The sequence below is a fragment of the Somniosus microcephalus genome, chromosome 2 (genome assembly GCF_052327205.1).
Source record: "Somniosus microcephalus isolate GS21.2 chromosome 2, FLI_Smic_1.0, whole genome shotgun sequence".
Classification (NCBI taxonomy): Eukaryota; Metazoa; Chordata; class Chondrichthyes; order Squaliformes; family Somniosidae; genus Somniosus; species Somniosus microcephalus.
Genome location: NC_140988.1, coordinates 387,441,925 through 387,586,103, shown reverse-complemented (window position 1 = coordinate 387,586,103; position 144,179 = coordinate 387,441,925). Strand labels below are relative to the sequence as shown.

Here is a 144,179-nt window from a genome sequence, read left to right as displayed (position 1 = left end):
CAGCCGGGGTCGGGCCCGAGTCCCAGGGTCGCGCAGCACAGTACCTGGAGTACGCCTCGAGGTCCCGATGGGCCGCTTCCAAGGAGCGAGCGAGGGTAGCAGCTGTTTTCAGGTCGAGGTCCTTTGATTCCAGCAGTCTTTGCCGTGAGTAGTCTGACCGAAGGCCTTTCACGAAGGCATCTCGGATGTTTCCATCTGTATGTTCTGCAGCTGTTACGGCTTTAAAGTCACAGTCCCTGCCGAGTATTTGCAGCGCCCGTAAGAAATCATCAACCGACTCTCCTGGCTGTTGCGAGCGGGATCTTAGGAGATGCCTGGCGTACATTAAGTTTACAGGGCTCCGATACTGTTCTTTTAGCAGGTTGAGGGCGTCCTCGTATGTGGCAATGTCCCGGATGAGTGCAAATACTTTAGGGCTCACCTGAGCGGTCAGAACTCTTAGTTTGGATGCCGGAGGCACGCCGGATTCTCCCAGGTAGGCTTCGAAGCAGCTCAGCCAGTGTTCGAAGTCGAGGGCTGAATTTGCAGCCTGTGGGTTTAGAGGGCTGAATTTGCAGCCTGTGGGTTTAGATCCAGGTACGGCGGCCGGAGGGCTTGTAGCCAGGCCGGCTGCTGGGGCTGTTGTAGATGGCCGTTTGGCTGGGGCTGTATGTCTGACTGGTCGTTTGGCTGCTCCGTTGTAGACATTTCAAAATTTAGCCAATAAAATTGATATACCTATCAATTCAGTCCATGAAAAGCGACGAGTTAAGTTAGTAACTATAGGTTTTTATTGGCTAAATAACAGAGCCCACCCTCGTGGGTGAGCGGATCCAACAAGGAGGAATACCAGCCAGTCGAGCACCTTTATACCTGGGCAAGCAGGCGGAGCCATGGGCGGAGTCAGCTGTGGTCAGCCCAGGTATAACAGCGTGGCAAGAGGTGACCTTGTGTAGTGATACAACAGTGTAAACAGTGATAACCATAGTGTAACGATATAAACAGTGATAACCATAGTGTAACTATAGTGAACGATAAAAGTGGTTTACCACACTGCGTAAAAAAGATTTTCCTCACATTCCCCCTATATCTCTTGCCCAAAACCTTAAACCTGTGTCCCCTAGTCCTTGTACCATCAACTAGTGGGAACAGCCTTTCCCCGTCTAGCCTATCCAAACCCGTCATAATCTTGTACACCTCTATCAAATCACCCCTCAACCTCCTTTGCTCTAATGAAAACAAATCCAGCTTCTCCAACCTGTCCTTGTAGCTAAGATCCCCCATCCCCGGAACCATTCTGGTAAATCTCCTTTGCACCCTCTCAAGGGCCTTCACATCCTTCCTAAAGTGTGGTGACCAGAACTGGACGCAATACTCCAGTCGGGGCCTAACCAGCGCTTTATAAAGGTTCAGCATAATGTCTCTACTTTTGTACTCAATATCTCTATTTATGAAGCCCAAGATCCCATATGCTTTGTTAACCACTCTCTCAATATGTCCTGCCACCTTCAGGGACCTATGCACATTAACTCCCAGGACGTTCTGTCCCTGCACACTCTTTAAAATTGTGTCATTAAGTGTATATTGCCTCTCCCTGTTCCTTCTGCCAAGATGCATCACCTCACACTTCTTTGTATTAAATTCCATCTGCCACTTGTCTGCCCATTCTGCTAGTCTTTCTATGTCCTGTTGCAGTCGATTGGTATCATCATCACTGTTTGCCGCCACCCCCCCCCCCCAAGTTTGGTGTCATTGGCAAATTTAGAAATTCTACTCTGTATTCCAATATCCAGGTCATTTATCAAAGAAACCAGTGGTCCCAGTACTGACCCTTGGGGAACACCACTGTCTACCAACCTCCAGTCTGAAAAACAGCCATTTACCGCAATTCGCTGTTTTCTGTCCTTAAGCCAATTCCTTTTCCAAGCTGCCACTGACCCACCTATTCCATGAGCCTCAATTTTGTTAACCAGCCTTCTATGGTACTTTGTCAAACGCCTTCCGAAAATCCATGTAGAAAACATCCATTGCATTCCCTTCATCGATCCTGCCTGTTATTTCATCAAAAAATTCAAATAGATTCGTCAAACATGATCTGCCTTTCACAAATCCGTGTTGGCTCTCCTTAATTAGCTTAAACCTCTACAAGTGTCTGTTAATTTTTTCCTTGATTATTGTTTCTAAAACTTTACCCACCACTGATGTTAAACTGACTGGTTACTAGGATTGTCCTTACACCCTTTCTTGAACAATGGTGTCACATTTGCCACTTTCCAATCCTCAGGCACCTCCCCCGCATCTAGGGAAGATTGGAAAATTATGACAAGCCCTTCCGCTATCTCCTCCCGCAATTTCCTTAGCAACCTGGGATGCAAGCCATGTGGACCAGGCGACTTGTCCACTCTAAGCATACCCAGCCTTTCTAGTACATCCTATCAGCTTTCACCCCTAGTTTTCCACTGCTACCGATATTTTGTCAGCATCCATAAGAACATAAGAAATAGGAGCAGGAGTAGGCCAATCGGCCCCTCGAGCCTGCTCCGCCATTCAATAAGATCATGGCTGATCTGATCCTAACCGCCAATCCACTATCACAGAACCATCTCCTGAATCTAACAGAATTAGACACACGAAATAGGAGCAGGATCAGGCTACACGGTCCCTGGGCCCGCTCCGCTACCCACAGGGCCATGACCGACTTAGTAAACACCGATACAAAATACTCATCGAGTATTCTAGCCTTGCCCTGCGCCTCTAAGCATATAACACCTTCTTTGTTACTAATAGACCCTACCCCGTCTCTTACTACCCGCTTACTGTTTACATGCCGGTAGAAGATTTTTGGGTTCCCTTTTATGTTAACTGCCATTCTACTCTCATATTCTCTCTTTGCCAATCTTATTTTCATCTTCAGTTCCCCTCTCAACTTATTGTATTTGGTCTGGTTCTCCCTTGAAGAATTCACCTGACATAATGGCCCAGAAATTCGGGTCGGGGGCTTCCCGCAGGTGCAAGCCCCCGACCTGCACTTACCTAGCGCGCCGGCCATTGTGATGTGGGCCCGCGTGGGATTCCGATCCTGGGCCTCCTCCAACTGCCGGCGCGCAGTGCTTGCGTATCCCAGGGGCGCAGTTAGTTCGATGCGTCCCCTGGGATCACGTGGGCCATGGAGAGCCAATGGTAGCAGGGAATGCTTCATTCATAAGTTTGACAGGAAGAGCTGTCAAACCTATAAATACTATAAGCCCCAAAACATCACTAAAACTTCAAATAATTTTTTTTTTTTAAATCACATTTTTAAAATAAGTATAAAGTACATGAAATAACTATTTTAAACAATAATTTAAATTTTTGAAAAAATTAATTACATTTTCTAACAGGGCTAAAAATAAACTTACCTTTAAAGTATTTAAAAATAATAAACCTGTGGAAAAAATGTTTTAATTTTAATTAATTCACCACTTACCTTGTTAAAAGCAGGCCTTGCGCCTGCTTTTTAAAAGTGTAACTGCTGGAGACTTACCCTCCCGAAGAAACCTGGAAAAAAAACGTAAGTTTAATGTGCAGGCGCTGCCTCTCCGGCGCATGCGTTCCACCTCTCAACCCCTTCTTTCAGGGGAACAGAAGTGCCGGTTTCTCACGCATGCGCGGTGCATGCATGAAACTGGCATTTTCGTTGGGCCTACACGTGAGTACCCAGTGCGTACTCACGCGTTGGGACTCGAATTTCTGGGCCAAATACATAAGAAATAGAAGCAGGAATAGGCCAGTTGGCCCCTCGAGCCTGCTCTGCCATTCAATAAGATCATGGCTGAACTTGGGCTCAAAGCCACTTCCCCGCCCGCTCCCCATAACCCTTCACTCCCTTATCTTGCAAAAATCTGTCTATCTCCACCTTAAATGTATTTAATGACCCAGCCTCCACGGCTCTCTTGGGCAGAGAATTCCACAGATTTACGACCCTTTGAGAGAAGAAATTCCTCCTCATCTCATCTCACCTCATCCCGACTCTCTGCTTTCTGTTAGTTAGCCAATTCTCTATCCATGCTAATATATTACCCCAACTCCCTGAGCTCTTATCTTATGCAGTAACCTTGTTTGTGGCACCTTTTCGAATGTCTTCTGGAGATCCAAATACGCCACATCTACTGGCTGAACTTTATCCACCCTGCTTGTTACCTCCTCAAAGAAATTTGTTAAACATGATTTCCCTTTCGTAAAAACATGCTGACTCTGCTTGACTGCATTATGCTTTTCCAAATGCCCTGCTACTGCTTCCTTAATGAAGGACTCCAGCATTTTCCCAACGACAGATGTTAGGCTAACTGGTCTATAGTTTCCTGCTTTCTGGCTCCCTCCTTTCTTAAATAGGGGTGTTACATTTGCAGTTTTCCAATCCGCTGGGACCTCTCCAGAGTCCAGCGAATTTTGGTATATTGCAACCAATGCATCCACTATCTCTGCAGCCACTTCTTTTAAGACCCTGGGATGCAGGCCATCTGGTCCAGGGGACTTGTCGTCTTTCAGTCCCATTATTTTACCAATACTTTTTCCTTTGTGGTAGTGATTGTCTTTAGTTCCCCCCCTCCCTGTGGCCCCTTGATTATCCATTATTGGGATGTTGTTAGTGTCTTCTACCGTGAAGACAGATACAAAATATTTGTACAGAGCCTCTGCCAGTTCCCCGTTCCCCATTATTAATTCCCCAGTCTCATCCTCTAAGGGACTAACATTTACTTTAGCTACTCTCTTCCTTTTTATATACCTGTCGAAGCTCTTGCTATCTGTTTTAATATTTCTTGCCCGTTTACTCTCATAATTAATCTTCTCTCATTATTTTTTTAGTTATCCTTTGCTGGTTTAAAAAAAATTCCCAATCCTCTGGCCTCCCACCAATCTTGGCAACATTGTATGCCTTCGTTTTCAATTTGATTCCATCCTTTACTTTCTTAGTTAGCCACGGATGGTGCTCCCTTCTCTTAAAATCTTTCTTTCTCACTGGACTGTATTTTTGTTGGGAGCTATGAAATATCTCCTTAAATGTCCGCCACTGCATTTCAACTGTCTTACCCTTTAATTTATTTTTCCAGTCCACTTTAGCCAGTTCTGCCCTCATGCCATTGTAATTGCTTTTTTTTTAAGATCAGGAAACTGGTTTGAGATACAACTTTCTCACCCTCCAACTGAATTTGAAATTCAACCATGCTATGATCACTCTTTCCTAGAGGATCCTTTACTATGAGATCATTTATTAGTTCTGACTCATTACACAGTACCAGATCCAAGATAACCTGCTCCCAGGTTGGTTCCCTGACATGAATCATACACCCTCTTTTTTTGTTTCATCGTCTTCTCTATCTCCCCCATCATCCAGGGAGTCCTTGCTTTGGTTCCCTTACCTTTCCCTCTTGTTGGAATGTACCTAACCTGTACTTGGAACATCGCCTCCTTAAACATCTCCCATTGTTCCGTTACAGTTTTTCCTGTCAGTCTTTGGTTCCATTTTACCCTGGCTAGATCCTTTCGCATCCCATTGAAGTTAGCCCTATTCCAGTTTAGAAGTTCCACTCTAGATTGTTCCTTGCTCCTCCCCATTGCTAATCTAAATCTTATGATACGATGATCACTTGTACCCAAGCATTCTTCCACAGACACTTGGTCGACCTGGCCCACCTCATTCCCCAGCACCAGATCCACCAATGCCTCCTTCCTAGTTGGGCCAAGAACATACTGGTCAAGGAAATTCTCCTGAACACATTTCAGAAATTCCTCCCCCTCCTTTCCCTTTACCCTAGCATTATCCCAATCAATATTTGGGTAATTAAAGTCCCCCAATATCACCACTCTAGCTCTTGTATATCTCTGCGATTTCCCTGCATATTTGCTCCTCTACCTCCCTCTCACTATTTGGAGGCCTATAGAATACCCCCAATAGCGTGATCCTCAACTCTAACCAAATGGATTCTGTCCTTGTTCCCTCAAGAACATCCTCCCTTTCCAACACTACAATGTCTTCCTTAATCAGCACTGCCACCCCACCTCCCTTTTTTCCTTCCCTATCTTTTCTGAACACCTTGTAACCTTGAATAATAAGTGCCCAGACCTTACCGTTTTTAAGCCACGTTTCCATTATTGCCACAACATCATATTGCCACACGGCTAATTGTACTTGTAGCTCACCAACCTTATTCACCACACTTTGTGCGTTTACGTACATGCATTCTAAACCCATTTTTGAATTTTTTGTAGTCTTAGTCTGCTCCTATCTAATGTGGTATTACTTCCACCTCTAGTACTACTTTCTTCTCTAGTACTATCCAACACACTTACTCTTTTATGCACCTTCTTCCTCTTTTCTACTCCTATATGTTGCCAAACTAGTTTAAACCCTCCCCAACAACACTAGCAAACCTCCCCGCGAGAATATTGGTCCCGGATCTGTTGAGGTGTAACCTGTCCGACTTGTACAGATCCCGCCTTCCCCAGAAACGGTCCCAATGCCTCAGGAATCTAAAGCCCTTCCTCCTGCACCATCTCTCCAGCCACGCATTCATCTGTTCTATCCTCCTATTCCTGTACTCACTAGCACGTGACACCGGGAGTAATCCTGAAATTACTACCTTTTGAGTTCCTGCTTTTTAATCTCTTTCCTAGCCCCCGAAACTCTGCCTGCAGGACCTCGTCCCTCTTTCTGCCTAAGTCATTGGTAGCGATGTGGACAGCGACCTCTGGCTGTTCACCCTCCCCCCTCAGAGTGTCCTGCAGCTGCTCAGTGAGCTTGGTGATGTGTAAAAGACCCAAATTGCGAACAAGACAGTATGGGCTTTGGGTAAAATGTTAACTTTGTGTTGCCTACTCCAGTGCAACCATGGGCTCTGTGTATCACTGAAAAGCAGGATCTTAATGAGCACAATATTGTGAATGATTTGTGCTATTCATAGCACTGACATCCGCAGTTCAACTTCCTGTGCACATGCAGACAATACAATCCCTAAATGCTTATCTTTTACTAGAGGACAATGTGTCGATGCATGGGGTGAAGATAGTTTACTAAACTTGTGAAAAAAGTAAAATAATTCCAAGGGTGTGAATACCAGAGCACATTACAAATAGAAGTGCATTTAGCTTGAGAAATGATGGTGTCTTTGGTTAATCGGAATAACTCAGAGAAGTGTCTGTCACATAGTCCCCAAAAAGATTGTTTAGACAAAGAAAATATTTCTACTGACATCAATAGAAAAAAACAAACATGGATGTCCCAATGTGCTTCACGACTAATGAATTAGTTTCAAATAGTTGCTATACAGCTAAATGCAGCAGCAAAGTCCCACAAATAGCAGTGAGATAAATGACCAGAGAATCTGTTAAATCTTAGCCAGGATACCTTGAAAACTCCCCCGCTTCTCTTCAAATAATGGCATGGGATATTTTGTGTCTACCTGAACAGGCAGACAGGACCTTGGTTTATCCAAAAGACTAATTCAGCGTACGTTATTAAAAATCATTTAGATTCTGTATAGAACTTTTAACCATTTTATTTAAGATTAAGGTCAACGGCAGATTTTTCAGATGCTCAGCCACATTTTCCCACCCCCTGATGTACCTGGTGTGACATCACAGCTACAATTACCCCCAAACCTTCCCGCTCCTGTAGGTTACTTTCTAACTTGCTGTGTACCTAAATGCAGCAGCCAATTTGAAAGTAATTCATGTGTATCGGAAGATATTACAGCCTTCCAGTTTCCCCTCCCCCCAAATCTTTGATCGCACCCCTGCCCTGGTATTATATCTGGTTGCAGGTTCTGGTGTGCTAATGCAATCTGCACCTCCATCTCCTTTTCTGGCCACATCCTGGTCTACTGTCACACCCTGCAACTTCATGAGGCCATCACATTCTCCACACATCCTACAGCTTTCCTTGGGCCTCGTCATAATAGCTGCAGCTCTCCCGGACCCTGGCGTGATATCACACCCTGCAGCTCTCCCAGACCCTGGCGTGGTATCACACCCTGCAGCTCTCCCGGACCCTGGCGTGGTATCACACCCTGCAGCTCTCCCGGACCCTGGCGTGGTATCACACCCTGCAGCTCTCCCGGACCCTGGCGTGGTATCACACCCTGCAGCTCTCCCGGACCCTGGCGTGGTATCACACCCTGCAGCTCTCCCGGACCCTGGCGTGGTATCACACCCTGCAGCTCTCCTGGACCCTGGCGTGGTATCACACCCTGCAGCTCTCCCGGACCCTGGCGTGGTATCACACCCTGCAGCTCTCCCGGACCCTGGCGTGATATCACACCCTGCAGCTCTCCCGGACCCTGGCGTGGTATCACACCCTGCAGCTCTCCCGGACCCTGGCGTGATATCACACCCTGCAGCTCTCCCGGACCCTGGCGTGGTATCACACCCTGCAGCTCTCCCGGGCCCTGGTGTGATATCACACCCTGCAGCTCTCCCGGACCCTGGCGTGATATCACACACTGCAGCTCTCCCGGGCCCTGGTGTGATATCACACCCTGCAGCTCTCCCGGACCCTGGCGTGGTATCACACACTGCAGCTCTCCCGGACCCTGGCGTGGTATCACACCCTGCAGCTCTCCCAGACCCTGGCGTGGTATCACACCCTGCAGCTCTCCCGGACCCTGGCGTGGTATCACACCCTGCAGCTCTCCCGGACCCTGGCGTGGTATCACACCCTGCAGCTCTCCCGGACCCTGGCGTGATATCACACCCTGCAGCTCTCCCAGACCCTGGCGTGGTATCACACCCTGCAGCTCTCCCAGACCCTGGCGTGGTATCACACCCTGCAGCTCTCCCGGACCCTGGCGTGATATCACACCCTGCAGCTCTCCCGGACCCTGGCGTGGTATCACACCCTGCAGCTCTCCCGGACCCTGGCATGATATCACACCCTGCAGCTCTCCCGGACCCTGGCATGATATCACACCCTGCAGCTCTCCCGGACCCTGGCATGATATCACACCCTGCAGCTCTCCCGGACCCTGGCATGATATCACACCCTGCAGCTCTCCCGGACCCTGGCGTGGTATCACACCCTGCAGCTCTCCCAGACCCTGGCATGATATCACACCCTGCAGCTCTCCCGGACCCTGGCGTGATATCACACCCTGCAGCTCTCCCGGACCCTGGCGTGGTATCACACCCTGCAGCTCTCCCAGACCCTGGCGTGATATCACACCCTGCAGCTCTCCCGGACCCTGGCGTGGTATCACACCCTGCAGCTCTCCCGGACCCTGGCGTGGTATCACACCCTGCAGCTCTCCCGGACCCTGGCGTGATATCACACCCTGCAGCTCTCCCGGACCCTGGCGTGATATCACACCCTGCAGCTCTCCCGGACCCTGGCGTGGTATCACACCCTGCAGCTCTCCCAGACCCTGGCGTGATATCACACCCTGCAGCTCTCCCGGACCCTGGCGTGGTATCACACCCTGCAGCTCTCCCGGACCCTGGCGTGATATCACACCCTGCAGCTCTCCCGGACCCTGGCGTGGTATCACACCCTGCAGCTCTCCCGGACCCTGGCGTGATATCACACCCTGCAGCTCTCCCGGACCCTGGCGTGGTATCACACCCTGCAGCTCTCCCGGACCCTGGCGTGGTATCACACCCTGCAGCTCTCCCGGACCCTGGCGTGATATCACACCCTGCAGCTCTCCCGGACCCTGGCGTGATATCACACCCTGCAGCTCTCCCGGACCCTGGCGTGATATCACACCCTGCAGCTCTCCCGGACCCTGGCGTGATATCACACCCTGCAGCTCTCCCGGACCCTGGCGTGGTATCACACCCTGCAGCTCTCCCGGACCCTGGCGTGATATCACACCCTGCAGCTCTCCCGGACCCTGGCGTGATATCACACCCTGCAGCTCTCCCGGACCCTGGCGTGGTATCACACCCTGCAGCTCTCCCGGACCCTGGCGTGGTATCACACCCTGCAGCTCTCTTGGATGCTCCAACATAATATGGATCCAGTTTAACAATTGTACCCTCTGTGATATTACAGCTTCCTCAGACCCCTTTTGAATACTAGTTACTCCATCACCATTGAACATACTAGGGAATTTGGATTGAGTGAATATAAGTTAATCATTTACATATGAAGGGCTAGATTTTCAGTCGCTTGCGCCAGCAGTTAGCGCCTTAAGAGAAGTGATTTCCAGGCGCTATGCGTGTAGCGCCCGGGCGCAGCGCAGTTTGCGCCCCGCCCCAAATTAAGTTGCCCGTTAGCGCCGGCGCAAAGTTTAGCGCCTGCCCAGATGCGCGCGCAGAAAATGACGTCACATCCTCGTGCAACGCCCTTTGGCCGCCCCGATTGCAAACTTCAGTCGGACCGCCCCATTGTGCGGCGGGCGGCCGGAGCATTTGGAAAAAGGAACGCAACACAACCAGCGCGGGCCCCGGGGGGCGCTAATTAAAGGGAACGTCCTCTCCAGTATAAAGGCCATCCTTTTTTCAGAAAACAGTCTTGTGCAACGCATTTCTGGAGACACAACAAGGAGGATAGCTAACTGGTTTCAAGCAGCAAGAGCCAGGTATTTTTGGACTCAGGCCATAGCGCTGCAAGTGGCCATTTGGAAATTAGACTGTTTGCCAGGATTTGATGGGGGCTGCATGGGGTGCCAGCGCGCAGCTGCAGCGCCATGTCCGTAGGGCTCGCAGACGCATTGTGAGAGGGGCAGCCCTGGCTAGAGGCAGAGGGGGCTACAGGCGTCGGCCACGTAGGCCTTACCCAGTCAGGCTATACCGCCAGCAGCGCTCCTACCTAAACATGAGTGCCGCGCGATGTGTTAGAAGGCTCCGATTCCGAAAGGAGGTGATTGCAGAGATCTGCCACCTGCTTCGCCGAGATCTGCGGCCAAAGCTCAGGTGCAGGACGTCTCTGTCGGTGGAAGTGAAGGTGACGGTGGCATTGAACTTCTATGCCACCGGCTCCTTCCAATACGCTGCTGGGGACATAGCAAACATCTCCCAGTATGGCGCGCATCGCTGCATCCGCCACGTGACCGAAGCACTGTTCAGAAGGAGAAGCCAATTCATCTCCTTCCCCATGGCCCTCGAGAGCCAGCATCAGCGCGCATTGGGATTTGCCAGACTCGGGGAATTCCCCTTGGTGCAGGGCGCCATTGACTGTACGCATGTGGCTTTGCAGGCCCCTCTGGAGCATGGCGAGCAGTATCGCAACAGGAAGGGCTACCATTCTCTGAATGTGCAGCTGGTCTGTGACCACAAGCAGCGCATCATGGCAGTCAATGCCAGCTTCCCAGGCAGCAGCCACGATGCCTTTATCCTGCGGCAGAGTACTGTGCATGACATGTTCCAGGCACAGCCTCCCCCAAGAGGATGGCTCATCGGGGACAAAGGCTATCCTTTGTGCACCTGGCTCATGACCCCGCTCCGCGCGCCCAGGACCGCTGCTGAAGAGGCCTACAACGAGAGCCATCAAACCACCCGCAACATCATCGAGCTAACTATTGGGGTCCTCAAGCAGCGGTTCCGCTGCCTTGATCGCTCCGGAGGAGCTCTCCAGTATTCGCCGGACCGGGTCTCCCAATTTGTGGTGGTTTGCTGCATGCTACACAACCTGGCTATCCGCAGGACTCAGGCACTGCCACCTGACGTTGGACCAGCACCTCAGGAGGAGGAGCAGGAGGAGCATGAGAAGGAGGAGGAGGAGGAGGAGCAGGAGTACGTTCCCAGGAGGGAGCGACCAGGGCCAAGGGCCGCACGACGCCACCTTATTACACGGTACTTCTAAGCCCCCTGTCAGGGAATGGCCAGGTGCCATGAGGGAAGATGAATGCAGCCGCTCCGCAAGCCCTCAGCCGGCGAAGCCAACAAACACTAAGAAGAACAACCATGGAGACTGCATGAATAAAGATAATTTTTTATTGCACAAAAATGAAAAGCCCTTCCCACATGAATCCCCAAAAACAATAAACGGGCCCCACAAAAAGCCCAACAAACGACTCACTCCCACAAACTGGGGAGGAGCCACTCCACCTTTCTTCAAACCGGGCCTCAACGTCGGCCTAACGCAAAAAATAAGCCCTCCAAAAGCACAACCATGGGCAAAATAAAGATGGCCACCGCCATATTAAAGGAAAGCTGCCCACACCCTCTACTGAGTGGCCCGCGAGGGCGAGACCTTGGCCAGCCTTTTGCCTCCCCTGCCCGGCCTGCTGCTCCTTCGCAAGCTCTGCCCAGTGGCTGCTGCGAGGCTGGGGGAAGGCGCCTGAGGCTCAGATGCCCTTCCGCCAGATGCCGCAGGGGGGCGGCCTACACGGCGTTTGGGCCTCGAGGGGCCGTCTGCTGAGTGGCGCACCTGAGCCTGGCCACCATCAGCTGCAGCCGCTTGCCCTTGACGCCCCAGAGGGGGAATGGCGGCGACGGATGGCGCAATGTGGGCCAGCTGGCGTCTGGGATGCGCTGGCTGGTGCTGTGGCGCGGTGGCACTCGGCCGGGCCCGCACTGCAGGATCCGCAGCAATCAGCCGACGGGCGGCTTGCTGGGATGGTCCAGCGCGGCGGCTGCTCTGGCGATGCCTGCCTGAGACAGCGCGTGTGGCAGCAGTGAGTGGCCCTGTGGTCCTGGTGTGCGCGCGCATCACATCCGCCAGGGTCTTGACGGCATCAGTCAGCATGCGGCCACTCGCGGCAGTTGCTGCCCCGAACTCGCGCACACTGGTCGCCAGCGACTCGATGGCCTCAGGCATGCGCCCCACCACGCTCATGAGCTCCGTGTGGCGCCGGTCCGAGTCGTCGGCCATCTTATCCAGCTTCCGCACCTCCTCCGAAGTGAAGGTGTCCGGACTGGAGTCGCGACTCTCCCGCTGGGGAGGAGGGGGCCGAACTAGGGGACCCTTGCCGCGTTGGTGACGGCGAGTGTGCCGAGCAGCAGCACTCCCCTCTGATCCTTCCCCCCTTTGGGGGGAAGGCCGCGGGCCACGCGCACGGCTGCTGGGTGGCTGGACGCCACTGGTCCCAGAAGCTGCATTGCCCTGCGACAGTTCCTCCAGGCACTCGTCCAGTGAGGAGGTGTCAAGCATTTCCTCCTCTCCTGCGGGACGTGACTGTTCCCCCGAAGGTCCGGCTTGCTCCTCCTCCTCCTCCTGGTCGGAGGTGCTGTCACTGGCAGCTTCAGGGTCCTGGTCGTCACCAGCTGAAAGCAGGAATGCACAAGAGTAGCTTCAGAGTGAGGAGACGGCGTCAGCGAGGGAGTTAGGACTGGTGGGATTCAGCGCATTGATGGGACAGTGGCAAAGGAGGTAGCTCGGATGGGCCAGTGCGACGTGAGAGGGCCAAAAGGCGAGGTCCTTACCATTGCCGGGCAGTGGAGGGTCGGATACACCGCACGCTGTGGGGACAATCACACGGGCTCCCATGAGCACACACACGCGCTCCTCCAGCCGAGTGAGCTTCTGCAGCTTGGCGCGGCCACCCCTGGCACGGGCCTGGCGATTAAACGCTACTTTAGCCTGCAAGAGAAAGGACGGGCTGTAAGTGCGCAGTGAAGCCCTGATGTAGTGTGCACTGCCTCCCATGGTGGAATAGCTTGGACAGAGTGAAGCCCTGATGTAGTGTGCACTGCCTCCCATGGTGGAATAGCTTGGACAGAGTGAAGCCCTGATGTAGTGTGCACTGCCTCCCATGGTGGAATAGCTTGGACAGAGTGAAGCCCTGATGTAGTGTGCACTGCCTCCCATGGTGGAATAGCTTGGACAGAGTGAAGCCCTGATGTAGTGTGCACTGCCTCCCATGGTGGAATAGCTTGGACAGAGTGAAGCCCTGATGTAGTGTGCACTGCCTCCCATGGTGGAATAGCTTGGACAGAGTGAAGCCCTGATGTAGTGTGCACTGCCTCCCATGGTGGAATAGCTTGGACAGAGTGAAGCCCTGATGTAGTGTGCACTGCCTCCCATGGTGGAATAGCTTGGACAGAGTGAAGCCCTGATGTAGTGTGCACTGCCTCCCATGGTGGAATAGCTTGGACAGAGTGAAGCCCTGATGTACTGTGCACTGCCTCCCATGGTGGAATAGCTTGGCCAAAGTGTAGAGTGCCGAATGGCCATTTGATGCTCATGACTGTCCCAATGCTGCTGGCTGAGGGCTGGCCAATAGGACTTTCAGGTCCCTTTGCCCATCATGTCAGGTGTACATGCAAGAATGAGCAGGAGACTGGAAAGGCTACTCACCTTCACAATCCTGGTCAGATCGTTGTATTTTTTACGGCATTGTTTGTGGGTCCTGGGGGCCTCGCCGGTGAACGTCATCCTCTGGGCGATCTGCTTCCAGGCTTTGGTGTAGTCATGGTGGGTTGGATTCCTCCCACTCTCTGGAAACAAGATCTTGCGCCTCACCTCCAGAGCTGTGACCATTATGTCCAGATCACCCTCTGAGAAGCGCAGGGCACGCTGACGGGCCTTCTCTGGCGTTGCCATGACTCCCTGGGTCTGAGCAGTAGTGTTGAGGCCTCTTTGCAAGGCTGCAGTGTGCAGGGCGTGGCAGCAGACCAATTCGTCCCTTCCCCCTTTAACAGCTGGTCGGCACCACGGGGTCTGCTGTCAGTGCAAAAATGACCGCACCCGCGCTGCGCCCCGCCTGGGCGCTATCCCTCTGGACCGCCGGCTTAGCGCCTAAAGGTAGGAGTGGAACGCCTCTTTTAGCGCTCCACCACTCTCTTAGGGCGAAGCCACTGAATTTCCGGCAACGGGGCGCTACTTTGGGGCGGGCGCTAACTTCGGGCGGGCGCTAAGGTTAGCGCCCCAAAACTGTCTATACTGAAAATCTAGCCCGAAGTATTTTAACCTGTTGTAAAAGACTTGCAAATATAAAGCGCCTTTCACGACCTTGGGATGTACCAAAGCGCTTTACAGTCAACAAAGTACTTTTAAACACAAGCAAAATACTGAGTATGCTGGAAATCTGAAATAAAAACAGAAAATGCTGGAAATACTCAGCAGGTCAGGCAGCATCTGTAGAGAGAGAAACAGGGTTAACTTTTCAGGTCGATGACCCTTCGTCAGAACTCTGTTTCTCTCTCTACAGATGCTGCCTGACCTGAGTATTTCCAGCATTTTCTGTTTATATTTCAAAGTACTTTTGAAGTGTAGTTACAGTTGTAATGCAGGAAACGCAATGAGATAATGAACAGATAATCTGTTCTAGTGGTGTTGGTTGAGGGATAAATATTGGCCCAGGACACCGGAGAGAATGCCCCTGCTCAAAAATAGTGCCATGGGATCTTTATTGTCTCATCTGAAAGACAGCACCTCCGACAGTGCGGCACTGGAGTATCCGCCTGAATTCTGTGCTCAAGTCTTTGGAGTTGGACTTCAACCCACAACCCACTGAACCACAGCTGACGTCTGTTTTAATTTGTGCCTGTTACCTTGATACTGGAGACCTATTCTCATTTGTTAGCGAGTTTGGGGTTTACATGGTCAGATTGAAGTCCATTCAGATAGAAATAGATGGAATGCCCAGTGCATTCTAATTGTGTAATATGTGAACAGGATGTAAGTTACTGTAATTATGGTTAGCCATTAGCCCTACATTAGACAGAATAAGTATTCTGTTAGAAAACATCAAAAAATTCCACTTTAAAGAGCCATTAGGCTGTATTTTATATATTTGATTGCATGGTGAATGATAATCTGAGTTTTTGCACTAATAATTATACCAGTAGAGCCCTCTCACAGTTCATTGAATAGATATTGCGGGATGATAATGAGTCACACAGACCAGGAAAGTCCCAGGTTCCATTCCTGCACCGTGCTGAGATATCTGATCTCCCCAGGGCGGCAGGAGGGACCCTACATTTAACGTCCGTGTCTCTGAGCTAAGGGAGGAATGAACACCAGCCAGGGTACTACATTTCGTACTATCCAGTGCTGGAAAGTCATGGACATCAGCTAAGGACTGGACTTAGCTGTGAAACCATGCTAGAACAATCTCCAACACTCGCATGCCAAGCACACATGAAGAATGGCTACTTGGCTGAAATGTCAAAAAGTAGTTTGTGCCTGTTGAACTGTACCCACCACCTTCAGGAGAAAAAGGGTTAGAAAAACTGAAAATTGTAGTAACAGCACCTTATTTATATTTCAGGGCCAGCACCAAAACTGTTCTATGGCACAATTATGGAACCTGTCACTTTAAAGTGAATATTTAATGTTTTTAATGTCACTGCAAAAGGATTTGACACCAAATTTTAAATGACTAATGTTTAATTTCTGCAAGAAAACTAGATAAAACTGTTTGAAGAACAAAAACCCTTGGCTTCATTAAAAAGCTTTTACATTATTAGGTATACTTTGAACTTAAGAATCAAATATGCAGCTTCAAGAAGGCGGCTCACCACCTCAAGGGCAATTAGGGATGGGCAGTAAATGCCAGCCTTGCCAGCAACGCCCACAACCCGTGAACAAATAAATCAAAGGAACTATTGGAATTTCTCAGTCACAACACGATGCAGCAGGTGAACCCCTGTTTTCACCAGCAAGTATGTACATCGCTTGATCAGGTGGAATTGTTCACTGTGCTCTGCAACAGCACAGAAAAAAATGCTTTACATTCAATATAGTCTTAAAGATAAATTCAGCGATGTTGTACTTGGAGAGCAGGGGTTGGAGAATCTGTTACAGCCCCTATATCTGACCAATGTTCACTTCCAACTTGACATCCCACTGGGAATGCATGATCGCTGAACTTGCCAGGGTCGTCAGAGCGCCACCGCCAATGTTTGCATCAAAAAGTGAACATTTGGGTTTGCTGAACGATACAGAGCACTTTTCTCGACAAAGCACATAGCTCCCTGTTCGCTTTCAGCATTTTGCCTTGTTTGACTAATTCACTAAGTTTGGAAGGGTATGCTGATGGAGTTATTATTACAGCATTACCTCATTTCTTTGAATAGACAAGTCTGATTTGACAGATGAGCTTGGAAGATTTGGTTCCCTGGGTTACTGTTCCTGTGAGATACTTGAATATGGATCATTCCTCATTCCCGCTGCTTAATAAGAAAGCTTTAGATGCACTTTAGATGTTGCTGCTTTCATTATCAATCATCTTTGGGATTGTAAGCAATGGCAATGAAATGTATATTTAATATTTTATGATTAAATGTTAAAATGAATTAAACACTACTTCCTGAGCGCTTCATGTCTTATTTTATCACTACAGAAGGTTAGGTGCAACAATTAGTTTTTCTTCAAGGGGTTAAATTATATAAGAACATAAGAAATAGGAACAGGAGTAGGCCATTTGGCCTTTCAAGCCTGCTCCACCATTAATTAAGATCATGGCTGATCTTCTACTTCATCTCCACTTTCCTGCACTATCCCCATATCTCTTGATTCCTTTAATATTCAAAAATCTATTGATCTCTGTCTTGAATATACTCAACGACTGAGCCTCCACAGCCCTCTGGGGTAGAGAATTCCAAAGATTCACCACCCTCTGAGTGAAGAAATTTCTCCTCATCTCAGTCCTAAATGGCCGACCCTTTATTCTAAGACTGTGACCCCTGGTTCTAGCCAGGGGAACATCCTCCCTGCATCTACCCTGTCAAGCCCTGTAAGAATTTTGTATGTTTCAATGAGATCGCCCCTCATTCTTCTAAACTCTAGGGAATATAGGCCTAGTCTACTCAATCTCTCCTCATAGGACAATCCCCCCAACCCAGGAACCAGTCTGGTGAACCTTCGTTGCACTCCCTCTATGGCAAGTATATCCTTCCTTAGGTAAGGAGACCAAAACTACACAATACTCCAGGTGTGGTCTCACCAGGGCCCTATATAATTGCAGTAAGAGAGGGTGCAGAGGAGATTTACCAGAATGGTTCCGGGGATGGGGGATCTTAGCTACAAGGACAGGTTGGAGAAGCTGGATTTGTTTTCATTAGAGCAAAGGAGGTTGAGGGGTGATTTGATAGAGGTGTACAAGATTATGAGGGGTTTGGATAGGCTAGACGGGGAAAGGCTGTTCCCACTAGTTGATGGTACAAGGACTAGGGGACACAGATTTAAGGTTTTGGGCAAGAAATGTAGGTGGGACATGAGGAAAAACTTTTTTACGCAGCGAGTGGTGAGGACCTGGCACTCGCTGCCGACGGAAGTGGTGGAAGCGGAGACACTCAGTGTTTTCAAGGGGAGACTGGATAGGCACTTGAGGGAAATAAACTTGCAGGGCTACGGGGATACAGCGGGGGAATGGGACTGACTGGATTGTTCTACAGAGAGCCGGCACAGACTTGATGGGCCAAATGGCCACCTTCTGTGCCGTTATGACTGTATTCCCATGTGTCTATTTGCTCTGCTTTTCTATTTTTTCTACCAAAGTGGATAACTTCACATTTCTACACATTATATTCCATTTGCCATGTTCTTGCCCACTCACTTAGCCTGTCTACATCCCCTTGAAGCCTCCTTGCATCCTCCTCACAACTTACATTCCCACCCAGCTTTGTATCATCAGCAAACTGGGATATATTACATTTGGTCCCCTCATCCAAATCATTGATGTAGATTGTGAATAGTTGAGGCCCAAGCACTGATCCTTTCGGTACCCCGCTAGTTACAGGCTGCCCACCCGAAAATGACCCGTTTATTCCTACTCTCTGTTTTCTGTCCGTTAACCAATCCTCAATCCAGGCTAGTATATTACCCCCACTCCCATGAGCCCTAATTTTGTTTAGTAACCTCTTGTGTGGCACCTTATCGAATGCCTTCTGAAAATCCAAATACACCACATCCACTGGTGTTCCCCCTTATCTATTCTGCTAGTTACGACCTCAAAAAACTCTCGATAAATTTGTCAAACACGATTTCTCTTTCATAAATCCGTGTTGACTCTGCCCACTCCTATTATTATTTTCTAAGTGCCCTGTTACCACATCCTTAATAATAGATACTCGCATTTTCCCTACTACTGATGTTAGGCTAACTGGTCTGGTTCCCCGTTTTCTCTCTCCCTCCTTTCTTAAATAGTGGGGTTACATTTGCTACCTTACAATCCACAGGAATTCCAGAATCTATGGAATTTTGGAAAATGACAATGCAACCACTATCTCTATAGCCATCTCTTTCAAAACCCTAGGATGTAGGCCATCAGGTCCAGGGGATTTATCGGCTTTCAGTCTCATTAATTGCTCCAGTGCTATATTTTTGCTCATACTAATTTCTTTCAGTTCCTCACTCTCGCTAGAGCCTTGGTTCTCCACTATTTCCACAAAGTTTTTTGCGTCTTCTGTGAAGACAGACACAAAGGGCTGGATTTTCATTGAGGAGGCGGGACTACAACTTTTGGGGTTGTAGTCCCGCCTCCATTGAGTTCTAGCCAACCCATGCGATTTAGACTTGATTGACCTTGTTGAGCCCGCCCAGCAGGTGACGTCACAGATTGAAATTTCATCTGTCAAGACCTTTTGAGAGATGAAATATCAGCGTTTCACAGCTGTTTGAAGCTGTCAAACACTGGCAATCTGTACTCCAGGTTAATTCCTTCCTCTCAGGATGATTTAGAGAACTTCCTGGAACAGAAAGCAGAGGCTGCAGATTTTGACAGCTGGCGGCCATTCTGCTTTCTGTGCCGGTGAGATGAGGGACTCCCAAGACCTGAAGGAAGGAAGGCTGTAAAGGTTAGTAGAACTTCTTTAAACACTTTACACAGACCAAACACACTTACCTCTGCACTCATGCACCTATCACTCACCTGAACACCGGACAGCTCGACCCCTCCAGGACCTGCGAGGGGAGAGGCTGATTTAAACCAAGCTCCGAGAGCGGAAGAGGTGGACCTGCGAGAGGAGAGGCTGATTTAAACCGAGAGCGGGAGAGGTGGACCTGCGAGAGGAGAGGCTGATTTAAACCGAGCTCCGAGAGCGGGAGAGCTGGACCTGCGAGGGGAGAGGCTGATTTAAACCGAGCTCCGAGAGCAGGAGAGGCAGACCTGCGAGAGGCACAGAGTCAGCGAGAGGAGAGAGAGAAGTAAAAAGTAATCAAAGTCACCAGAAAGCAGGTAAGTGATTGGTTGGTAAGTATTTCTCTCGCTTTTTTCCAAACTTAAATTTTGTGGTTTATAGTTTCTAAGGTCACTGTTGTGTAGCGGGGACTGCTGGTAAACAAAGGCCCTTGAGTATATCATTTAATTATAGTGTAATTGGTGGGATTGATTTGATTTAATTTAATTTGAATTAATTAAAGGGTAAGTCATGGCAGTACAGCTCATTGCTGTGGTATGCTCCTGCACTATGTGGGAAATCAGGGACACTTCCTGTGTCCCTGACGACCATGTGTGCGGGAAGTGTATCCAGCTGCAGCTACTGGCAGACCGCATTGCGGCGCTGGAGCTGTGAATAGATATATACTGGAGCATTCGCGATGCTGAGGACATCGTGGATAGCACATTTAATGAGTTGGTCTCTGAACTCGGAGGGAAGGAGAGAGGTAAATAGTAATCCAAGTGTGACGTCACCAGAAAGCGGGTAAGTGATTGGTTGGTGAGTATTTCTCCCTTTTAAGCTTAAATCTCTTTGGTTTATAGTTTCTAAGGTGTGATATACACCATCTAGAATCGGGGCAGAGGATATTTAAGAATAATATTAATACATTTAATTAATTACATAGAATGGGAGATCAGGCGATGTGTTGCTGCTGCAATATGTGGGAGCTGGTGAACACCATTGATGCTCACGGTGATCACATTTGCAGTAAGTGTTGGCTGCTCGAGGAACTCCGGCTCCGTGTTGAAGAGCTGGAGACCGAGCTTCAAACACTGAGACACATCAGGGAGGGGGAGAGTTACCTGGACTCTGTGTATCACGAGGTAGTCACACCAATTAGATTAATTAATTCAGATGTAGTCCGTGGCCAGGGTCAGGATGGTGTGACTAGAAGTGAGGCAGGTACGGGGATCCAGGAGGTAGTGTTGGAGGAGCCGCAGCCCTTGCACTTGTCCAACAGGTTCGAGGCTCTTACTCCCTGTGGGGACAGGAGCAGGGACTGCAGGGAGGATGAGCAACCTGGCCACAGCACCGTGGAGCAGGGGGCCATTCAAGTGGGGGGAGTTAAAAGAAATGTTGTAGTGGTAGGGGATAGTATCGTTAGGGGGATACATAGAGTTCTTTGCAGCTGAGAGCGAGAGTCCCGAAGGCTGTGTTGCCTGCCCGGTGCCAGGGTTAAGGACATCTCCTCTGGACTGGAGAGAAACTTGGAGTGGGAGGGGGAGGATCCAGTTCTCGTGGTCCATGTTGGTACCAACGACATAGATAGGACAAGGAAGGAGGTTCTGCTGAGGGAGTTTGAGCAGCTAGGGGCCAAATTAAAAAGCAGAACCACAAGGGTAATAATCTCTGGATTATTACCTGAGCCACGAGCGAATTTGGCTAGGACAAATAAAATTAGAGAGTTAAATGCGTGGCTCAAAGACTGGTGTGGGAGAAATGGGTTTTGCTTCCTGGGACACTGGCACCAGTACTGGGGCAGGAGGGAGCTGTTCCGTTGGGACGGGCTTCACTTGGCCAGTGCTGGGACTAGAGTCCTGGCAGATCATATAACTAGGGCTGTAGAGAGGGCTTTAAACTAACTAGTGTGGGGGAGGTTCCTAGAGAGCAAATAATAAAAATGACAACAGAGAAGGTAATAGACTTAGGTAGCAGCGGGGAAATTAAAAACCAGAGCGTGTCAGGAAGGGGCAGAAGGTATGGAGTAAAAGGTAAAGTAATAAAAAGGGCAAAAGCAGGAACTAAGTGTCACAAAACATCTTTGAAAGTTCTCTATCTGAATGCACGTAGCATTCGTAACAAAATAGATGAGTTAATGGCACAAATAACTACATATGGGTATGATCTTGTGGCCATTACAGAAACATGGCTGCAGGGTGACGATGCCTGGGAATTAAACATACCAGGTTATTTAACGATCAGGAAGGACAGGCAGGAAGGAAGGGGAGGTGGGGTGGCTATGTTAATAAAGGAAGGAATCACTGTAATACAGAGAAATGATATTGGGTCAAAAGATCAGGATAATGAAACAGTTTGGGTGGAGGTAAGGAATAATAAGGGGAAAAAAACACTAGTGGGCGTAGTCTATAGGCCTCCGAACAGTGGCAACTCTGTTGGACGGAGTATCAATCAGGAAATAGTTGAGGCTTGTAATAAAGGAACATCTATAATTATGGGGGATTTCAACTATCATATTAATTGGACAAATCAAATTGGGCAGGGCTGCCTTGAGGATGAGTTCATTGAGTGTATTAGGGATGGGTTTCTTGAGCAGTATGTAACTGAACCGACCAGGGGGCAAGCAACCTTAGATCTGGTCCTGTGTAATGAAACGGGACTAATTAAAACTGTCCTAGTAAAGGATCCCCTTGGAATGAGTGACCATAACATGGTTGAATTCCATATTCAATTAGAGGGTGAGAAGGTTGGATCTCAAACAAGCGTGCTAAGCTTGAATAAAGGAGACTATGAAGGTATGAGAGCGGAATTGAGTAGAGTGGATTGGGAAAATAGATTAAAGGGTAAGACGATACATGATCAGTGGTGTACATTCAAGGAGTTATTTTACAACTTCCAAAAAATATATATTCCACTGAGAAGAAAAGGGTGTAAAAGAAAAGACAGCCATCCGTGGCTAAGTAAAGAAATTAAGGGTAGTATTCGACTAAAAACAAGGGCATATAAGGTAGCCAAATCTAGTGGGAGGATAGAGGATTGGGAAAACTTTAAAAGACAGCAAAAAATAACAAAAAGATTGATTAAGAAAGGGAAGATAGATTATGAAAGTAAATCAGCAAAAAATATAAAAACAGATAGTAAGAGTTTTTATAGTTATATAAAAAGAAAAAGGGTGGCTAAAGTAAATGTTGGTCCCTTAGAGGATGAGACCGGGAAATTAATGGTGGGAAATATGGAGATGGCAAAAACACTGAATGAATATTTTACATCAGTCTTTACAGTAGAAGACACTAAGAATATCCCAACACTGGACAAACAGGGGGCTAAAGGGGGGGAGGAGCTAAACACAATCAAAATCACTAAGGAAGTGGTACTCGGTAAAATAATGGGACTCAAGGCAGATAAATCACCTGGACCTGATGGCTTACATCCTAGGGTCTTGAGGGAAGTGGCGGTAGGGATTGTGGATGCATTGGTAATAATTTTCCAAAACTCCCATGACTCGGCAAAGGTCCCGGCAGACTGGAAAACTGCTAATGTAACACCCTTATTTAAAAAGGGCAGAAGGCTGGAAACTATAGACCGGTTAGCCTAACATCTGTGGTAGGTAAAATTTTGGAGTCCATTATTAAGGAGACAGTAACAGGACATTTGGATAATCATAATTTAATAGGACAAAGTCAGCATGGTTTTATGAAGGGGAAGTCATGTTTGACAAATTTGCTGGAGTTCTTTGAGGAAGTAACGTATAGGGTGGATAAAGGGGAACCAGTGGACGTAGTGTATTTAGACTTCCAAAAGGCATTTGACAAGGTGCCACACAAAAGATTATTGCTTAAGATAAAAAATCACAGGATTGAGGGTAATATTCTGGCATGGATAGAGGATTGGCTATCTAACAGAAGGCAGAGAGTTGGGATAAATGGTTCATTCTCAGACTGGCAATCAGTAACTAGTGGTGTTCCGCAGGGGTCAGTGCTGGGTCCCCAACTCTTTACAATCTATAATAACAATTTGGAGGAGGGGACCGAGTGTAACATATCAAAGTTTGCAGATGATACTAAGATGGGAGGGAAAGTAGTGAGTGAGGAGGACATAAAAAACCTGCAAGGGGACATCGACAGGCTTAGTAAGTGGGCAGAGATTTGGCAGATGGAATACAATACTGGAAAGTGTGAGGTTATGCACTTTGGCAGGAAAAATCGTAGAGCAAGTTATTGGCCTAGTAATTCCTCTCTGAGCGCGTGAGTACGGTCGGGGTACTCACGCGTCTGGCCGGAGGAAATGCCCGTGTTCAGCATGCACAGCGCATGCGGGGAAAACCGGCATTTCCAGTCCTCTGAACGAAGGGGTTCAGAGGCACAGCGCGTGCGACTGCACAGGCAGCGCTTGCGCAGTGAACTTCGTCGATTTCATTCATGGATTCAGTGAGGGTAAGTCCTTACAAGTTACACTTGAAAAAAGCATGTGTAAAGTTGCTCCAAGGCTGCGGAGGAAGATATATTTTATCGTGGAGCTTCTGAAAGGCAATATTTTTGTTTGGGAAAGGGAGGAAAGTTATTTTAAGAAATGCTGAGGTAAGTTTTAAAGTTTAAATTTTTTTTTTAAACGGGTTTTCAGTACGGTAGGTAGTAGGAGCAATTGTGGCTGTGTGAATTGAATGTGAGAATGAGTGTTCTAAAATGAGTAATGTAACATTTCCAACACTTTTAAGAAAGAAACTTTTCATCAGTAATAAGTAATTATGTATGTATGTCCGCATATATTCCTTTACGTATATGTATGTATGTTTTATATTCCTTTACTTATGTGTATGAATGTATGGCCTAGAAATTCAGTTGCGTTCGCCAGCCGTTAACGCCATAAGAGGGGTAGATTTCCAGCGCTAGGCACTTAGCGCCCGGGCGCAGAACGATCTGCGCCTACACCCAACTTCAGTTGACATTTAGCGCCGGCGCAAAGTGTTTGCGCCCGCTCAGCTGCGCGCGCAGCTTATGACGTCATTTCGTCGTGCAACGCTGTTTGTGCGTCCCAAACCGGAAATTCAGTGGCGCCCGCCCAATGTGGGTGTGGCGCTGTTAAGAACTGTGAAGTGGAACGCAGCAGAGGCCCTGCGGGCCTCGGGGAGCGCTAATTAAAGGGCACTTACACTGAACTATAAAGGCCAGCCATTTTGCTGCAATGACTTTAGTGCTTTGGATTTCTGGACAGAGACCAAGGAACAGACCTTACTGATTTGGGACAACATAGGAGAGGTATTTTTGGCTTCTGGCCAGAGCTTTGAAATTTGACTCATTGTGATTTCACTGTTTGCAAGTTTATTATGGGGGCTGCATGGGGTTCCAACCCTCAGTTCCAGCATTATGTGCAAAGGGCTCGCAGACACTGTGTGAGAGGGCCAGCCATGCCTAGACGCAGAGGGGCCATCAGGCGTCGGCAACGTAGGCCTTACCCACTCAGGGAATACCGGCAGCAGGTGTCCTATCTCACCATGACTGCCGCGCATTGTGTTAAGAGGCTGCGCTTCAGAAGGGAGGTGGTTGCAGAGATCTGCCAGCTGCTTCACAGAGATCTGCGTCCACAGCTGATGTGCAGGACGTCTCTGTCGGTCGAAGTGAAGGTCACGGTGGCTCTGAACTTTTATGCAAGCGGCTCCTTCCAAGCCGCTGCTGGGGACATAGCGAACATCTCCCAGTTCGCCGTGCATCGCTGCATCCGGCAGGTCACCGATGCCCTTTTCGCAAGGAGACACCAATTCATCTCCTTCCCCATGACCCTAGAGAGGCAGGAGCAGCGTGCAGTCGGATTTGCCAGGATCGCCGACTTCCCCATGGTGCAGGGCGCCATTGACTGCACGCATGTGGCTATGCGGGCACCTATCGACAATGCCGAGGATTACCGCAACCGGAAGGGCTACCATTCCCTCAATGTACAGCTGGTGTGTGACCACAGGCAGCGCATCCTAGCTGTCAATGCCCGCTTTCCAGGAAGCAGCATTTATCCTGCGCCAGACTACTGTGGCTGACATGTTTGAGGCACAGCCTCCACCAAGGGGATGGCTTATTGGGGACAAGGGCTACCCTTTGTGTACATGGCTCATGACCCCGCTCCGCGCGCCCAGGACCCCTGCGGAGGAGGTATACAACGAAAGCCATCAAGCCACAAGGAACATCATAGAGCAAACGATTGGCGTCCTCAAGCAACGGTTCCGCTGCCTGGATCATTCCGGCGGATCTCGACAGTATTCGCCGGATAGAGTCTCCCAGTTCGTCGTCGTTTGCTGCATGCTGCACAACCTGGCTATCCGCAGGACTCGGGCACTGCCACCTCGCGTTGGACCACCACCTCAGGAGGACGAGCAGGAGGACCATGAGGAGGAGGAGGAGGAGGAGTACCAGCCCAGGAGGGAGCCACAAGGTCCAAGGGCCGTCCGCCGGCGGCTTACTGAATGACACTTCTAGGCCCCCTGTCAGGGAATGGCTTGTGGCAATGAACGCACCTGAATGCAGCCGCTCCGCAAGCCCTCAGCCGGTTAACGCAACAACCACTTGAAACATGACACCTGGACAAGCTGAATAAATAAAAAGCTTTATTTAACAAACTCAGGGCCCTTCCCACATGAAACAGAAAAACAGACAAGACCCCCAAAAGACAGTCAAAAACATATCTCACTCCCACAACCTGGGGAGGAATAACAAAAATCGTCCATCCAATTGGCCTTCATCCTCAGCCTTACCAAAATAAGCCCCCCCCCCCTCCAGAACACAAACACCCCCATATAAAAAAACATTTGCCTTCATCTTCGGCCTTACCAAAATAAGCCCCCCCCCCCAGAACACAAACACCCCCATATAAAAAAAACAGTTGGCAACACACTCTACTTGGTGTGCCGAGGGGGCGAGACCTTGTGCAGGCTTCTCCGGCCCCTGCCCGACCTGTTGCTCCACCTCAACCTGGGCCCTGTGGGTGTTGCAAGGCTGGGGGAAGGCTCCTGAGGGGCACAATGCGTGACGGCAGATGCCCTTGGGGGTCGGCCTAGACGAGGTCCGGCCCTGGAGGGGCCGGCTGCTGACTGCTGCAGCTGTGGCTGGCCAGCATCAGTCTCTCCAGCAGCTCATCGCACCTTGGCTGGGGGAGTGGCAGTGGCGGCTGCAGCAATGGGGGCAAGCTGGCTGATGCCAGGCGCTCGCTGGTCGCCAGAGACATTGGCACTCGGCCGGGCTGGCACTGCAGCAAGCGCAGCAATCTGGTGAAGGCCAGACCGCTGTGCTGCAGCAGGGTGGCGGGTGCCCTGGCGATGCTTCCGTGACACAGCGAGTGTGGCAGAAGTGAGTGCGCGAACTGCCCTGGTCTGTGCCCGCATCAGATCAGCCAGTGTCTGGACGGCACCACTCATGAACTCGCGACTCGCGTCCTGTGCTGCCGCGAGTTGGTCGACACCCCTGGCCTGTGCTGCCGCGAGTTGCTCGACACCCCTGGCCTGTGAGTCCTCGAAATTGGCCACACTATGAGCCAGGGACTCAATGGCCTGAGGCAACTGTCCTACAACCCCCATGAACTCGTTGTGGCGCCGCTCCGAGGCCGCGGACATTTCATCAAGGAGGCGCACCTCCTGGGCGAGGACCGTCTCCGGACTGGAGGGCGGACTCTCCCTCTGGGGAGAAGGCCGCCGAGCTGCCCGACCCTTCCCGCGTGCCTGGACGCCACTGGGCCCAGGAACTGCCCTCCCCTGCAACACTTCCCCCCTCTGGGGAGAAGGCAGCCGTGCTGCCCGACCCTTCCCGCGTGCCTGGACGCCACTGGGCCCAGGAACTGCCCTCCCCTGCAACACTTCCCCCCTCTGGGGAGAAGGCAGCCGTGCTGCCCGACCCTTCCCGCGTGCCTGGACGCCACTGAGCCCAGGAGCTACACCCCCCAGCAACACTTCCCCCTGGCTCTCCTCCAGGCAAGACGTGTCCCCTCCATTGCCATCCCCTGGCGCGGATGAGGGTTCCCCCGATGTGCCGCCTTCCTCTTGGTCCTCGTCGTCCTCCTCTTCCGAGGGACTGGCACTCTCAGCTTCAGGGACCTCCTCCTCACCAGCTGAAAGCAGGAAGGCACAAGAGTAGCTTTAGAGTGAGGACAGGGCGTCAGCGAGGGAGGCATGAGTGGTGCCATTATGCGCATTGGTGGAACAGTGGCAAAGGATGTAGATCTGAAGCGCAAGGGGAACCAGAGAGGTCCAAACGGTCATGTCCTTACCATTGGGTCCCAGCACAGGGTCGGCATCTCCAATAGCAACGGGGCCAGTCACCCGGCCACGCATGAGTCGAGCCACGCTCTCCTCCAGCTGACTGAGCTCCTGGAACTGGGCACGGCCTCCCCCGGTGACAGTCTGGCTCTTCAAATTCCACGCCAGCTTGGCCTGCAAGAGAAAGGACGGCCTCTAAGTACAGTGTGGTGCCCTGTTGTTGTGTGCACTGCCTCCCATGGTCGAATAGCTTGGCCAGTGTGTTAAGTGCAGAGAGTGCTATTGATGATCATGCCAGTGCCATAGCTGCGGGAGGAGGGCTGACCATTAGGCCTTTGAGGTCCCTTTGCCCATAATGTGAGGTGCACATGCAAGGATGAGGAGGACACTGGAAAGGGTACTCACCCTGACCAACCGACTGAGGTCATTGTACTTCTTGCGGCATTGGTCACCAGTCCTGGGGACATCGCTGTTGGCTGACACCCTCTGGGCGATTTCCCTCCAGGCTCTCCTGTATTGCCTCCTGGGAGCCTTCTTGCCACTGTCCGGGCACAAGATCTCTCTGTTCTTTTCCAACTCCCTAAGCAGCACCCTGAAAGCATGCTCTGAGAAGCGCTGCGCTCGTTCACGGGCCTTCTGCATGGCTTCAGGCGCTATTTGGGTCCACCAGCAGTGTTCAGGCCTAGCTGCAGGGCTCCACTATCCAGGGCGTGGCTGCAGACAAAGTCGACCCTTCCCCCTTTAAGAGCTGGCCGGCGTCAGGGTGTCTGCTGTCAATCAAAACATGACCGCACCTGCGCTGCGCCCGGCCTCGGCGTTATCAGTCCGCACCGCCAGCTTAGCGCCTAAAGATAGGAGTGCAACGCCAGTTTCAGCGCTCGCCCAAACTCCTTGGCCAAAGCTACTGAATTTCGGCGAAGTGGCCTCCACTTTCCGGCGGGCGCTAACTTTAGCGCCCGCCCGACTTTACTGCCCCAAAAGTGGCTATACTGAATTTCTAGGCCCATGTTTTTAATTATGATTTTCCAATAAGTTACTTTCTCTGAAAGTCATAATTAAATACATACATTCATACACATAAGTAAAGGAATATATACATACACGCAAAGGAATATATACAGACATACATACATAATTATTTAAAAGAATATATTACTGATGAAAAGTTTCTTTCTTAAAAATGTTGGAGTCATTTTCACATTTAATAAACACAGCAAATTCAATTCACATAGCCACAATTGATCCTTCTACCTACAGTACTGAAAACCCGTTTTAAAAAACAAAAATAAACTTTAAAACTTACCTCAGCATTTCTTAAAATAACTTTCCTCCCTTTCCCAAACAAAAATATTGCCTTTCAGAAGCTCCACGATAAGAAATATCTTCCTCCGCAGCCTCTGGAGCAACTGTACTCGTGCTTTTTTCATGTGTAAGTTGTAAGGACTTGACCTCACTGAAAGCATGAATGAAAGCGGCGAATTTTACTGCGCACGCGCTGCCTGTACAGTCGCACGCGTTCTGCCTCTGAACCCCTTCGTTCAGAGGACAGGAAATGCCAGTTTTCCCCGCATGCGCTGTGCATGCTGAAAACCGGCATTTCCTCCGGCCAGACGCGTAAGTACCCCGACCGTACTCGCGCGTTTGGAAGGGAATTACTGGGCCAACATTTTACATGTCAATAAAATGAAAAATTTAACAATTGCACGATTTGCCCCCTCGCATCTGTGACTGAGGGTCCAAGGAGGTGCATTGCGCAAGAGGTCATCGTCGTACGTATCCTCACACTGTTCCCTTTCGGGAACTGTATGAAGTGGTGGAAGGATTTCTGGCCACGTTAACAATCTTTCCGTGACCATAACCATCTTCATACCAGCCATTAGGGTGGTTAGTCCTATGGCGTGAGGGTTTTACGGGCTCCCACAACCCATCTAAGGGGGGGGGGGGGCCACCCACACCCACGGACGCAAGTATCCCGCTGGATGTCCACCCAGAATTTATAGTTGGAGCTCCGACTCCACTTGCCGGGACTGTCTGGAGCGGGGTTCGAAACCCGACTCCTTCTGGCCCAGCGGCGGGGATGCTTACCGCTATGCAAAAGGCCCACTCCGCGCAAAAGGTGACACCCATACGTTTCCTGCGCCTTTTCCCTCCCCGTGACTGGAGCCCTATGCTGCCACTTGAAAGACCAAGCTATCATCTGTCCTTTTTGCGGCGCCTTTGACTTCTCATTACCAATGATGAGCAGGTGCTGCGCCTCCACCTCGTTGAGGAGATTGCTGAGGTCATCATCAGTTCAATTGTGAGTTCTTTTAATGCCGTGAATTGTGCTCATTCCAGCCATTTCACGTTGCTAATCGGATTCGGCCTTTGGCGTAGCGGTAGGATCCCCGCCGCTGGGCCAGACGGGGTAGGGTTTCGAACCCCGCTCCAGACAGTCCCGGCAAGTGGAGTCGGAACTCCGGCTCTAAATTCTGGGTTGACATCCAGTGGGATATTTGCGTCCGTGGGTGTGGGTGGCCCCCTTCCTTGTATAGCTTGTGGGAGCCCGTAAAACCCTCCTGCCATAGGACTAGCCACCCTAATGGCTGGTTCAAAGATGGTTACGGTCACAGAATGAGCGTTAATCACGGCCATAAATCCTTCCACCACTTCATACAGTTCCCCAAAGGGCACAGTGTGAAGACACGTATGATGACGACATTGCTAAATAAATAAATGGAATAAAAAAAAATCTTTTAGGGCTTTTAAAAGTCTTTAAATTGCTTTAATTCTGTTTAAAACTACTTCAGATTCTTCAAAATAATGTAACCGTTTTTAAAAGTTTATAAAAGTTACCAAAAGCTTCATAAAAATACCAAAAACCTATTTAAAATGCTGCTTTGCATGTAAAAATGCTTAGCAGCTTGTGAGAAACATTGGGGGCGTGTCCTATTAAACTGAGACCTCAAGGGACGTGTCTCAGTTGCACAGCGCGCTCCAGGCTTCGCGCTGGCTGCACTCCTGGGCGGCGTGATGTCAGACGCTGCCTGGGAGTCAACATTTTAAAACAGCAATTCCAGGCGTCCCTGAAGCTCAACGGCCGGCGCGTCGGGTAAGTGCATATCGGGGGCTTACACGCGCGGCAAGCCCCCGACCCAAATTTCTGGGCCAATATCTTAATGGCAAGAAACTGGAAAGTACTGAAGTACAAAGGGATCTGGGGGTCCTGGTGCACGAAACTCAAAAGGTTAGTATGCAGGTGCAGCAAGTGATTAAGAAGGCCAATGGAATGTTGGCTTTCATTGCTAGGGGGATAGAATATAAAAATAGGGAGGTATTGCTTCAGTTGTACAAGGTATTGGTGAGGCCGCACCTGGAATACTGCGTACAGTTTTGGTGTCCATACTTAAGAAAGGACATACTTGCTCTCGAGTCAGTACAAAGAAGGTTCACTCGGTTAATCCCGGGGATGAGGGGATGGACATATGAGGAGAGGTTGAGTAGATTGGGACTCTACTCATTGGAGTTCAGAAGAATGAGAGGCAATCTTATTGAAACATATAAGATTGTGAAGGGGTTGGATCGGGTGGATGCGGGGAAGATGTTCCCGATGATGGGTGAAACTAGAACTAGGGGGCATAGTCTTAGAATAAGGGGCTGCTCTTTCAAAACTGAGATGAGGAGGAACTACTTCACTCAGAGGGTGGTAGGTCCATGGAATATGCTGTCCCAAAAAGCTGTAGAAGCTACATCATTACATAAATTTAAAACAGAAATAGACAGTTTCCTAGAAGTAAAGGGAATTAAGGGTTACGGGGAGCGGGCAGGAATTTGGACATGAGTCTAGGTTCGGATCGGTCATGGCCCTGTGGGTAGCGGAGCGGGCCCAGGGGCCGTGTAGCCTGATCCTGCTCCTATTTCGTGTGTCTAATTCTGTTAGATTCAGGAGATGGTTCTGTGATAGTGGATTGGCAGTTAGGATCAGATCAGCCATGATCTTATTGAATGGCGGAGCAGGCTCGAGGGGCCGATTGACCTACTCCTGCTCCTATTTCTTATGTTCTTATGGTCACACCGCAGGTAAAGGCTGCACAGGCAGGAAAGGAATGGGTGACCGCCAGGCAGAGTAGTAGGCACAGGCAGGTAGTGCAGGGGTCCCCTGTGACCATCCCCCTCTCAAACAGATTTGGATATTGTTGGGGAGGATGGCTTATCGGGGGAAGGCAGCAGCAGCCAACTTACTGGCACCATGTGTGGTTCTGCTGCACAGGACGGGAGGAAAAAGAAGGGTAGAGTTATAGTAATAGGAGATTCTATTGTAAGGGGAATAGATAGGCATTTCTGCAGCTGCAAACGAAACTCCAGGATGGTGTGTTGCCTCCCTGGTGCAAGGATCAAAGATGTCTCATAGCAGCTGCAGAGCATTTTGGAAGGAAAGGGTGAACAGCCAGTTGTCGTGCATATAGGTAGCAACGATATAGGTAAAAAAACGGGATGAGGTCCTAAAAGCTGAATATAGGGAGTTAGGAGGTAAATTTAAAAATAGGGCCTCAAAGGTAGTAATCTCAGGATTGCTACCAGTGCCACGTGCTAGGCAGAGTAGAAATAGAAGGATATTTCAGATGAATACGTGGCTAGAGGAATGGTGCAAGGGGGAGGGATTCAAATTCCTAGGGCATTGGAACCGGTTCTGGTGGAGGTGGGACCAGTACAAACTGGACGGTTTGCACCTGGGCAGGACCGGGAATGATGTCCGAGGGGGAGTATTTGCTACTGCTCTGGGGGAGGGTTTAAACTAAAATGGCAGGGTGTTGGGAATCCGAGCAGGGAGACAGAGGAAAGGGAAACAAGGATGGAAGCAAAAGACAGGAAGGAGAAAAGCAAAGGTGGCAGTCAGAGAAATCCAGGGTTTAAATCAAACATTGCCACAGTAAATAATAATTCTAAAAGGTCTAAGAGTGTTAAAAAAAACAAGCCTGAAGGCTTTGTGTCTTAATACGAGGAGCATTCGTAATAAGGTGGATGAATTAGCTGCGCAAATAGAGGTAAACTGATATGATATGATTGGGATTACGGAAACATTGCCAGGGTGACCAAGGCTGGGAACTCAACATCCAGGGGTATTCAATATTCAGGAAAGACAGGCAAAAAGGAAAAGGAGGTGGGGTAGCATTGCTGGTTAAAGAGGCGATTAACACAATTGTAAGGAAGGATATTAGCTCTGATGATGTGGAATCTGTATGGGTAGAACTGAGAAATACCAAGGGGCAGAAAACGTTAGTGAGAGTGGTATACAGACCCCCAAACAGTAATGCGGAGGTTGGGGATGGCATTAAACGGGAAATTAGAGACGCGTGCAATAAGGGCACAGCAGTTATCATGGGTGACTTTAATCTACATATAGATTGGGCTAACCAAATTAGTAACAATACTGTGGAGGAGGAATTCCTGGAGTGTATACGGGATGGTTTCCTGGACAAATATGTCGAGGAACCAACTAGAGACCAGGCCATCTTAGACTGGGTGTTATGTAATGAGAAAGGATTAATTAGCAATCTTGTTGTGCGAGGCCCCTTGGGGCGGAGCGATCATAATATGATAGAATTCTTCATTAAGATGGAGAGTGAAGTAGTTGACTCAGAGACTAGGGTCCTGAATTTAAATAAAGGAAACTATAATAGTATGAGGCGCGAGTTGGGTAGGATTGATTGGGGAATGTTACTCAAAGGGTTGACGGTGGATAGGTAATGGCAAACATTCAAAGTTCGCATGCTCCTCGGTGGGAAGCTCGCAGTCTGACTCGGAGGAGGGGAGCCGGGCATGGCGGCCAGAGGTCGGATCATGAGCGGGAGAAGCAGGCCACCACACGTGGAGCCGGCAACAGTGAGGAGGAGGCCGCGGTAACGAGGAAGACGGAGCGGCTGAGGAACATCGTGCTCCCACTGGATGCCATTGAATTGACTTTTTGAACACGGCGCTGTAAGAATAGCTGACGTGTCCCTACGGGGAGTAAACATTCCATTGTACTTGTACTAGTACTGGTTACATATGGCAAATAAAATTGAATTATGAATTATGAACTGCAGAATTTGTTCATTCCTGTTTGGCATAAAAATAAAACAAAAAAGGTGTCTGAGCTCTCTCTTCCCCCCTCTCCCTCTCGCTCTCTCTCTCCCCCCCTCTCCCTCTCTCTCTCCCCCCCTCTCCCTCTCTCTCTCTCACTCTCTCGGGCCGCTGATTAGCGGGGGGCGGGGCTCCGGCTCGGGATCTTCCGGCTTCCCGATCAGTGCGGGCGGCGGGAGCGGAGACTGGATCCGTGTCCCGGGTAACGTGAAGGCCTCTCGGTACAACCGGTGAGGAGAGGCGGGGAGTTAAAGACCTGGGCCCGGGGTCAGTGTTGGGCCGGGGGTCAGGAGTTAGGGGGTGGGGCCAGGGGTTCGGGGGGTGGGGCCAGGGGTTAGTGTTGGGCCGGGGGTCAGGAGATAGGGGGGTTGGGCCAGGGGTCAGTGTTGGGTCGGGGGTCAGGAGTTAGGGGGTGGGGCCAGGGGTCAGTGTTGGGCCGGGGGTCAGGAGTTAGGGGGTGGGGCCAGGGGTCAGTGTTGGGTCGGGGGTCAGGAGATAGGGGGGTTGGGTCAGGGGTTCGGGGGGTGGGGCCAGGGGTTAGTGTTGGGCCGGGGGTCAGGAGTTCGGGGGGTGGGGCCAGGGGTCAGTGTTGGGTCGGGGGTCAGGAGTTAGGGGGTGGGGCCAGGGGTCAGTGTTGGGCCGGGGGTCAGGAGTTAGGGGGTGGGGCCAGGGGTCAGTGTTGGGCCGGGGGTCAGGAGTTCGGGGGTGGGGCCAGGGGTCAGTGTTGGGCCGGGGGTCAGGAGTTAGGGGGGTGGGGCCAGGGGTCAGTGTTGGGTCGGGGGTCAGGAGTTAGGGGGGTGGGGCCAGGGGTCAGTGTTGGGCCGGGGGTCAGGAGTTCAGGGGGTGGGGCCAGGGGTTAGTGTTGGGCCGGGGGTCAGGAGTTAGGGGGGTGGGGCCAGGGGTCAGTATTGGGTCGGGGGTCAGGAGTTAGGGGGGTGGGGCCAGGGGTCAGTGTTGGGCCGGGGGTCAGGAGTTCGGGGGGTGGGGCCAGGGGTCAGTGTTGGGCCGGGGGTCAGGAGTTCAGGGGGTGGGGCCAGGGGTTAGTGTTGGGCCGGGGGTCAGGAGTTAGGGGGGTGGGGCCAGGGGTCAGTGTTGGGCCGGGGGTCAGGAGTTCGGGGGGTGGGGCCAGGGGTCAGTGTTGGGCCGGGGGTCAGGAGTTCGGGGGGTGGGGCCAGGGGTTAGTGTTGGGCCGGGGGTCAGGAGTTAGGGGGGTGGGGCCAGGGGTCAGTGTTGGGTCGGGGGTCAGGAGTTAGGGGGGTGGGGCCAGGGGTCAGTGTTGGGTCGGGGGTCAGGAGTTCGGGGGTGGGGCCAGGGGTTAGTGTTGGGCTGGGGGTCAGGAGTTAGGGGGGTGGGGCCAGGGGTCAGTGTTGGGTCAGGGGTCAGCATGGGGGCGATGGAATAGAGTCATAGAGTTATACAGCACGGATAGAGGCCATTCGGCCCATCGTGTCCGTGCCGGCCATCAAGCCCTGTCTAATCTAATCCCATATTCCAGCATTTGGTCCGTAGCCTTGTATGTTATGGCATTTCAAGTGCTCATCCAAATGCTTCTTAAATGTTGTGAGGGTTCCTGCCTCCACAACCCTTTCAGGCAGTGAGTTCCAGACTCCAACCACCCTCTGGGTGAAAAAGTTCTTTCTCAAGTCCCCTCTAAACCTCCCGCCCTTTACCTTGAATCTATGCCCCCTTGTTATTGACCCTTCTACTAAGGGAAAAAGCTCCTCAGTATCCATCCTATCTATGCCCCTCATAATTTTGTACACCTCAATCATGTCCCCCCTCAGCCTCCTCTGCTCCAAGGAAAACAAACCCAATCTGCCCAGTCTCTCTTCATAGCTGAAGCGCTCCAGCCCTGGTAACATCCTGGTGAACCTCCTCTGCACCCTCTCCAAAGGGACACTATTGGAGCTAATTGTAAATAAGCTCCACCTTCTCGACAAATGAACTTTGTCCCAGCACAGACTTGCAGTCTGGACTCTCTCCTGTCTGCTCCCTATTCTCTGTTTACCACCAGGGTGTATCTATCCCAATCTCTGCCCTGCCCCTGTAACTTGACATTACTCTTCAGTTCATTTGCTGCCGCTCCACACCAGGGACATTGCTTCTATCTCCCTCTTTCGTTCTCTTCGCCTTCCTGATACGCAGTCATACTTCCTTTCATTGTTCCCCTCTCGGGTAGTTTGATCCCGCTCCAGATGCAAGGCCAAGTTGAGAAGGCTGTTAAAAAGGTATACGGGATCCTGGGCTTTATAAAGAGAGGTATCGAGAACAAAAGCAAGGAAGTGATGCTAAACCGTTACAAATCACTGGTTCGGCCTCAGCTGGAGTATTGTAACCAATTCTGGGCACCGCACTTTAGGAAGGATGACAAGGCCTTAGAAAGTGTGCAGAGGAGATTTACTAGAATGGTACCACAGATGAGGGATTTGAGTTACATGGAGAGACTGGAGAAGTGGGATTGTTCTCCTTGGAGACGAGAATTGTTAAGGGCAGATTTAATAGAGGTATTCAAAATCATTAAGGGTTTTGATAGTTTAAATAAGGAGAAATTCCCCTCACTCACTCCAACCTACCTCCTTCTGAACTCGCTCCGGTCCAATTCTGACATTGTCATTAAACATGCTGACAAGGACAGCTGCAGTGAAGCGCGAGGGTTTGAGTACAGGAACAAGGGTGTTTTGCTGCAGTTGTACAGGGTCTTGGTGAGACCACATCTTGAGTATTGTGTGCAGTTTTGGTCGCCTCATCTGAGGAAGGATGTTCTTGCCATGGAAGGAGTTCAGCGAAGATTCACCAGGCTGATACCTGGGATGGCAGGAATGACGTATGAGGAGAGATTGGGTCAATTAGGCTTGTACTCTCTGGAGTTTAGAAGAATGAGAGGGTATCTCGTTGAAACTTATAAAATTCTGACAGGACTGGACAGACTAGATGCAGGAAGGATGTTCCCGATGGTCGGGGAGTCCAGAACCAGGGGTCACAGTCTAAGGATAAGGGATAGGCCATTTAGGACAGAGATGAGGAGGAATTTCTTCACCCAGAGAGTGGTGAACCTGTGGAATTCTCTACCACAGAAGGCAGTAGAGGCCAATTCATTAAATATATTCAAGAAGGAGTTGGATATATTTCTTAAGGCTAAAGGGATCGAGGGATATGGGGAGAAAGCAGGGACCGGGTACTGAGTTTGGGTGATCAGCCATGATCGCATTGAATGGCGGAGCAGGCTCGAGGGGCCGAATGGCCTACTCCTGCTCCTATCTCCTATGTTTCGATGTATTCTAGAGTATGGGCTCAAGTCCTGGAGTGGGGTTTAAACCCACAATCTTTTGAGCCGAAAATGGACCAAGCTTCTATATCTTCTGGGCCTGTGAGCGATGTTGACAAGGCTGCGTATATTGCCAATCCCTAGTAGAGAGAGGAACTGGAATCCGGACAGTCGGGAGTGAGCGAGGTTATGGAATAGTGCGGATCCTGATCCGGATACAGAGTCGGGAGTGAGACGGGTACAGGAACAGCTCTACTGCTTGACGGCCACACTATTCCCGTACCTCTCTCACTCCCGACTGTCCCGAGCAGGATCCGCACTATTCTAGTGCCTCTCTCACACTCCTCAATCTTCTGTTTGGGAGCCGCACTGATCCAGTGCCTCCCGCTCCTGCCTCTGCTGATCAGGAGAGTTGGAGAGTGTGTTGAATGTATAAACGGTAGAATTTCTGTTTCCAAGGAATCTGCCGATTGGAACTTAATCATTACGATGTCATGAACAGGTCCGATGACCTGAAACATTAACTCTGTTTCTCTCTCCTCAGACGCTGCCTGACCTGCTGAGTATTTTCAGCATTTTCTGTTTTTATTTGACTTCCAGCATCCGCAGTATCTTGCTTTTGTTTTAGATTAAGATGTTGATGTGTGATTCTTGATGTTGTTCGTGTTTTTCCCTCCCCACCCCGCATTTGTGCCCCACCCCTCTCACACCCACCCTCTCCAACCCCATCACTCTCCCCAGGATCCCAGCAATTTGGAACAGGTGTAATCCCTGAGGATGCCGAGGAGGCAGAGAGTGCGGACCCTAAAGCAGTTATGCCTGAGTAATGTGGCGGCTAACATGAAGGAAGTGTGGGCCAAGGATTACACAGACAACTACCTGACTGAGTACCACTTCCTGTACATCATGGGGCCGTTCAATGAGCTTGGTAAGAGTACCTCTAGCGCAGTAACCTTCTTCCCACTGCTCTATCAATCCCACCGATCCCCTGTCCCTAAACCTTTTACAATCTAGAACCCAACCAGGAGTGCCCAAAGAACGACTTCTATTAAAAATATACAAGAATCGGGACTGAGTTACAGGCTGGAATCTAATCGAGGGGTTCGGGGGGTTTATATATAGAATAACAGATACCCGGGAGTGAGTTACAGGCTGGAATCTAATCGAGGGGTTCGGGGTTTTATATATAGAATAACAAATACCCGGGAGTGAGTTACAGGCTGGAATCTAATCGAGGGGTTTGGGGGGTTTATATACAGAATAGCAGATACCTGGGAGTGAGTTGCAGGCTAGAATATAATCGAGGGGTTTGGGGGCTTTATATATAGAATAACGGATACCCGGGAGTGAGTTACAGGCTGGAATCTAATCGAGGGGTTCGGGGGGGGGGTTTATATATAGAATAACAGATACCCGGGAGTGAGTTATAGGCTGGAATCTAATCGAGAGGTACTGGGGGTTTATATATAGAATAACAGATACCCGGGAGTGAGTTATAGGCTGGAATCTAATCGAGGGGTTCGGGGGGTTTATATATAGAATAACGGATACCCGGGAGTGAGTTACAGGCTGGAATCTAATCGAGGGGTTCGGGGGGGGGGTTTATATATAGAATAACAGATACCCGGGAGTGAGTTATAGGCTGGAATCTAATCGAGGGGTACTGGGGGTTTATATATAGAATAACAGATACCCGGGAGTGAGTTATAGGCTGGAATCTAATCGAGAGGTTCGGGGGGTTTATATATAGAATAACGGATACCCGGGAGTGAGTTACAGGCTGGAATCTAATCGAGGGGTTTGTCCCCCCCCCCGGAGCCCGTGTCCGCCCCTGAGACCCTGTCCATCCCTGTGTCTCCCCCCAGAGCCGTTGTCTGTCTGTTTGTACCCTGTAGGTGCCTGATCTGTTTGTCTGATATTTTTCTTTCTTAACCATGCAGCGTCCAGTCTGGTTCAGGATGTGCTGCAGTTGTTGGGAGAGACTCATCGTCTGAACCGTGCCTTCCTGCACCTGCTCCTGGTGCCACACCTGGTGGAGCTGAATCTGAGGAGCTGTTCTGGGCTGGTCAGTAATGCCATTGGCCAGATCATCCACACCCGCTGCCAGGTAACACAAATTCCGTGATGGTCAGTGTCTGCTTCAGATGAACTACCCCACCCTCTCGGTTAGATTCAGCCTGTAACTCTCTCCCGGGTATCTGTCAGTGTGTGTATCTATGAACCGCCTCATCCTCTCGGTTAGATTCAGCCTGTAACTCTCTCCCGGTTATCTGTCAGTGTGTGTATCTATAAACTGCCCCATTCCCTCGATTAGATTCAGTCTGTAACTCTCTCTCACTTCCACCGCAGTTTTTAAAAACTGACACATAATACTTTATTAATATCTCCACCCCACCTTCATCCTCCACAATTAAATGCCTTTTTCATAAGAATTAGGTGCAGGATTAGGCCATTCAGCCCCTCGAGCCTGCTCCGCCATTTAATAAGATCATGGCTGATCTTCGACCTCAACTCTACTTTCCCACCCGATCTCCATATCCCTGGATTCCCCTAGAGTCCAAAGATCTCTCGATCTCAGCCTTGAATATAATCAAAGACTCAGCATTCACAGCCCTCTGGGGCAGAGAATTCCAAAGATTCTCAATCCTCTGAGTGAAGAAATTCCTCCTCATCTCAGTCTAAAATGGCCGACTCCTTATCCTGAGACTCTGCCCCCTAGTTCTAGACTCTCCAGCCAGGGGAAACAACCTCCCAGCATCTACCCTGTCAATCCCCCTCAGAATCTTGTATGTTTCAATGAGATCACCTCTCATTCTTCTAAACTCCAGAGAGTAACGGCCCATTCTACACAATCTCTCCTCATAGGACAGCCTCTCATCCCAGGAATCAATCTAATGAACCTTCGCTGCACCGCCTCCAAGGCAAGTATATCCTTCCTCATAAGGAGACCAGAACTGTGCCCAGTACTCCAGGTGTGGTCTCACCAAGGCCCTGTACAATTGCAGCAAGACTTCCTTACTCTTATACTCCAACCCCCTTGCAATAAAGGCCGACATGCCATTTGCCTTCCTAATTGCTTGCTGTACCTGCATGCTAACTCTCTGTGTTTCCTGTACGAGGACCTAAATCTCTCTGAACACCAACATTTGAAAGTTTCTCACCAATTAAAAAATATTCTGTTTTTCTATTCTTCCTACCAAAGTCTGTTTTTCTATTCTTCCTACCAAAGTGAATAACCTCACATTTCCCTACATTATACTCCATCTGCCCCCTTACTGCCCACTCACTCACTCTATCTATATCCCTTTGCAGGCTCTTTGTGTTCTCCTCACAGTTACTGTCCCACCTAGCTTTGTATTGTCAGCAAACCTGGATACATTACACTCGGTCCCTTCATCTAGGTCATTAATATAGATTGTAAATAGCTGAGGCCCCAACACTGATCCTTGCGGCACCCCACTAGTTACAGCCTGCCAACCTGAAAAAGATCCGTTTATCCCTACCCTCTGCTTTCTGTCTGTTAACCAATCTTCAATCCATGCAAACATATTACAGTACCCTAAAACCATGAGTCCTAATTTTGTGTAATAACCTCTTGTGTGGCACCTTATCGAATGCTTTTTTAAAAATTCGCTTATGGGATCTGGGCGTCGCTGGCAAGGCCAGCATTTATTGCCCATCCCTAGTTGCCTTTAACAAGGTGGTGGTGAGCCGCCTTCTTGAACCGCTGCAGTCCGTGTGGTGAAGGTACTCCCACAGTGCTGTTAGGGAGGGAGTTCCAGGATTTTGACCCAGCGACGATGAAGGATCAGCGATATACTTCTAAGTCAGGATGGTGTGTGATTTGGAGGGGAACTTGGAGGTGGTGGTGATCCCATGCGCCTGCTGCCCTTGTCCTTCTAGGTGGAAGAGGTCGCGGGTTTGGGAGGTGCTGCTGAAGAAGCCTTGGCGAGTTGCTGCAGTGCATCTTGTAGATGGTACACACTGCAGCCACGGTACGCCGGTGGTGGAGGGAGTGAATGTTTAAGGTGGTGGATGGGGTGCCAATCAAACGGGCTGCTTTGTCCTGGATGGTGTCGAGCTTCTTGAGTGTTGTTGGAGCTGCACTCATCCAGGCAAGTGGAGAGTATTCCATCACACTCCTGACTTGTGCCTTGTAGATGGTGGAAAGGCTTTGGGGAGTCAGGGGGTGAGAGACTCGCTGCAGAATACCCAGCCTCTGACCTGCTCTTGTTGCCACAGTATTTATGTGGCTGGTCCAGTTAAGTTTCTGGTCAATGGTGACCCCCAGGATGTTGATAGTGGGGGATTCGGCGATGGTAATAGAAACATAGAAGATAGGAGCAGGAGTAGGCCAATCGGCCCCTCGAGCCTGCTCCGCCATTCAATAAGATCATGGCTGATCTGATCCTAACCTCAAATCTTTTATCACTCTCCATCCACCCGAACCCATGTGATCTCCCGGGAGAGGCGAAAAACCAGATAAAAAACCCAATGGCCAATTTGGGAGAAAAAATCTGGGAAATTCCTCTCCGACCCATCTAGACGATCGAAACTCTTCCAGGAGATCACTCTGTCCCTATATTTTCTACAGTACTTACCTTCTGTAAAGGCGATCTCCACCCCAGCCAGGAACAGGAATAAAACCATCTCCTGAAATCTAACACAGAATTAGAACACAAGAAGTAGGAGCAGAACCAGGCTACACGGCCCCTGGGCCCACTCCACTACCCACAGGGCCATGACCATTCCGAACCTAGACTCATGTCCAAATTCCTGCCCGCTCCCCGTAACCCTTAATTCCCTTTACTTCTAGGAAACTATCTATTTCTGTTTTAAATTTATTTAATGATGTAGCTTCCACAGCTTTCTGGGGAAGCAAATTCCACAAACCTACCACCCTCTGAGTGAAGAAGTTTCTCCTCATCTCAGTTTTGAAAGAGCAGCCCCTTATTTTAAGATTATGCCCCCTAGTTCTAGTTTCACCCATCATTGGGAACATCCTCACCGCATCCACCCGATCAAGCCCCTTCACAATCTTATATGTTTCAATAAGATCGCCCCTCATTCTTCTGAACTCCAATGAGTAGAGTCCCAATCTACTCAACCTCTCCTCATATGACCACCCCCTCATCCCCGGGATTAACCGAGTGAACCTTCTTTGTACTGACTCGAGAGCAAGTATGTCTTTTCTTAAGTATGGACACCAAAACTGTATGCAGTATTCCAGGTGCGGTCTCACCAATACCTTGTATAACTGCAGCAATACCTCCCTGTTTTTATATTCTATCCCCCGAGCAATAAAAGCCAACATTCCATTGGCCTTCTTGATCACTTCCTGCACCTGCATATTAACTTTTTGAGTTTCGTGCACCAGGACCCCCAGATCCCTTTGTACTACAGTACTTTCCAGTTTCTTGCCATTAAGTAATAACTTGCTCTATGATTTTTCCTGCCAGAGTGCATAACCTCACACTTTCCAGTATTGTATTCCATCTGCCAAATCTCTGCCCACTTACTCAGCCTGTCTATGTCCCCTTGCAGGTTTTTTATGTCCTCCTCACTCACTACTTTCCGTCCCATCTAAGTATCATCTGCAAACTTTGATATGTTACACTCGGTCCCCTCCTCCAAATCGTTACTATAGATTGTAAAGAGTTGGGGACCCAGCACTGACCCCTGCGGAACACCACTAGTTACTGATTGCCAGTCTGAGAATGAACCATTTATCCCAACTCTCTGCTTTCTGTTAGATAGCCAATCCTCTATCCATGCCAGAATATTACCCCCAATCCCGTGATTTTTTATCTTAAGCAATAATCTTTTGTGTGGCACCTTGTCAAATGCCTTTTGGAAGTCTAAATACACTACGCCCACTGGTTCCCCTTTATCCACCCTATATGTTACTTCCTCAAAGAACTCCAGCAAATTTGTCAAACATGACTTCCCCTTCATAAAACCATGCTGACTTTGTCCTATTAAATTATGATTATCCAAATGTCCTGTTACTGTCTCCTTAATAATGGACTCCAAAATTTTACCTACCACAGATGTTAGGCTAACCGGTCTATAGTTTCCAGCCTTCTGTCTACTGCCCTTTTTAAATAAGGGTGTTACATTAGCAGTTTTCCAGTCTGTCGGGACCTTTGCTGAGTCCAGGGAGTTTTGGAAAATTATTACCAGTGCATCCACAATCCCTACCGCCTCTTCCCTCAAGACCCTAGGATGTAAGCCATCAGGTCCAGGTGATTTATCCGCCTTGAGTCCCATTATTTTACCGAGTACCACTTCCTTAGTGATTTTGATCATGTTTAGTTCCTCCCCCCCCCTATTGCCCCCTGTTTGTCCAGTGTTGGGATATTCTTAGTGTCCTCTACTGTAAAGACTGATACAAAATATTCATTCAGTGTTTTTGCCATCTCCATATTTCCCACCATTAATTTCCCAGTCTCATCCTCTAAGGGACCAACATTTACTTTAGCCACCCTTTTTCTTTTTATATAACTATAAAAACTCTTACTATCTGTTTTTATATTTTTTGCTAATTTACTTTCATAATCTATCTTCCCTTTCTTAATCAATCTTTTTGTTATTTTTTGCTGTCTTTTAAAGTTTTCCCAATCCTCTATCCTCCCACTAGATTTGGCTACCTTATATACCCTTGTTTTTAGTCGAATACTATCCTTAATTTCTTTACTTAGCCACGGATGGCTGTCTTTTCTTTTACACCCTTTTCTTAGTGGAATATATATTTTTTGGAAGTTGTAAAATAACTCCTTAAATGTACACCACTGATCATGTACCATCTTACCCTTTAATCTATTTTCCCAATCCACTCTACTCAATTCCGCTCTCATACCTTCATAGTCTCCTTTATTCAAGCTTAGCACGCTTGTTTGAGATCCAACCTTCTCACCCTCTAATTGAATATGGAATTCAACCATGTTATGGTCACTCATTCCAAGGGGATCCTTTACTAGGACATTTTTAATTAATCCTGTCTCGTTACACAGGACAAGATCTAAGGTTGCTTGCCCCCTGGTCGGTTCAGTTACATACTGCTCAAGAAACCCATGCCTAATACACTCAATGAACTCATCCTCAAGGCAGCCCTGCCCAGTTTGATTTGTCCAATTAATATGATAGTTAAAATCCCCCATAATTATAGATGTTCCCTTATTACAAGCCTCAACTATTTCCTGATTGATACTCCGTCCAACAGAGTTGCAACTGTTCGGAGGCCTATAGACTACGCCCACTAGTGTTTTTTTCCCCTTATTATTCCTTATCTCCACCCAAACTGTTTCATTATCCTGATCTTTTGACCCAATGTCATTCCTCTGTATTACAGTGATTCCTTCCTTTATTAACATAGCCACCCCACCTCCCCTTCCTTCCTGCCTGTCCTTCCTGATCGTTAAATAACCTGGTATGTTTAATTCCCAGGCATTGTCACCCTGCAGCCATGTTTCTGTAATGGCCACAAGATCTTACCCATATGTAGTTATTTGTGCCATTAACTCGTCTATTTTGTTACGAATGCTACGTGCATTCAGATAGAGAACCTTCAAATATGTTTTGTGGCACTTAGTTCCTGCTTTTGCCCTTTTTATTACTTTACCTTTTACTCCATACCTTCTGCCCCTTCCTGACACGCTCTGGTTTTTAATTTCCCCACTGCTACCTAAGTCTATGACCTTCTCTGTTGTCATTTTTATTATTTGCTCTCTAGGAACCTCCCCCCCCACTAGTTAGTTTAAAGCCCTCTCTACAGCCCTAGTTATATGATCTGCCAGGACTCTAGTCCCAGCACTGGCCAAGTGAAGCCCATCCCAACGGAACAGCTCCCTCCTGTCCCAGTACTGGTGCCAGTGTCCCAGGAAGCAAAACCCATTCCTCCCACACCAGTCTTTGAGCCACGCATTTAACTCTCTAATTTTATTTGTCGTAGCCAAATTCGCTCGTGGCTCAGGTAATAATCCAGAGATTATTACCCTTGAGGTTCTGTTTTTTAATTTGACCCCTAGCTGCTCATACTCCTTTAACAGAACCGGCTTCCTAGTCCTATCTACGTCGTTTGAACCAACATGGACCACGACAACTGGATCCACCCCCTCCCACTGCAAGTTTCTTTGCAGCCCAGAGGAGATGTCCTTAACCCTGGCACCGGGCAGGCAACACAGCCTTCGGGACTCTCGCTCTCGGCTGCAGAGGACTCTATCTATCCCCCTAATAATACTATCCCCTACCACTACAACATTTCTATTTACTCCCCCCTCTTGAATGGCCCCCTGTTCCACGGTGCTGTGGCCAGGTTGCTCATCCTCCCTGCAGTCCCTGCTCCCGTCCCCACAGGGAGTAAGAACCTCGAACCTGTTGGACAAGAGCAAGGGCTGCGGCTCCTCCAACACTACCTCCTGGATCCCCGTACCTGCCTCACTCGTAGTCACACCGCCCTGTCCCTGACCATGGGCTACATCTGAATTAATTAACTTCATAGGTGTGACCACCTCCTGAAACACAGAGTCCAGGTACTTCTCCCCCTCCCTGATGTGTCGCAGTGTCTGAAGCTCAGACTCCAGCTCATCAACACGGAGCTGGAGTTCCTGTAGCAGCAGACACTTGCCACAGACGTAATCACCGTGAGCCTCAATGGGGTCCACCGGCTCCCACATCTCACAACAGTAACACATCACCTGCTCCATTCTATGTAATTAATTTAAAAAAACTATTGGTAGTTATGGACACCCTCTGCCCGATTTTACATGCTAGTATCCCCTTTAATTAATTGGATTTAAATTAAATCAATCCCTCTAATTACACCAGTTAAATGGTTTACCAACAGTCACTCTGCACCAGAAAGGCCTTATTAACTACAGCCCACAGAGTTAAAGTTTGAAAAGAGCACCTAACACCCCACTTACCCTAACCCACACTTACCCAAACTCACAGCACGCTCTGCTGACTCGCACTCAGTGCTTGCTCGCACTAGGACTGGTCTTTTTATACTGTTTGTTTGTTTACAGCCAAATGAGTCACCCCTGCTGATTGGTTAGAAAACTGGTTTCCACTGCCTGCTGTGCCAATTTACTCCTACTGCAGTGTAACCTTGTTTTACTCTTCTTAAACCAACAGAATCCCAAATATTTAACTTTTCCCCTTTACTTAAACTGCTTAAGTAATCTTATCAAGAATGATTTAAAGAGAAATAACAATTAAAGAACTCTCACACTTACCCAAACTCACAGCACGCTCTGCTGACTCGCTCAGTCGTGGGGAAGCTTTTGGAAATGATAAGATCATCAGGGACAAATTTAACAGTCAGTGGGACAAATGTGGATTAAGGAAAGCCAGCACGGATTTGTTAAAGGCAAATCGTGTTTAACTAACTTGATCGAGTTTTTTGATGAGGTCTTTTTCTTATCGTGTCCACGGACAGTCTATACATAGCCCAGCCAGAACTGGACACATTTTTGCGCCTTGTTGAATTCGGCAAGATCTGCAACAGTGCAGGGTTCCTCTAACGATGGGCATTGCAGGAGATGTTGCATAGTCTATGCCTATGTTCCACATTCACAAGTTGTCGGGCTCGTTGAATATCCCCATTTGCTTAGTGACACCTTTGAGCAACCTACACCGGTCCTAAGTCTGTTAAGGCACTTCCAGGTTGCCCAGTTGCAATTAGCTCTTGGGGGAAGGCTTTCATCAAGTAAAACTTCCATCGCTGGGGGTTGTTCAAGACTGGCGAGCCGGTCTTTCCACAAGGCGATGCAGGCTTCAGATGAGGGTGATTGTAATGGAACAACACTGTTCATGAAGCTCTTTCTTGACTTTAGGCGGCTGGGTGTAGGTGTATGACAATGCAGAGGGTGTCTCTCATCTGATGTTTGACGGAGTCGCTCTTTCTTGCTGGCTACCGTTCTTCTTATACCAGGGGGAGCGATACCCACCCGGATATGAGGTAACAGAGAGGGTTGATGAGGGCAAAGCGGTTGATGTGTATATGGAATTCCAAAAGGCGTTTGATAAAGGAGGATACTGATAGACATCAAGAAGACACAGGCAGGCTGGTGATGAAATTTAATGCAAAAAAGTGCGAAGTGATACATTTTGGTAGGAAGAACGAGGAGAGGCAATATAAACTAAAGGGTACAATCCTAAAGGGGGTGCATGAACAGAGAGACCTGGGGGTATATGTGCACAAATCGTTGAAGGTGGCAGGGCAGATTAAGAAAGTGGTTAAAAAAGCATACGGGATACTGGGCTTCATAAATAAAGGCATAGGGGGCGATTTTCCCAGCCCCGAGGAGGCGCGTTCGGAGGCGGGACAGTTGGCAAAATTGCAAAAAAAGTGAGGGCGGATTCAGAACCCGCCTCCGCGCAATTTTGCCAGAGGTGAGTTTGATGGGTGCGATGCGGTCCTGCCTCCATCAGTCCAGAGAGGTAGTTAAGACCCTTAAATAGTCGTTAAGGGCCTCTGTAATCCTATTTTGACAGGCCTTTGTTATTTTACCACATTTTCAGCGTGTTGCACGACCCTCCTAAACCACGCCAACTAATCCTGGCGGGTTGACAAGTGGGTGGGCTCCTCACAGCTGCAGCTCCACCATTAAAACGGAACTTTCATCAGGGAGCAGTTGCAGGTGGCAGAACTTCTGTTCCAAAGGACTTTCAGCACTTTTAGCAGGCCTACCGAAGTCGGAGGCGCTGCAGCTTCTATCTCTCAACTGTGGGACCTCCTTGGAAAACCCTCTCCCCGCTTGGACTGAGTGCTTCCCCAACGGAGGTATCTGCCAGCAGCATGGGAACCATTTATTTCCTTTCACCTTGGACCTCAGATTCAGATGAGGAGCAGCCCCGGCAGCAGCAGAACCAGGCACAGCAGGAGCACCAACCTCCTGCTCACCCACCTCATGGTGCACAGGGCAGAAGGCGCCAGCGCATCGAGGCACGTCACTGCAGGAGATAACCCCCTCTCAGGGTTTACAGACAGAGGATGAGCTACCTCAACATGAGTGAGCAGCAGTGCCAAAGGAGGCTGAGAGTTTCGCGAGAGGTTGTCGGAGACATCTGCGCACTGCTGCACCCAAACCTGGAGCCCAGAGGAGCGGGTGGACACCCCTTACCAGTGGCTGTCAAAGTCACCATCGCCCTCAACTTTTTTGCCTCGGGCTCCTTCCAGGGATCATCAGCAGCATCTCCCAGTCAGCTGCCCACTGTTGCATCACACAGGTTACCGATTCCCTTTTCGCAAAGGTGCACAATTACATCCACTTCTCAAGGGATCAAGCAAGTGTAACCGTGCATTCGGTTGGCTTTGCAAATATGGCAGGCTTGCCAATGGTACAGGGCGTCATAGACTGCACACATGTGGCCCTTAGGACACCCCATCACAACCCAGCTATTTTTGTCAACCGCAAGGGCTTCCACTCTCTCAACATACAGCTGGTGTGTAACCACAAGAACGAGATTTTGCATGTTTGTGCCAATTACTGGAGCAATTGCCATGACTCATTCATCCTGCGGCAGTCTAGTGTGCCTTCGCTCTTCAATCTGCCAAACCAACTTAACGGATGACTCCTTGGTGACAAGGGCTACCCCCTGAAGAAGTGGCTAATGACAACAATCAAGAGGCCAGCTAACGAGGCTGAAGAGCGCTACAACGCCAGCCACATTTCGACCAGGTCCATCATCGAGCAAACCATCGGCTTGCTGCAGATGCGATTCCGATGCTTTGACAGATCAGGCGGAGCCCTGCAGTACTCAGCAGCCAGGGTCTCCAGAATGGTCGTGGTCTGCTGTGCACTGCACAACATGGCACAGCGTCGTGGCTTGCAGCTTCCTGAGGAGCAAGTGGCTCAGTACATAGCCTCCCCAGATGAGGAGGAGGAGGAGGAGCAGGACCGAGCGGTGACGCATCGACCAGCAGCAGCGGCAGCACGCGCGCACATGGCTGCCCGTGATCACAGAATCACAGAAACCCCACAGTGCAGATAGAGGCCATTTCGGCCCATCGAGCCTGCACCAACATATCCCACCCGATCCCCGTAACCCGTACACCAACACATAACCCCACTTATTTAATCCCCCTAACACTAAGGGTCAATTTATCATAGCCAATCAACCTAACCCGCACATCTTTGGACTGTGGGAGGAAACCGGAGCACCCGGAGGAAACCCACGCAAACACGGGGAGAATGTGCAAACTCCACACAGACAGTCACCCGAGGACGGATTCGAACCCGGGTCCCTGGCGCTGTGAGGCAACAGTGCTAACCACTATGCCACCGTGCAAGGGCTGCACTAATCCTGGCCAGATTTGCATAGGTTGCCCATTGCGGCACATGTGCTTGGCTCCTTCTTAACACATGATAGACAATGGACATGACTCTCTGGCCTCCTTTCACTCTGACCACCAACCTGACCACGCAAGTGTCGCGGAGCCCGCAATGTGGAGATGCCATCCCGCCAACAGTTTGCCATCACCTCATTTTAATATAGTCACACCGGGATGGCATTTCATCAATAAACAGAAACAATCACCCAATCTGCACACAGATCTGGAGGTTATATCCCTTGCTAGCTGGACCCACACAGCCTTGGTTTCTTTGGGAGGCCTCTTCCTCCCAGATGAGGATAAGAGCACCTCCCTGCTAGCTCTCGCCCCCTCAACCAGGATACCCAGCACCTCATCCGAGAACCTCGGGGAGGCCCTTGCCTTGGAGCTGGCCATTCTTCAATGAGATAAAAGTTTGGAGGTGGTGCAGCATCGACCAAAAACCAGTGGAATGAGCCAAGGCAGCAAGCAGCCCTTAAATGAAGCTGGATAAGTGACGTCAGCAGAGGCGAGTTTCAGTCCCAAAAGACCAATTGGCCCAGGGCAACCCACACCTCTGAAAGTAACTGGCCAATTAGGGGAAAATCCAAACTTTTTCCCACCTGACAGTGACGGCGGGTTTGGTACCCACCCAAACTGAAACCCGCCTCCAATGGGAAAATCCAGCCCATAGAGTCCAAAAGCAAGGAAGTAATGATGAACCTTTATAAAACACTGGCTTAGCCTCAACTGGAGTATTGTGTCCGATTCTGGGCACCGCACTTTAGGAAGGATGTGAAGGCCTTAGAGAGGGTGCAGAAAAGATTTACAAGAATGATTCCAGGGATGAGGGACTTCAGTTACGTTGATAGGCTGGAGAAACTGGGGTTGTTCTCCTTAGAGCAGGGAAGATTGAGAGGAGATTTGATAGAGGTGATCAAAATCATGAGGGGTCTAGACAGATTAGAGAGAGAAACTGTTCCCATTGGTGGAAGGGTCGAGAACCAGTGGACACAGATTTAAGGTGATTGGCAAAAGAACCAAAGGCGACCTGAGGAAAAACTTTTTTACGCAGCGCGTGGTTGTGATCTGGAATTCACTGCCTGAAAGGGTGGTGGAGGCAGATTCAATCGTGGCTTTCAAAAGGGAATTGGATAAGTACCTGAAGGAAAAACATTTGCAGGGCTCCGGGGAAAGGGCGGGGGAGTGGGACTAGCTGAAGTGCTCTTACAGAAAGCCGGCACAGGCTCAATGGGCCGAATAGCCTCCATCTGTGCTGTAACCATTCTATGATTCTATATCGTTCTGTTTTAAGTTTGTTGAGTATTAATCTATTTATCCACAGAACATTCCTTTGATGCAGCCCCCCTTTTCATCTTGTTTCAATATATATTTATTTTCTATTCTATCCATCTCAATTTCCTACTGCTGATCCATCGACCTGTTTGTTCAGTTTTCTGCCCAGTACATATGGACCAGAACCCTTTCATCTCAGTGAACTTTGCCTTTTTCCAGTCCTGCTCCCTTATCTTTGACTCTTTGTCCCTCTCTGTGCTTACATTGAATCTATTTCCCAATTATTCTCCCAGTCTCCTCAGTTATTTGCCCCACTTCATTTCCCAGAATTAACTCCAGCAGGTCAGAGGCTGGGTATTCTGCAGCGAGTGTCTCACCTCCTGACTCCCCAAAGCCTTTCCACAATCTACAAGGCACAAGTCAGGAGTGTGGTGGAATAATCTCCACATGCCTGGATGAGTGCAGCTCCAACAACACTCAAGAAGCTCGACACCATCCAGGACAAAGCAGCCTGCTTGATTGGCACCCCATCCACCACCTTAAACATTCACTCCCTCCACCACCAGTGTACCGTGGCTGCAGTGTGTACTATCTACAAGATGCACTGCAGCAACTCGCCAAGGCTTCTTCGGCAGCACCTCCCAAACCCGCGACCTCTACCACCTAGAAGGACAAGGGCAGCAGGCGCATGGGAACACCACCACCTCCAAGTTCCCCTCCAAGTCACGCACCATCCTGACTTAGAAATATATCGGCCGTTCCTTCATCGTCGCTGGGTCAAAATCCTGGAACTCCCTCCCTAACAGCACTGTGGGAGCACCTTCACCACACGGACTGCAGCGGTTCAAGAATGTGGCTCACCAGCACCTTCTCAAGGGCAATTAGGGATGGGCAATAAATGCTGGCCTTGCCAGCGACGCCCTGATCCCATAAAAATGAATTTTAAAAAAATGCCCCTTTCCTTGTTGGACCAGAATCACACTGATGTAGGAAACAGTCCTGGATCCATTCTGAAAAGCTTTTCCCTGTTTGACCACGTGCTTTACCTTTAATCCAATCTATATTGGAATCGTCTAAATCCTTTGTTTTTGCATATCTTTCTGAACTAGAATCATACAACACAGAACGAGGCCATTCTGCCCCTCCTGCCTGTGCTGGCTCCCCTCCCGCAACAACACAATTACTTGCATTTATATAGCACCTTTAACATAGTAAAACGTTCACAGGAGCGTTATCAAACAAAATTTGACAGCGAGCCACATGAGATGTTAGGACAGGTGACCAAAAGCTTGGTCAAAGAGGTCGGTTTTACGGAGCGTTTTAAAAGAGGAAAGAGAGGTAGCGAGGTTTAAGGAGGCAATTCCAGAGCTTCGGGCCTCGGCAGCTGAAGGCACGGCCGCCAATGGTTGAACTATTAAAATCGTGGATGCGCATGAGGCCAGAATTAGAGGAGCGCAGCGATCTCTGAGGGTTGTAGGGCTGGAGGAGGTTACAGAGATAGGGAGGGGCGAGGCCGTGGATGGATTTGAAAACAAGGATGAGGTGTTGCTTAACTGGGAGCCAATGTAGGTCAGCGAGCACAGGGTGATGAGTGAACGGGACTTGGAGCGAGCGAGGACACGGGCAGCAGAGTTTTGGATGTGCTTAAGTTTATGGAGGGTGGAAGGTGGGAGGCCGGCCAGGAGTGCGTTGGAATAGTCAATTTTAGAGGTAACAAAGGCATGGATGAGGGTTTCAGCAGCAGATGAGCTGAGGCAGGGGCAGGGGCAGAGCCCCCTGGATGGCAAGGGACATACAGGGAACATTAAAGAAAAAAAGGGAGGCTTATGACAGATACCGAAGGCTCAAAACTGCAGAAACTGACTGTAAAAGCTTTTATAGCTATGTGAAGAGAAAAAGATTGGTGAAGTCAAGCATAGGTCACTTGCAGTCAGAATCAGGGGAATTTATAATGGGGAACAAAGAAATGGCTGACCAATTAAACACATATTTTGGTTCTGTCTTCACAAAGGAGGACACAAATAACCTCCCGGAAATGTCGGGGAACATAGAGTCTGATGAAAGGGAGGAACTGAAAGAAATCAGTATTTGTAGGGAAATGGTGTTCGGGAAATTGATGGGATTGAAGGCCGATATATCCCCAGGGCCTGATAATTTACATCCTAGGGTACTTAAGGAAGTGGCCCTAGAAATAGTAGATGCATTGCTGATCATCTTCCAACATTCGATGGAATCTGGAACAGTACCCATGGATTGGAGGGTAGCTAATGTTACCCCACTATTCAAAAAAGGTGGTAGAGAGAAAACAGGGAATTACAGACCGGTAAGCCTGACATCGGTTGTGGGGAAAATGCTAGAGTCCATTATGAAAGATGTAATAGCAGAGCACTTGGAAAACAGTGATAGGATCGGACAAAGTCAACATGGATTTACAAAAGGTAAATCGTGCTTGACTAATCTACTGGAATTTTTTGAGGATGTAACTGGTAAAATAGAAAAGGGAGAACCAGCGGCTGTGGTGTATTTGGACTTTCAGAAGGCTTTCGATAAGGTCCCGCGTAAGAGATTAGCGTGTAAAGTTAAGGCACATGGGATTGGGGACAAGGTATTGACTTGGATAGAGAACTGGTTGGCAGACAGAAAGCAAAGAGTTGGAATAAATGGGTCTTTTTCAAAGTGGCAGGCAGTGACTAGTGGGGTACCGCAGGGATCGGTCCTTGGACCCCAGCTATTCACAATATATATTAATGATCTAGTCAAGGGAACTAGATGTATTATCTCCAAGTTTGCAGACGACACAAAGCTGGGTGGGCGTGTGTACTGTGAGGAGGATGCCGAGAAACTCCAGTATGATTTGGACAGGTTGGGTGATTGGGCAGAAGCATGGAAAATGCAATATAACGTGGATAAATGTGAGGTTATCCACTTTGGTGTCAAAAACAGGAAGGCAGATTATTATCTGAATGGCAATAGATTGGGAGAAGGGGAAGTGCAGCGAGACCTGGGTGTCCTTGTGCACCAGTCGCTGAAGGTAAGCATGCAGGTGCAGCAGGCAGTTAAGAAGGCAAATGGTATGTTGGCCTTCGTAGCGAGAGGGTTTGAGTACAGGAGCAAGGATGTCTTGCTGCAGTTATACAGGGCCTTGGTGAGACCACATCTTGAGTATTTTGTGCAGTTTTGGTCGCCTTATCTGAGGAAGGATGTTCTTGCCATGGAAGGAGTGCAGTGAAGATTCACCAGGCTGATACCTGGAATGGCAGGAATGACGTATGAGGAGAGATTGGGTCGATTGGGCTTGTACTCGCTGGAGTTTAGAGGAATGAGAGGGGATCTCATTGAAACTTATAAAATTCTGACAGGACTGGACAGACTAGATGCAGGAAGGATGTTCCCGATGGCGGGGAGTCCAGAACCAGGAGTCACAGACTAAGGATAAGGGGTAAGCCATTTAGGACAGAAATGAGGAGGAATTTCTTCACCCGGAGAGTGGTGAACCTGTGGAATTCTCTACCACAGAAGGCAGTAGAGGCCCAATTCATTAAATATATTCAGAAGGAGTTGGATATATTTCTTAAGGCTAAAGGGACCAAGGGATATGGGGAGAAAGCAGGGACAGGGTACTGAATTTGGATGATCAGCCATGATCGCATTGAATGGCGGAGCAGGCTCGAGGGGCCGAATGGCCTACACCTGCTCCTATCTTCTATGTTTCTATGTAACCCTAGAGGAGTACAGGAAGTGCAGGGGTGAAATTTAAAAGGAAATTAGGAAAGCAAAGAGAGAGCATGAAAACATTTTGGAAGTAAAATCAAGGAAAACGCAAAGATGTTTTATAAAGAGCAAGAGGAAAACTAAGGAAAGAGTCGGGCCTATTCGAGACCATGAGGGTAACCTGTGTGTGGCGGCGGGAGACGTGGGTAGGGTTCTTAATGAATACTTGCGTCTGTTTTCACAAAGGAGAGGGGCGAAGCAGACATTGCCATCAGGGAGAAGGAGTGTGATATATTAGATGAAATGAACATAGTGAGAGAGGAAGTATTAAGGGGTTCAGCAGCTTTAAAAGTGGATAAATCCCCAGGCCCGGATGAAATGTATCCCAGGCTGTTAAGAGAAGCAAAAGAGGAAATAGCAGAGGCTCTGACCATCATTTTCCAATCCTCTCTGTCTACAGGTGTGGTGCCAGAGGACTGCTAACATTGTACCCTTGTTTAAAAAGGGAGAAAGGGATAGACCGAGTAATTACAGGCCAATCAGCCTAACCTCGGTGGTGGGAAAATTATTGGAAAAAGTTCTGAGGGACAGGATAAATCTTCATTTAGAAAGACACGGATTAATCAAGGACAGTCAGCATGGATTTGTTAAGGGAAGGTCTTGTCTGACTAACTTGATTGAATTTTTTGAGGAGGTAACAAGGAGGGTCGATGAGGGTAGTGCGTTTGATGTAGTGTATATGGATTTTAGCAAGGCTTTTGATAAGGCTCCACATGGCAGACTGGTCACGAAAGTGAAAGCCCATGGGATCCAGGGCAAAGTGGCAAGTTGGATCCAAATTAAAGAAAGGGTAATGGTCGAAGGGTGTTTTTGTGACTGGAAGGGCTCAGTACTCGGTCCCTTGCTTTTTGTGGTATATTTCAATGTTTTAGACTTGAATATAGGGGGTATATGATTAAGAAGTTTGCAGATGATACTAAAATTGGCCGTGTGGTTGATAATGAAGAAGAAAGCTGTAGACTAGGAAGATATCAATGAACTGGCCAGGTGGGCAGAACAGTGGCAAATGGAATTCAATCCAGAGAAGTGTGAGGTAATGCATTTGGGGAGGGCTAACAAGGCAAGGGAATACACAATAAATGGTAGGACACGGAGAAGTGTAGAGGAATAAAGGGACCTTGGAGTGCAGGTCCACAGATCCCTAAAGGTAGCAGGCCAAGTAGATAAGGTAGTTAAGAAGGCGTACGGAATACTTGCCTTTATTAGCCGAGACATAGAATACAAGAGCAGGGCGGTTATGCTTGAAAGGGGAACCGGTAGATGTGGTGTATCTGGATTTTCAGAAGGCCTTCGATAAGGTCCCACACAAGAGGTTGGTGAACAAAATTAGGGCACATGGAATTGGGGGTAATATACTAGCATGCATTGAGAATTGGTTAGCAGACAGAAAACAATTGGTAGAGATAAACAGGTCTTTTTCAGGATGGCAGGCTGTGACTAGTGGGTTACCACAAGGATCGGTGCTTGGGCCCAGCTATTCACAATCTATATCAATGATTTGGATGAGGGGACTAAGTGTAACATTTCCAAATTTGCTGATGATACAAAGCTAGGTGGCAGTGTCAGTTGTGAAGAGGATGTGAAGAGGCTTCAAGGGGATCTCGACAGGCTCTGAGTGGGCGAGAACATGGCAGATGGAATATAATGTGGATAAATGTGAAGTTATCCACTTTGGTAGAGCAAACAGAAAGGCAGAGTATTTCCTAAATGGTGAAAGATTGGGGAATGCAGATGCTCAAAGGACCCTGGGTGTCCTTGTACATGAGTCACTGAAAGTGAATGTGCAGGTGCAGCAAGCCATTAGGAAGGCAAATGGTATGCTGGCCTTCATTACAAGAGGATTTGAGTACAGGAGCAAAGAAGTCTTACTCCAATTATATAGGGCCTTGGTGAGAAAACACCTGGAGTACTGTGTACAATTTTGGTCTCCTTACCGAAGGAAGGATATACTTGCCATAGAGGGAGTGCAACGAAGGTTCACAGAAATGATTCCTGGGATGGTGGGACTGTCGTACGAGAAGAGATTGAGCAAACTAGGCCTGTATTCTCTTGAATTCAGAAGAATGAGAGGGGATCTCATTGAAGCATACAAAATTATTACAGGGCTTGATAGGGTGGATGCTGGGAGAATGTTTCCCTTAGCTGGGGAGTCTAGAACCAGGGGCCACAGCCTCAGGATAAAGGGTCGGCCATTCAGGACTGAGATGAGAAGAAATTTCTTCACACAGAGGGTGGTGAATCTTTGGAATTCTCTACCCCAGAGGGCTGTGGAGGCTCAGTCATTGGGTATATTCAAAACAGAAGTCGATAGATTTCTGACTAGTAAGGACATCAAGGGGTATGTCGATAGGGCCGGTGAATGGAGTTGAGGCAGAAGATCAGCCATGATCTCATTGAATGGTGGAGCAGGCTCGAAGGGCCGAATGGCTGACTCCTGCTCCTATTTCTTATGTTCTTATGAACTGTATAAAACACTAGTTAGGCCGCAGCTAGAGTACTGCGTGCAGTTCTGGTCACCACATTACAGGAAAGATGTGATTGCACTAGAGAGGGTACAGAGGAGATTTACAAGGATGTTGCCTGGATTGGAGAATCTTAGCTATGAGGAAAGACTGGATAGGCTGGGTTTGTTTTCCTTGAAACAGAGGAGGCTGAGGGGAGACCTTATTGAGGTGTATAAAATTATGAGGGGCATAGATAAAGTGGATAGAAAGGACCTATTTCCCTTAGCAGAGGGGTCAACAACCAGGGGGCACAGATTTAAAGTAATTGGGGGAAGGTTTAGAGGGGATTTGAGGGGAAATTTCTTCACCCAGAGGGTTGTGGGGGTCTGGAACTCACTGCCTGAAAGGGTGGTAGAGGCAGGAACCCTAACCACATTTAAAAAGTACTTGGATATTCACTTGACGTGCCGTAACCTGCAGGGCTACGGACCAAGTGCTGGAAAGTGGGATGAGGCTGGATAGCTCTTTGTTGGCCGGCGCGGACACGATGGGCCGGAATGGCGGCCTCCTGTGCTGTAACTTTCTATGATTCAATCCTAAGAGATGTCTCCATTATAGTGACTACATTATATACCTTCATCAAGTTGTTCATTTATAACCTGAAGCTTATTGCCTCTGTTGACTGATGGTGTGTGTGTGTGTGATCTGAGACACCATGTAGGTCCCAAACCGCACCCTGGCTGTCTGTGTTCCCTCTTTTTCCCTGCCCCATTCCCTGGCTCGTTCTCTCGTAGGACCTCAGATGCTGGTCTCCAGTGTTCTGTGGGGGGGGGGTGGGGAGTGACAATCGTGGGGGGGGGGGCGGGGGGGGAGGGGTGTGCGGGAGTGGGGAGGGGGGTGCGGGAGTGGGGAGGGGGGTGCGGGTGTGGGGAGGGGGGTGCGGGTGTGGGGAGGGGTGTGCGGGAGTGGGGAGGGGTGTGCGGGAGTGGGGAGGGGGGTGCGGGAGTGGGGAGGGGGGTGCGGGAGGTGGGTGCGGGTGTGGGGAGGGGTGTGCGGGAGTGGGGAGGGGGGTGCGGGAGTGGGGAGGGGGGTGCGGGAGTGGGGAGGGGGGTGCGGGTGTGGGGAGGGGTGTGCGGGAGTGGGGAGGGGGGTGCGGGAGTGGGGAGGGGGGTGCGGGTGTGGGGAGGGGGGTGCGGGAGTGGGGAGGGGGGTGCGGGAGGGGGGTGCAGGAGGGGGTAGGGAAAGTGGGGGCGGGGGGGAGCAGTGGTAGTACTCTGCCACTGGTGCGAGTCCCCTCTTTAATGAATGAACATGTCTCTGTGCATTTGTCTGTATCCCTCAGGTTCTAACCGCTCTTGACTTGCATGGATGCAGCAGAATACAGTCCTCTATTTTGGTTGACCTCATTGAATGTCTCCCACGCCTTCGCAAGTTGACTGTGTCCAGCACCCAGTGCAACAGCCAGGTGCTGTCGGCCATTGGATGTACCTGCAGAGAGCTGAGGGAGCTGGACGTGTCGCAGTGTAAGGAGGTGACGCCCCTGGGGCTGCTGCACCTGGTGTACGATCAGTCTCGCGCTGCATTCAACACTCTCCAGCTGCGGAAGCTTCTGGCTGAGGAGGTGACACTCTCTCCGAGCGACAGTACGCAGCACGTGGCGGTCACGGCGTTTCTACTGCTGGCTCTTCCCAGGTTAGAGTACGTCACTCACACGTTCCTCATGGAAGCATTAACTCTGATTCATGGGCAGCACTTTGGAACTGGCCAACAGTTTCTCCAGACCAGTGGCTTCCCCTCTCTGGCTGAGGTAGCGCGGTCCGGACTGATGTCAGGAGATGGAGCCTCGCAGACAGCCCTCGGTCTGAGGCGGTTGGATATCGCCTCGGGACAGGATCTCTCCATCGTAACGTCCACCTGCGGAGAGGTTGCAGAAGCCACGGTTGCCCGTGACGATAGACTGAGTGACTTGTCGCACCTTATTTCCTGGGAGAAGCTGACCCACCTGACGGTGGAATGCTCGGGGTTTTGCGGGAGGCCGCTGAGTGAGGTGATGCCGGTTCTCTCCTGCCTGGGCCCTCGGCTCCAGCTTCTCTCCCTTCAGAACTTCCACTACCATCCGGGAGCCTCCCTGGGCAACATCCTGGGATTCTGCCCCAATCTCCGGGTTTTCCAGGCACAACTTCATCTGCCTCTGCAGAAGGCTGACCGGGCCCCAGTAAACGAAGACAGTGATGGTGAAGATGGTGACCGTGGGCAGGATGAAGATCATTTGTTTCCCAAAAACTGGAGGTTTCTCCATTTAAAAGACTTCAGTCTAAGGATTATCGATTCCTCTGTGACTCCCTCTCCCTTGCCTCGCAGCTGGCGGCTCCTCGTGAGAGCGGCCCTGATCTCCGTGCTGAGGGGCTCGCCGGTGCTGGACAAACTCTCCCTCATCAACATCCCAGTGTCTCTGGACAAGGTCTTCCAGAGTGTTCTGGAGCAGCCTGCCTCGCTGGTGCACCTGGCGGAGGTGTGCCTGGCCCGGAGCAGAGTCTCCAGCGCTGCCGTTGGCCTGCTGATGGCTGCAGACAACCAGCTGGCCTCCCTGGACCTGAGACACTGTTGGGACATTCACCGCCGCCATTATGACCAGTTCATGAAAGAGGTGAAAAGAAGCAAGTTAGATCTGAAAATCTTCTGGGAATAACGTGTGATGGGAAGGCATCACCCAGGTGGAGTGGGGACTGCTGCCATCCTGCGATAGCCCTCTTCGTGCAAATTAGAATAAGGAAATCATGATGTGATTGGGGGAAGGGCTGCTCTCCCCCTCCCAGCTTCTACAGCTTCCTCTGTCCGGGGGGCGGGGGCTCTGTATAATATGGAGAAATATATACATAGACGCAAGCAGGCAGACAGAGAGGAGGGCAGGGAGACGGGCAGGCAGACAGAGAGACAGGCAGACAGAGACGGGCAGGCAGACAGAGAGACGGGCAGACAGAGACGGGCAGACAGACAGACACACACCAACACCCACCCCTGTGTGGGGGGGGGGGACTGCCCCTGTGGGGGGGGGGGAAGTGGTCTGCCCCTGTGGGGGGAGGGAGAGGGGGTCTGTCCCAGTGGGGGGGAGGGGGAGGGGGTCTGTCCCTGTGGGGGGAGGGGGAGGGGGCCTGTCCCTGTGGGGGGGAGGGGGAGGGGGACTGTCCCTGTGGGGGGGAGGGTGGGGACTGTCCCTGTGGGGGGCGGAGGGGGAGGGGGACTGCCCCTGTGGGGAGGGGAGGGGAGGGGGACTGCCCCTGTGGGGAGGGGAGGGGGACTGCCCCTGTGGGGGGGGGGAGGGGGACTGCCCCTGTGGGGGGGGGGGAGGGGGACTGCCCCTGTGGGGAGGGGGGAGGGGGACTGCCCCTGTGGGGAGGGGGACTGCCCCTGTGGGGGGTGGGGAGGGGGACTGCCCCTGTGGGGAGGGGGACTGCCCCTGTGGGGGGTGGGGAGGGGGACTGCCCCTGTGGGGGGTGGGGAGGGGGACTGCCCCTGTTGGGGTGGGGGACTGCCCCTGTTGGGGGGGGTGGGGGACTGCCCCTGTGGGGGCGGGGGGACTGCCCCTGTTGGGGGGGTGGGGGACTGCCCCTGTTGGGGGGGTGGGGGACTGCCCCTGTTGGGGAGGGGGGGGACTGCCCCTGTTGGGGGGGTGGGGGACTGCCACTGGGGGGGGGGAGGGGGACTGCCCCTGTGGGGGGGGGGGGAGGGGGACCTGCCCCTGTTGGGGGGGTGGGGGACTGCCTGAAATAAAGAATAGATTTGCCTTTCTAATCTAGGCTATATTAACTTTAAAAATCCAGTAGCACATCTTTCAACACCAGTCTCCAACCATGACTGGAGAGAACTGAATTTAAGATGGCCACCACAAATCACCTAACATCCACTACCAATGAGTTTACAGCATATATCTCAAGGTAGAAACAAACAACCAATTACAATACTTCTTACTAACACAGAGAACAACCACCCCATTCACCAATCACAATACTTCTTATTAAACATAGGAAATAATCACCACATTCACCCCTCCTTTTAAAACATGCTCCAACCTAAAATAACCTTTACAATTTATAATTAATTTATTTACAACTAAAATACAAATATAATATTTCAACAATTTTAAAACATTACTATCAATTTAAAAGTCCATTTTCAATCGGTCGACCGGATATCTTGTTCGTGTCGACCTTCTTAACCTTGGTGAAATTCCTTGCCCTCCCACACCCGGAGACACCGAAGTATCCTCTGCAGGAAGGCTATCCATATCCCGATTATCAACGGTTTCCGGATTGGAAATCCCATCAGGAAGTAAACTAGGACGGTCATGAACATCCATCAAAGGCTGATTAATAGAAGTATAATTATCTGCAATAGGATTGGAAATATTCATAGTATCTATAACAACATCCACATTATCTGAATCATGACTATTATTAGTATCCTCGGAAGAGGGCTGGCCACCACAAGGAGCCAAGTCTTTAATTGAAACAGTACTTTCTTTCCCATCTTGGAATCGAATATGAGCATATTGGGAATTTGCCTCCAACAGCTCCACCTCCTCCACTAAAGGATCATATTTTGACAATCTAACATGGCGTCGAAGCAGCACAGGTCCCTGCATAGTAAGCCATGAAGGTACCGAATATCCCGTAGTAGATCTCCGTGGGTAATTAAAGAGCCTTTCATGGGGGGGTCACATTAGTAGCCGTTGAAAGCAATGATCTAATGGAATGCAGGGCATCAGGCAGTACCATTTCCCACTGTGTATTCTTAAGGTTCCGGGATGTCAAAGCCAACATAACTGCCTTCCAGATCACCCCATTGTATCGTTCGCACTGTCCATTACCCTGGGGGTTATACGGGGTAGTTCTACTAGTAGAAATTTCCCGACTCTGAAGGTATTCCTTCAACTGGGAAGACATAAAAGAACTTCCCTGATCCAAATGGATATACGCAGGCATCCCAAAGATGACAAAAAGTTGAGTCAGACATTTGATAACTAGCAGCTGATACATCTGCGCAAGGAAAAGCAAAAGGGAACCTTGAAAACTCATCCACAACAGTAAATATATATCGGTTTTGAGTCGTTGAAGGAAGAGGCCCCTTAAAATCAACGCTCAGACGTTCAAAAGGAGAAGTAGACTTTATAAGATGAGCTCGTTGAGGCTTGAAGAAATTCGGTTTACACCGAGCACAGATAGAACATGATGAAGTCATCCGCTTGACGTCTTCAACTGAAAAGGGCAAATTCTTACTGCGTACGAAGTGTATCATCCTCATAACCCCAGGATGACATAAGGCATTGTGAAGATTAATAAGCGTATCTCCGTGAATCACAGAACAATAAGCCCTCGACAGTGCATCAGCAGCAACATTATCCTTCCCCAGACGATAAACTATATCAAAATGGTAACATGCCAACTCAATCCTCCACCTCATTATTTTATCATTTTTAATCTTTCCAAAATGTTTAACATCAAACATAAAGGACACAGATTTTTGATCGGTTACCAATGTGAAATGTCGCCCCGATAAATAATGTCTCCATTTACGCAGTGCTTCTACTATTGCATATGCCTCTTTCTCTATTGAAGAATGTCTTTTTTCACTATTGTTCAAAGTACGTGAGAAAAAGGCCACAGGTCTTCCATTTTGGTTCAGAGTAGCCCCAATTGCAAAATCAGAAGCATCCGTCTCAATCACAAAGGGAACCTGCTCATCAATAGAATGCACAACTGCTCCTAGGATATCCTTTTTAAATTTATCAAAACATGTCCTGGCCTCCCATGATAGAGGATATGTCGTAACCCGTATAAGGGGCCGGATCTTCTGCGAAAAGTTTGCAATCCAATTTGAATAGTAAGAAAACAGTCCAACAACTCGTTGCAAAGCCTTAGAATTAGTAGGATAAGGTAAATCGATCAATGGTCGCAGACGTTCTGGATCTGGTTGGAGCATGTTTTGGATCTGGTTTAATCTTATTTCCCGAGATAATATACCCCAGTAGATTTACCTCAGTAGTCGAAAAGATACACTTCTCTTTATTAAAAGTTAAACCAACTTTTTCCGCAGCTTGAAGGAATCTTTCTAAATTAGAATCATGCTCCACCCTTGATTTACCACACACCGTGATATCATCTAAATATGAAAAGGTGTCAGAGAGAGAGTTATCACTTATAAAAGCATCCATTGCCCGTTGAAAACAAGCAACACCATTAGTAATACCAAATGGTATTCGGCAAAACTGATACAGCTTTCCACCAGCCTCAAAGGCTGTATATGGTTGATCCCTCTTAACAATAGGAATCTGATGATAAGCACTCTTTAAATCAATAGTGCTAAAAAACCTATACTGAGATACTTTGTTGATAAGCTCATCAATCTTAGGCAAAGGGTACGCATCTAATTGAGTATACCTATTAATAGTTTGAGAGTAGTCTATCACCATTCGTTTCTTATGCCTCGCGTTAGTGGTGACAACTACCTGAGCCCGCCAAGGCGAACAACTAGGTTCAATGATTCCTTCCAATAAAAGACGTTGGACTTCAGAATTAATAAATTCTCTATCCTGACTGCTATACCTTCTTGACTTGGTAGCAATTGGCTTACAATCCGGCATCAAATTGGAAAAAAGTGATAATGGAGAAATGGATAAAGAAGTTAATCCACAAATGGATAAGGGTGGCTTAGTCCCTCCAAACGAAAGACTGAGAGACTCATGTAATTTAAGCACATCATGACCAATCAAAATATCTGCACAAAGATTAGGCAAAACAGATAGGCGTATATCAGTATACGTATTACCTAGAAGAATCAATTTCACAAGGCAACAACCAGCTACTTGTGAAGTAAGGGTCGTCTGAGCCATACACACCTGATAAGTAACAGGCAAGATTTTCAAACACTTTTCCTTCGCAAACTGAAGACTTATAAAACTCTCGGTACTGCCCATATCTATGAGAGCCTTCACTTCTAACCCATTAACTTGGGCCATAACTATAGCTTTGTTTAGGCCATGAGCAAATGCAGCAGAAATTGATGCAATAAACGCCCTCTCTACAGGTTGAATAGTCGCAGAAGAGGAGGTAATTGAACCTAATGATTTACAAACACGTGCATAATGACCTCTCTTGCCGCATTTACTACACACAGCCTCCCGGGCAGGACACTTCAAACGAGGATGCCGGACGTTCCCACAAAAATAACACTTCTGAATCCTAGAGGCAACAGCCGCCGAAGTAGAAACTGTTTCAGAATCTAGTAAACCACTCCCATTAAGTCCACCTAATTCCTTTTCGTCCGGAACTGCCGAAACCACAGTCGCAGGCCGATTAGAAAGAGCATAAGAATCCGAACTTCTCTGAGCCGTATCCAATGTAGAAGCTTGCTCAAAAGCACTCTTGAGATCCAAAGTCTTATTTTCTAACAACCGCTGACGAATTGATCTAGACAGTAGTCCATTAATAAAAGCACCCCATACCGATTCTTCCTTATATTCTTCGGCCGTCACGGCTTTATAATTACAGTTAGCACTAAGGTGCCGAAGTGCTTGTAAATAAGTATCCAAAGATTCTCCCACCTGCTGCCTACGGGCAGATAGAAGATAACGTGCAAATACGTCATTCTTTGGTTTAACAAAAATCTTCTCCAATGTAGAAATAGCCAATTCATAAGTTTTACAGTCCAAAATATACTTATACACATCCGGAGCAATGTAGTTGATCAGCATATTCAGCTTATTCAGAGACTCTTGTTCCAACACACCCAAAAAGTTTGTAAATGTACAATACCAATGTTTCCATTTATCATCCACTCCTGCAGAATTAGGGTCAGCATTGAATCGTTCCGGTTGAAGATATCGCTCCATTCTGATAAAAAGTTAATAAATTGAAATAAAGAATAGATTTGCCTTTCTAATCTAGGCTATATTAACTTTAAAAATCCAGTAGCACATCTTTCAACACCCAGTCTCCAACCATGACTGGAGAGAACTGAATTTTAAGATGGCCACCACAAATCACCTGACATCCACTACCAATGAGTTTACAGCATATATCTCAAGGTAGAAACAAACAACCAATTACAATACTTCTTACTAACACAGAGAACAACCACCCCATTCACCAATCACAATACTTCTTATTAAACATAGGAAATAATCACCACACTGCCCCTGTGGGGCGGGGGGGGACTGCCCCTGTGGGGGGAGGGGGACTGCCCCTGTGGGGGGGGGGACTGCCCCTGTGGGGGGGGAGGGAGACTGCCCCTGTGGGGGGAGGGGGACTGCCCCTGTGGGGGGAGGGGGAGGGGGACTGCCCCTGTGGGGGGAGGGGGACTGCCCTTGGGGGGAGGGGCTGGGGTTTGACTGCCGCGTTGAGTTTCGGAGTTAGGAGGGCCAACCGAGCCAGACTACACAGCAACTGCACCACACGGCATCTCTCTGAAACCCGTGGTACCAAATGGTCTGTCTGATTCACACTGCCGAGGGGGGTCACCTGGTTCCACTGGGAGACGGTTATCAGGCAAAGCCAGTGTGCTGCCCCGGCAAAGAGCAGTTCCTTGGTAACAAAGCCATGGGATCCGGTGCAGTGCCGTGGCGTGCAGTGGGGCCCTGGGACCGTGGACACGTGACCTGGTGTTTGCTACATCCAATAGTGTGAAGTGTTGCAGTGAAGGCAGAGTGTTAATCATGTGTAAAATAAACCATGATTGTGTATTGATGAATTTTCCAATAGTTTCCTAGATCTGGCACATTGATGTATAACAGAGGGAGGAGCCCAGCTAGCACCAGTTTATAGGATGGTGTAGAACAGCGCGTGGGATTAGATTTCGAATGCGCCAGCATAGATTTCAATGCTCCTTATTTCACTTTTCCACACAATAGAAATTTGCACCAATAAAATTTCCGTGGTGATCCAGGGCGTGTCTGGTTTACTTATTTTTTACGGTCAACACCATGTAAAGTGGGCTTGAAGCACTGTGACCCAGAGAGCCCTGGCACAGGTAACCTGCCAGTCCTACTGCACTCACAGGTTTGTACAGCATCAGAGAATCATAGCATTTTACAGCACGGAAGGAGGCCATTCGGCCCATCGTGTCTGTGCCGGCCGACAAAGAGCTCTCCACCCAATCCCACTTTCCAGCACTTGGTCCGTAGCCCTGTAGGTTACGACACTCCAAGTGCATATCCAAGTACTTTTTAAATGTGGTTAGGGTCTCTGCCTCTACCATCCTTTCAGGCAGTGAGTTCCAGACCCCCACCACACCCTGGGTGAAAAAAGTTCTTCTCAACTCCCCTCTAATCCTTCCACCAATTACTTTAAATCTATGGCCCCTGGTTATTGACCGCTCTGCTAAGGGAAATAGGTCCTTCCTATCCACTCTATCTAGGCCCCTCATAATTTTATACACCTCAGTTAAGTCCCCCTCAGCCTCCTCTGTTCCAAGGAAAACAGACCCAGCCTATCCAGTCTTTCCTCAGAGCTAAGATTCTCTACTCCCAGCAACATCCTTGTAAATCTCCTCTGTACCCTCTCTAGTGCAATCACATCTTTCCTGTAATGTGGTGACCAGAACTGCACGCAATACTCTAGCTGAGGCCTAACTAGTGTTTTATACAGTTGAATCATAACCCCCCTGCTCTTGTATTCTATGCCACGGCTAATAAAGGCAAGCATTCCGTATGCCTTCTTAACCACCTTATCTACCTGGCCTGCTACCTTCAGGGATCTGTGGACATGCACTCCAAGGTCCCTTTGTTCCTCTACACTACTCAGTGTCCTACCATTTAATGTGTATACCCTTTCCTTGTTAGCCCTCCCCAAATTCATTACCTCACACTTCTCCGGATTGAATTCCATTTGCCACTTTCCTGTCCACCTGACCAGTCCATTGATATCTTCCTGTAGTCTGCAGCTTTCTTCTTCACTATCAACCATTTGGCCAATTTTTGAATCATCTGAAAACCTCTTAATCATGCCCACTACATTGAAGTCCAAATGATCGATATATACCACAAAAAGCAAGGGACCCAGTACTGAGCCCTGCGGAACCCCATGGAAACAGCCTTCCAGTCACAAAATGGACGATTCACTCATCGACCATTGCCCTTTACTTGCTGCCACTGAGCCAATTTTAGATCCAACTTGCCACATTCCCTGGATCCCATGGGCTTTTACTTTTCTGACCAACCTGCCATGTGGGACCTTGTCAAAAGCCTTGCTAAAATCCATGTAGACTACATCAAACACACTACCCTCATCGACCCTCCTCGTTACCTCCTCAAAAAATTCAATCAAGTTAGAGAAGACCTGCCCTGAGCAAATCCATGCTGACTGTCCTTGATAAATCCGTGCCTTTCTAAATGATGATTTATCCTGTCCCTCAGGATTTTTTCCAATAATTTGCACACCAATGAGATTAAGCTGACTGGCCTGTAATTAATCGGTCTATCCCTTTCTCCCTTTTCAAACAACGGTACAATGTTAGCAGTCCTCTGGCACCATGCCGGAAGCCAGAGAGGATTGGAAAATGATGATCAGAGCCTCTGCTATACCGGTGCTTCCCCAGTTCGTGTGTCACTATACCGGTGCTTCCCCAGTCCCTGTGTCACTATACCGGTGCTTCCCCAGTCCCTGTGTCACTATACCGGTGCTTCCCCAGTTCCTGTGTCGCTATACCGGTGCTTCCCCAGTCCCTGTGTCACTATACCGGTGCTTCCCCAGTCCCTGTGTCACTATACCGGTGCTTCCCCAGTTCCTGTGTCACTATACCGGTGCTTCCCCAGTCCCTGTGTCACTATACCGGTGCTTCCCCAGTTCCTGTGTCACTATATCGGTGCTTCCCCAGTCCGTGTGTCACTATACCGGTGCTTCCCCAGTCCGTGTGTCATTATACCGGTGCTTCCCCAGTCCGTGTGTCATTATACCGGTGCTTCCCCAGTCCGTGTGTCACTATACCGGTGCTTCCCCAGTCCGTGTCTCACGATACCGGTGCTTCCCCAGTCCGTGTCTCACTATACCGGTGCTTCCCCAGTCCGTGTGTCATTATACCGGTGCTTCCCCAGTCCGTGTGTCATTATACCGGTGCTTCCCCAGTCCGTGTGTCATTATACCGGTGCTTCCCCATTCCGTGTGTCATTATACCAGTGCTTCCCCAGTCCGTGTGTCATTATACCGGTGCTTCCCCAGTCCGTGTCTCACTATACCGGTGCTTCCCCAGTCCGTGTGTCACTATACCGGTGCTTCCCCAGTCCGTGTGTCATACCGGTGCTTCCCCAGTCCCTGTGTCATTATACCGGTGCTTCCCCAGTCTGTGTGTCACAATACCGGTGCTTCCCCAGTCCGTGTGTCATTATACCGGTGCTTCCCCAGTCCGTGTGTCATTATACCGGTGCTTCCCCAGTCCGTGTGTCACTATACCGGTGCTTCCCCAGTCCGTGTGTCACTATACCGGTGCTTCCCCAGTCCGTGTGTCATTATACCGGTCACCCATTCCCTTCCTGCCTGTGCAGCCTTTACCTGCGGTGTGGACAACTGATTAAACGTGATATGCACAACGTTCTCAGCATCGTGAATGCTCCAGTATGTATCCATTCGCAGCTTCAGCGTCGCAATGCGGTCTGTCAGTAGCTGCAGCTGGATACACTTCCCGCACACATGGTCGTCGGGGACACAGGAAGTGTCCCTGATTTCCCACATAGTGCAGGAGGTGGGGGCGGGGGGGAGGGAAGGGGATGGGATGGGTGGCGGGGGGAGGGAAGGGGATGGGATGGGTGGTGGGGGTGGGATGGGATGGGGGGTGGGGGGAAGGGGATGGGATGGGAGGTGGGGGAGGGAGCGGGATGAGATGGGAGGTGGGGGCGGGGGAGGGGATGGGAATGGGATGGGAGGGCGGGGGGGAGGGGATGGGATGGGAGGTCGGGGCGGGGGGGAGGGAGCGGGATGGGATGGGAGGTCGGGGCGGGGAGGAGGGAGCGTGATGGGATGGGATGGGAGGTCGGGGAGTGGGGGAGGCAGCGGGATGGGAGGTGGGGGCGGGGGGGCAGGATGGGATAGGAGGTGGGGGAGGAGGGAAGGGAATGGGATGGGAGGTCGGGGGGGAGGGAGCGGGATCGGATGGGAGGTGGGGGCGGGGGGGAGGGAGCGGGATGGGATGGGAGATCAGGGAGGGGGAGGGAGCGGGATGGGAGGTGGGGGCGGGGGGGAGTGAGTGGGATGGGAGGTCGGGGAGGGGGGAGGGAGCGGGATGGGATGGGAGGTCGGGGGGGTGGGAGCGGGATGGGAGGTGGGGGAGGGAGCGGGATGGGAGGTCGGGGAGTGGGGAGGGAGCGGGATGGGATGGGAGGTCGGGGCGGCGGGGAGGGAGCGGGTTGGGATGGGAGGTGGGGCGGGGGGAGGGAAGGAGCTGGGATGGGAGGTGGGGGCGGGGGGGAGAGAGCGGGATGGGAGGTCGGGGCAGGGGGCGGGATGGGATGTGAGTTGGGGGCGGGGGGGAGGGAGCGGGATGTGGGGGTGGGGGCGGGGGGGAGGGAGCGTGATGGGAGGTCGGGGAGGGGGGAGGGAGCGGGATGGGATGGGAGGTCGGGGAGGGAGCGGGATGGGATGGGAGGTTGGGGAGGGGGCGAGGGAGGGAGCGGGCTGGGATGGGAGGTCGGGGCGGGGGGAGGGAGCGGGATGGGATGGGAGGTTGGGACGGGGGGAGGGAGCGGGATGGGATGGGAGGTTGGGGCGGAGGGGGAGTGAGCGGGATGGGATGGGAGGTCGGGGCAGAGGGGGAGTGAGCGGGAGGTCGGGGAGGGGGCGGGGGGAGGGAGCGGGATGGGATGGGAGGTCGGGGTGGGGGGAGGGAGCGGGATGGGATGGGAGGTCGGGCGGAGGGAGAGTGAGCAGGAGGTCGGGGTGGGGGCTGGGGGAGGGAGCGGGATGGGATGGGAGGTCGGGGGAGGGAGCGGGATGGGATGGGAGGTTGGGACGGCGGGGAGGAAGCGGGATGGGATGGGAGGTTGGGGCAGGGGGGAGGGAGCGGGATGGGATGGGAGGTTGGGACGGCGGGGAGGAAGCGGGATGGGATGGGAGGTTGGGGCGGAGGGGGAGTGAGCGGGAGGTCGGGGAGGGGGCGGGGGGAGGGAGCAGGATGGGATGGGAGGTCGGGGTGGGGGCGGGGGGAGGGAGCGGGATGGGATGGGAGGTCGGGGCGGGGGGGGAGGGAGCGGGATGGGATGGGAGGTTGGGACGGCGGGGAGGGAGTGGGATGGGATGGGAGGTTGGGGCGGAGGGGGAATGAGCGGGAGGTCGGGGAGGGGGCGGGATGGGGCGGGAGGTCGGGGAGGGGCGGGGGGAGGGAGCGGGATGGGATGGGAGGTCGGGGTGGAGGGGAAGGAGCAGGATGGGATGGGAGGTCGGGGCGGGAGTGGGGATACGGTTGCAGTTATTACGAGGCCTCCACAGGGCCCTTTGCCTTCTTAAGGCAATAACCGCCCGCGTTACGCACATCCCAAGAACGCATTAAAAAAACTTTTACAATAGCAAAATACTGCGGATGCTGGAAATCTGAAATAACAGAAAATGTTGGAAACACTCAACAGGTCAGGCAGCACCGAGGAAAGAGAAACAGAGTTAACGTTTCGTGTCGAACCGAATCTGTTGAAGTATTTGACCCGAAATGTTAACTCTGTTTCTCTCTCCCCAATGCTGCCTGACCTACTGAGTGTTTCCGGCATTTTCTGTTGTTATGTTAAAAAAACTTTTAGTGTGCACTCGCTGTAGAGGGACGTGGGAATTGAGGCAATGGGCCCCTTCTCAGGAACTCTGCGTGATCCCCATTTCTGTGACATTGCCCCTTTAAGAAATCTAAACTTTCTTTGCAGTTCATAAACAATAGTTTCAGATGCACAAAAAGTTTCGAAACAACTTTCCAGTCTAGCCAGTATGTTTGGAAAACATTCAAAGTACGATCAGTCGGACTCTGCACTCTTTGCCTCAGTGTGAATAATCCTGGCATCATGGAGCTGTCTCTGCTCACCTCCCTGCTCAGTTCACTCGCCTCTCACCCTATTTGGCTCATCGTTTCAGTTGTGCTGTATCTCGTCGTCAGGTTGCAAAGGAGAGGATGGTGGAGACCGAGAGACTGTCCAGTGGATCTCACTGGGAAAACGGCCATTGTCACTGGAGCTAACACAGGTAAGAGTCTGCAGCAGCTTGGCTCAGTCAGTAACACTCCCCCTCCCTCCGAATCAGAAGGTCACCGGCTCAAGCCCCACTCGAGGGCTCCAGCCCCATAATCCAGGCTGACCTTTCAGTGCAGTATGGAGGGAGTGCTGCACTGGCAGAGGTGCCGTCTTTCAGATGAGAGGTTAAACAGAGGCCCTGTCCTTGGTTCAGGTGGGTGTTAAAGACCCCATGACAATATTGGATGAAGAGCGGGGCCAACAATCTCCCCTCAATAAAAACCTTCAAATGCTTGGCATTAAACTCAACAAAACGTATCCCAGCATTTGGAAACGAAAGCTGTGATGAAACTTCCCTTGACTGTGCCTCAGATGCCCCTGCCCAGACCAATGCAAAACTCAATCTGCTGGATCAGTTACTGGGTGATATGCCTATCAATTAGTCCAATAAAAGGCGACGAGTTAAGAACGTAACTGAAGGTTTTTATTGGCTAAATAACAGAGCCCACCCTCGTGGGTGATCCGATCCAACAGGGAGGAATACTAGCCAGTCAGCTACCTTTATACCTGGGCAGGTAATGGGCGGAGTCGGAGGTGGTCAGCCCAGGTATAACAGTGCGACAAGAGGCGACCTCGTGTAGTGATGTGACAGTGAGAACAGTGAGAACAATATACAGTGATAACTATAACAGTGGTTTACCACATTCACCCCTTGTTTAGATTAGAGTCCGGCGGGGTGAAGTGTATTACCAGCTCTGGTATGTCAGTCTGTCCGGAGGCTTCGTTAGCCTCTCCGATCGTCGCAGCGGCGGTGTTACATTATCCGGTGTTAAAGCTGGTGTCTGCGTAGTCGGCAAAGGCTCGTGGGGTTCCGGCATGCCGTCTACCTCGGCTGGACTCGGGGGGTTGGGGGGGGGGGTGAGGGTGCGAGGTCTCGTAAGGAGACAGTGTCCTCCCGTCCGTCTGGGTAAGCCACATAGGCGTACTGGGGGTTGGCGTGCAGGAGGTTCACCTTCTCGACCAGGGGGTCCGTTTTATGGGCCCTCACGTGCTTTCGCAGCAAGACGGGTCCCGGAGAGGTCAGCCAGGTTGGTAGGGTGGTTCCCGTAGTCGACTTCCTGGGGAAGACAAACATTCGAGCATGGGGGGTGGTGTTAATGGCAGTGCAAAGTAGTGACCGGATGGAGTGCAGCGCAATCGGGAGGACCTCTTGCCAGCGGGAGGTTGGGAGGCCCTTAGACTTTAAGGCTAAGAGGGTGGCCTTCCATACCGTCGCGTTCTCTCTTTCCACCTGGCCGTTCCCTCGGGGGTTGTAGCTGGTGGTCCTGCTTGCTGCAATACCCCTCTCCAATAGGAACTGACGGAGTTCCTCGCTCATGAAGGAGGCGCCCCGGTCACTATGTATATAGTTCGGGAACCCGAACAAGGCGAAGAGTTTGTTCAGGCATTTAATGACCGTGTTACTGGTCATGTCTGGGCAGGGGAAGGCAAAGGGGAAACGGGAGTACTCATCAACGATGTTGAGGAAGTACACATTACGGTCGGATGACGGTAGGGGCCCCTTGAAGTCGATGCTCAGACGCTCGAAGGGGCGGGTGGCCTTGATCAGGCTTGCTCTGTCCGGCTTATAGAAGTGCGGTTTGCACTCAGCACAGATCTGGCAGTTCCTGGTCATGGTCCTGACCTCCTCGATGGAGTATGGCAGGTTGCGGGCCTTAATGAAATGGTAGAGTCTGGTGACTCCGGGGTGGCAGAGGTCATTGTGGAGGGTCTGAAGTCTATCACTTTGCGCGCTGGCGCATGTAATGCGTGAAAGAGCATCAGGGGGGTCGTTCAGTTTACCGGGCCGGTACAAGATCTCATAATCATAGGTGGAAAGCTCGATTCTCCACCTCAAGATTTTGTCGTTCTTGATCTTGCCCCTCAGCTTGTTATTAAACATGAAGGCAACCGAGCGTTGGTCGGTGAGGAGGGTAAATCGTTTGCCTGCCAAGTAGTGCCTCCAGCGCCGTACTGCCTCCACAATTGCCTGGGCTTCCTTCTCGACCGACGAGTGTCGGGTCTCGGGGCCCTGTAGGGTCCTTGAGAAGAAGGCTACCGGCCTACCCTCCTGGTTAAGGGTAGCGGCTAGGGCGAAGTCGGATGCATCGCTCTCCACTTGGAAGGGGATTGACTCATCCACTGCGTGCATTGTGGCCTTGGCTATGTCTCCCTTAATGAGGGAGAAGGCCGCGCACGCCTCTTCCGTGAGGGGGAAGGATGTGGTTTTCAGGAGGGGTCTGGCTTTGTCCGCATAATTGGGTACCCATTGGGCATAGTAGGCGAAAAGCCCCAGGGTTCTCCTAAGTGCTTTTGGACAGTGGGGGAGGGGTAGCTCCATGAGGGGACGCATTCTTTCGGGGTCGGGGCCGATGACTCCGTTCTCTACTACACAGCCAAGGATGGCAAGGCGCGCTGTGTTAAACACGCATTTCTCCTTATTGTAGGTGAGGTTCAGCCGTTGGGCCGTACGGAGGAATTTCTCCAGATTCACGTCATGGTCCTGCCGGTTGCGGCCGCAGATGGTGACGTTATCGAGATAGGGGAAAGTGGCCTGTAGTCCGTTCTGGTCAACCATCCGGTCCATCTCCCGTTGGAAAACCGAGACCCCGTTGGTGACACCAAAGGGGACCCTAAGGAATTGGTAGAGGCGGCCATTCGCCTCGAAGGCGGTGTACTGGCTGTCCTCCGGGCTGATGGGGAGTTGGTGGTAGGCCGACTTGAGGTCGATGGTCGAGAATACGCGGTATTGTGCAATCTCATTGACCATGTCCGATATGCGGGGGAGGGGGTATGCGTCCAGCTGGGTGTATCTGTTTATGGTCTGGCTGTAGTCGATAACCAGGCGATTTTTGTCGCCGGTCTTGACTACCACCACCTGGGCACGCCAGGGGCTGCTGCTCCCCTCAATAATGCCCTCTTTCAGGAGTCGCTGCACCTCAGAGCTAATGAAGGTTCTGTCCCCAGCGCTGTACCGCCTGCTCTTAGTAGCGACAGGTTTGCAGTCGGGGGTGAGGTTAGCGAACAGGGAAGGTGGCGGTACCTTGAGGGTGGATAGGCTGCAGGTGTTACGCGGTGGGCGGTTTAACTTTCGCTGGTTGTCGACTGTGAGTGGGGGGAGGGGTCCACCGTATGCTAGGGTTACACTTTGGAGGTGGGATTGGAAGTCCAGCCCTAGTATGACGGCAGCGCACAGCTGGGGGAGTACGAGGAGTTTAAAATTTTTATACTCTGTCCCTTTAACCGACAATGTCACGACACAGTAGCCGCTGATGTCTGTGGCGTGCGACCTCGATGCCATCGAGATGCGGCTGCGCGTTGGCAGGACGGGGAGGGAGTAGTGGCTCACCGTGTCTGGGTGGATGAAGCTCTCCGTGCTTCCGCTGTCGAACAGGCAGGTCGTGGCGTGGCCGTTGACTTTGATGTCCATCATTGAGCTGGCCAGGTGGTGCGGGCGGGCTTGATCCAGGGTCACGGAAGCTAGGGTGTAGATGAGCGCGCCGACTCGAGATCAGGCCATTTTAGACTGGGTATTGTGCAATGAGAAGGGACTTATCAGCAATCTTCTTGTACGAGGCCCCTTGGGTCAGAGCGATCATAATATGATCGAGCTCTCAGTCGAGATGGAGAGTGAGGAAATTGAATCAGAGACTAAGGTCCAGAACTTAAATAAAGGGAATTACGAGGGTATGAGATGGGAATTGGGTAAGATTGATTGGGTGGTGTTTCTGGGGGGATTGACAGTGGATAGACAATGGCAAGCATTCAAAGATAGAATGGAAGAATTCCAGAACATGTTTATACCGGTTTGGCATAAAAATAAACCTAAAAAGGTGACTCAACCGTGGATAACGAGGGAAATTAGGGACAGCATAAAATCAAAAAAAAGGGCATATCAACTGGCAAAAAAAAGCACCAGACCGGAAGATTGGGGGCAGTACAGGATACAGCAAAAGAGGACAAAGGGATTAATCAGGAAGGGGAAAATAGAATACGAAAGTAAACTTGCAGCAAACATAAAGACAGACTGCAAAAGCTTTTATCGGTATATCAGGAGGAAAAGACTGGTAAAATCCCAAGTCGGTCCCTTGCAGTCCGATTCGGGAGAATATATAATGGAGAATAAGGAAATGGCAGACCAATTAAACTCATACTTTGGTTCTGTATTCACAAAGGAGGACACAAATAACCTCCCAGGAATATCGGCAAACATAGGGACTAATGAGAGGGAGGAGCTGACAGAAATTAGTATCTCTAGGGATATGGTGTTGGGTAAGTTGAGGGGACTGAAGGCCGACAAATCCCCGGGGCCTGATAAACTACATCCTAGGGTACTTAAGGAGGTGGCCCTGGAGATAGCAGATGCTCTAAGGATCATCTTCCGGAACTCCATTGACTCGGGAACAGTACCCGTGGATTGGAGGGTAGCTAATGTCACCCCAATATTTAAAAAGGGGGGTAGAGAGAAAGCAGGGAATTATAGACCAGTAAGCCTTACATCGGTTGTGGGCAGAATGCTAGAGTCCATTATTAAGGATAAAATAGCGGAGCACTTGACAAATGGGGAAAGGATCGGACAGAGTCAACATGGATTTACAAAGGGTAAATCGTGTTTGACTAATCTGCTGGAATTTTTTGAGGAAGTAACTGGTAAAATAGATGGGGGAGAGCCAGTGGATGTGGTGTACCTTGACTTCCAGAAAGCCTTCGATAAGGTTCCACATAAAAGATTATCATGCAAAATTAAGGCTCATGGGATTGGGGGCAAAGTATTAACGTGGATAGAGAACTGGCTGGCGGATAGAAAACAGAGAGTTGGAATAAACGGCTCGTTTTCGGAGTGGCAGGCAGTGACCAGCGGGGTGCCGCAAGGATCTGTCCTGGGACCCCAGCTGTTCACAATATATATAAATGATCTGGATCAGGGAATTGGATGCAATATTTCCAAATTCGCTGACGACACTAAACTAGGAGGAGGGGTGGGCTCTGATGAGGATGTCAGGAGGCTACAGTGCGATTTGGACAGGTTGGGGGAATGGGCGGATACGTGGCAGATGCACTATAATGTGGATAAATGCGAGGTTATCCACTTTGGGGGTAAAAACAGGAGGGTAGATTATTATCTAAATGGCAATAGATTGGGAGATGGGGAAGTGCAGAGGGACCTGGGTGTTCTTGTGCACCAGTCACTGAAGGAGAGCATGCAGGTGCAACAGGCGATTAAGAAGGCAAATGGTATGTTGGCCTTCATATCAAGGGGGTTCGAGTATAGGAATAGGGATACCTTACTACAGCTGTACAAGGTGCTGGTGAGACCGCATCTGGAGTATTGTGTACAGTTTTGGTCGCCCCATCTGCGGAAGGATGTTCTTGCCATGGAAAGAGTGCAACGGCGATTCACCAGGCTGATACCTGGAATGGCGGGAATGACCTACGAAGAGAGATTAAATAGTTTGGGCTTGTACTCACTGGAGTTTAGAAGATTGAGAGGGGATCTCATCGAAACATATAAAATTATGGCAGGCCTGGACAGGCTGAATTCAGAGAGAATGTTTCCAATGGCCGGGGAGCACAGAACCAGGGGCCACAGTCTAAAAATAGCGGGCAAATCATTTAAAACAGAGATGAGGAAGAATTTCTTCACTCAAAGAGTGGTGAGCCTGTGGAATTCCCTGCCACAGAGGGCTGCGAAGGCTAATTCAATAAATATTTTCAAGAGAGAATTGGATATATTTCTGAAGGCTAAGGGGATTAAGGGTTACGGAGAAAAGGCGGGGACGGGGTACTGAACTGGTAAGATCAGCTATGATCTCAGACGAAGATCAGCCATGATCTCATTGAATGGCGGAGCAGGCTCGAAGGGCCGAATGGCCTACTCCTGTTCCTATCTCTATGTTTCTATGTTGTCATGACAAGATGGCGGCGAAGATGGCGGTCCCCGTAGTTCACATGAGGCTCTGTTTAAATCGTTTGCCCCGCACAAAGATGGCCGCCCCTGCTGTTCCCATGAGGCTCTGCAGGCTTCGGCTGCCCCGCACAAAGATGGCCGCCCCTGGTTTTCCCATGAGGCTCTGCAGGCTTCGGCTGCCCCGCACAAAGATGGCCGCCCCTGGTTTTCCCATGAGGCTCTGCAGGCTTCGGCTGCCCCGCACAAAGATGGCCGCCCCCAGGGTTCGCATGAGGCACTGCTGGCTTCTGAGGATTTGCTTCTGCAGGCCTTGGAGAAGTGGCCTTTCTTGAGGCAGGTTTTGCAGGTCGAGTTTTTGGCTGGGCAGCGCGACCTCGGATGCTTCTCCTGGCCGCAAAAGAAGCAGCCAGCGGCCCGATCGGGGTTGCCTGATGTCGGGGCCGGTACCGGGGCTAGCGGGCCCGGTCGGATCCGTGATGCAGACGCTGAGGTAGGTCCCGGGGGCAGCGCTGTGAAGGGTGGTGGGGTGGGGGTCGGGCCCGAGTCCCAGGGTCGCGAATAGTACCTGGCAAACGCTTCCTGGTCTTGCTGGGTGGCCTCTAGGGTGAGGGCGAGGGCTTCGGCCTTGTCCAGGTCTATGTCCTTAGCTTCAAGCAGTCTTTGCCGTGTGTAGTCGGAACGTAGGCCTCTCACCAAGGCGTCGCGGACATTGTCTTCCATGTTCGCAGTAGCCGTCACCGCTTTAAAGTCACAGTTCCTGCCGAGTTGTCTCAGCGCTCGTGAAAATTCAGCTATCGATTCTCCTGGCTGTTGCTGGCGAGATCTTAAGAGATGCCTAGTGTACATGTAGTTTACCGGGCTCCGGTACTGCTGTTTCAGTAGGTTGATGGCGTCGTCGTACGTAGTCATGTCCTGGATGAGTGTATATACTCTCGGGCTCGCTTGGGCTTTCAGGACTCTTAGTTTGGATCTCTGAGGGACGACGGCTTCCTCCAGGTACGATTCGAAGCAGTCCAGCCAGTGTTTGAAGTCGTTGGCTGAGTTTGGTGCCTGTGGGTTTAGATCCAGGTATGGTGGTTTCAAGGCTTGCAGCCAAGCCGGCTGGTGTGGCCCGTTGTCTGGAGGCTGCTGTTGCTGTGCTGCTGGGTGAGCTCCTTGCTGTTGCTGTTCATTATCAGACATCTTTAAAATTTAGCCAATAAAATTGATATGCCTATCAATTAGTCCAATAAAAGGCGACGAGTTAAGAACGTAACTGAAGGTTTTTATTGGCTAAATAACAGAGCCCACCCTCGTGGGTGATCCGATCCAACAGGGAGGAATACTAGCCAGTCAGCTACCTTTATACCTGGGCAGGTAATGGGCGGAGTCGGAGGTGGTCAGCCCAGGTATAACAGTGCGACAAGAGGCGACCTCGTGTAGTGATGTGACAGTGAGAACAGTGAGAACAATATACAGTGATAACTATAACAGTGGTTTACCACACTGGGCAACAAGTCTGAAGCATTCTCCAGTGTGCACAGACTGGAAGATTCATTATAACACAAAATTCAACAGCCCTTGGAATACTGAGGTGCTATAGATGTAAAGGCATTATAAAGAAAGTATCCCAGGATGTTACCAGGGATGAGGGACTTCAGTTATGTGGAGAGGTTGGAAAGGTTTGGACTGTTCTCCTGGGAACAGAGAAGGTCAAGAGGTGACCTAATAGAGGTTTTTCAAGATGTTGACAGTTTTTGATAGAGTAAATAGAGAAAAACTCTTCCCTCTGGCGAATGAGTCAATAACCAGAGGTCACAGATTGAAAATCATTGGCAACGATCTCGAGGGAGACGCGGAGAAATGTTTTCACTCTGAGAGTTGTGGGGATCGGGAACGCTCGACCTGAACAGCTGGAGGAAGCTGACTCCATCAATCATTTTAAAGGGGCGTTGGACGGGTTCTCGAGGATCGGGAACTCACAGGGTTCCAGACAAAATGTGGGATTGTGGAACTGAGCACGACTGGTCTTTCACAGAGCTAGCACAGGCACGACGGGCCGAATGGCTTCCTTCAGTGCTGTCAGTTTCAATGATTCTATGATAAAGAAAGACTTACATAAGAACATAAGAAATAGGAGCAGGAGCCGGCCATTCCGCCCCTCGAGCCTGCTCCACCATTCAATCTTCCCATGGCTGATCCGATATTGGCCTCAACTCCACTTTCCTGTCCGAGGGATGTTGTAAGGAGAGAGAGAGGGAGGGATGTTGTAAAGAAAGAGAGGGAGGGATGTTGTAAGAGAGAGAGAGGGATGTTGTAAAGAGAGAGAGGGAGGGATGTGTAATGATCAATAACATGTCATTCTATAGTGGACACTAGGTGGAGCCGTAGAGCTGTATATAGCTGTATGTATAAGACTACACTACCCAGCTGTATGTATATTAAGACTACATTACCCATGAGGCACTAGGCTACCCACAAGGCAGCAGTCAAGATGGAAGCCTCTACAGATACTGTACCTAGTCCACATGTGCTCAATAAAGTAACTAGCAAAAGCTAGCTGTGTTCATAATAAGAATGTCTTTATTAATGAACATAAGATGGTACAAGGGTGGTGAAGATCTGCTGAAAATTGTGAAAAGTGACATGGAGAATTTGAAGCCACCGGAGCGTTTGAAACTCACAGGAAACATCGACTACAATTGGCAGACTCTTAAACAACAATTCGAACTCTACATTGCAGCCATCGGATTTGGTACAAAGCCAGATGCAAGGAAGATAGCATTGCTGCTTATGGTTGCAGGCCCACAGGCGATAGAGGTATTTAATACATTTGTATTTAATCCAGTGGAGAACAGAGAAAAATTAGAAGATGTGCTAAAAAAAATTGATGCACATTGCTCTCCCAAAAAGAATGAGACGTATGAAAGATACATCTTCCATTCTCGGACACAGCAACAAAATGAGACTTTTGATAGCTTTATAACTGATCTGAAACTGAAAGCACAGACATGTAATTTCTCTGAGCTGAAATCATCCACGATTCGTGACCAGATTGTGTTTGGTATTCATGATAAAAAAGTCAGGGAACGTCTGTTGAGAGAAACCGAACTAAATTTGGAAAATGCAGTGAAAATATGCCAAGCCATCGAGCTAGCTCGAAAGCACGCGAAGACTTTCAGTGAAATCAATAATGATGCGATTGTAATGAGTGATAATACTGCTGTCGGTGCTGTGTCCTATAAGGGGAAGAAACATGGGCAGAACAGAAATGAAAAGCAATCGGAGGATGAAATTTTTAATTGTAAACGCTGTGGTTACAAACACCAGTTAAGACAATGCCCAGTGTTTGGAAAAATGTGCACAAAGTGTAATGGAAAGAATCACTTTGCCAAACAATGCTTTTCAAAAGTACAAACTAAGAAAGGGCAATGAGTTAATGTAATTGAGGACATTGATTTAAGTGAGACATTTTTTGCAGGAATGGTGTCGTGACAATATCAAAAAGGATACAGAAAATGTTCAGCCCTCAGAAATGGACAATGCTGAACATAAAGTTAATGCAGTAAAAGAGGACAAATGGATGATCCCACTGCAGGTAAATGGAGCATTAGTTACCTTGAAACTAGACACTGGGGCAAAATGAGTGACATTAACAATATGAAAGAAAAGCCCAAAATACAGAAAAAGTCAGTACTACTGAAGGACTATAATGGACAAAAAATAGATAGCTTAGGTGTATGCAGACTTAAAGTGACAGTCAAAGACAAGGTGCATCATCTCATGTTTTCTGTTGTGGCTGAAAGACTTGATTCACTGCTGGGTGACAAAGCTTGTGAGGACTTAGAACTGGTCAAGAGAGTTTACCGTATAAACTGCCATAAGCAGACCAGATGACGCGATGGATTCTGTAGTGAATAATTTCCAGGATGTGTTCAAAGGATTTGGAGTTCTACCATTCACTTACAAGATCCAGCTAAAGGAGGATGCTCAGCCAGTGGTACATGCTCCACGAAGAGTTCCAGCACCCCTGCGTGACCGGCTCAAGAATGAACTGGACAGAATGACCACACTAGGAGTCATCAGGAAAGTCGAAGAGCCAACAGACTGGGTTAACTCCATGGTATGTGTAAAGAAAAAGAACAATGATCTAAGAATATGCATGGATCCAAAGGACTTAAATGCAAACATAAAACGTGAACACTACCAGATTCCCAAGCGAGAAGAAATCACCAGTGAAATGTCAGGTGCCAGATACTTTACAAAGCTTGATGCCTCACAAGGATTTTGGCAACGAAAACTGGATGAAGAGAGCACCAAATACTGTACCTTCAACACACCATTTGGCACGTATTGTTTCCTCAGAATGCCTTTCGGGATAATATCTGCATCTGAAATCTTTCATAGAGCGATGGAACACATAATTGAAGGTCTGGAAGGAGTTCGGGTCTATCTTGATGACATCATCATCTGGGGCTCCACACTGAAAGAACACAATGAGAGACTGACTAAAGTGCTACAGAGCATACGCCGGAATGGACTGAAGCTCAACAAAGCCAAGTGTCAGTTTGGCGTCCAGGAAGTCACTTTCCTAGGAGATAATCTATCTGGTAAAGGAATGGAGCCAGATATGGAAAAGTAAACGCCATACTCAAAATGCCCCGACCCACTGACAAAAAAGGAGTGCTACGCATCATGGGGATGATAAACTTCATTGGAAAGTTCATTCCTAACTTGTCAGCCAAGACAGCCTGTCTGCGAGACCTGCTACATAAAACAAATGAGTTCACATGGACAGAAAGACATGAACAAGAGTGGATAAACCTCAAAACAGTGCTGACAACCACACCTGTACTCACCTTCTTTGACCCAACAAAAAGAATCAAAGTGTCAACGGATGCATCAAAAGATGGCCTAGGTGCGGTCTTGCTACAAGCAGAGGGTGAAGATTGGAAGCCTGTTGCCTATGCCTCCAGGTCTATGACTGATACTGAGTGTCGATACGCCCAGATTGAAAAGGAATGTCTAGGCTTGGTAGTTGGACTAGAAAAGTTTCATGGCTACATATATGGACTTCCCACCTTCACAGTTGAGACAGACCACAGCCCTCTGGTTGCCATCATAAAAAAAACCTGAATGAGATGTCTCCAAGGATTCAACGACTCATGATGAAGCTGCAAAGATATGACTTTGAACTGATCTACACACCAGGCAAATACATAGTGTTAGCAGATGCACTATCCCGAGCACCCACAATGAGTCATGTGAGCTCTACTGAAGAAGACGTGGATGTTCATGTGAGTATGGTCACTGCTGCGCTGCCCGTGTCAGACACAAAATCAAAGCAAATAGCAGAAGAAACAGTAAAAGATACAGTATTACAAACAGTAATAGAGAACATTCATCATGGTTGGCCAAAAGGTTCCTGTCCAAAATATTTTCACATAAGGTCAGTGTAGTGGCGCTTCTTAGGCTCTTACAGTCAGAATTGAGTGTCGCAAGTGGACTATTACTAAAACAGAACAGAATAGTCATTCCACAGGCTCTACGTCAAGACATGCTCAAAAGGATTCATGAGGGACACCTCAGAATTGAAAAATGCAAAAGGAGAGCAAGAGACACTGTTTATTGGCCTGGCATAAATAAGGACATTGAGAACATGATAGGCAAATGTGAGACATGTCAGAAACACCAAAACAAACAAGCAAAGGAACCAATGATAGTAGCTGACATATCAACAGCACCATGGCAAAAGGTTGGTATGGACCTTTTTCTGGTGATTGACTACTATTCTAACTATCCTGAGATGACGCTGCTCTCAAGCACCACAGCAAGCAGTGTCATAATGCATGTGAAATCCATCTTCGCCAGACATGGAATTCCCAGGATTGCCGTTAGCGACAATGGTCCGCGCTTCAACTGTAAGGAGTGGCAACAGTTTGCAGCACATTATGACTTTCATCACATCACATCCAGTCCTTTGTATGCTCAGTCAAATGGTAAGGCAGAGAAAGGTGTTCAAGTTCTCAAGCAGCTACTGAAGAAAGCGACAGAAAGCAAGTCTGATCCTTATCTCGCCCTGCTGAGCTACCGAGCCTCACCTTTAGACTGTGGTTCTTCACCTGCTGAACCACTAATGGGTTGCAAGTTGCGCACCACGCTACCCTGCTGTGCAAAAGAACAGCAAAGTGAGGAACTGAGACAGAGACTTCAACTGTTAAAGCTGAAACAGAAATCATACTATGACAAGTCATCCAAAACTCTAAAACCATTGACAAGGGATGATGTTGTCAGGATTGAGGATCCAGATGCATGGAACAGGAAAGCTACAGTTCTTGAGGAAGTAGGACCAAGGTCATACACTGTTAGAACTGAGGAAGGACAGATTCTCAGGAGGAACCGCCGTTCCCTCCTAAAAACACAAGAGACTATTCAAGACCAGATTGATGACAATGCCGCAACTGCATCTTGTCATTCACCGCCAGAACAATCTCATGAAGACACATCAGACTTACCCGTGTTGAGAAGATCCACACGTGAAGTAAAAGAGCCTGATAGACTTAATCTTTGAGTACAATGTAAAGCTTTGAAAATGTGTTGACTGTTTTGGAAATGTTTATGTTTATAGAGCACTAACAAAAGTGTTACTGATATTATCTTTATTGTTTTCTTGAAAGTTGATTGATATTGATTTTGTAAAACCTCAAAGAAAGGGGGATGTAATGATCAATAACATGTCATTCTATAGTGGACACTAGGTGGAGCCGTAGAGCTGTATATAGCTGTATGTATAAGACTGCACTACCCAGCTGTATGTATATTAAGACTACATTACCCATGAGGCACTAGGCTACCCACAAGGCAGCAGTCAAGATGGAAGCCTCTACAGATACTGTACCTAGTCCACATGTGCTCAATAAAAGTGTCTAGCAAAAGCTAGCTGTGTTCATAATAAGAATGTCTATTTATTCATGAACATAAGAGGTGTGTTGTAAAGAGAGGGAGGGATGTAGAGAGACATGGAGGGAGGGATGTTGTAAATAGAGAGAGGGAGGGATGTTGTAAAGAGAGAGAGAGAGGGAGGGATGTTGTAGAGAGACAGGGAGGGAGGGATGTTGTAGAGAGAGAGAGGGAGGGATGTTGTAGAGAGAGAGAGGGAGGGATGTTGTAAAGAGAGAGAGAGGGAGGGATGTTGTAAAGAAAGAGGGAGGGAGGGATGTTGTAAAGAGAGAGAGAGGGAGGGATGTTGTAAAGAGAGGGAGGGAGGGATGTTGTAAGGAGAGAGAGGGAGGGATGTTGTAGAGAGAGAGAGAGAGGGAGGGATGTTGTAGAGAGAGAGAGAGGGATGTTGTAATGAGAGAGAGAGGGAGGGATGTTGTAAAGGAGAGAGGGGGAGGGATGTTGTAAAGGAGAGAGGGAGGGAGGGATGTTGTAAAGGAGAGAGAGAGGGAGGGATGTTGTAAAGGAGAGAGAGGGAAGATGTAAGGAGAGAGAGGGAAGATGTTGTAAAGGAGAGAGAGAGAGGGATGTTGTAAAGAGAGAGGGAGGGAGGGATGTTGTAAAGGAGAGAGGGAGGGATGTTGTAAGGAGAGAGAGAGGGAGGGACGTTGTAAAGGAGAGAGGGAGGGAGGGATGTTGTAAAGGAGAGAGAGGGAGGGATGTTGTAAAGAGAGAGAGAGGGAGGGATGTTGTAAAGGAAAGAGGGAAGATGTTGTAAGGAGAGAGCGAGGGAGGGATGTTTAAAGGAGATAGGGAGGGAGGGATGTTGTAAAGGAGAGAGAGGGAGGGATGTTGTAAAGGAGAGGGAGGGAGGGAGGTTGTAAAGAGAGAGGGAGGGATGTTGTTAAGGAGAGAGGGAGGGAGGGATGTCATAAAGGAGAGAGAGGGAGGGATGTTGTAAAGGAGAGAGAGAGGGAGGGATGTTGTAGAGAGAGAGCGGGATGTAATGAGAGAGGAAGGGAGGGATGTTGTTGATGTAAGCCCACAAAGTGCGGACCAAGTGATATACAAGGTCGACGACACTGGCTTGGTGAAAGAAAGACAGACCACTAATTGAAGTCAAAAACGGTTTACTCAGGCCTGAGGAGAGCCTTCAGGTCACGTCTGAATCGAACTCTAACAAGCCTCTCAAAGTCCACACAGTTATACAAAAATTAAGGCCCTGCCCTAGAGGCGGGGATAAGCTTATTAGCATATACAGAGTTATAGCTAAATTGTAATTATAAAACCATGATATTCCATCCTTCCAGCCGCTTACAAATCTCACATTTCGTTATCAGTTGGTCCCGTCACCTTTTGTGACCATGGGCCTCATCTTAATTACTTTACACCCATCCATTTGGCCGTGGTCAGATGGTGCGGTCTTTTTAAGTGCTTTCTTAAGATAGCAGTTCTTTTCAAAGCGGGCAATCCGCAGACTCTCTGTCTCACTCTTGGGTCATTTCTACAAGGCAAAAACACTTTAGTTAATCCTAAGTATACTTTGAAGAATAGAACCCTGTTGTGTTTTACACTAAACAAACCCTTAAGTGCATAGGTGCGACTCGCTTGGCTGAACCCATACATCTCTCAAGGGGTTGTTCTGGCAGTTTTAATCTCTCAGCATTTGACCCTTAATCCTGTTTAAAACTTAACTGGGTTTATACAATTTTACAGACCTCTATTGTTCAACTCAAGAGCATGAATTAACCCATTCCCTCCACCTTGTATATTGATGTTGCAACTGAATCTTGGTTTATTTTGCCCTGTTAAATCCAATTTTTAATTTCTTACTTCAGTCCCCCCTTTTGACCTTTTGGACAATTGCTCCAAAACAGGTCAACATGTATTTCCACTTCCTGGTGTCTGCCGGAGCGTGCACTCCCTGGCCTTCTACCAGTCTATGTTATACATGCGTATATATCCTATCAATTTGGAGGCCGACTTCCCCCTCCACGCGGTATGGTGGTCTTTCCTTTATGGTGGGCTTTCCTTTAGGGTGGTCTTTCCTTTAGGGTGGTCTTTCCCGGGGCCCCTTAGACCCTACACTAACGGTTTAGGCTTTCCGCTCAGGCCTGTCCCTCATTCCCACGTTGGGTGCGTGACGTGCCAATTCGAGACTGTCATCACTCACCAACCCTTATTCATCACCTTCCTTCTGCTGCCCTCCTGCCACCCTCCTTCTGCCAGCCTTCTTCTGCCACCTCCGTCTTATGGTTGGCCGGCCCGGTCCTTAATTACCATGCCCAATTAATCCCTCATAATTTCAGGGCTTCCTACCACATCTTACACCGTTTGCCTTGGAGAGGCGGGGGAGTTTTCCGTTCTTAACTTCGCTACCTGCCTCTCCTCAGGCTCGACTTCTTTCACTGCATCAATTTCGGCTTTACTCATTCTGGTACAGAGGCACTGGAGCAGTAAAAATACACAATATATCGTAATAACAATCATGAGGAATATCATTATGCCTTGTATCACTGAGGCGCCCAACGTCCCTGACCATCCTGATCCCCAATTATCAAACTAGGAGGAAGTGGGTGAGTTTCCTCTAATGTTGTACTAATGTATTTTTGTTGTCCCTTTAAGCTTTTTTCTATTTTATGATAAGGTACTTTAAAATTTCCTTCGTTTCCTGTCGTAACTTCTGCCAAGCTTCCTCTAACTTAGGAATTGCCTTGGGCTCTGGTATGACAGAAGTTTCAACCCTTTTTAGTAAGTCCCATATTATCAAATGACCAGGTTTTCCTATCTGTGTAGGTATCTTTAGACCAAAACAAAGGTTTGGTTGGGGAATGGTACAAGCCATATCTTGATATTCATATTTCTGTTCCATTGTGGTGACACAATATGTCCCGTTGTTCCTTGGTGCTACCCAGGTCCGGTGTATCCCCCTTGGGTGTACCTCGAGGGTGCAATTGGTAATTTTCGCAAATTCGCACTCGGATGTGTCTCCCTCAGTGGGGGGGTGAGTGCACACCCATGTCCTTCCCTTGTGGTGGCACCCGTCCACTACCACCCCCCTTTAGGTTTCATTCTTCTGTTTATTATCTTCATCTCTTTCCCAAAGCGCCTTAGTAGGGACATCATGATATTTATCCCAACTTTCCCTTTGTACCTCGCCTATATTAATCACGTCGTATAGGGGTTGTCCCTCTTCTGGGAATTGTGGGATGGCCAGTACAAAGCCAATCATCTTAGTCCATGGGGTCAGACAATCACCTGCCCGGTATACTTGTCCCATTTTACACCCCTTACATAGGCTGTTATTTGTGTCAATCCAAGGTTCCAGATCCTCATTAGTAATCCAATCAGGGATCTGTCCATTATTTATTTGCCTCATGTTATGCAGAGCCTTCGACAATAGCCATGAGCCCTACGTGGCACATATTAGTTCCTTATCGGTTTGGCGAGAAGCATTATTAAGTCAATCAATAATTGTGTTGATTGTTTCTGCATGGGGGGCTACTATCTCTTCCACCCCCGACAATTGCATTATTGTTTGGTTTCCCTGCCAGTGTCAATTGCTGGCTATTTCCAGTAGCTTGTTTTAGTAACTTCTCTATTTTTGCTTGTAATTCTTCTACTCCTTCGTTTACTCCTTCTATGTCCAAGCTATTAACTGTTGCTAACCTGGCCGCATACCCTGCTCCAGCCGTTTCCAATACTCCCCGTTTCTTACATCTTTGTAAGATAGATTTTCCCTGTGGACCCTCTAATTGTTTTACCCACAGGGAGGTCCATATTTGTTTTGTATCTCCAAAGTACTCCTATTAATGGCAAGCTTAGTAACTCTATGTTCCACCCTAAAATACACCTCATCCTGTGTTCTCCTTATTACTAATCCCCCTCGACAATGACAATACTTATGTTCACCCCTAGGATCAAGGCGAGGACGCTCCATCTCATTCCGGACGTCCAATGTTCCTGTAATTACAAAAAGGGGGCTGGCCGTCACCAGCCAGTTAGAATTATTCTGCTCTTATCCATTTTATCAGTTCAAAATGCTGTACATCTGGTTCATTTCTTGTTCTGTGGCTCTGTCCCCAGACAGACCTGAAGATGCAAACTATGGCATAACATTATCATCATACACAGCCCATTATCATCATACACAGCCCTATCATTAATATATGTAGTAACTCCCCCTTCGCATTCTTTATATCTTCTAGTATACTCCTCACTCTGTCAAAAAGGGCACCATCTCTGGTTTACTCATTGTCTCTCTTATATAGTTTTAACTGAGTCCAGTGTTTCCACCTTTCTTTACCCATTCCGGACCCATCTACACGAGTGCATTCATTAATACTTCATAAGGTCCTGACCATCTGGGTGCTAGCCCTGGTTTGGCTGGTATTATTTCTGCCATCACTTTGCTATCTATTGCTAAGACCTCCTTCTGGTCGTCCCGTGTATCCTGTTCCGATCCCGTATAATCTGTTGGTCTTTGGCCTCATGTCTCTAACTATCTGTCCAGATTTATCTTTGGGTAACAGGACAGCCTCCCAAGCAGTCTCCCGGCCGTTTGAGACGGTGCTGCAATTAGTTTATAAGATAACTTCCATTTATCAAATCCTAATTTTCCTTCTATCACTGTGGGGAAAAATTAACTCAACATTAAGAAACTTACATTTAATAATGTCCAATATCTTTAAATTCTGTTCAGTAATACTGAAGTTGTTGCTTGGTGAACTCAAACAGCTGTCAGTGGAAAGGGTTAACTCCTTCGCAGGCTTTTGATGGTGGAGCTAAACATTATTGCATCACTTCACGCAACCCAAAAAACATCCCTGACTGAGAGACAGTTGTGGTTTCACACTTTGACTCAACATGAACATTTGGGCTTCATTGGTCAGATTCCCTTTCTCAGTTGCTCGTTTAGCTGCCCATGCATTGCCCTGTTGGTGTTGGTCAGTAATCCTCTTGTGTGCTTTAATTTATTATTATGCACTCTTTGGGTAGGAGAGAGGTTCCTACTAATTCCTTGATTATATTCTTGTGTCTTACGGGTCCTCCTCCTGGTGTCATATATCCCAGCCTGCTCCCGGCTACCATGTAATCAGACACCACCCCAAAGGCATTCCGACTATCTATATAGGTTTACACTTTTTCCTTTGGCTACCCCCAGAATCACAGAATCACAGAAACCCCACAGTGCAGATAGAGGCCATTTCGGCCCATCGAGCCTGCACTGACACATATCCCACCCGATCCCCGTAACCCCTACACCAACACATATCCCACCCGATCCCCGTAACCCCTACACCAACACATATCCCACCCTATCCCCGTAACCCCACGTATTTAATCCCCCTAACACTAAGGGTCAATTTATCATAGCCAATCAACCTAACCCGCACATCTTTGGACTGTGGGAGAAAACCGGAGCACCCGGAGGAAACCCACGCAAACACGGGGAGAATGTGCAAACTCCACACAGATAGTCACCCGAGGCCAAATTCAAACCCGGGTCCCTGGTGCTGTGAGGCAACAGTGCTAACCACTATGCCACCGTTTGATCAAATCCTGTATAGGCTGGGCCATTTCTGCTTTGTTTCCCGGGCCTGCCTGTTTGTTTGACTTATAATCTGGGGGCCAGTACACTTCATTCGCTTTAGGGTCGACTAAAGCTCCTACTTCTCGCAGTATATCTACCCCTAGGATTGTTCCTTCGGTGTTCTCGCATACCCACAACTGTGTAGGTATTATTATACATCCAATTTCTAGTAAGACTGTTTCGCTCTTATAAGCTCTGATTCTTCATCCATCGATTCCTGCTATACTAACTGAAAGTTTCGTTCGGGGCAAGGGTAAGTCTGTCAATGAGATTGTGGCTCCAGTGTCTATTAACATTTTGCATTGTCGGCCCCCTACCAATGCATCAACAAACATCCTTGGATCCCCCTCCCCTCTCTGGCGCGGTCCCTTTCTGCTGCCCTCCCTAGCTGCTTGCAAGTAATCAAAGCACGCAGCCAGTCCTAATGCCCCTCCCATCTGTTTTTGGGCATTTGTCTCTTCCCTTGTGTCACTATGTATCCTAGGTCGACAACTTCATCCTTCCCTACCTATACCTTTCTAAGGTTTAACTCGAGTCCCGCCTTCTATAGGGCTTCCAGTACCATAGTCAATTAAATATTGTAAAGGGACCTGCCACTATCGGATATTCTTGCAGAGTGGAGTTATCTTATTCAATTCGGACTACACCAATTTACATCAACCAGAATTTCATGTGGCCACAATGAAAGTCTGGTTTTAATAGGTTAATTTACCTCATAACTCCAAGGTTAGATCTTAGACTGAAACTTAATCTTTTGTTAAACAAACTTTTTGTTGCTCTTTTCAGTTTTTACACTCCAGCTTAACTTAAATTGTAATAGGTTTTTTTTCTCATTCTGAGGGCACAATCTTATTCGCACATTCTTAAACTTCCCAAAATCCAAGACAAGACAAAAGGGTTAAATGCTTTTCTTTAACACAGAGAAGTGGGTGGAGCTACAACACACACAGCAGACATTTCTTCTTTCCTAAAAGACAGATTTTCAGACAAAGGAATATTGTAACCTCTTAAACATTCCTAGTCAGGAAAACATTCACACTTTAACACACATTTTCATACAAACTGTAATTCCAGCATATGTCTAAGGTTCCTTTCACTCAGCAAATCTCGTGTTTTACTTATCTTGGTACAGATGCTAATAATTTCCATGTTGGTAAAACTTTAAGTTTATTGTTTCCTTCCTTTTAAAATCTGTGACTCAACAGCTTTCCCTAGTTTCCAAATCTCTTTGTTTTTTTTTCCTTGCTGGGGTTTCAAATTAGTTCACCTGCAAATTAGATCCTTTTCCTTCTTCATTTCTCCCTTCTGTTTCGATTCCTTACATTGTCTGTAGAAGCTCAGATTACCAGTGCCTCTTTATCTTTAGCTCCTCCCCCCCACTAAGCCTTTTGGCTCTAATTGCTACGTTTAATGCTTAATTCACGGTGTTGGTCAATTAGGTTTATATCCTACGTTGCTCGCCCCTATAGCGTTACTCTGATTAATTGCTCACTTCCTGTCAATCACTCCATTTCGTTAAACACACCCCAACCCTTTAGTCCCGAGGTTCTGAGTTTTAACCTCTTCGTGACTGTAGGGGTTTATTTCATTCACTCACTACGGTGCACCCATTCATTCATTTGTTGAGGTTTCGCCGCCTCTCGGCTAAAAGGATTTCCCGCCTCCCGGGGTAGGGGTCTTTCCGCCCCTCTCGGTTTGCCGCCACTCGGCTTAGGGAATGCCCTGCCTCTATCTGAGGTTTCGCCGCCTCACGGCTTTAGGGAACACCCTGCCCCTAACTGCAGTTTACTTTTTAACTGCCTTCAATTAAAGGTGTCTTTCTTTTTATGTTCTTTTATACGTCGATTCTGACTTAACGTCTCGCCAGCGATTAACCTCTAATTTTACAGGTGGTAATTAAAACATACTCACCCATCTTAGGTTATCGTTGTCCGAGAGTCTTGTTCAGATCGCGCATCCCATCCTCGTCGCCAATTGATGTAAGCCCCCAAAGTGCAGACCAAGTGATATACAAGGTCGACGACACTGGCTTGGTGAAAGAAAGACAGACCACTAATTGAAGTCAAAAACGGTTTACTCAGGCCTGAGGAGAGCCTTCAGATCACGTCTGAATCGAACTCTAACAAGCCTCTCAAAGTCCACACAGTTATACAAAAATTAAGGCCCTGCCCTAGAGGCGGGGATAAGCTTATTAGCATATACAGAGTTATAGCTAAATTGTAATAATAAAACCGTGACATTCCATCCTTCCAGCCGCTTACAAATCTCACATTTCGTTATCAGTTGGTCCCATCACCTTTTGTGACCATGGGCCTCATCTTAATTACTTTACACCCATCCATTTGGCCGTGGTCAGATGGTGCGGTCTTTTTAAGTGTTTTCTTAAGATAGCAGTGTGGTAAACCACTGTTATTGTTGGTGTTGTTGTTGTTGTTACACACTGTTGTACCTATGCATGCCTCAACATGTCTCGGCTGGCTCCACCCACAGGCCCAGGTATAAAGGTGATTGACCTGCAGCCCCCTGCCTTCTTGGAACCCAGTCAACCACGAGAGGCATGCTCTGTTCTTTGCTAATAAAAGCCTTTAGTTACTCTCTTAACTCTCAGTCTTTTATGAGTAATTGATAGCGCATCAATTTTATTAGCAAAAACAAAATGTCGACATTTGCTGAACAGCAGGCTGCTGCACCAAACGCGGAACAGCAGGCTGCTGCACCAAACGCTGAGCAACAGGAGCTGCTGCGAGCCCTCAGACCAACATGCCTGGACCTAGACCCCCAAGAAGCGGGTTCGGCTACCAAATTCGCGCATTGGTTGCGTTGCTTCGAGGCCTACCTGCAAGCCTCAACTGTGACCCTGGACGAAAACAAGTTGGAAATCCTGGCCTCAAAGGTGAGCCACCAAGTTTATACAATAATCCAGGACGCGACGACCTACGCGGCGGCTATCGGTCTGCTAAAAGGGCAATACGCACGCCCGGTAAATACGGTCTATGCCCGGCACCTCTTAAGATCCTGCAGACAGCAGCCCGGGGAATCAGTGGAGGCCTTCCTACGGGCACTACGGATACTCGGCCGAGACTGCGATTGCAAAGAAGCATCAGCCGCAGCACACACGGAGGGACTGATCCGAGATGCTTTCGTTGCGGGTCTAAGGTCCGACTACTCCCGGCAGAGACTGTTGGAAAAGGGAGAAATGGACCTGAGAAAGGCACTGTCCCTCGCACTCTCGCTCGACGCGGCCCACAGGAATATGGACGCCTTCTCCCCTAACCGCTCCGCAACGTGGACGCCACAACCTTGGGTCATGGGACCGCCACCTTCAACTGCTACTGCGACGTCCAAGGCACAGAAGTGTTATTTTTGTGGCCAGGCAAAACACCCCAGAGCACGCTGCCCGGCGAGAAACGCTACCTGCTCCGGCTGCGGGAAGAAAGGACACTATGTCAGCACCTGCAAAGGTAAAACCGCTAACGCCAGCAGCGCCGCGTGCGAACCGTGGGGGCAGCCATCTTGTCCGCCATCTTGGGCTCCCCCAGCCGCGTGGGGATCGGGACCATGGGCGCCGCCATTTTGTCCGCCATCTCGGACGTCTCCAACTTCAACCACGGGGGACCCGGACTCAACCACCCCCTCATCTGACGACCACATCGACTCGCTCGACCATACGCTGGCCTCCGTGACGCTGGACCAATCTCTCCCTCATCAACTGTCCAGGTCCATGATGGACATTAAGGTAAACGGCCGTGCCACTACCTGCCTTTTTGACAGCGGGAGCACGGAAAGCTTTATCCACCCCAACACGGTGCGCAGTTACTCTCTCCCGGTACTGCCGACGCGACATCGGATCTCTTTGGCTTCCAAAGCCCAGTCAGCGGACGTCGGTGGCTACTGTGTAGTGACCCTTTCAGTAAGGGGCACAGAATACAAAAATGTTAAACTCCTGGTCCTGCCCCATCTTTGCGCTGCCGTTCTACTGGGGTTGGATTTTCAGTGCAACCTTAAGAGTGTCACATTAGCGTACGACGGACCCCTCCCCCCACTCACAGTCTGCAGCCAGCAGCTTTTAAACCGCCCGCCGCGCACCATTTGCAGCCTCTCCACCCTTAAAGTCCCCCCCCCTCCTTGTTCGCTAACCTCACCCACGACTGTAAGCCCATCGCTACCAAAAGCAGGCGTTACAGTGCCGGGGATAGGAGCTTCATTAATTCCGAGGTAGCAAGACTCCTGAAGGAAGGGATTATTGAAAGTAGCACCAGCCCATGGCGAGCACAAGTGGTGGTAGTGAAGACTGGCGAAAAACAGCGCCTAGTTATTGACTACAGCCAGACGATCAATCGCTACACCCAGCTAGATGCAAACCCACTCCCCCGCATATCTGACATGGTCAATCAGATAGCACAATACCGGGTGTTCTCGACGATTGATCTGAAGTCGGCATACCACCAGCTCCCCATCAGGGCTGAGGACCGCCAGTACACAGCTTTTGAAGCTGACGGTCGTCTCTACCACTTCCTCAGAGTTCCCTTCGGCGTCACCAACAGGGTTTCAGTCTTCCAACGGGAGATGGACCGGATGGTCGACCAGAACGCGCTCCAGGCCACTTTCCCCTATCTAGACAACGTCACCATCTGCGGCCGCGACCAGCAGGACCATGATGTTAATCTAGAGAAATTCCTCCGTACGGCCCAGCGGCTGAACCTAACATACAACAAGGACAAATGTATGTTTCATACCAAGCGCCTTGCCATTCTTGGCTGTGCAGTGGAGAACGGAGTCATCGGCCCCGACCCCGACAGGATGCGCCCCCTTATGCAGCTCCCCCTCTCCCACTGCCAAAAAGCACTGAAGAGATGCCTAGGGTTTTTCTCGTACTATGCTCAGTGGGTGCCCAACTATGCGGACAAAGCCAGACCCCTCATCAAGTCCACCTCCTTCCCCCTGACAGCAGAGGCCTGTGCAGCCTTCACTCTCATAAAAGGAGATATTGCGAAGGCCACAATGCACGCAGTGGATGAGTCCATCCCTTTCCAAGTGGAGAGCGACGCATCCGACTTTGCCCTAGCTGCAACCGTTAACCAGGCGGGGAGACCCGTGGCCTTTTTCTCAAGGACCCTCCAGGGCCCCGAGATTCGACACTCCTCTGTCGAAAAGGAGGCCCAGGCCATTGTGGAAGCTGTGCGACATTGGAGGCATTACCTGGCCGGAAAACGATTTACCCTGCTCACTGACCAGCGTTCAGTAGCTTTTATGTTTAATAATAAGCAGAGGGGCAAAATCAAGAACGACAAGATCTTGAGGTGGAGAATCGAACTCTCCACCTACAATTACGATATCTTGTACCGGCCCGGGAAACTCAATGAGCCCCCAGATGCCCTATCACGTGGTACATGCGCCAACGCGCAGGTCGATAGACTGAAGACCCTCCACAATGACCTCTGCCACCCGGGGGTCACCAGGTTTTTTCACTTCATCAAATCCCGTAACCTACCCTACTCCATCGAGGAGATCAGGACCATGACCAGGAACTGCCAAATCTGTGCCGAGTGCAAACCGCATTTTTATAGGCCAGACAGAGTAAGCCTGATCAAAGCCATGCGCCCCTTTGAACGGCTGAGCATCGATTTTAAAGGGCCCCTCCCCTCCTCCGACCGCAATGTGTACTTCCTCAACATAATTGATGAGTACTCCCGTTTCCCGTTTGCCATCCCTTGCTCAGACATGACCAGTACCACGGTCATTAAATGTCTGAATGACCTCTTCGCCTTGTTCGGTTTCCCTAGCTATATTCATAGCGACAGGGGCTCATCCTTTATGAGCGACGAACTCCGGCAGTACCTGCTGTAGTGGCGCTTCTTAGTTTCCAAACAGGCAGGCCACTGGGCTGTGGGGCTTTTAACATCGAGTAGACGCGTGTCGAAATAAAACGTTCCCAAACGTAGCTTTGTCTTTTAAACGGTTTACTATAACACTTAACAAACAGAATTACAAAGCAAACACGTATAAACGAACACGGTCAAAAACTGTACTGCTCCAAACCTCACAGCTTCTGCCTCTTTCACCACGTGCAGTTTAAAACTGTAAGATGGCTGCACCCATGTGTGGCTTAGGGACTGTTCCATTGTGGCAAGAATGAAGGGGGTGTCAGACTATACTACTGGAGCAAGAAAATAGGGGGTTTCTTAATACAATAAGTCGTTCAGGTAAATTAACTGTATTATGCCATTTAGCCACTATTTTAAAGTATTTTCTTAAGCTTTTATGGCTCTTACATTCCGGCCCCTAATTGACTAGGCACATGAAGCATATCAATTACTCAAATATTAAGAGTCATAAACTAATGAGTTCAACATATTTACAATACAAGTGTCCACTTTTTTCTTTCGTTCAGGAGCTTTTCACGCTGCTTCTTGTAGCAGGCAGAGCTTTGTGATCGGTCTCTCCAGGGTACTGGTCTTGGTTTGCAAACAGACGCGACGAACGACGCCTCTGGAGTCTGGCATGGTCTTAATTATTTTTCCCATCAACCAAGAATTTCTAGGGGCTGAATCATCCACAATTAAGACAATGTCTCCGACGATGAAGTTCCTCTTTATTTTGGACCATTTTTGACGCTCCTGTAGCAGAGGTAAGTATTCTCTTGTCCATCTGGTCCAGAAGAGGTCTGACATATACTGAACTTGCCTCCACTTCCGACGGGCATACAGATCTTCCTTTTTGAAGACTCCCGGGGGCATGGCTGGCTGTGTTTTCAACAACAACAGGTGGTTCGGAGTCAGGGCTTCGAGGTCATTGGGATCATCTGATGTCTTAGTTATCGGTCGGTCATTAATGATGGCTTCGACCTCGCACAGAACGGTTTGGAGTCCCTTGTCGTCAAGCGCTTGCTGCTTCAGTACAGAACTGAGTAGTTTTCTTACGGTGCGTATCTGTCTTTCCCAGACACCTCCGTGGTGGGATGCAGCCGGAGGATTGAAGATCCACTTAATTCCTGTTTGCATCATGGCTTCCTGTATTTTAAGCTGATTCCAACCTTCAATAGCTTCCCGTAGTTCTCTCTCCGCTCCGACGAAATTAGTGCCATTATCAGAACGCATAATGGACACCTGTCCTCTTCTACAGACAAAGCGCCGCAAGGCGTTAATACAGGAATCAGTGTCAAGCGTGTGTGCCACCTCAATATGAACTGCTCTGATGGTCAAACAAGTGAAAAGCACACCATATCTCTTGACAAGGCTCCGTCCTCGCTTTACCTCGAAAGGCCCGAAATAGTCTACCCCTACGTTTGTAAATGGGGGCTTGTCTGGTAACAAACGGTCTTCAGGCAGGTCTGCCATTTTCTGCTCCCCAGCTCTAGCGTGTAACCGTCTGCAAACAATACATTCAGAGAGTATTTTTCTTATTACGGAATTAGCTCCTGGAATCCAGTATCTTTGTCTTAGCTTCGCAAGCACGTGATTCCTCCCACTGTGTCCAATACTCTGGTGTATATGCTGAAGAATGAGAGTAGCAACCCGGAGGTCCTTAGAAAGGATAGCAGGATGCTTGGCCTCCTCTGGCATAGCAGATTTGTTTAGTCTCCCTCCCACCCTCAGTACTCCATCTTGCAGTGTAGGGTCCAGCTTGTAGATATGACTACCTTTCTTGATTGGAGTATTTTGCTGTAGAGCTTCGGTTTCTTCTGGGTATCTTTGTCTTTGACTGAAGCAAACTATCTCCTTCTCAGCCTTGGCCAAATCCTCCACGGTCAATGAATTCTTGCTCAATGTGGTCTTGTGCTGATGCATACACTGCTGTAGAAGCATTCTCTGCTTATCAGGGTTACTTTCAGACTGACTGATAGTGGCTCAGTACTCTTTTCTCTTACCGCTCAGGTGTAGCAGCAACTCTTTCAACCTTAGAAACCATGCAACTGCTTTCCTCAACTGGTGCCATCCTGAGAAATGGTTAACAAGCTTGTTCACTGTGTCAAAGTTCTCTTTCGTAGTTATGAAATTTACTGTGACTGATCTCTTGACTTCGACGTCGTCTTCAGTAATCTGACTTGGCATATCTGGTCTTTCTGGCCATGATCTCTCTGTTTCCAGCAGATAACTTGGGCCTTGTATCCAAGTTTCACTCCTCATGAAGTTTTCAGCCTTCAATCCCCGTGAGGCTTGATCTGCTGGGTTTAATGAGGTGTTTACATACCTCCATTGAGATGGTTGTGTAGCTTCTCTAATGGATGAGATTCTGTTTGCTACGAAGGTCTTGAAGCGTATCTTCTCATTCTCTATATACTTCAGCACCGTCGTGATATCCGTCCAGAAGACAGATTCTTCTAATGGGGGCTGTAACTCTTTACGCATCACCTGGTCAACTTTAACTGCAACAACCGCTGCCGTCAATTCCAGTCTCGGGATGGTGACCTGCTTCAGCGGAGCCACCCTGGATTTTCCCATGAGGAAGGCACAATGTTTCTGGCCCTGTTGATTTGTCAGCAAGAGGTAGGTAGCCGTGCCATAGCCGTCCTCACTGGCGTCCGAGAAATGATGTAGTTGAGCCGTCTTTGTAACTCCAAAACTCGCGGGCTTGATGCATCTACTGACGTTGAAGCTAGAAAGTTGTTGCAAATCTGTCAGCCATCTGAGCCATCTCTGAGCTTGACCTTCTGGGATATCTTCATCCCATCCTCTCTTGTCTCTACACAGCTCTTGTAGCATCAGCTTCACCGGCAGAATGAGTGGTGCCAGGAATCCGAGAGGTTCGTAGATGGAACTGACCACGGAGAGAATCCCTCGTCTTGTGGATGGTCTTTCGTTCACCATTATCCTGAAGTTGAACGTGTCTGACTCGATGCACCATTGTACACCAAGAGCTCTCTCGATAGGAAGGACATCGTGGCTCAGGTCCAGATCTTTGACTTCAGTGGCTCTTTCCTTTTCTGGGATAGAAGCTAGAACTGCTCTGCTGTTGCTTATCCACTTAGTCAGATGGAATCCTCCATTTGAACACAGAGTTCTAAGGTCTCTTGACAGTGCGATGGCATCGTCTTCTGTTGACACGGACTTCAGACAGTCATCGACATAAAAGTTTCTGAAGATTGTCTCCACAGCCTCGGATGGTGCTTTGCCTTTGCCATCTTCTGCAGTTTCTCTGAGAGCGTAGCTTGCACAGCTGGGAGATGATGTGGCTCCAAACAAGTGTACGGCCATTCTACATTCCACCATCGCTTGACTAACGTCGCCATCTGGCCACCAAAGGAAACGCAGAAGATCAGCATCTTCGTCAGGGATTCTGACTTGGTAGAACATTGATTCTATATCTGCCATCATGGCAACGAGCTCTTGTCTAAACCTAGTCAAGACGCCAATGAGGGTATTAGTAAGATCAGGACCTTGAAGCAGCTGGTCATTCAATGAAGTTCCTCTGAATGAGGCGGCGCAGTCAAACACTACACGGATCTTTTTCTTCTTTGGGTGATACACCCCGTGATGAGGAATGTACCAGACCCTTCCATCGTCTCTGTTCAACTGTTCTTCGGGCACTTTTACAGCATAGCCTTTCGCTATGATGTTTCTCATGAAGTCTTTGTAGTCTTCGTGAAAGTCGGGGTTCTTGTTCAGCTTTCTCTTTAGACTGATGGCGCGTTGCTCTGCTATGCAGCGATTGTTCGGCATCTTCGCGGTCTGTCTTCTCAGTGGCAAACCAATGTGATAGTGGCCATCAATGAACTGTGTAGACCTTGTCATCAAATCCATGAACTGATGGTCTTCTTGTGACATCTCTGTCTTTTCCTCACAGCTGCGTTCTGGGAAGTCTGCGTTGAACTGCTGTATCAACAGCTCTTCAATGCTTGCGATAGAGATGCGATTAACTGTGACGTTTTGTCGTTCCTCCTTGTTCGACTTGTGGCCATCATCTCTCCTTACCGGTCCATTGACTACCCATCCAAGGGCTGTCCTGACGGTGTAGGGTCCGTCATCCTTGCTGTTTATCACCTGCCATGGCTCCATAGTTTTGTAGGCATTGGTTCCAATTAATAGGCCAATTTCTGCTTCAATGTATGGGAGACGTACCTTTTCTAGGTAGGGCCATCTATCCACATCCTTCTGCAGGGCTAGGTTCCCTATTCTAACAGGAATCTCCCTCTGTGTGAAAACATTAGGCAGGTCTATGAAGTCCTTCTCTTCAAGTCCACACACTTCTAGGTCTGACAGGATATAACTTTGCATTGACTTCTCATGACCCATGGTGCGTAATAGGATTTCTGTTCTTCTGCCTCTAACGTTCAGCTGTCGCATGAGTGATTCTGTGCAGAACGTTGCTGAACTACCTGGATCCATGAAGGCGTAAGTCTCCACAACCTTCTCACTCCTCTTAGACTTGATCCTTACTGGTACGATGGCAAGAATACAGTCACTGTCACCGGCCCCAGTGAGTCCACAAGTCTCTGGTTCTAGCGACACCAGAGCACTTGAAACAACCTTCTCGTCGGTATTGTTTTCTTCACTCTTCTTCGAGACTTGTTCTTCTTTATGGATATGCAGCAGACTGGGATGTTTCCGAGTGCACTCTCTGCATGTTGTTCTTTGCTTACAGTTTCTACTCAGGTGCCCCTGAGAGAGACATCCAAAACATAGGCCGTTGTACTTCAGGAATTCGATTCTGTCCTTATGTGGCTGTGCTTTGATGTTGCTGCAGAAATCCAATGTGTGATTCTTCTGGCAGAATAAGCATGGCTTCTGAAAGGCATTAGCAGGCGTCACTGTGCTGCTCTTTTTGGGAGATGAGTTCTGGGGCCTTTCTTCCTCGGCCTGAGTGACGATAGTTGCAAAGCTGCTTCCCCTGGAACCACCTTTCCTGAGAGTCTTTGATTCAGCAGGCTTGGCTTTCACTCTTCCATCGGTGGTCGGGCTGACATCCTGGATGTTTCCAAACAATGGGTCCCTAGCAATTTTAGCCTGTTTGTCTATGAAATTCACTAAGTCTGCAAACCTGGCTCTACTTTTCATCTCTCCATTATCTCAAAGGCTGTTCTTCTCCATTGTTCTCTCATCCTGTAAGGAAGCTTAGAGATGACGATTCTCATAGTCGTACGATTGTCCATCTCTTCCATGAATTCAACATCCTCCATGGTGTTGCGACATCCTATGAGGAAGAGAACATATGCGTTCAATGCCTCTCCGTCTTCCGATCTGATCTGTGGCCACTTGGTAGCCTTTTCGATATATGCAGTGGCTATCTTCAGCTCGTTACCATAGTGCTCCTGCAGCAACTTCCTGGCTTCTATGTATCCCCGGTCCGGTCTCACGTGTTCACAGCTTCTGACCAGGTCTTGTGGTTTACCACTGGTGTACTGTCCCAGGTAGTACAACTTATCACTGCTGCTCTCTGTCTTGGAGTCAATGGCTTGTTCAAAGGATCTGATGAAGGGCTTATACTTGAGTGGGTCGCCTTGGAACACTGGTATGTCTCTTTGAGGGAGTCGAAACAGATTCTGTTGTTTTACAAGCATCTCTGTAATTTCGTTCTGACGTTGCATCACTCGGTATAGGCTTCTCCCTGTGTCTTCAGGCCTCTGGTGGTCATCAGCAGGGCCTAGTCTAGACCGCCTGACATCTGGGGTAGCATCACGTGCTCCTGTTAGTGGAGAGGCCACTCTTCCACGCTGTAATGCCGGGGAATTGCTTTCGGGCTCTGTTGTAACTCTTGAAGGTGCCCTGGATCCAACTCTATGTGGCAACGTTGACTGGCAGTGGCTCCCGCCGTCCCGTGAGCCTTCATAATCTTCGTACGCACTCAACCTGGCATCTGAGACCTCGATAGCTGTTTTCATCTCCAGCCGTTCTTTCTTTGCCTGCACCTGGGCCCGCTGGGCCTGCACTTGTGCCTGTTGGGCCTGCACTTGGGCCTGCAGTTGGGCCTGTTGGGCCTGCAGTTGAGCCTGCAGTTGGGCCTGTTGGGCCTGCAGTTGGGCCTGCAGTTGGGCCTCTTGGACCTGCAGTTGGGCCTCTTCCCGTTCAAGAGCTTGCTTCTCATCTAAAGATGCTGCGCGCGCCATCAACGCCGCCCGTTCAGCCTCCGCTCTCATGCGTCGCGCCGAGCTTGTGGTAGAAGCGACTGACCTGCGTCCAGAAACAGAGCTACCTTCTTTTCGATTTTTGCTCGGTCTGGCGGAAGTCTCTGAAATGCTATCGTCTGGTCCGACTTCATCGTCAACCTTATCTTTCTCTGCTGTATCAGCATCTTGACGAATTTTTAACATCCACTGCTCCGTGGCCTTGATATAGTCCTTAATGCTGGTTGATTTAAGATCAAACCAGTCGTGCTGATCAGTGTTTCCCTCTTCTTCAGACAGAAGTGCTAATACATCTTCATTGAGTACATTAAATTCTTCATGCAGCTTGGAGAAATCGTAATACATCATGTCTTCAGCTTTCTTAATATTAGCATTATCTTCCATGAGACGATCAATTATCTTCATTTTTCCAGTTATCTGAACTAATTTAGCCTTCCTTGCACCTATGCTTCTATGTAACTTCTCTTCCCTTGCCTTTGGGGTGAGCTTTATTTCCCTCTTTTGGCCAGCAATCCTTCTGGCTGGGGGAAGCTCCTGGCTCCGTAAGGCCTCGGCCATTTTACCCGCAGCTCTTATTTAGCTTCTCAACAGAATGAACAAAGCAAGTAACAGTCACTGTACCTTCGCTTTCTTAAATTGTCGTCTGGCTCCGTGACCATTCATGTATACGTTCGCCGACGATTCCGTCCCTTCCTTCTTAGGGAGCTAGTTTTTGACTAATGTAGTGGCGCTTCTTAGTTTCCAAACAGGCAGGCCACTGGGCTGTGGGGCCTTTAACATCGAGTAGACGCGTGTCGAAATAAAACGTTCCCAAACGTAGCTTTGTCTTTTAAACGGTTTACTATAACACTTAACAAACAGAATTACAAAGCAAACACGTATAAACGAACACGGTCAAAAACTGTACTGCTCCAAACCTCACAGCTTCTGCCTCTTTCACCACGTGCAGTTTAAAACTGTAAGATGGCTGCACCCATGTGTGGCTTAGGGACTGTTCCATAGTGGCAAGAATGAAGGGGGTGTCGGACTATACTACTGGAGCAAGAAAATAGGGGGTTTCTTAATACAATAAGTCGTTCAGGTAAATTAACTGTATTATGCCATTTAGCCACTATTTTAAAGTATTTTCTTAAGCTTTTATGGCTCTTACACCTGCTCTCGAGAGGTATCGCTACTAGCAGGACCACCAGCTACAACCCCCGGGGGAATGGCCAGGTGGAAAGGGAGAATGCGACGGTCTGGAAGGCAGTCCTTTTAAACTTGAAATCTAAGGGCCTTCCGACCTCTTGCTGGCAGGAAGTCCTCCCTGCGGCGCTCCATTCCATTCGGTCACTGCTCTGTACAGCCACCAATGCTACCCCTCACGAGAGAATGTTCTCCTTCCCCAGGAAGTCCACATCGGGGATCTCGTTACCGACATGGCTGACTTCTCCAGGACCCGTCCTACTGCGGAAGCACGTGAGGTCCCATAAGACGGACCCCCTGGTCGAGAGGGTGAGCCTCCTCCATGCCAACCCTCAGTATGCTTACGTGGTGTACCCGGACGGGCGGGAGGACACAGTCTCCATACGAGACCTCGCACCTTCGGGTGCTCCCGCAACACCTCCCTCGCCACCCACCACTACCCACGCCTACCCCCAGTACGCTTACGTAGCGTACCCGGACGGGCGGGAGGACACAGCCCCCACACGAGATCTAGCACCTTTGGGTGCCCCTGAAACACTACCATTGCCATCCACCACTACCCACAACCCAACCCCGCTAGACGGCATGCCGCAGCCCCAGGACCCGTCATTGATCACCCAACCACTCAATGAGACGCCAGATTCAACGTTGGATGCTGCACCATCACCGCCGCCACCACGACGATCAGGACGGCATACAAGGCCACCTGATAGACTTACTTACATGAACCTTTAGTACACTTCACCCCGCCGGACTCAATTTTAAACAAGGGGTGAATGTGGTAAACCACTGTTATTGTTGTTGTTGTTGTTGTTGTTGTTACACACTGTTGTACCTATGCATGCCTCAACATGTCTCGGCTGGCTCCACCCACAGGCCCAGGTATAAAGGTGATTGACCTGCAGCCCCCTGCCTTCTTGGAACCCAGTCAACCACGAGAGGCATGCTCTGTTCTTTGCTAATAAAAGCCTTTAGTTACTCTCTTAACTCTCAGTCTTTTATGAGTAATTGATAGCGCATCAAGCAGTTCTTTGCAAAGCGGGAAATCCGCAGACTCTCTGTAGTCTGCAGTCATTTCTACAAGGCAAAAACACTTTAGTTAATCCTAAGTATACTTTGAAGAATAGAACCCTGTTGTGTTTTACTCTAAACAGACCCTTAAGTGCAGAGGTGTGACTCGCTTGGCTGAACCCATACATCTCTCAAGGGGTTGTTCTGGCAGTTTTAATCTCTCAGCATTTGACCCTTAATCCTGTTTAAAACTTAACTGGGTTTATACAATTTTACAGACCTCTATTGTTCAACTCAAGAGCATGAATTAACCCATTCCCTCCACCTTGTATATTGATGTTGCAACTGAATCTTGGTTTGTCTTGCCCTATTAAATCCAATTATTAATTTCTTACTTCATTGTCAAGGAGAGAGAGAGAGGGATGTTGTAAAGAGAGAGGGAGGGAGGGATTTTCTAAGGCAGTGAGAGGAAGAGGGATGTTGTAAAGGAGGAGTCCCCCCTCATAGAATCATTAGTATAGCACAGAAGGAGGCCATTCGGCCCATTGAGTGTGTGCCGGTTCTTTTGAAGAGCAATCCAGTGAGTCCCACTCCCCCGCTCTTTCCCCATATCCCTGCAATCTTTTCTCCTTCAAGTATTTAGCCAAATGTAAGAAATCACACAACACCAGGTTATAGTCCAACAGCTTTATTTGAAATCACAAGCTTTCGGAGCGCTGCTCCTTCTTCAGGTGAAGCCTGTGATTTCAAATAAAGCTGTTGGACTATAACCTGGTGTTGTGTGATTTCTTACATTTGTCCACCCCAGTCCAACTCCGGCATCTCCACACCACAAGTATTTAGCCAGTTCTCTAATGGAAAAGCGTTGTGTTTTGGAGCTTCATCGCCGTGAGCCTTTTTCCTGTGTGCCCAGGGATCGGGAGGTACATCGCTCAGGACCTTGCCCAGAGAAATGCTCGTGTGATCCTGGCCTGCCGTAGTTTGGAGCGAGGACAGAGAGTGGAGCGAGAGATACGGCGCAGGACGGGGAACAATAACGTTCACCTGCGCATTCTGGACACCAGCTCCATGGAATCGGTGAGGAACTTCACGGAGCGGATTAAGGAGGAGGAGAAACGGCTGGATATCCTTGTAAATAACGCAGGCGCTTCAGGTAACATGATGGTCTTTAACGTGCAACAGTGTAGAATAATGTAGAGCCTGGGGACAAAGCAAAAGGGCTGAAAGTAGGGAAAGGTCTGGGGCTCTACTCCCCAGGAATGATTGATTTTTGACACGTTTTCGGTTGATTTCCCAGTGTTTTGAAGTGTTCTGTGAGTCAACGTTTGGAGCCCAAAGAAATGAGCCTGCTGTGGTTTTCTATAAATATATTGAATTGAAATAAAAGGATTTGACAATTGACATGATTCTTGCACCACGAGAAGGTGAGTGTAAGACATCATTCCCACGTACATGCAGGGCTCTGAGCTAACTGAGGAAACGTTAATAACAAGGGTTTTAATCGGATTGCTTATAAAAATACTTTATCGAAATAGAAGTAAATAAGGAACATTTTCAATGCAAAATAATGAATGTAAAGAACATCATAACCTGTATTCCTATAGGTCGCCTCGGCTGTAGGGAGATCATTATGTTAAGGAGAATAATTCGTTAATATCATGTGTCATGGCCACATCAAATCAACATTTAAACATTTTTAACAATCTATTCTCAGTACCAGAACAGATAAACAAGTTGGAAAACATTCTACTGATAATCTCTACAATAATTTCTGGAATGCACTGCCTGAAAGGGCGGTGGAAGCAGATTTAATAGTTGTAATCTGTGCGGGTCGAACAAATGACGGGCAGAGACACGATGGGCTGGGGCGTGTCAGTGTGGGCGGGCTGGGGCGTGTCAGTATGGGCGGGCTGGGGCGTGTCGGTGTGGGCGGGCTGGGGCGTGTCAGTGTGGGCGGGCTGGGGCGTGTCGGTGTGGGCGGGCTGGGGCGTGCCGGTGTGGGCGGGCTGGGGCGTGTCAGTGTGGGCGGGCTGGGGCGTGTCGGTGTGGGCGGGCTGGGGCGTGTCAGTGTGGGCGGGCTGGGGCGTGTCAGTGTGGGCGGGCTGGGGCGTGTCAGTGTGGGCGGGCTGGGGCGTGTCAGTGTGGGCGGGCTGGGCCGTGTCAGTGTGGGCGGGCTGGGGCGTGTCAGTGTGGGCGGGCTGGGGCGTGTCAGTGTGGGCGGGCTGGGCCGTGTCAGTGTGGGCGGGCTGGGGCGTGTCAGTGTGGGCGGGCTGGGGCGTGTCAGTGTGGGCGGGCTGGGGCGTGTCAGTGTGGGCGGGCTGGGGCGTGTCAGTGTGGGCGGGCTGGGGCGTGTCAGTATGGGCGGGCTGGGGCGTGTCGGTGTGGGCGGGCTGGGGCGTGTCAGTGTGGGCGGGCTGGGGCGTGTCAGTGTGGGCGGGCTGGGGCGTGTCAGTGTGGGCGGGCTGGGGCGTGTCAGTGTGGGCGGGCTGGGGCGTGTCAGTGTGGGCGGGCTGGGGCGTGTCAGTGTGGGCGGGCTGGGGCGTGTCAGTGTGGGCGGGCTGGGGCGTGTCAGTGTGGGCGGGCTGGGGCGTGTCAGTGTGGGCGGGCTGGGGCGTGTCGGTGTGGGCGGGCTGGGGCGTGTCGGTGTGGGCGGGCTGGGGCGTGTCGGTGTGGGCGGGCTGGGGCGGGTCAGGTGGAAATCGTGTCAGGACGCCGACTCCTAAGTGAAGTGTTGAAAAAGTGCGATTTTCCCCTAATTGGCCAATTGATTCCTGCGTGTGGGAACCCCTGGCCCAATTAGTCTTTTCATACAGAACGGCGCCTCCGATGACATCAACAATGCTGTTGGATTTAAGGCCTGCAAGCAGCCTTGATTCTTCTGGAGACTGCAAAGGCTCTGCAATTTATATGAAGTAGTTGAATTGTGGAAAATGTCAACGATCAAGCAAAAGTGTGCTCCTCGGTTTGATGAGCCCTCCCTCCAATCTCTGGTGCACGGAGCCAGCTGTAATAAGGAGGTGCTGTTCCCTTCCTCAGGGAGAAAAAACCCACCCCAGCAGACAAAAGCTGTAAGGCTACAAGTGGCCCAGGAGGTTAACTCCAGTTCAATGAGCCGCAGAACCTGGCTGCAATGCAGGAAGAGGTTTCATGACCACCTCCGCACCGGAAAAGTGAGTATGACTTTCCCATAGCCCTCAATCTGATCCCCATCGCCTCTCCTCACCAGCACTCTGCTATGCCAACCTCTTCCTCCACATCCCACTTGGCACTGACATCCCTGCACCCTTACCCATTCCCTCTCTCTCTATGGTCACATTCACTTAACTATTTGACCATGCAGCCCTCACACTTCCTATCACTGTGATGCCATGACAACAGTAACTTTCAACACTCAGGGAGGGTCCTTTGTCTCCTTCTAAGCATCTATGCTATGGATTCTCTACACGCACTGCTTCATTCTCACTCAAACTCCACTTGTGTCCCTCATTGCAGGAAAAGAGAGCCCACAATAAGAGGGAAAGAGCGAGGACAGGAGGAGGGCCACCCTCAGTAGCCCAGCTCACCCCCTGGGAGGAGGCGGCCCTGGAAATTGCTGGGATCGAGGAGGATACCCAAGTAGGAGACGGACAGGTGGGCGCATCGCAGCAAGCTGGTGACAGAATAGTTTTCCATCTCTCTCATAGACACAGCATGAGTCACTGATAATGATTGATGCTCTAACAGATTGACGTATGATCATCTGCAATATTCAATGTGCATTTAACCTTGGCCTCACATCTCTGACTCTTTCCTTTACTCCCCCACAGGACCATCGAAAGCCCCCGTCCCCACTATCCAGGAGGAACAGCCTGAGCCTCCAGACTCCTCAGAGGAAGCTGCAACCTCTGAGGGCGCAGCGTCAGCAGAATTCAGCGCACACTGCACCAGCGGAGATGATGGCTACATCCATGGAGGAGCTTAGTCGCCAGGGTATTGAAAATATGGTCATTGTTCAGAATAGACTGACATATCTCTTGAGGAGTGATGGTTAGCTATTGAGCAAACAAACCAGACCTTCATGCAAGTCCTCTGGAGTAGGACTTCCAGTGCAGAAACGGGTCCTCATGGCCCCCCTGCAGTGCAGCAAGGTGCTGTCAATCCACTTGCTAGCTCTGAAGTGGGGCTGACCCATGAGAGGGATGTTGGTGGCAGACAACAAGGAAGTGGGGGCTCCTCGCCAAGCGCTCACTCGGCCATGCCACAGCAAAGCCCTCGGTCAGAGCCCCACCAGAGTCCTCACCCAACTGAGATGGGCGTCTCAGCCCCTGCACAGCTGTAGGATCAGCAGACTGTTGGCGAGCCCGCACAGGTTCGCCACCCCAGAGGATGCCCGCCAAAGGCGTCAAGACAGGAGCAGCAAGAGAGTGAGCAAGGGGCCTCCACATCTGCTGAAGCCACAGGGGAAGCACCACGTAGGAGCATGCCTAAGAGGTAGATAAAGCACAAGTAGTCACAAGGGTAGTCACTTGGGTGCTGTGTTGTTTTGTTTTTGGACCAGCCATCATTGTGATTGTATTATAAAGTGTTTTGATGGCAAACTGTTGAAGTTGTGGCCTGTGTCATTTCGCAAATGGGACTTTCACATTGAGGGCTTAGGGCACCTTGCGATTATCCGAATGGTGGTCAGAGTGGTAGGATTCCGTAGGTTCTTCTCCATTGTTGATGATCTGGTAAGAAGGAGCGAGACTAAAGTGTTTGATTGTGCAGGCTAAGCAAATCTGGCCAGGATGAGTGCGTCCCTTGCATCCCGGGCAGCAATATGGTCGCGCTCTGACGTCTTCTGGCCTGTGCATCTTCAGGTGGGTGACTAGCAGCTTGACGCTCCTGTTGATGCTCCTGCTGTTGGTGTTGCTGTTGTTCAGGGTTCTGCTGCTGCCGCGACTGCTCTGCATCCGAATCTGGTGTCCAGGAGAAAAGGAATTAAATGGTCGCCATTCTTCTGGTATATGCCTCAGTTGAGGAAGCGCTTAGTCAAGGTGGGGAGAGGGGTTTCCCAGGAGGTTACACTGGAGATGGGTGTCAGGCTCCAAACTTCTACAACACTGAGTATGCCTGCTAAAAGTTCCCCCAGACCTGAAACAACAAAGTTCTGCCACCTGCAAACGATCATTGGTGAAATCTCCTTTGTAATGGTGGAGCTGCAGCTGTTAGTAAGCAATTCACTTGTGAGGCCGCCAGGATTACCGGGCGTGTTCCAGAGGAGAAGTGTAGGACGTGGGAAAAGTGTTAAAATTGGAAAGGCCTCTCAAAATGGGATTATAGAGGCATTTAAGTGGTTGTTAAGGGCTTTAAGGGCCTATCCCGCCTCATGGAGGTGGGATGGAAAGCGGGTCAAAAAGCATACATTTGGGAAAATTGCTCGGAGGCGGGATGGAGGCGGGATCGGGCCCGCCCACCAGATTTGGCGATTTTAACAACTCACACGCCTCCAATCCCGCCTCCTCAGGCCTGGCAAAATCAAGCCCCAAGAGTTGCAGTCAAGGTGCTTGTTTACTTGGCCAGAGCGGACTGAGCATGCTCATACTAAACCATGTGACAAACAGTGACAAATCATGTGACAATACATTACACTGCTTTCCCCTTAAAACAAATGTACATATTCCCCTCTCAATACAACACAACTATGGTCCCACCTTTCCCAGCATTACACGTACCACACAACAAAAACTCCCGGCTTTGTTTCATTTAATTCCACTATAAATCCAGTTTAATACCAGCTTTACGGAGCCTTCCTGATCTCCTCACAGAAGGTTTTGGCGTTTTCCGACTCTCTCATTATAACTATTTCCATTCATCACAGATCCCACTCCCGCCCTATTCACAGTCTGATCCTGGACTCTCAGTCCCACTCCGCCCTGTTCCCAGTCTGATCCTGGACTCTCAGACCCACTCCGCCTGGTTCCCAGCCTGATCCTGGACTCTCAGTCCCACTCCCGCCCTGTTCCCAATCTGATCCTGGACTCTCAGTCCCACTCCCGCCCTGTTCCCAATCTGATCCTGGACTCTCAGACCCACTCCGCCCTGTTCCCAGCCTGATCCTGGACTCTCAGTCCCACTCCTGCCCTGTTCACAGTCTGATCCTGGACTCTCAGACCCACTCCGCCCTGTTCCCAGTCTGATCCTGGACTCTCAGTCCCACTCCCGCCCTGTTCCCAGTCTGATTCTGGACTCTCAGTCCCACTCACGCCCTGTTCCCAGTCTGATCCTGGACTCTCAGTCCCACTCCCGCCCTGTTCACAGTCTGATCCTGGAGTCTCAGTCCCACTCCCGCCCTGTTCCCAATCTGATCCTGGACTCTCAGTCCCACGCCTGCCCTGTTCACAGTTTGATCCTGGACTCTCAGTCCCACTCCGCCCTGTTCCCAGTCTGATCCTGGACTCTCAGTCCCACTCACACCCTGTTCCCAGTCTGAGCCTGGACTCTCAGTCCCACTCCCGCCCTGTTCCCAGTCTGAACTTGGACTCACAGTCCCACTCCGCCCTATTCCCAGTCTGATCCTGGACTCTCTGTCCCACTCCCGCCCTGTTCACAGTCTGATCCTGGACTCGGTCCCACTCCCGCCCTGTTCACAGTCTGATCCTGGACTCTCAGAATTCCCTGGATGCTGGAGAGGTCTTAGCGGATTGGAAAACCGCAAATGTAACGTCTCTTTTCAAGAAAGGAGGGAGACAGAAAGCAGGAAACTGTCGGCCAGTTAGCCTAACATCTGCCATTGGGAAAATGCTGGAATCCATTATTAAGGAAGTAATAGCAGGACATTTAGAAACTCATAATACAGGAGATGGTTCTGTGATAGTAGATTGGCGGTTAGGATCAGATCAGCCATGATCTTATTGAATGGCGGAGCAGGCTCGAGGGGCCGATTGGCGGAGCAGGCTCGAGGGGCCGATTGGCCTACTCCTGCTCCTATTTCTTATGTTCTTATGTAAGCAGAGTCAACATGGTTTTATGAAAGGGAAATCATGTTTGACAAACTTACTAGAGTTCTTTGAGGATGTAACGAGCAGGGTGGATAAAGGGGAACCAGTAGATGTGGTGTATTTGGATTTCCAGAAGGCATTCGATAAGGTGCCGCATAAAAGGCTACTGCACAAGATATGGAGATCGGGCGGGAAAGTGGAGTTGAGGTCGATTTTCAGCCATGATCTTATTGAATGGCGGAGCAGGCTCGAGGGGCCGTATAGCCTATTCCTGCTCTTATTTCTTATGTTCTTAAGATAAAAGCTCATAGTGTTAGGGTAATATATTAGACTGTCTAGAGGATTGGCTAACTGACAGAAATCAGAGAGTCGGGATAAATAATTCATTTTCAGGTTGGCAAACGGTAACTAGTTGGGTGCTGCAGGGATCGATGCTGGGGCCTCAACTATTTGCAATCTAGTTTAATGACTTGGATGAAACATAGAAACATAGAAGATAGGAGCAGGAGTAGGCCATTCAGCCCCTCGAGCCTGCTCCGCCATTTAATGAGATCATGGCTGATCATCTAAATTCAGTACCCTGTCCCTGCTTTCTCACCATATCCCTTGATCCCTTTAGCCTTAAGAAATATATCTAACTCCTTCTTGAATATATTTAATGAATTGGCCTCAACTGCCTTCTGTGGTAGAGAATTCCACAGGTTCACCGCTCTCTGGGTGAAGAAATTCCTCCTCATCTCAGTCCTAAATGGCTTACCCCTTATCCTTAGACTGTGACCCCTGGTTCTGGACTCCCCGACCGTTGGGAACATCCTTCCTGCATCTAGTCTGTCTAGTCCTGTTAGAATTTTATAAGTTTCAATGAGATCCCCTCTCATTCTTCTAAACTCCAACGAATATAAGCCCAATCGACCCATTCTCTCCTCATATGTCATTCCTGCCATCCCAGGTATCAGTCTGGTGAATCTTCGCTGCACTCCCTCCATGGCAAGAACATCCTTCCTCAGATAAAGTGACCAAAACTGCATACAATACTCAAGGTGTGGTCTCACCAAGGCCCTGTACAACTGCATCAAGACAGCCTTGCTCCTGTACTCGAATCCTCTCCCTATGAAGGCCAACATACCATTTGCCTTCTTAACCGCCTGCTGCACCTCCAGAACCAGGGGTCACAGCCTAAAGATAAGGGGTAAGCCATTTAGGACTGAGATGAGGAGGAATTTCTTCACCCAGAGAGTGATGAACCTGTGGAATTCTCTACCACAGAAGGCAGTTGAGGCCAATTCATTAAATATATTCAAGAAGGAGTTGGATATATTTCATAAGGCTAAAGGGATGAAGGGATATGGGGAGAAGGCAGGGGCAGGGTACTGAATTTGGATGATCAGCCATGATCTCATTGAATGGCGGAGCAGGTTCGAGGGGCTGAATGACCTACTCCTGCTCCTATCTTCTATGTTTCTACGTTTCTATGCTTACCTTCAGCGACTGGTGCACAAGGACACCCAGGTCTCGTTGCACTTCCCCTTTTCCCAATCTATTGCCGTTCAGATAATAATCTGCCTTCCTGTTTTTGCCAGCAAAGTGGATAACCTCGCATTTATCCATGTTATACTGCATCTGCCATGCATCTGCCCAATCACCCAACCTGTCCAAATCATCCTGGAGTTTCTCTGAATCCTCCTCACAGCACACACGCCCACCCAGCTTTGTGTCATCTGCAAACTTGGAGATATTACATCTAGTTCCCTCGTCTAGATCATTAAAATATATTGTGAATAACTGGGGTCCTAGCACCGATCCCTGTGGTACCCCACTAGTCACTGCCTGCCACTCAGAAAAAGACCTGTTTATTCCAACTCTTTGCTTCCTGTCTGCCAACCAGTTCTCTATCCAAGTCAGTACCTTACCCCCAATCCAATGTGCCTTAACTTTACACGCTAATCTCTTATGCGGGACCTTATCGAAAGCCTTCTGAAAGTCCAAATGCACCACATCCACTGGTTCTCCCTTATCTATTCTACCAGTTACATCCTCAAAAAATTCCTGTAGATTAGTCAAGCATGATTTACCTTTTTGTAAATCCATGTTGACTTTGTCCGATCCTGTCACTGTTTTCCAAGTGCTCTGCTATTACATCTTTTATGATGGACTCTAGCATTTTCCCCACTACTGATGTCAGGCTTACCGGTCTATAATTCCCCGTTTTCTCTCTACCACCTTTTTTGAACAGTGGGGTTACATTAGCTACCCTCCAATCCATGGGAACTGTGCCAGAGTCCATAGAATTTTGAAAGATGACCAGCAATGCATCTACTATTTCTAGGGTCACTTCCTTAAGTACCCTAGGATGTAGTTTATCAGGCCCTGGGGATTTATTGGCCTTCAATCTCGTCAATTTCCCTAACACCATTTCCCTACAAATACTGATTTCATTCAGTTCCTCCCTCTCATTAGATCCTATGTTCCCCGGCATCTCTGTGAGGTTATTTGTGTCCTCCTTTATGAAGACAGAACACAATATGTATTTAATTGGTCAGCCATTTCTTTGTTCCCCATTATAAATTCGCCTGATTCTGACTACAAGGGACCTACACTTGACTTCACCAATCTTTTTCACTTCACATATCTATAGAAGCTTTTACAGTCAGTTTTTATGTTCCCTGGAAGCTTGCTCTCATACTCTATTTTCCCCCTCTTAATTAATCCTTTTGTCCTCCTTTGCTGAATCCTAAACTGCTCCCAATCCTCATGTTTGCTGCTTTTTCTGGCCAATTTATATGTCCTCTCCTTGGATTTTATGCGATCCCTAATTTCCCTTGTTAGCCACGGTTGCGTCACCTTTTTTGTTTTATTTTTATGCCAAACAGGGATGAACAAATTCTGTAATTCATCCATGCGATCTTTAAATGTTTGCCATTGCCTATCCACCGTCAACCCTTTGAGTAACGTTCCCCAATCCATCTTAGCCAACTCGCGCCTCATACCATCGTAGTTTCCTTTATTTAAATTCAGGACCCTATGACATGAATCAGTCATTCATGAAAGAAAGACTTATGAAATAATACTGAGTGGGCTGCGGGTGGCGCTGTCCAGGGAGGCTATAAATACTCGGGCACAGGCCCAGCTTGCGCAGGACATTCTAACAGGATCTAGTGAAGGACACAACTAGACCTCCATGTTGTAAAACAGTTGATTAAAGCTTTGTTTAACGCTTAGGCCAAGTGCCTAGTAGTTTTCTTACGTCACCCTAGTCTCTGAGTCAACTACTTCACTCTGCATCTTAATGAAGAATTCTATCATATTATGATCGCCCCCTCCCCAAGGGGTCTTGCACAACAAGATTGCTAATCAATCCTTTCTCATTACATAACACCCAGTCTAAGATGACCTGATCTCTCGTTGGTTCCTCAACATATTGGTCCAGGAAACCATCCCGTATACACCCATGATAACTCCTGTGCCCTTATTGCACGCATCTCTAATTTCCCATTTAATGCCATCCCCAACCTCAGCATTACTGCTTGGGGGTCTGTATACAACTCCCACTAACATTTTCTGCCCCTTGGTATTTCTCAGCTCTACCCAAATAGATGATAGAGCTAATATCCTTCCTTACTATTGTGTTAATCTCCTCTTTAACTAGCAATGCTACCCCACCTCCTTTTCCTTTTTGCTTGTCCTTCCTGAATACTGAATACCCCTGGATGTTGAATTCCCAGCCTTGGTCACCCTGGAGCCATGTCTCCGTAATCCCAATGATATCATATCCGTTTACATCTATTTACACAGCTAATTCATCCAACTTATTATGAATGCTCCTCACATTAAGACACAAAGCCTTCAGGCTTGTTTTTTTAACACTCTTTGTCCTTTTAGAATTATTATTTACTGTGGCCCTATTTGATTTACACCTTGATTTCTCTGACTGCCACCTTTGCTTTTCTCCTTCCTGTCTTTTGCTTCTATCCTTGTTTCCCTTTCCTTGTCTCCCTGCACAGGTTCCCAACCCCCTGCCATTTTAGTTTACACCCTCCCCAACAGCACTAGCAAACACTCCCCCTAGGACATCGGTCCCGGTCCTGCCCAGGTGCAAACCGTCCAGTTTGTGTTGGTTCCACCTCCCCCAGAACTGGTTCCAATGTCCCAGGAATTTGAATCCCTCCCCCTTGCACCATTCCTCTAGCCACATATTCATCTGAAATATCCTGCTATTTCTACTCTGACTAGCACATGGCACTGGTAGCAATCCTGAGATTACTACCTTTGAGGTCCTATTTTTTAATTTACCTCTTAACTCCCTATATTCAGCTTTTAGGACCTCATCCTGTTTTTTACCTATATCGTTGGTACCTATATGCACCACGACAGCTGCTTGTTCACCCTCCCCCTCCAGAATGCCCTGCAGCCGCCCCGAGACATCCTTGACCCTTGCACCAGGGAGGCAACATACCATCCTGGAGACTCGTTTGCAGCCGCAGAAACGCCTATCTATTCCCCTTACAATAGAATCCCCTATCACTATAGCTCTCCTGCTCTTTTTCCTCTCATCCTGTGCAGCAGAACCACCCATGGTGCCAGGAAGTTGGCTGCTGCTGCCTTCCCCCGATAAGCCATCTCCCCCAAAAATATCCAAAGTGGTATATCTGTTTGAGAGGGGGATGGCCACAGGGGACCCCTGCACTACCTGCCTGCGCCTACTACTCTGCCTGGTGGTCACCCATTCCCTTCCTGCCTGTGCAGCCTTTACCTGCGGTGTGACCAACTCCCTAAACATGCTATCCACGATGTCCTCAGCATCGCAAATGCTCCAGTATGTATCCACTTGCAGCTCCAGTGCCGCAATGCGGTCTGCCAGTAGTTGCAGCTGGATACGCTTCCCGCACACATGGTCACCAGAGACACAGCAACTGTCCCTGATTTTCCACATAGTGCAGAAGGAGCATGCCACGGGGCTGAGCTGTGCTGCCATGAATTACCCTTTCATTAATTGAAATTAAATTAAATCAAATCAATACCACTAATTACACTACAATTAAATGATATACTCAAGGGCCCTCGTTTACTAGCTCTCCCCGCTATACAACAGAGACCTTAGAAACTGTAACCACAAAAATTAAGTTTGGAAAAAAGTGAGAAGGAGAGAAATACTCACCAACCAATCACTTATCTGCTTTCTGGTGATGTCACACTTCGATTACTTTTTACTTCTTTACACTCACCGGTCCGTTGTAGCCCCGGCTCACCGTTAAATCTCCCGAGGTTTGGCGCTCTCCAGACTCTCTCGCTCACCGTTAAATCTCCCGAGGTTTGGCACTCTCCAGCCGCTCTCGCTCACCTTGTAATCTCCCGAGGTTTGGCTCTCTCCAGCCTCTCTCGCTCACCTTGTAACCTCCCGAGGTTTGGCGCTCTCCAGCCGCTCTCGCTCACCTTGAAATCTCCCGAGGTTTGGCTCTCTCCAGCCTCTCTCGCTCACCTGTGAAATCTCCCGAGGTTTGGCGCTCTCCAGCCGCTCTCACTCACCTTGTAATCTCTCGAGGTTTGGCGCTCTCCAGCCGCTCTCACTCACCTTGTAATCTCCCGAGGTTTGGCGCTCTCCAGCCTCTCTCACTCACCTTGTAATCTCCCGAGGTTTGGCGCTCTCCAGCCTCTCTCACTCACCTTGTAATCTCCCGAGGTTTGGCGCTCTCCAGACTCTCTCGCTCACCTTGTAATCTCCCGAGGTTTGGCGCTTTCCAGCCGCTCTCGCTCACCTTGTAATCTCTCGAGGTTTGGCGCTCTCCAGCCGCTCTCGCTCACCTTGAAATCTCCCGAGGTTTGGCTCTCTCCAGCCTCTCTCGCTCACCTGTGAAATCTCCCGAGGTTTGGCGCTCTCCAGCCGCTCTCACTCACCTTGTAATCTCTCGAGGTTTGGCGCTCTCCAGCCGCTCTCACTCACCTTGTAATCTCCCGAGGTTTGGCGCTCTCCAGCCTCTCTCACTCACCTTGTAATCTCCCGAGGTTTGGCGCTCTCCAGCCTCTCTCACTCACCTTGTAATCTCCCGAGGTTTGGCGCTCTCCAGTCTCTCTCGCTCACCTTGTAATCTCCCGAGGTTTGGCGCTTTCCAGCCGCTCTCGCTCACCTTGTAATCTCTCGAGGTTTGGCGCTCTCCAGCCTCTCTCGCTCACCTTGTAATCTCCCGAGGTTTGGCGCTCTCCAGCCTCTCTCACTCATCTTTGAAATCTCCCGAGGTTTGGCCAATGAAGGGACTGAGTGTACTGTTGTCAAATTTGCTGACGATACAAAGATAAGTAGGAAAGCAAGTTGTGAGGAGGACGCAAAGAGTCTGCAAAGGGATATCGATAGGTTAAGAGAGTGGGCCAAAATCTGGCAGATGGAGTATAATGTCGGAAAATGTGAGGTTAGCCACTTTGGTAGGAAGAATAAAAAAGCAAATTATTATTTAAATGGAGAGAGACTACAGAATGCTGTGGTACAGAGGGATCTGGGGGTCCTCGTACATGAAACACAAACAGTCAGCAGCAGGTACAGCAAGTAATTAGGAAGGCAAATGGAATATTTACTTTATTGCAAGGGGGATGGAGTATAAAAGTAGGGAAGTCTTGCTACAACTGTACAGGGCGTTGGTGAGACCACACCCGGAGTACTGCGTACAGTTTTAGTCTCCTTATTTAAGGAAGGATATTCTTGGAGGCAGTTCAGAGAAGGTTCACTAGGTTGATTCCTGAAATGAAGGGGTTGTCTTATGAGGAAAGGTTCAGCAGGCCGGGCCTATACTCATTGGAGTTTAGAAGAATGAGAGGTGATCTTATTGAAACATATAAGATTCTGAGGGGGCTTGATCGGGTAGATGCTGAAAGGATGTTTCCCCTCATGGGGGAATCTAGAACTAGGGGGCACAGTTTCCGAATCAGGGGTCGCCCATTTAAGACGGAGATGAGGAGGAATTTCTTCTCTCAGAGGGTCGTGAATCTTTGGAATTCTTTACCCCAGAGAGCTGTGGAGGCGGAGTCAGTGAATATATTCAAGGCGGAGATAAAGAGATTTTTGAAAAAAGGGGAGTCAAGGGTTATGGGGAACAGGCGGGAAAGTGGAGCTGAGGCCAAAATCAGATCAGCCATGATCTCATTGAATGTCTCGAGGGGCCGAATGGCCGACTCCTGCTCCTATTTCTTATGTTCTTATGAATCGAAGGGACTCTGTGCTGGGTAATTGCTCTGGCTCTGGATTAACACAGTCGAGTGTCTTCTCTCTCAGGTTTGAAGCCGGCAATCACCTCCGAGGGTTTGGAACTGACCTTTGCCACCAACCACCTGGGCCCATTCCTCCTGACAACCCTGCTGCTGGGTGAGTGATTCGCTCGGCATTGATGATAATACAGGTCAATAAGGCCATAAAAAGCAAACCAAGCACTGGGTTCATTTCTAGAGGGATAGAAATGGAAAGCAGGGAAGTTATGCTAACCTTGTATAGAGCCTTGGTTAGATCACACTTGGAGCACTGTGCACAGTTCAGGTCGCCGTATTATAAAAAGGATATAGAGGCACTGGAGAACGTGCAAAAAAGATTGACAAGAATTATACCAGAACTGAGAGATTATACCTATCAGGAAGGATTGAACAGGCTGGGGCTCTTTTCTTTAGATTATGAAGGGGTTCGATAGGGTAGACATAGAGAAGATGTTTCCACTTGCAGGGGAGACCAGAACTAGGGCCCATTGATATTTTTAAAAATTCGTTTATGGGATGTGGGCATCACTGGTAAGGCCAGCATTTATTGCCCATCCCTAATTGCCCTTGAGAAGGTGGTGGTGAGCCGCCTTCTTGAAACATAGAAACATAGAAGATAGGAGCAGGAGTAGGCCATTCGGCCCCTCGAGCCTGCTCCGCCATTCAATGAGATCATGGCTGATCATCCAAATTCAGTACCTGGTCCCTGCTTTCTCCCCATATCCCTTGACCCCTTTAGCTTTAAGAAATATATTCAACTCCTTCTTGAATATATTTAATGTATTGGCCTCTACTGCCTTCTGTGGTAGAGAATTTCACAGGTTCACCACTCTCTGGGTGAAACCGCTGCAGTCCGTGTGGTGAAGGTACTCCCACAGTGCTGTTAGGGAGGGAGTTCCAGAATTTTGACCCAGCGACGATGAAGGACCAGCCGATATACTTCTAAGTCAGGATGGTGTGTAACTTGGAGGGGAATTTGGAGGTGGTGGTGTTCCCATGCGCCTGCTGCCCTTGTCCTTCGAGGTGGAAGAGGTCGCGAGTTTGGGAGGTGCTGCCGAAGAAGCCTTGGCGAGTTGCTGCAGTGCACCTTGTAGATGGTACACACTGCAGCCACGGTACACTAGTGGCAAAGGGAGTGAATGTTTAAGGTGGTGGATGGGGTGCCAATCAAGAGGGCTGCTCTGTCCTGGATGGTGTCGAGCTTCTTGAGTGTTGTTGGAGCTGCACTCATCCAGGTAAGTGGAGAGTATTCCATCACACTCCTGACATGTGCCTTGTAGATGGTGGAAAGGCTTTGGGAGTCAGGAGGTGAGACACTCGCCGCAGAATACCCAGCCTCTGACCTGCTCTTGTTGCCACAGTATTTATGTGGCTGGTCCAGTTAAGTCTCTGGTCAATGGTGACCCCCAGGATGTTGATGGTAGGGGATTCGGCGATGGTAATGCCGCTGAATGTCAAGGGGCGGTGGTTAGACTCTCGCTTGTTGGAGATAGTTATTGCCTGGCACTTGTGTGGCGTGAATGTTATCTGCCACTTATCAACCAAACCTGGAGATCGTCCAGGTCTTGTTGCCTGTGGGCATGGACTGCTTCATTATCTGAGGAGTTGTGAATGGCACAGAACACTGTGCAGTCATCAGCGAACATCCCCATTTCTGACCTTATGTTGGAGGGAAGGTCATTGATGAAGCAGCTGAAGATGGTTTGGCCTAGAACACTGCCCTGTGTAACTCCTACAGCGATGTCAAGTGGCTGTGATGATTGACCTCCAACCACCACAACCATCTTCCTTTGTGCTAGGTATGACTCCAGCCAGTGGAGCATTTTCCCCCTGATTCCCATTGACTTCAGTCACTAATAAATCCAGTAAGAAATTCAGAAGAAAGTTCTTTGCCCAGAGAGCTATCACAGGGAGTGGTTGAGGAGAATAGCAGAGATGCATTTAAGGGGAAGCTGGATAAACACATGAGGGAGAAAGGAATAGAAGGATATGCTGATAGGGTGAGATGAAGAGGGGTGGGAGGAGGCTGGTGTGGAGCATAAACACCGGCATAGAATGGGCCGAATGGCCTGTTTCTGTGCTGTACATTCTATGCAACGTTCCTGTTAAGCTGTGCGGCCCCGGGGCTGTCTGGCGTTCCCGCGCAGGCCGATCACCGGCTTTTCAATGGGAGATTTCACACAAGCACGAAATATTGAATGGGCCGCGCAGTCCGTTAAAGGGACCGTGCACCCAAAAATAAATCAGGGGGAACATTGATTCTATGTAATTCTATGCCGTCCTGTCACAATCCCCTTTATAATTTTTAGATTTGGTGAAGCGCTCGCAGAATGCACGGATTGTGAATGTCTCCTCGATGAATCACAGAAAGGGGGAGATAGACTTTAGGCAGATGAGAGGCGACAACCTGCCACACCCCTGGGCAGATGCGATATACAACAACACCAAACTAATGAACATCCTGTTCACTCTGGAGCTCTCCAATCAACTCCGTCACACAGGTAGGAACAGCCGGGGCTGGAGGGGGGGATGGAGTCTGTCGCTAAGAGTCAGTGTTCACCCGGACACTCAATACTGTGCATTTATGAGGGCCGCAATCATTTGCATTTAGTACTGTTGTAGCAAACCTCACAAGACCTGGGTACGATACTGTAGTGGTTAAGAGCATAAGAAATAGGAGCAGGAGTCGACCATTCGGCCCTTCGAGCCTGCTCCTCCATTCAATATGGTCATGGCTGATCCTCTATCTCAATACCATATTCCCGCTCTCTCCCCATACCCCTTGATGCCTTTTCTGTCTAGAAATCTATTGATCTCCTTCTTAAATATATTCAGTGACTTGGCCTCCACAGCTGTCTGTGGTAGAGAATTCCACAGGTTCGCCACCCTCTGAGTGAAGAAATTTCTCCTCATCACAGTCTTAAATATCCTACCCTGTATCCTGAGACTGTGACCCTCCATTCTAGACCCCCCAGCCAGGGGAAACATCCTCCCTGCATCCAGTCTGTCTAGCCCTGTCAGAACTTTATACGTTTCAATGAGATCCCCTCTCATTCTTCTAAACTCTAGTGAATACAGGCCTAGTCGACCCAATCTCTCCTCATACGACAGTCCTGCCATCCCATGAATCAGTCTGGTGAACCTTCGCTGCACTCCCTCTATGGCAAGTATATCCTTCCTTGGGTAAGGAGACCAAAACTGCACACACTACTCCAGGTGTGGCCTCACCAAGGCCCTGTATAACTGTAGTAAGACATCCTTGCTCCTGTACTCAAATCCTCTTGCAATGAAGGCCAACATGCCATTTACCTTCCTAACTGCTTGCTGCACCTGCATGTTTGCTTTCAGTGACTGGTGTACAAGGACACCCAGGTCCCTTTGTACATCAACATTTCCCAATCTATCACCATTTAAATAATACTCTGCCTTTCTATATTTCCTGCCGAAGTGGATAACTTCACATTTATCCACATTATACTGCATCTGCCATGTATTTGCCCACTCACTCAACTTGTCTAAATTGCCTTGAAGCCTCTTTGCATCCTCCTCACAACTCTCAATCCCACCTAGTTTCGTGTCATCAGCAAACTTGGAAATATTACATTTGCTTCCCTCATCCAAATCATTGATATATATTGTGAATAGCTGGGACCCAAGCACTGATCCCTGCGGTACCCCACTAGTCACCGCCTGCCACCATGAAAAAGACCCATTTATTCCTACTCTCTGTTTCCTGTCTGTTAACCAATTTTCAATCCATGCCAGTATATTACCCACAATCCCATGTGCTTTAATTTTGCACACTAACCTCTTATGTGGGACTTTATCAAAGGCCTTCTGAAAATCCAAATAATATACTCAATATGAATATACTCAACGACTGAGCCTCCACAGCCCCCTGGGGTAGAGAATTCCCAAGAGTGAAGAAATTCCTCCTCATCTGAATCCTAAATGTCCGACCCCTGACTCTGAGACCATGCCACCCAGTTCTAAGGGCTAGAAATTCGCCTCCTTCGCGCCTCCTGTTAGCGCCTCCGGGGGGCGATATCGGGGCACCACCGGCTTTGCGACCGGGCGCGGCTGGAGTACCGACGCCCGCGAAATTCCCATTGAGGTTTGCAGCGACGGTAACCCCTAGTGCCACGATCTCCTGCACCCGGAGATCGTGACGTCATTGTGCTGTGCAGCGCCCCGGACCCGAAATTGGGTTCCGCCCCCTGCAGCATCTCCGGGTGACGACCCCGACAGCTGCAGGAGGCGTTGTCAGGGAGACCGGCCGCTTGAGCAGCGCTATTTAAAGGTGACGGTGGGTGCGTGACAATAAAATGTTCTGAATGCCGTACGTCCATTTTTCAGCACTTTCTTCGGCCGTGATCGATCTGTTAGAGTGCTTGGGGCTGATCGTGACGGATCACGGCTGCCCTCGGCGATGAGGGACCTCGTTTCAAGGCAGAGCCTGCAACGATGGCCTTTCCCTTTAAGGGAGGGAAGGAGCCTTCGTTCCCGGCAGCACTGACCTCGACATTGGGCAGCGTCGCACCGCTACCGCCCCTCTTGCTGGCTTTAGTGTTCCAGGGGAAGTGGTAGCGCTTGATTTAGCTCCACTTCCTTCCTGGAGCGCTAACAGCCAATTTACTGGAAGCCCACTATCATTAGCGTCTGGCGCTAATGTTTCAAGATTTCATAAGTTAGCGCTCCAAATGAATTTCTCCCCCTAAGAATCTTCAATGAGATCCCCTCTCATTCTTCTAAACTCCAGAGAGTATCGGCCCATTCTACACAATCTCTCCTCATAGGACAACCCTCTCATCCCAGGAATCAATCTAGTGAACCTTCGCTGCACCGCCTCCAAGGCAAGTATATCCTTCCTTAAATAAGGAGACCAAAACTGTGCCCAGTACTCCAGGTGTGGTCTCACCAAGGCCCTGTACAATTGTAGCGAGACTTACTCACTCCTATACTCTAACCCCCTTGCAATAAATGCCAACATGTCATTTCCTTCCTAATTGCTTGCTGTACCTGCATGTTAACTCTCTGTGTTTCCTGTACGCGGACACCTAAATCTCTCTGAACACCAACATTTAATAGTTTCTCACCTTTTAAAAATATTCTGTTTTTCTATTCTTCCTACCAAAGTGAATAAGCTCACATTTCCCCACATTATACTCCATCTGCCACCTTATTGTCCACTCACTTAACCTGTCCATATCCCTTTGCAGATTCTTTGTGTTCTCCTCACAGCTTCTTTTGATTTGTTCCTGGGATGTGGGCGTCGCTGATTACTGTCCCACCAGCTTTGTATCATCAGCAAACTTGGATACATTACACTCGGTCCCTTCATCTAAGCCATTGAGATAGATTGTAAATAGCTGAGGCCGCAGCTCTGATCCTTGCGTCACCCCACTAGTTACAATCTGTCACCCCAAAAATGACCCATTTATCCCAACTCTCTGTTTTCTGTCCATTAACCAATCCTCAATCCATACTAACCTATTACCCCAACCCCATGAGCCCTAATCTTGTGTAACAATCTCCTGTGTGGCACCTTATCAAATGCTTTTTGAAAATCCAAATATACTACATCCACTGGTTTCCCCTTATCTACCCTGCTTGTTACTTCCTCAAAACTTGTTGTTTTATATAAATACAACAACTTGGATTTATATAAATCTCTAACAGGTTTGGAGAACGTGATTTCCCTTTCATAAAACCGTGTTGACTCTGCCCAATCCTATTATGATTTTCTAAGTGCCTGTTACCATGTCCCTAATAATAGATTCTAGCATTTTCCCTACTACTGATGTCAGGCTAACTGGGCTGTAGTTCCCTGTTTTCTCTCTCCCTCCTTTCTTGAACAGCAGGGTGACATTTGCTACCTTCCAATCCGCGGGGAGGGATTGTTTTGAAATAAGGATTTGTGTTTGGAATTCCGTTCCCTGGACTCGTGTCTAAAGTCTTTTCTGGACACTGGCAGGTGTGACGGTGAATGCTGTTCATCCGGGAGTGGTGCTGACGGAGGTGATAAGGAATTACGATCTGTACATACGAGTCAGCTTCAACCTGATTGGAATCTTCTTCTTCAAGGTCAGTGCCCACGAGAGGCATCAGTCACATGCCCGCCTTGATGCCAAGGGAAACTCTGAGTGCCTGGTGATTAGAACATAACATAAGAACATAAGAAATAGGAGCAGGAGTAGGCCAATCGGCCCCTCGAGCCTGCTCCGCCATTCAATAAGATCATGGCTGATCTGATCCTAACTGCCAATCCACTATCACAGAACCATCTCCTGCATCTAACAGAATTAGACACACGAAATAGGAGCAGGATCAGGCTACACGGCCCCTGGGCCCGCTCCGCTACCCACAGGGCCATGACCGATCTGAACCTAGACTCATGTCCAAATTCCTGCCCGCTCCCCGTAACCCTTAATTCCCTTTACTTCTAGGAAACTGTCTATTTCTGTTTTAAATTTATGTAATGATGTAGCTTCTACAGTTTTTTGGGGCAGCATATTCCATGGACCTACCACCCTCTGAGTGAAGTAGTTCCTCCTCATCTCAGTTTTGAAAGAGCAGCCCCTTATTCTAAGACTATGCCCCCTAGTTCTAGTTTCACCCACCATCGGGAACATATTCCCCGCATCCACCCGATCCAACCCCTTCACAATCTTATATGTTTCAATAAGATCGCCTCTCATTCTTCTGAACTCCAATGAGTAGAGTCCCAATCTACTCAACCTCTCCTCATATGTCCATCCCCTCATCCCCGGGATTAACTGAGTGAACCTTCTCTGTGCCTGGCTCGGATAAAGAAAGGAGCAACTTGGATTTATGTGGCACCTTGCATGACCTCAGGACATCCCGAAGTGCTTCACTATTGAAGTGTATTCACGGTTGTAATGTAGGAAATTTGCGAATAGCAAGCCCCCACAAACAGCAATGTGATAATGACCAAATTAGCTGTTTCTTACTGGTGTTGGTTGAGGATAATTATTGGCCAGAACACTGGTGTGAACTCCCCTGCTCTGCTTTGAATAGTGCCACGGGATCTTTTACATGCACCTGAGAGAGCAGACGGGGACTCTGTATAATGTCTCATTTGAAAGATGGCACCACCGACAGTGCAGTGCTCCCTCTCTACTGCCCCTCCGACAGTGCAGCGCTCCCTCAGTACTGCCCCTCCGACAGTGCAGTGCTCCCTCAGTACTGCCCCTCTGACAGTGCAGTGCTCCCTCAGTACTGTCCCTCTGACAGTGCAGCGCTCCCTCTCTACTGCCCCTCCGACAGTGCAGCGCTCCCTCAGTACTGCCCCTCTGACAGTGCAGTGCTCCCTCAGTACTGCCCCTCTGACAGTGCAGTGCTCCCTCAGTACTGTCCCTCTGACAGTGCAGCGCTCCCTCTCTACTGCCCCTCCGACAGTGCAGCGCTCCCTCAGTACTGCCCCTCTGACAGTGCAGTGCTCCCTCAGTACTGCCCCTCCAACAGTGCAGTGCTCCCTCAGTACTGCCCCTCTGACAGTGCAGCGCTCCCTCTCTACTGCCCCTCCGACAGTGCAGCGCTCCCTCAGTACTGACCCTCTGACAGTGCAGCGCTCCCTCTCTACTGCCCCTCCAACAGTGCAGCATTCCCTCAGTACTGCCCCTCCGACAGTGCAGCGCTCCCTCAGCACTGCCCCTCCGACAGTGCAGTGCTCCCTCAGTACCGCCCCTCCGACAGTGCGGCGCTCCCTCAGTACTGCCCTTCTGACAGTGCGGCGCTCCCTCTGTACTGCCCCTCCGACAGTGCAGCATTCCCTTTGTACTGCCCCTCCGACAGTGCAGTGCTCCCTCTCTGTAAGAGCCATAAAAGCTTAAGAAAATACTTTAAAATAGTGGTTAAATGGCACAATACAGTTAATTTACCTGACCGACTTATTGTATTAAGAAACCCCCTATTTTCTTGCTCCAGTAGTATAGTCCGAGACACCCCCTTCATTCTTGCCACAATGGAACAGTCCCTAAGCCACACATGGGTGCAGCCATTTTACAGTTTAAACTGCACGTGGTTGAAGGAGGCAGAAGTTGTGAGGTTTGGAGCAGTACAGTTTTTGACCGTGTTCGTTTATACGTGTTTGCTTTGTAATTCCGTTTGTTAAGTGTTATAGTAAACAGTTTAAAAGACAAAGCTACGTTTGGGAACGTTTTATTTCGACACGCGTCTACTCGTTGTTAAAAACCCCACAGCTCAGTGGCTGCCTGTTTGGAAACTAAGAAGCGCCACTACATTAGTCAAAAACTAGCTCCCTAAGAAGGAAGGGACGGAATCGTCGGCGAACGTATACCCGAATGGTCACGGAGCCAGACGACAATATAAGAAAGCGAAGGTACAGTGACTGCTACTTGCTTTGTTCATTCTATTGAGAAGCTAAATAAGAGCTGCGGGTAAAATGGCCGAGGCCTTACGGAGCCAGGAGCTTCCATCAGTCAGAAAGATTGCTGGCCAAAAGAGGGAAATAAAGCTCACCCCAAAGGCAATGGAAGAGAAGTTACATAGAAGCATAGGTGCAAGGAAGGCTAAATTAGCTCAGATAACTGGAAAAATGAAGATAATCGATCGTCTCATGGAAGATAATGCTAATATTAAGAAAGCTGAAGACATGATGTATTACGATTTCTCCAAGCTGCATGAAGAATTTAATGTACTCAATGAAGATGTATCAGCACTTCTGCCTGAAGAAGAGGGAAACGCTGATCAGCACAACTGGTTTGATCTTAAATCAACCAGCATTAAGGACTATATCAAGGCCACGGAACAGTGGATGTTAAAGATTCGTCAAGACGCTGATACAGCAGAGAAAGATAAAGTTGACGATGAAGTCGGACCAGACGATAGCATTTCAGAGACTTCCGCCAGACCGAGCAAAAATCAAAAAGAAGGTAGCTCTGTTTCTGGACGCAGGTCAGTCGCTTCTACCACAAGCTCGTCGCGATGCATGAGAGCGGAGGCCGAACGGGCGGCGTTGATGGCGCGCGCAGCATCTTTAGCAGAGAAGCAAGCTCTTGAACGGGAAGAGGCCCAACTGCAGGTCCAAGAGGCCCAACTGCAGGCCCAACGGGCCCAGGTGCAGGCAAAGAAAGAACAGCTGGAGATAAAAACAGCTATCGAGGTCTCAGACGCCAGGTTGAGTGCGTACGAAGATTATGAAGGCTCACGGGATGGCGGGAGCCACTGCCAGTCAACGTCGTCACATAGAGTTGGATCCAGGGCACCTTCAAGAGTTACAACAGAGCCCGAAGGCAATCCCCTGGCATTACAGCATGGAAGAGTGGCCTCTCCACTAACAGGAGCACGTGATGCTACCCCAGACGTCAGACGGTCTAGACTAGACCCTGCTGATGACCACCAGAGGCCTGAAGACACAGGGAGAAGCCTATACCGAGTGATGCAACGTCAGAACGAAATTACAGAGATGCTTGTAAAACAACAGAATCTGTTTCGACTCCCTCAAAGAGACATACCAGTGTTCCAAGGCGACCCACTCAAGTATAAGCCCTTCATCAGATCCTTTGAACAAGCCATTGACTCCAAAACAGAGAGCAGCAGTGATAAGTTGTACAACCTGGGACAGTACACCAGTGGTAAGCCACAAGACCTGGTCAGAAGCTGTGAACACATGAGACCGGACCGGGGATACATAGAAGCCAGGAAGTTGCTGCAGGAGCACTATGGTAACGAGCTGAAGATAGCCACTGCATATATCGAAAAGGCTACCAAGTGGCCACAGATCAGATCGGAGGACGGAGAGGCATTGAACGCATATGTTCTTTTCCTCATAGGATGTCGCAACACCATGGAGGATGTTGAATTCATGGAAGAGATGGACAATCCTACGACTATGAGAATCATCATCTCTAAGCTTCCTTACAGGATGAGAGAACAATGGAGAAGAACAGCCTTTGAGATAATGGAGAGACGGAAAGGTAGAGCCAGGTTTGCAGACTTAGTGAACTTCATAGACAAACAGGCTAAAATTGCTAGGGACCCATTGTTTGGAAACATCCAAGATGTCAGCCCGACCACCGATGGAAGAGTGAAAGCCAAGCCTGTTGAATCAAAGACTCTCAGGAAAGGTGGTTCCAGGGGAAGCAGCTTTGCAACTATCGTCACCCAGACCGAGGAAGAAAGGCCCCAGAACTCATCCCCCAAAAAGAGCAGCACAGTGACGTCTGCTAATGCCTTTCAGAAGCCATGCTTATTCTGCCAGAAGAATCATACATTGGATTTCTGCAGCGACATCAAAGCACAGCCACATAAGGACAGAATCGAATTCCTGAAGTGCAACGGCCTATGCTTTGGATGTCTCTCTCAGGGGCACCTGAGTAGAAACTGTAAGCAAAGAACAACATGCAGAGAGTGCACTCGGAAACATCCCAGTCTGCTGCATATCCATAAAGAAGAACAAGTCTCTAAGAAGAGTGAAGAAAACAATACCGACGAGACGGTTGTTTCAAGTGCTCTGGTGTCGCTAGAACCAGAGACTTGTGGACTTACTGGGGCCAGTGACAGTGATTGTATTCTTGCCATCGCACCAGTAAGGATCAAGTCTAAGAGGAGTGAGAAGGTTGTGGAGACTGACGCCTTCATGGATCCAGGTAGTTCAGCAACGTTCTGCACATAATCACTCATGCGACAGCTGAACGTTAGAGGCAGAAGAACAGAAATCCTATTACGCACCATGGGTCATGAGAAGTCAATGCAAAGTTATATCCTGTCAGACCTAGAAGTGTGTGGACTTGAAGAGAAGGACTTCATAGACTTGCCTAATGTTTTCACACAGAGGGAGATTCCTGTTAGAATAGGGAACCTAGCCCTGCAGAAGGATGTGGATAGATGGCCTTACCTAGAAAAGGTGCGTCTCCCATACATTGAAGCAGAAATTGGCCTATTAATTGGAACCAATGCCTACAAAACTATGGAGCCATGGCAGGTGATAAACAGCAAGGATGACGGACCCTACGCCGTCAGGACAGCCCTTGGATGGGTAGTCAATGGACCGGTAAGGAGAGATGATGGCCACAAGTCGAACAAGGAGGAACGACAAAACGTCACAGTTAATCGCATCTCTATCGCAAGCATTGAAGAGCTGTTGATACAGCAGTTCAACGCAGACTTCTCAGAACGCAGCTGTGAGGAAAAGACAGAGATGTCACAAGAAGACCATCAGTTCATGGGTTTGATGACAAGGTCTACACAGTTCATTGATGGCCACTATCACATTGGTTTGCCACTGAGAAGACAGACCGCGAAGATGCCGAACAATCGCTGCATAGCAGAGCAACGCGCCATCAGTCTAAAGAGAAAGCTGAACAAGAACCCCGACTTTCACGAAGCCTACAAAGACTTCATGAGAAACATCATAGCGAAAGGCTATGCTGTAAAGGTGCCCGAGGAACAGTTGAACAGAGACGATGGAAGGGTCTGGTACATTCCTCATCACGGGGTGTATCACCCAAAGAAGAAAAATATCCGTGTAGTGTTTGACTGCGCCGCCTCATTCAGAGGAACTTCACTGAATGACCAGCTGCTTCAAGGTCCTGATCTAACTAATACCCTCATTGGCGTCTTGACTAGGTTTAGACAAGAGCTTGTTGCCATGATGGCAGACATAGAATCAATGTTCTACCAAGTTAGAATCCCTGATGAAGATGCTGATCTTCTGCGCTTCCTTTGGTGGCCAGATGGCGACGTTAGTCAAGCGATGGTGGAATGTAGAATGGCCGTACACTTGTTCGGAGCCACATCATCTCCCAGCTGTGTAAGCTACGCTCTCAGAAAAACTGCAGAAGATGGCAAAGGCAAAGCACCATCAGAGGCTGTGGAGACAATCTTCAGAAACTTTTATGTCGACGACTGTCTGAAGTCCGTGTCAACAGAAGACGATGCCATCGCACTGTCAAGAGACCTTAGAACTCTGTGTTCGAATGGAGGATTCCATCTGGCTAAGTGGATAAACAACAGCAGAGCAGTTCTAGCTTCTATCCCAGAAAAGGAAAGAGCCACTGAAGTCAAAGATCTGGACCTGAGCCACGATGTCCTTCCTATCGAAAGAGCTCTTGGTGTACAATGGTGCATCGAGTCAGACACGTTCAACTTCAGGATAATGGTGAACGAAAGACCATCCACAAGACGAGGGATTCTCTCCATGGTCAGTTCCATCTACGACCCTCTTGGATTCCTGGCACCACTCATTCTGCCGGTGAAGCTGATGCTACGAGAGCTGTGTAGAGACAAGAGAGGATGGGATGAAGATATCCCAGAAGGTCAAGCTCAGAGATGGCACAGATGGTTGACAGATTTGCAACAACTTTCTAGCTTCAACGTCAGTAGATGCATCAAGCCCGCGAGTTTTGGAGTTACAAAGACGGCTCAACTACATCATTTCTCGGACGCCAGTGAGGACGGCTATGGCACGGCTACTTACCTCTTGCTGACAAATCAACAGGGCCAGAAACATTGTGCCTTCCTCATGGGGAAATCCAGGGTGGCTCCGCTGAAGCAGGTCACCATCCCGAGACTGGAATTGACGGCAGCGGTTGTTGCAGTTAAAGTTGACCAGGTGATGCGGAAAGAGTTACAGCCCCCATTAGAAGAATCTGTCTTCTGGACGGATAGCACGACGGTGCTGAAGTATATAGAGAATGAGAAGATACGCTTCAAGACCTTCGTAGCAAACAGAATCTCATCCATTAGAGAAGCTACACAACCATCTCAATGGAGGTACGTAAACACCTCATTAAACCCAGCAGATCAAGCCTCACGAGGATTGAAGGCTGAAAATTTCATGAGGAGTGAAACTTGGATACAAGGCCCAAGTTATCTGCTGGAAACAGAGAGATCATGGCCAGAAAGACCAGATATGCCAAGTCAGATTGCTGAAGACGACGTCGAAGTCAAGAGATCAGTCACAGTAAATCTCATAAATACGAAAGAGAACTTTGACACAGTGAACAAGCTTGTTAACCATTTCTCAGGATGGCACCAGTTGAGGAAAGCAGTTGCATGGTTTCTAAGGTTGAAAGAGTTGCTGCTACACCTGAGCGGTAAGAGAAAAGAGTACCGAGCCACTATCAGTCAGTCTGAAAGTAACCCTGATAAGCAGAGAATGCTTCTACAGCAGTATACGCATCATCACAAGAGCACATTGGGCAAGAATTCATTGACCGTGGAGGATTTGGCCAAGGCTGAGAAGGAGATAGTTCGCTTCAGTCAAAGACAAAGATACCCAGAAGAAATCGAAGCTCGACAGCGAAATACTCCAATCAAGAAAGGTAGTCATATCTACAAGCTGGACCCTACACTGCAAGATGGAGTACTGAGGGTGGGAGGGAGACTGAACAAATCTGCTATGCCAGAGGAGGCCAAGCATCCTGCTATCCTTTCTAAGGACCTCCGGGTTGCTACCCTCATTCTTCAGCATATACACCAGAGTATTGGGCACAGTGGGAGGAATCACGTGCTTGCGAAGCTAAGACAAAGATACTGGATTCCAGGAGCTAATTCCGTAATAAGAAAAATACTCTCTGAATGTATTGTTTGCAGACGGTTACACGCTAGAGCTGGGGAGCAGAAAATGGCAGACCTGCCTGAAGACCGTTTGTTACCAGACAAGCCCCCATTTACAAACGTAGGGGTGGACTATTTCGGGCCTTTCGAGGTAAAGCGAGGACGGAGCCTTGTCAAGAGATATGGTGTGCTTTTCACTTGTTTGACCATCAGAGCTGTTCATATTGAGGTGGCACACACGCTTGACACTGATTCCTGTATTAACGCCTTGCGGCGCTTTGTCTGTAGAAGAGGACAGGTGTCCATTATGCGTTCTGATAATGGCACTAATTTCGTCGGAGCGGAGAGAGAACTACGGGAAGCTATTGAAGGTTGGAATCAGCTTAAAATACAGGAAGCCATGATGCAAACAGGAATTAAGTGGATCTTCAATCCTCCGGCTGCATCCCACCACGGAGGTGTCTGGGAAAGGCAGATACGCACCGTAAGAAAACTACTCAGTTCTGTACTGAAGCAGCAAGCGTTTGACGACGAGGGACTCCAAACCGTTCTGTGCGAGGTCGAAGCCATCATTAATGACCGACCGATAACTAAGACATCAGATGATCCCAATGACCTCGAAGCCCTGACTCCGAACCACCTGTTGTTGTTGAAAACACAGCCAGCCATGCCCCCGGGAGTCTTCAAAAAGGAAGATCTGTATGCCCGTCGGAAGTGGAGGCAAGTTCAGTATATGTCAGACCTTTTCTGGACCAGATGGACAAGAGAATACTTACCTCTGCTACAGGAGCGTCAAAAATGGTCCAAAATAAAGAGGAACTTCATTGTCGGAGACATTGTCTTAATTGTGGATGATTCAACCCCCAGAAATTCTTGGTTGATGGGAAAAATAATTAAGACCATGCCAGACTCCAGAGGCGTCGTTCGTCGCGTTTGTTTGCAAACCAAGACCAGTACCCTGGAAAGACCGATCACAAAGCTCTGCCTGCTACAAGAAGCAGCGTGAAAGGTTCCCGAACGAAAAAAGTGGACACTTATATTGTAAATATGTTGAACTCATTAGTTTATGACTCTTAATGTTTGAGTAATTGATATGCTTCATGTGCCTAGTCAATTAGGGGCCGGAATGTAAGAGCCATAAAAGCTTAAGAAAATACTTTAAAATAGTGGTTAAATGGCATAATACAGTTAATTTACCTGACCGACTTATTGTATTAAGAAACCCCCTATTTTCTTGCTCCAGTAGTATAGTCCGAGACACCCCCTTCATTCTTGCCACAATGGAACAGTCCCTAAGCCACACATGGGTGCAGCCATTTTACAGTTTAAACTGCACGTGGTTGAAGGAGGCAGAAGTTGTGAGGTTTGGAGCAGTACAGTTTTTGACCGTGTTCGTTTATACGTGTTTGCTTTGTAATTCCGTTTGTTAAGTGTTATAGTAAACAGTTTAAAAGACAAAGCTACGTTTGGGAACGTTTTATTTCGACACGCGTCTACTCGTTGTTAAAAACCCCACAGCTCAGTGGCTGCCTGTTTGGAAACTAAGAAGCGCCACTACACTCTCTATTGCCCCTCCGACAGTGCAGCGCTCCCTCAGTACTGCCCCTCCAACAGTGCAGCTCTCCCTCAGTACTGCCCCTCCGAAAGTGCAGCGCTCCCTCTCTACTGCCCCTCCGATAGTGCAGCGCGCCCTCTCTTCTGCCCCTCCGACAGTGCAGCACACCCTCAGTAACATTTGAAATCCTCCAGTCCTCTGGCACCACTCCGATATCGAAGGAGGATTGGAAGATTGTGGCCAGAACCTCAGCAATTTCCACCCTTACTTCCCTCAGTAATGTAAGGTACATCCCATCCGGACCAGGTGACCTTTCTACTTTGAGGACTGCCAACATTTTAAGTGCCTTTTCTTTATCTATTTTTATCCTATCCAATATCGCCACTGTCTCCCTCTTCACTGTACTCCTCTCCCTTCACTGTACACCTCTCCCTTCACTGTACTCCTCTCCCTTCACTGTACGCCTCTCCCTTCACTGTACTCCTCTCCCTTCACTGTACACCTCTCCCTTCACTGTACACCTCTCCCTTCACTGTACACCTCTCCCTTCACTGTACACCTCTCCCTTCACTGTACACCTCTCCCTTCACTGTACTCCTCTCCCTTCACTGTACTCCTCTCCCTTCACTGTACTCCTCTCCCTTCACTGTACACCTCTCCCTTCACTGTACTCCTCTCCCTTCACTGTACACCTCTCCCTTCACTGTACACCTCTCCCTTCACTGTACACCTCTCCCTTCACTGTACTCCTCTCCCTTCACTGTACACCTCTCCCTTCACTGTACCCCTCTCCCTTCACTGTACTCCTCTCCCTTCACTGTACACCTCTCCCTTCACTGTACTCCTCTCCCTTCACTGTACACCTCTCCCTTCACTGTACTCCTCTCCCTTCACTGTACACCTCTCCCTTCACTGTACTCCTCTCCCTTCACTGTACTCCTCTCCCTTCACTGTACACCTCTCCCTTCACTGTACTCCTCTCCCTTCACTGTACTCCTCTCCCTTCACTGTACTCCTCTCCCTTCACTGTACTCCTCTCCCTTCACTGTACACCTCTCCCTTCACTGTACTCCTCTCCCTTCACTGTACACCTCTCCCTTCACTGTACTCCTCTCCCTTCACTGTACACCTCTCCCTTCACTGTACACCACTCCCTTCACTGAACTCCTCTCCCTTCACTGTACTCCTCTCCCTTCACTGTACTCCTCTCCCTTCAATGTACACCACTCCCTTCACTGTACACCTCTCCCTTCACTGTACACCTCTCCCTTCACTGTACACCTCTCCCTTCACTGTACACCTCTCCCTTCACTGTACACCTCTCCCTTCACTGTACACCTCTCCCTTCACTGTACACCTCTCCCTTCACTGTACTCCTCTCCCTTCACTGTACACCACTCCCTTCACTGTACTCCTCTCCCTTCAGCATTCTGAATTGAAGAGAATGTTCAAGCACGTTGACTTCTTGATATTTTTTTTGATGTTCTGCAATTCTCTGTGTTCCAGTCTGCCAAGGACGGAGCCGTGAGCCCCATCTACTGTGCTGTGTCCAAGGAAATGGAAGGTGTCAGTGGGAAGTACATCGACAGCGACTGCTCCCTCGCGCTGCCCTGTCCAACAGCACAAGACCAAGCCTTAGCTAAAAAGCTGTGGGACGTCAGTGAGTCGCTCACCGACCTCGACAAGAGGACAACTGGAGAGACAAGTTAATGGAATGTGATTCCTCCCAGGCAGTCCTTAGAGCAACACATGGACTGCAACTGGAAATACCTGCTCCGAGCTTCCCAATCTCCCGTCCCCTCCCCCTCTCCTGTCCTCCTCCCAACCTCCCGTTCTCCTCCCCCTCCCCGTCCCCTCCCCCTCTCCCGTCCCCTCCCCCTCTCCCGTCCCCCTCCCCCTCTCCCGTCCCCCTCCCCCCTCCCCTCCCCCTCTCCCCTCCCCCTCCCCATCCCCTCCCCCTCCCACTCTTCCCTCCCCCTCCCCCTCTCCCGTCCCCCGCCCCCTCTCCCGTCCCCCGCCCCCTCTCCCGTCCCCCTCCCCCTCTCCCCTGCCCCTCCCCCTCTCCCCTCCCCCTCTCCCGTCCCCCTCCCCCTCTCCCCTCCCCCTCTCCCGTCCCCTCCCCCTCCCCCTCTCCCCTCCCCCTCCCCCTCTCCCGTCCCCCTCTCCCCTCCCCCTCCCCCTCTCCCGTCCCCCTCTCCCCTCCACTCCCCCTCCCCGTCCCCTCCCCCTCCCACTCTCCCCTCCCCCTCCCACTCTCCCATCCTCTCCCCCTCTCCCGTCCCCCGCCCCCTCTCCCGTCCCCCGCCCCCTCTCCCGTCCCTCTCCCCCTCTCCCCTCCCCTTCCCCCATTCCCCTCCCCCTCTCCCGTCCCCCTCCCCCTCTTCCCGCTCCCCTCTCGCCCGCTCCCCTCTCCCACGCCCCCCTCCCCCACGCCCCTCTCCCCCGCTCTCCCCATCTCCATTCCCCCCTCCCCCACTCCCCTCTCCTCCCCTCTGCACCCCTCCCCTTGCCCCTCTCCCTCCCCTCTCCTCCGCTCTTCTCCGCTGCCCCCCCTCCCCTCCCTTCTCATCCACTCCACTCCCCTCTCATAGAAACATCGGAACAGGTGGAGGCCATTTAGCCCCTCGAGCCTGTTCCGCCATTCAGTGAGATCATGGCTGATCTGCGACCTAACTCCATATACCCGCCTTTGCCCTGTATCCCTGGATACCTCTGGTTAACAAAAATTTAGCAATTTGAGATTTAAAATTAACAATTGATCTCGCATCAATTACTGTTTGCGGAAGAGAGTTCCAAACTTCTACCACCCTTTGTGTGTCGAAGTGTTTCCTAATTTCACTCCTGAAAGGTCTGGCTCTAATTTTTAGACTATGCCCCCTAGTCCTAGAATCCCCAACCAGCGGAAATAGTTTCTCTCTATCTACCCTATCTGTTCCCCTTAATATCCTGAAAACTTTCATCAAATCATCCCATAATCTTCTAAATTCCAGCTGTGTAATTTCTGCTTGTAACTTAATCTTGGAGTCCGGGTATCATTCTGGTAAACCTACGCTGCACTCCCTCCAAGGCCAATATATCCTTCCTAAGGTGTGGTGCCCAGAACTGCTCCCAGTGCTCCAGGTGTGGTCTAACCAGGGCTTTGTACAGCTGCAGCTTAACTTCTACCCCCTTGTATTCTGGTCCTCTAGATATAAAGCCCAGCATTCCGTTAGCCTTTTTGATTATTTTCTGTAACTGTTCATGACATTTTAATGATCTATGTGTCTGAACCCCCAAGTCTCTTTTGGACCTCCACCGTTTTTAGCCTTTCACCGTTTAGAAAGTGCCCTGTTCGATCCTTTTTAGGTCCAAAGTGGATGACCTCACATTTGCCTACATTGAAATCTATTTGCCACCTCTTTGCCCATTCGCTTAATCTTTCAATATCCCTTTGTAATTTTATGCTTTCATCTACACTGCCTAGAATGACACCTATCTTTGTGTCATCGCCAAATTTGGATATCTGACTTTCTATCCCATCACCTAGGTCGTTAATAAATACTGTGAATAGTTGAGGCCCCAACACTCTCCTCCACTCCCCTCCCTTCTCTCCCCGTTCCAAAATTCCATAGATTCTAGAACGGTTCCCGAGGATTGGAAGGTAGCAAATGTCACCCCACTATTTAAGAAAAGAGGGAGAGAGAAAACGGGGAACTACAGACCAGTTAGCCTGACATCAGTAGTAGGGAAAATGCTAGTCTGTTATTAAGGATGTGGTAACAGAGCACTTAGAAAATAATAATAGGATTGGGCCGAGTCAACACAGATTTATGAAAGAGAAATCGTGTTTGATGAATCTGTTAGAGAGTTTTTTGAGGTTGTAACTAGTAGAATAGATAAGGGGGAACCAGTGGATGTGGTGTATTTGGATTTTCAGAAGGTATTCGATAAGGTGCCACACAAGAGGTTATTAAACAAAATTAGGGCTCATGTGATTAAGGGTAATATACTAGCATGGATTGAGGATTGGTTAATGGACAGAAAAGAGAGAGTAGGAATAAACAGGTCATTTTCGGGTTGGCAGGCTGTAATGAGTGGGATACCGAAAGGATCAGTGCTTGGGCCTCAGCTATTCACAAACTATATTAATGATTTGGATGAGGGGACCAAATGTAATATATCCAAGTTTGCTGATGATACAAAGCTGGGTGGGAATGTAAGTTGTGAGGAGGATGCAAGGAGGCTTCAAGGGGATATAGACAGGCTGAGTGAGTGGGCAAGAACATGGCAAATGGAATATAATGTGGAGAAATGTGAAGTTATCCACTTTGGTAGGAAAAATAGAAAAGCAGAGTATTTTTTAAATGGTGAGAGATTGGGAAATGTTGGTGTCAGAGGGACCTGGGTGTCCTTGTACACGAATCACTGAAAGTTAACATGCAGGTACAGCAAGCAATTAGGGAAGCAAATGGTATTTATTACAAGAGGATTTCAGTAAAGGAGTAAAGACGTCTTACTGCAGTTATATAGGGCCCTGGTGAGACCACACCTGGAGTATTGTGTACAGTTTTGGTCTCCTTACCTAAGGAAGGATATACTTGCCATAGAGGGAGTGCAATGAAGGTTCACCAGACTGGTTCCTGGGATGGGGGGATTGTCCTATGAGGAGAGATTGAGTAGACTCGGCCTATATTCTCTAGAGTTTAGAAGAATGAGAGGTGATCGCATTGAAACAAACAAAATTCTTACAGGGCTTGACAGGGTAGATGCGGGGAGGATGTTTCCCCCGACTGGGGAGTCTAGGATCAGGGGTCACAGTCTCAGAATAAGGGGTCGGCCATTTAGGACTGAGATGAGGAGAAATTTCTTCGCTCAGAGGGTGGTGAATCTTTGGAATTCTCTACCCCAGAGGGCTGTGGAGGCTCAGTCGTTGAGAATATTCAAGACAGAGATCGATAGATTTTTGGATATTAAGGGAATCAAGGGATATGGGGATAGTGCAGGAAAGTGGAGATGAGGTAGAAGATCAGCCATGATCTTATTTGTTGTGTATGTAATATGTGTGCTACTTTGAACCTATGGACAGGACTGCACTACTTGTAGGGCGTAGTGATACGCAGTACCACTCCTGGCCATAGGGGTATAAATAGTACTGTGGGTACTGATCTCCCCTCAGTTCCCGCCTGTGGGCCTGAAGTAAAGACCTACGTGCAGTCCCTACCTCCAACCAGTAAAGACCTGTTTGAGTTATACGTTTAAGTCTATGTGTTAATTGTTCAATACAATACACATACTTAACACTGGCGACGAGTCGGTTCGAACCCTGCGGCAGTTATTCCACGGCGGCTTCATCCAAAGACAGGACGTTGAAGAGAGGTTTCAATCCTCAACACCCCACTCAAAACTGAAGGGCAGCAGAAATCCTGACAGCTTCCAGCGACTGGAAGCGACAGGCATTAGGACCCTGAAGCCTCCATAACCTCGTGGGTAAGCCAGAGCCCGGGAGGGAGCGAGCAAGAGCCGCGCGAGCGGGTGAGCCAGAGGCCGGGAGCCGCTTCAAGTGCGAGGCGCAGCGCGGGCCAGCGATCGGGACCAAAGATAAGGGCCGCACTCGGGCGATCGCGGCGAAGATAAGGGCCGCACTCGGGGGCTGAAGGGAGACGGCGTCGGGGGACGGGTGAAGACCGCCAAGCGCGGGAAAACCGCCATTTTGTGGGCGGAGGACGACGGCAAGAGCGGGAAGCCGCCATCTTTGATAACAAGTAAAGAAAATAAAATCTGAGAAATTGCAAATCTACAATGCCTAAACACGGGAATATTAGCACCTTTGATAGTGACCTCGAAGATTGGGCCATATATGTTGAAAGAGTAAAAAATTATTGTAAGGCCAATAAAATTCGTGACCAAGATAAAGCTCTAACATTATTAAATTTAATGGGTGCGAAGACATACGGGCAATTGAAACACCTGTTATCACCAGATGAACCGGCGGATAAGACGTTCGATGAGATTGTTACTGTCCTGAAAGATCATCTAAACCCCACGCCGCTGATGCTAGCGGAACGATTTAAATTTTATGACAGAAGGCAACTACAGCATGAAAGCAATGCTTAATATTTGCTAGAATTGCGTAAATTAGTGAAATATTGCCAGTTTGGAACGGGACTGACAGATGCACTACGAGACAAATTTGTGTGTGGATTATTTAAACAGGATACACAAAAGCGACTGCTCGAGGAGAATGAGCTGACGCTTGAGAAGGCGGTCACTATGGCAGCAGCACACGAAGCCGCAGCGAGAGGCACGGCAGTAATGCAGCTACGGTCACCGGAGCTCAGTGCACACAAATTGGGTGTGAGTTCTGGCAAATGTTATCGTTGTGGAAAGACAACGCATGATCAGAACCAGTGTTGGTTTAAAAACCAAGAATGCAGAACATGTGGTAGGCTTGGACATATAGCTAGAGTATGCAGGTCAGGGAAGAAGACCAGCAACAAGAAGTCACCGCAAGGGAAATACGCAAAGGTACACAAGGTGGCCGAACAGGAGTCCGATTCAGACGCTAGCAGTAATGAACTGGCTAGCTTAAGCTGTAATGAACTGGCTAGCTTAAGCAGTATTGAACTGGCTAGCTTAAGGGTACTCAACGTTGGTAAGGGTGCAGACCTCCAGACAATTTGGGTTACTCTTCAGATAGAAGGAGTCCAAGTAAAAATGGAATTGGACACTGGATCGGCATTGTCGGTCATGAATAAGAAAGATTACAGAAGGTTATTCCAACATATTCCCCTACAGGATACGGAGATTATATTGACAACCTACACGGGGCAGAGAGTGTACCCCATCGGGACAATAAAGGTTGCAGTGGCCAACAAGGGCGAAGGAAGTCAAATAATGGACTTATATGTGCTACCGGAGGGAGGTCCACCACTACTAGGCCGGGAGTGGTTTAGAAACATAAATATGGACTGGCATTCGCTAAAAGCCATAAAGAGTGAGAACTCGGTGCAGATAATCAGCCCAGACTCTAGAACTGATGATGGTAAGACCAACCCATGTGCAAAAGACAAAGTTTCAGCACAGAATTCCACTGAGCAACAACAACATAGTTTAACAGAGAATTCTGAGTCTGTCAAGTCTACTGATATGCACATTTTTGAGGGACACTGGGCTCGAACTCAACTCCATTTCAAACTACAACAGCAATTAGAACAAATGCTTCGCCGTTTTGAGCAAGAGTTGAATGCAACGAAAGAGTTCTTTGATATAGAGTTGGAGAATCTGGAAAGACAACAGAAGCAGCTGATGGAGAAAATGGAGCAGGAGCACACAAAACATCTGATGTCAGAGGAGTTAACGGTCAGCCAACTCCTGCATATGCTGAAGGACAGGACTCTGAAATGGGAAAAACTTGAACACGAACTTCAATATTCAAACGAAAGGGGTTCGGAGCTCTCAAAGGTTATTGGAAGAGGTGAGGTGGCAACACAGACTGAGATGACTGCAACAGAGCAGCCCTTGGATGCCAAAAGTACGCTGACTCACGTCAACGTAGAACAACAGACCGCTGAAACAGCTGCTCCGGTAGAGGGATTGAATAGTCCGATCAATCAATCTCCAAAAGAAGTTGAAGTAGTAAAATCTCAAATGAGGTCATTAGTAAACGACTTGCTGAAAGCCCAGAAAAAGCTGGATGAAGAGGTACGCATGAAGAAGTCTCTTCAGGAAAGATGTCTGGACTTGGAACAAAAGCTGGCTAACGCCCAGCTGGGTATGGAGGAAATAGAAGACCCTCTCGCTGGCCTAGATCAGGACGACACCGAATATTACTATGTCCTGTCCTGCCCAACTTGTAACTTCGACTCCCACCATACAGAAATCATGGAGGAGCACCGAAAGTCTACGGAACATCGGGAGAAGGTGGCTCTACTACAAAAAAAGGAGGAAGAGAAGGAGGAACTGCGCATGCAGCTGGCAGCTGTGGCAGCTGACAATGGAGCCCAGAGAGTCTCCAAGAAGCAGAAAAGGAAAAGTAAAAACAGAAGATGACCCATCTGAACCATTATCACCTCTACCAGATCACACACGTGGTCCCTCCGAACGGAGCCAATTCAGTTCGGAAGTTCAAACTGTTAAATCCATGGAAGGACTATTGAATGAGTCACTCCAGCAACGTGAACCGACTACACCACAGAGATTGAATCTGTGAACTGTTTTCCGCAGAGACTGAATCTGTGATCTGTTTTGACATGAAGTTATCTATGTATCTATGTTATTCTGTTATGTAAACCTGAAGTTATATATGTTATTACGTTATGTTAAATGGGGAGATGACTGTAAAGCTAAGAAGGGAGGAATGTTGTGTATGTAATATGTGTGCTACTTTGAACCTATGGACAGGACTGCACTACTTGTAGGGCGTAGTGATACGCAGTACCACTCCTGGCCATAGGGGTATAAATAGTACTGTGGGTACTGATCTCCCCTCAGTTCCCGCCTGTGGGCCTGAAATAAAGACCTACGTGCAGTCCCTACCTCCAACCAGTAAAGACCTGTTTGAGTTATACGTTTAAGTCTATGTGTTAATTGTTCAATACAATACACATACTTAACACTATTGAATAGTGGAGCAGGCTCGAGGGGTCAAATGGCCGACTCCTGCTCCTATTTCTTATGTTCTTTTGTTCCTATGTTCTTGTCCTCCACTCCCCTCTCCTCCATTCCTTACTATATAACATAATCTCGTATATAGCCTTCTATATAACACCCTTATATAGCACAACCTCATATATAACATACCCTGCTATATAACACAACCTATATAACACAACCTCATATATAACATTACAGCCATGGTCCAAACATGGACAAAAGAGCTAAATCCCTGAGATGAGGTGAGGTGAGAGTGACTGCCCTTGACATCAAGGCTGCATTTGACCAAATGTGGCATCAAGGAGCCCTAGTAAAACTGAAGTCAATGGGAATCAGGGGAAAGCCTCTCCACTGGCTGGAGTCATACCTAGCACAATGGAAGATGGTTGTGGTTGTTGGAGGCCAATCATCTCAGCTCCAGGATATCACTGGAGGAGTTCCTCATCTACAAGGCACAAGTAAGGAGTGCGATGGAATACGCTTCACTTGCCTGGATGAGTGCAGCTCCAACAGCACTCAAGAAGCTCGATACAATCCAGAACAAAGCAGCCCGCTTGATTGGCACCCCATCCACCACCTTAAACATTCACTCCCTCCACCATCGGCGTACCGTGGCTGCAGTGTGTACCATCTACAAGATGCACTGCAGCAACTCGCCAAGGCTTCTTCGGCATCACCTCCCAAACCTGTAACCTCTACCGCCTAGAAGGACAAGGGCACCAGGCGCATGGGAACACCACCACCTCCAAGTTCCCCTCCAAGTCATACACCATCCTGACTTGGAAGTATCCTGGAACTCCCTCCTTAACAGCGCTGTGGGAGTACCTTCACCACACAGACTGTAGCGGTTCAAGAAGGTGGCTCACCACCACCTTCTCAAAGGCAAGTAGGGATAGGCAGTAAATACTGGCCTTGACAGCGACACCCACATCCCATGAATGAATGCAAAAAATTCCCTTCTATATAATACCACCAATATAACCAGGGGTCTCCCGATCTCCTGTGGGAACTTCAGCGGAAGTTCAATGGAAATCTGAGGAACAGCAATGATCACTTGCCCCGCCGATCACCCGCAGGAGTAACGGTGGGAGATCGGGAGAACTCTCATGGAAATTCTACCCTCTGCGTTAGCGAGAAAGGGAGCTGCCTGCTTGGTGCCTTATATATGAAGAAGTATAGGGAAACCAGAATGAGTTAAACTCTGCTCTGTTCATTCTGTGTCTCAGAAATAAAACTACTTAAAGAAAGAAAGACTTGCATTTATATAGTGCCTTTCAAACCGGATGTCTCAATGTGCTTTACAGCCAATTAAGTACTTTTGAAATGGAGTCACTGTTGAAATGTGGGAAATGCAGCAGCCAATTTGCACACAGCAAGCTCCCACAAACAGCAATGTGAAAATGACCAGATAATCTGTTTTGGTTATGCTGGTTGAGGGATAAACATTGGCTCAGGACACCAGGGATAACTCCCCTATTCTTCTTCGCAATAATGCCGTGGGATTTTTTACATCCACCTGAGAGAGTAGACGGGGCCTCGGTTTAACGTCTCATCCGAAAGACGGCACCTCTGACAGTGCAGCACTCCCTCAGCACTGCACTGGGAGTGTCAGCCTAGCTTTATGTGCTCCGGTCCCTGGAGTGGGACTTGAACCCACAACCTTCATGACTCAGAGGTGAGGGTGCTGCCCACTGAGCCACAGCTGACACATATTGGTTTAAGCCCATGTCTCCCGTCACTAAGCGTGTTTATTCAGTCAAATTATTACTCTGGTTTTACAGTGCTATGGTTTCAGGGTGCAGTGATTATTACTCCAGTTTCATGGTACGCTTATAGCAAACAAACGGAAAGCAATCCCAGAGTTGGATCATCTGTAGGGTTCTCAAAATTCCCACATTCCCCAAAAGTTATGGATAAAGGGACCCTGTATGGACAAGTTGGTAAAAAGGGTACCCAAAATGGCTTCTGCAACCTCGTGACCAAAAGTACAGGATTTTAAAAAACAAGGCCCTGCAGGCACTTTTCAAAACCTGAAGCGAAACCTAAAATGCATGAATCTGTGAAGAGACTTTGTGGAGCCAGACAGCTAAGCAAACACAGAATATGCATTCATTCACCTTGGAACAGATCAGGCTAGAATGGGCCTAAATCGAGGCCATTAGGTTTCTGCGTATTTAATTGGTAACAGCTCACAGTAGGCATCAAGCCAGGATGAGGACAATTAAGTTTCATAAATGACAAACAGCCAGGACATCAAA

General features: G+C 49.1%; 2 protein-coding genes across 2 annotated transcripts; both read left to right on the top strand.

Annotated features, from left to right (window-relative positions):
- The first annotated feature begins 34,074 nt into the window (after nt 1–34,074).
- Nucleotides 34,075–60,129, top strand: LOC147123858 (uncharacterized). The gene is made up of 4 exons (XM_086005075.1): nt 34,075–34,239; nt 38,016–38,202; nt 39,215–39,381; nt 58,444–60,129. Exons 2-4 carry the CDS (start codon nt 38,052–38,054, stop codon nt 59,788–59,790), a joined length of 1,665 nt encoding a protein of 554 aa, XP_085861201.1. The 5' UTR covers nt 34,075–34,239; nt 38,016–38,051; the 3' UTR covers nt 59,791–60,129.
- A 10,965-nt stretch (nt 60,130–71,094) lies between these two features.
- Nucleotides 71,095–135,169, top strand: LOC147123857 (retinol dehydrogenase 11). Its single transcript, XM_085976429.1, has 6 exons — nt 71,095–71,302; nt 104,918–105,157; nt 118,222–118,311; nt 120,503–120,694; nt 124,168–124,277; nt 134,797–135,169. Exons 1-6 carry the CDS (start codon nt 71,125–71,127, stop codon nt 134,998–135,000), a joined length of 1,014 nt encoding a protein of 337 aa, XP_085832555.1. The 5' UTR covers nt 71,095–71,124; the 3' UTR covers nt 135,001–135,169.
- Nucleotides 135,170–144,179: the final 9,010 nt, after the last annotated feature.

Coding starts and splice junctions, on each gene's coding strand:
- LOC147123858 (XM_086005075.1), top strand. CDS start 38,052: ATGCCGAGGAGGCAGAGAGTGCGGACCCTAAAGCAGTTATGCCTGAGT. Junction 38,203..39,214: donor GGGGCCGTTCAATGAGCTTG/GTAAGAGTACCT, acceptor TTAACCATGCAG/CGTCCAGTCTGGTTCAGGAT. Junction 39,382..58,443: donor TCATCCACACCCGCTGCCAG/GTAACACAAATT, acceptor TGTATCCCTCAG/GTTCTAACCGCTCTTGACTT.
- LOC147123857 (XM_085976429.1), top strand. CDS start 71,125: ATGGAGCTGTCTCTGCTCACCTCCCTGCTCAGTTCACTCGCCTCTCAC. Junction 105,158..118,221: donor AAATAACGCAGGCGCTTCAG/GTAACATGATGG, acceptor CTTCTCTCTCAG/GTTTGAAGCCGGCAATCACC. Junction 124,278..134,796: donor TTGGAATCTTCTTCTTCAAG/GTCAGTGCCCAC, acceptor TCTGTGTTCCAG/TCTGCCAAGGACGGAGCCGT.